The 119,715-nt window shown below is 37.4% G+C and overlaps 1 long non-coding RNA gene across 3 annotated transcripts; it reads right to left on the minus strand.

Moving 5' to 3' along the window:
- Positions 1-1,892: 1,892 nt before the first annotated feature.
- On the minus strand, positions 1,893-77,428 carry LOC109498306. Of its 3 annotated transcripts, none has more exons than XR_006595831.1 (7): positions 76,627-77,428; positions 36,514-36,687; positions 28,299-28,459; positions 27,616-27,666; positions 6,846-6,935; positions 4,368-4,483; positions 1,893-2,480 (listed from the first exon to the last, which is right to left on the minus strand). It is a non-coding gene; the product is annotated as an uncharacterized LOC109498306 (long non-coding RNA). The 3 variants fall into 3 exon arrangements; XR_006595830.1 differs by lacking the exon at positions 1,893-2,480 and adding an exon at positions 2,490-3,848; XR_002741258.2 differs by lacking the exons at positions 1,893-2,480; positions 27,616-27,666; positions 28,299-28,459 and adding an exon at positions 2,490-3,848 and having other exon boundaries at positions 76,627-77,426.
- Positions 77,429-119,715: the final 42,287 nt, after the last annotated feature.

Here is a 119,715-nt window from a genome sequence, read left to right on the forward strand (position 1 = left end):
TACAGAAAAATTTTAAACAAATAGTAGCAAAACTATTACAGTAAACATGCAATATACCATGATGAAGTAGCATTTACTTCAGAAATACGTGTTAATTTAACATCAGAGAAGCACTGTACTGTGCCCTTTTAACACAGTAGAGTCATACGACCACCCCAGAAAAGAATAATTAAATTTAATATTGATACACTATCAATACTTCTACTATTTGAATTCAGTACTTTTAAAAGCTAGACACCAACCACACACACACACACGTGCACACATACACACAAACACACACACACCAAAAGTGAGAACAATAGTTGCCTTCAGAAAGATAGAAAGATAACAAGTTAAAAAAAAGATGCTTGGTTATGTTTATTCAAAACTATGTCTACATGAATGTACCAGCAGTAAGAACAGCTTCATATAGATCAACACATAATAATGAGTTTAGAAGAAAAGAGCACAGCAACCCAGGAAACCTGAATTTCAGGCAAAAGGGATGAAAACAAGGAAAAGGTGTCACAAAAATCTTACCTGACAGAATTCTAATCAGATGTACATGAATTCTAGGTAGTGTGTGTGTATGGCTGGCCCTTACACTGATGGGCTGCTCTCATGAATTTTTCAGTTCCCTATGCCTGATGGAAGCCCACTGTGAGAGAGGCCTTCTTAAGTGTTATCATAACTAATTACCTTCCTTGGTAACCCAGAAAAAACCCAACGTGCAACCCGGCTTCACAGACCGAGATGTAGTTCCTTCCCAAATTATAGCCTTCTCTCTCTGGAGCCATGAGAAAGTTATCTCTGTAAGCCTCAGTTTCCTTGTCTATAAAATGGAGATAAGTTGTTCCCAACTAGGAGTCTTGTTATTGGGGCAATAGTTGACATAGTTGAAGCATTTAGAAAAAAAATTTTTTGGACAGGGTGCCTGGGTGGCTCAGTTGGTTAAGTGTCCAACTTCTGCTCAGCTCACGATCTTGCAGTCCGTGAGTTTGAGCCCCGCGTTGGGCTCTATGCTGACAGCTCAGAGCCTGGGGCCTACTTCGGATTCTCTATCTCTCTCTCTCTCTCTCTCTCTCTCTCTCTCTCTCTGCCCCTCCCCCACTCATGTCCTGTCTCTCTCTGTCTCTCAAAAATGAATAAATGTTTAAATAAAATAAAGAAATATTTTTCGTATAAAGTAAGTTCTCAGTAGGTATTAGCTATTACTATTTTGATAATTAACACCCACCAGAAGGTGGACTTACCCTTTGGTCCCAAAACAATTATATCAGAATATAATCATTATATTGAATGACTTGTTCTTGTGTAGAAGGGTGAGTAGAATATCAGTTGACCAATCCACACTGAACTAATAAGCCAAGCAGAAGCTGGTCCTTTCTTACAGTCTTGCATACCCACAGATGAACATCAAGCCTGAAAGCCCTTCATGCTGATTTCCCATCTCATGCCCTCCTATTTCAAGCGAAGAGCTGTTCAAACAAAAGTTCTCCACCCACCTCTGTTTCTCTCTCACATTCTCACTTCCACAGACATATGCATCTACACAAGAATTGCAAGGCAACATTTACAGACATAAGCTGTTTGTATCAAGAAAAGGAAATCTCCCCCACACACTCCAAAAAAAGTCTTTGAGCCACAGTTCTGCATCGGTCTTCCGTAAGATTCGCCTTACCCATTTTCATTCAGAATCTCAGGCTACAAAAGCTGCATTTAAAAACTAGTTTTTCTAGGGGCGCCTGGGTGGCTCAGTCGGTTGAGCGACTGACCTCAGCTCAGGTCATGATCTCAGGGTTTGTGAGTTCAAGCCCCACATCAGGCTCTGTGCTGACAGCTCAATACCTGGAACCTGCTTTGGATTCTGTGTCTCCCTCTCTTTCTGCCCCTCCCCGACTTATGCCCTGTCTCTCTCTGTCTCAGAAATAAATAAACATTAAAAAAAAATAAAAAATAAAAAAATAAAAACTAGTTTTTCTAAAGGAAAATTGAGAGGTAACTCTGCATTCTAAAATGGGTTCTTAATGGATACATTCAAGTGGGGTTTTTTTTCCCCTAAAACAAAGGGACAGCTGGCTCCAAATGTGAATTCATGTGTCAACTGCTTGTAAAGCAGAAAATGCTTTCAGCTTATAAATGATAATTAAAACAAAACAAAACAAAAACACTTTAGCACTAAGCTTCAGACAGGACTGTAAAAGGAGAAAGCTCAATAATATTCGTCAGGACAGTTGTATGATTCCTTGTTTCAAATATTTCCACCAAAGTGGAAATAACATGAAAAATAAACCCTAGACTTTGGAGGTTGGTCTTATTTTGAGCTTCTGTTCTTGGGATTCTTACTAATTGTAAATCTCTGAGGACACGGACAGGCGTGGTTACCTGGGAAGCCCAGTGTGACAGCCACTGGAAGCAGAATCTGGAAGCAAGTCACTTCTGCTGCACCGATGGCCACGGCACTACTCACGTCAGTGACATCAAGCATTGTGCTGAGGCTTTGGGCAAGAAGTAATAATTAAAGATGCACGGTTAGAAGAAACCAGCATCCTATAGTAAATGCCCAGCTTTGGTGCAAATGGAGAAAAACGGTGGATTTACATTAGCAGTTTTCTCCAGGCGAATTAGATTTTTCACTGAGCACACAGCTGTTACCTCTTGTTGCTCACTAACTACTTCAGTAAGTGCTAGAGAATTTGAGGCAAGTGGTCCTATTGGTTCCTTGGCCCTAACATACTTTGCAGAGGACATAAGTCAAACTAGCATATGATTATGTGGGTCCTAATTAGAATGCAGTGGTCATGTGCATATGCCTTTCATTGTTATTCCCTACATTTTTAAAAGGTGAATTTGTTAACCCCAGAAAAAAAAATCAAGTTCATTCACCATAGATGGGAAAAAGAATTTGCAAAAACAAAAAAGGATTCTCTTTAATTTTCTTGCTTATATATTCTAGACTGACTCCCAGAGTATATTTACTTCCAAACTGTGTTCTCCACTACCCACCCCCATCTTTTTGTATCTTACTGTCACAGCGTTCTGTATAGATAATTCATAGAACTATAAATACTCTTCCAGGTGCAAGACTTTTAAAAAGTAATTATTCTCATGCCACTGCAGTTTTGTAATGAAATTGCTGATAAAAATATTCATATGAATATAAATCATATAAATGCTATAAAAACATATAAATGTATACCACATCTATGTCTGTATAATCCTCTCATGCAACACAGGATAGCTGATATGTATCTTGAAGGCTATATTTGGCTCAGGCTGGAGACAAAAATCCAATCAGTAGGGAAGTGTCCCCAAGGTACTGCCAAGCCTCATTTGGCAACAATAGCAACGTGTGACAGCATTTAATGAAATATCATATCTTTTCAATTAAAATTTTATATACTATAGGTTTACTTAAATTACACCAAACAATTTTCAAATCTAGAGCTTAGTGAGGCAACAGAGGATGAACTGTGTGCTATTTTGGAGCATTCATGTGAACACCATCATTATTTTTCATCATTAAAAAAACACTTCCCCCAAATAATAAATATTTAGAGAAATGAGCATCGTATAATACAACATCTATTTTTATTTTAAATGATTTATCCATTTCTGGAGAGCCAAAAAAAATTAAACTTCATCAAAAGTCCTATTCAGGCTTTCCAAACCAGAATTAATAGCCTGTCATTTTACGTATGCAGTTCTTTCAATTCTGTGATTATGGAACAGTGGTTTTCTGATTTGTGTCTTCCAATGTGGGCAGCTGATTGTACACTGTGGTTAGCTGATATCTGTCTGGGAGGAAAGTTATCACCAGTGCATTGTGGGATGTTGTGGTTCAGAATGCTTGCCAGTTGCAAAGTCTGACAATCAGAAAAGGAGCAAAATACATTCAGCACCTCCTTTGTTTAGTCCCAATTACAAAAGCTGCAGACATACATTTTATAAAAGATTGATTAAACATTTCAAACAATCACTGTAGATGGAACTGGTAGATGCCAGATTGTCAGCACCAAACTATCCAGACAAGGAAAAGGCAATTTTAGATGAAAGGAGTGATTTTTTTTTCATTTATTATTATTATGTGTGTGCATGTGTATATATGACAAGCTAATGGCCCTAGGAATTATCAAATTAGTGGATTTTGTGTCTGCTGATTTCTCAATTTCTCAGTCTCATAGTTAATTTATTTAACTGCCTTCTAATTAGTAATTCTCAGCAAATAATATCACCATTTAATTGGGTAGGCTTTGCATGCTTGGCAAATCCTTCAACATCTATACCTTATTATTTGATATTCATAACACTTTTGGTTAAATTGGGCTGATGTAATATTACCAATTAAAAAAAACCTTGAAACTCAGAGAAGGTATATGACTTACCTCAGGTTTACACTGCTTTTTTAAAGGCAGAATATCCTCATTCCTAGTAGGATGATCTTTCTACTATCATTATAGCCACTCATAATGATGTTTTTTCATGCATTGTGCAACTGGTCCTGAAAACAGAAGTAAAGATAAGAGCAATCATTTGATATAGATTGTTCTGTGTACCAACAGTTCCATAAAATACAAGGATTATTATAATTTTTGGAAGTGTCAAAAATAATTAGATGGTTGTTGCTAGACACTGGCCAGCTGATGGACTGGTTGAGATACCTTCACAAATAGGATTTCAGAGAAGTCAAAGCTGAAATTCTACTGATGACTCTTCCCTTTTGGTTGCATGTCACCCAAATCCCCATCTTCCTATCATCCTAAGACCCATAACTGTTCCAAACAGTGAAGAGGGGCAGACAAGGTACCTTCCTACTCCACTGCAAAATCTGTTTTGTCCCTACTAAGAAGTAACATGTATCAGTAACAACTTAAATCAGTACACATTTCCTCCTGTCAATATATTGCAACATATCTTAACTCATTTGATCCTAAGATCTTTGTGCAATAAGCAAATATTAAAAACCACATTTGAAAGACAGAGAGACACCACTGAGACTCAGCAAAGTGAAGTGATATCTGTGAGGTCCCGCAGATCATAAGAGGTAGGTCAGGAATAATAATTCAAATCTTTTGACTCCAAATTCAGCACTTTCAATCACATCTATGAGACCAGAGAACTCAGGAACTTTCTCTGGAAAGTTTATATATATATTTTGCTTCTTCTGTTCTCTCACTAGGGGTGACTAGGTGCTCATTGCCCAGAGATTCTGCATAAAGGGTTTCTTGCCACTTCCAGGTAGATATAAGAGGAATGCTGAGACCTTTTTTCTATTTTCTTTTCACATCAACTAAAATGGTGATATGTAGACTCCCTCTGTTAGAGAAACACAAGCACAACTGGTATAGGAAACAAATGTGTGCTGCTGGAAGCTTATATAATTTTGGTGGCCCTTTTCAAGAAAAATAATACAAAATTATAACACAAAATTAGATATTAAAGCAAATTTTACTTAAAACGAATATAATCTCAAACCAATTACAAATTTTTAAAAACTGACAAACTGAGGGGCACCTGGTGGCTCAGTTGGTTAAACACTGACTCCTGACTCTGGCTCAGGTCATGATCTCACAGTTCATGGGATGGAGCCTCATGTCAGGCTCTGCACTGACAGCACAGACCCTGCTTGGGATTCTCTCTCTCCCTCTCTCTCTCTCTCTCTCCCCCTCCCTGCTCATGCACACATGTGCTCTCTCTGAAAATAAATAAATAGAACTTAAAAAAAACACTGACAAATGGCAATATGCAAAAAACTAATATCATTATTTATTTATAAACTAATACGTGTCTAAAATACTATTTTCATATATTTTCTTGCTGAATATAATTTGCTTCTTTAAATGATGAGGATTTTGTCATATAATTTTCTTTTAAGTTTATTTATTTATTTTGAGAGAGAGAGAGAGAGATCTCAAGTCAGGGAGGGGCAGAGAGAGAGAGGAAAAGTCAGAATCCCAAGCAGGCTCTGCACTGTCAGCACAGAGCCCAATGAGGGGCTCAAACCCACAAACGGAGGGATCATGATCTGAGCCAAAGTCAGATACTTAACCAACTGAGCCACCCAGATGCCCCTGTCATATAATTTTCAATTAAAAAAAAAGCAAAAAAGATGAGTTTCATTCTCCTGGCATGTTTTTATTTTCTTTCCACTCACAATTTGGGAGCCAAACCTCATAGGGCCCATTCATATTGAAATATGACCTCAGGGATTCATCCTGTTTGAGTTGGCATAATGCATAAGAAAAGTATTATGGGAAGACATTTCTGCCCCAGGAGGGTTTAAATCTACCTGAGAAAGAGCTCAGCAACAACAGCTTAGGAACCCTCCAGCTAACCATCTAACCTGAACTGTTAGTGCAGAAGACACATGTAGAAACCTTGGAAAATACCCATGATGTTTAATCATAACAGAAGGACTAGACTATATGGTTCCTTCCTAGCTTGAGAAAAGTGTGGCAGAAAGAATGTCTTTCTTAGAGACACAGAACAAAAAGTAGTCTGCTCTTAGGACTGATCCTAATAACACTGACTGATTCTCCTTTTAATTCACCCATTCAAAACACACACACACACACACATACACACACACACACACACACACGACCTTCAGTGTACCAGGCACTGTGCTAAGCACTGGAGACTTGACAATGAACAAAGCAGCATTCCATGTATGCTATCTTAGAGCTCACCTTCCACTGCTGAACAGATTGGCAGATTTAGGCAATTTCTACTCCCAGGTAGACATAATCTACTTGGATGGAAAAAGTAAGTTCCCTAGGAAATCTTGAACAATTGTTTTATCAGTAATTGCATGGAATTCTTGACTCTCCACTGTATGTTGAAGTAACTGGAACACTGCTTACCTCTGGTGATGATCAGGAATTAGTATCATGGAGGCACATTTCACTTGCTGACGTTTGGCATCCCAGGTCCTTAGAATCCAAATGAAGTCTCTGTACAATAATGGTGATAGGCACATAAAATTACAGAGGCAATTTAAGCCAGAAAAGAAATATCTCCTCACGTGAACTCTCTATGACAGGGCTGGGCTGAACTACCCTATTGTTTTTAAATCCATACCACAGCAGAAAAGTTTTAAAGATGCCAGAAAGCCCTTCAGCAGTATTTAGACACTTATCCACATGACATGTCACATTTTAGGGCACATTTTCATCATGACTCATTGTGTTTGTCACAAATGCTCGATATTATAAACAAGACCCTCATTTTAAGAACCTCATTTTCTAGCATCTAATTATCCTCCCAAAGCTATAATCCTTTGTTTGTGAAATCATAATTTATTCCCATAGAAATATGATTATGACTTCAGGTAAAGGAATAAACAGGAGAAACAGATGAAACTTTTAAAACGATATTCTTCTTTCATGCAAATCTCTCTAGCAATAAAGTGAGAATTAAGAAAATAGGAAATGCATGATGAGCTGGTAAGATTGTGGCTAAATATACTCTTTCTAAAATTTTCTCAGCACCAGGTGCTTGAAAGTACACAACTTATTTAGAACTGCAAGAACTGTCTCTTCTTTTTTTCCATTCTGATTTAGGGGTACTTTCACTATTTTACAAAATTTTTACGTTACTTAATTCTTAAATTTCACTCTTCCTATAAATCTTTTTAACTTTCTGAAGTCCAATTTCATCCACATGGGTAAAATTTCTAAAGGTCATATTTATGTCCATAGCTTTCAGTACGAATTCTACAAACTGTTTTGTAGGTCCTTGACTTTCTAACATTGTATATTTAAAATAGCAAAAAATGCTAATATGTTCAATGTTAAAATGAACCCCATGCACATACACTGTACATGTATTATAAATGTTACACATATACATATTATAAACGGTAATATGTTAAATGTCAAATGGACCTTACATACAATAACTTATTTACTGATATTGGTAGATAAAATGTGATTAACTTATTCAGTCTGAATTATTTCCCCCAAATTCCACTGGTTACATTATCATATCCAATGGTATATTTCTTCTAAATTCTTATTGTTGACTCTTTTTTTTACACTATCGACCTACTCGACTTCTTGACTCTTCTTCTCTACGGCCATTGACATGCCTCTCTCCTGATTCTCTTTCTGCATCTCTAGTTATTACTTCTGGGTCTTTCTTCTATGCTTCCATGCATCTTCTAGCACCTTACTGAGACAATTCTACAAGCCTCGAACATTGAACCTCTGCATTTATTTCTCTCACTCATGCCTCTGTGTTAACTCAAAATCTGATGGCATGAAACGCTATGGCTTATCAATGTCTCCCAGACCAAACTCATTCTACCTTGCTTTCTCACTGGCCCATAAGATTTCTCCTCATAGATGTCCTCCCCAGGGATAATGTCATGTCATACTCAATGCAGTAACGGAAACCTTTTTCTAAAATACTCCCTTTTTGTTTTTAAGTAAGCTTTACGCCCAGTGTGGAGCCCAGCATAGGGCTTGAACTCATGACCTTGAGATCAAGACCTGAGCTGAGATTGAGAGTCAGATGCTTAACTGACTGAGCCACCCAGGCATCCTTGTACTTCCTTTCTTTAGCATTGTTTTGGTGTTAGTTAGCTGCAACATTCTTTTTACCTCCAAGACTAGGAACCTTGGAGTCATCTTTAAATATCCCTTTTGCCTCATCCTCTGCATCCAGTCTGTCACTATATCAATACACTTCCTTATTTAAAATGTTGCATTTCCCTCCATTTCTACACTAATCCCACAATTGGGGCCTTCATCAACATCAACTAAACACTTCCCAGCTGATCTCCTTGCCTCAACATTACTCACCTGCCAATAGGAATGGATCAATCACTCCCAAACAGTCCATTAACATGCTAGTCCCTATTTCAAGAACATGATACAGGTCCCACTTTTGTATCTCCTGCTTCCAATCTAATTATCTTCTCCCCATCTTATTTATCCAACCTGATTTCTGACTAATCCCCATCGTATGGTTTGTAATATAGTAATCCCCTCCTTCCAAATATTTTCCTATGATACTTTTCCTACTATCTTGTGTGTGTAGCCCTTCTGTCTGGTAAAATATAAATTTTGTCTCCACCTATTCAAATTCTACTTCTCCTTCAAAGGCCACCAAAATTCCCTGCCTCTGACTAAATCTCTCCCATCTCTAAAGTGCTACCTCACTGAAGTTCTAAGCCACTTGGCACAATTCTAATAAATGACTACAACGGCCTGCATGATGCTTTTTGGCCAGATCTCACAGGGCTGCTGCCCTAGTGAATTCACCATCATTCTAGCTGTGATTGCCGTCTTTACACTTTTAAGAACTAAAATTCTTCTCATCATTCAGATATGATCAAGCCCTAATGAGTGGGGGAGAGGGAGAAGAGTGGGAGAGAGAGAGACAGAGAGACAGAGAGAGAGAAAGACTGGATTAATCCTAAGCCCAGGTCAACAATCCATAGCTATATGAACTCAAGAAAGTGACTCAAACTTTCCTAAGTCCTTGATTCCTCATGGTGAAAATTGGGGTATTAATATCAACTTTCTCTAGCACACTACACCGCTATGAAAATTAAATAAGATAATTTATGTGGAAGAACATTGTAAAGCATTATATAAATGTACAGAATTATTATTAATTCATGATAACAAGATTCATGAGGTACTTAGTTCTAAGCCATAAAGTTAATTTAATAATTTATAAGGAGGGATAAATATTTCTGCTGACTGGAAGATGTGTGTGCTCTTGAGGTAAAACCATACTTGGATTAAAGGATTGAAGGAACTGAGTAAATAATTATCAGATTTGGGGAAAATAAATCCTAACAGATTTGAATGGTATTGAGTGAGAGTTTGCAATAATTCTTGATATTTTAGGGGATGGTAGATAAGTAGTAAAAATAAGAATCATGGACTCTTTTCTGCATATCCAGCTCCACCTTGGCATGGAGATTTGTGTTAGCTTTGAAATCAGAAGATGGGTGTATTTTCTGAATTTATGTATTCCTCATGCAGTTGGAGACTAGTTGTACCTTATCACTGATAATTAACTCCTATGATAATATGACTTATGTTTTCACGTCCCTTAGCAGCATATTATCTCTAAGAATAATTTGCTTTCCCCTGTGCATTCCATTATTGATTTTTTTTGACTAATGTGCGAATAACACAGTCTAAGATCATACCCTAGCTCTGTCCCTTACTAGTTATGTTATCTTGAGCAAGTGACTTCACACGCCTCTCTTCTCAGTTTTCCCATCTGTAAAATGGGAATAATGATGTACTTACATCATAGATTGTATTGAGGATCAAATGAGTTAGTACGTGACATATAGTAAGATCTGAATACATTTTGTATGTTGCTTTAACACCTATTTCATTATGTCTGTATCATAACCATCTCTGCATATCTGTCTACTTTGCCAGACTGTAAGCATCTTCAGGAGCTCTCTACTATATTTCTCTTTGTGAACTTCTCAGTACTCTCAGTACTTTGGTCACCAAAAAGTGTTAAATATATTTAGGAAATAAATCCAGGACTCTTTCATGTAGGTGTCTTGCCTTCCCAACTAATATATAATACTGGAAGCTTTGTAAGCCCTCATTCAAGGTTAAAGGTATGTCAGATACTCCTCTTATTTCCCCCCGAACAACAGGCACTTAATAAATATTGATGATTTTTTGACTTTCTGTGACGTGTGTTCTACCTAAGATTCTCGTCAAACATAAGTAATGAAGCATGTTGGTCCAGGACTTTTATCCCATATTCCCCTTTATCTTCCCTTTTTCTATATGCCTTCAGTTCCTACAGCATCAATCAGTGATGGCAATGACTACAACAGTGCCCAGTAGGTGCAAAGCCAGCTGTAGAGGAATCACCACTCTGATCACAGAAACAAGCATTTCAGAGATAATAAAATATTAATTGGTACTTTACTAAGACTTGGAAGAAGCTGAGAAGCACAGAAGAGAATTAATAACTAGCCAATGTTTTCAATATGACAGAAAACAAATCTATGAGAACAAGGCCCTTTATGCATTGCAGAGAGAGACTAAGAATTTGATGCTATTTATGGATTCATTTTCTTCACAGACATAAAATAATTCCTTTCCTTCCCAAAAGCATGGGTAATTATTGGTGGTACCATCTTGCAATGAGTAGCACTGTCACAGGATTATTCTTTTCCTTATTTTACATAAATTTATTTTGATGCCACTTGATTTTTTAGAGAATAATTTATATTCATATACTGTAAAATTCAATTAGATTACAATTTTTAATCACCAACAATACAATGTACCCTCTGGCTCCCCAAGAGAAATGCATTTCTCTAATTTCCTCCCTTGTAGTTTGGAGATACAAACTATATTGTTTTTTAAAAATTCATTTATGTGTCTATTCCACAAAATACAGCACATCTCTAATTAGGCTATGAGCTAATACAAGCAGATGTCCTACGTTAATTATTCTTGCAAGTACCTAACACAGTGGCTAGTACTTGACAGGTATCCAGTAAAAATTTGTGGAATAAATTAATGAATTAACAAAGGGACAAATGTATGCCCACCAAATTCTAACAGTTTGGGAGTTTCAAATGAGAGAACTGAGGCTTGCCTGTAAGAGATTTACAACAAAGTTGTGGAAAAAATCTATACTCAAAAGATAATAATATAGTATTAAACTTCAGCTTCCAGTTATAATAGTCTCTGAGCTGGAGTAGTCCTTGTACAGTAAACAATTATAAAACTGGACAAAACCATGGAGAGAAGGAAGTCCCATGTTTTCTCTAGCTCTATGAAGACAACTGCCCCAAACCAGTACAGATAAATAGAACCCACACAGGACACAATGGTTCTGCTGTGATAAAGAGATAGATATCAATATTTGAAGTGGCAGAAGCTACAGAAATCTTCAGGGACAAACACCAGAAACAACTGACTTGGGCTCAGTGTGGATTCTAGAAGTCTGTGTCAAGTCCTCACAAGTCCTCAGCCAGAGTGTGGGACACCCACATAAGGTTGACACTACATGGGATTGTACAGTAAGTGGCTGTTATGAGGACTAAGGTATGACAGACAGAATAGGGCTCCAGCAGTTATGAGAGGCTTTGGAGTTCTGTCCCAGCCAGAGTAAACATCTGGTTCACACTATGGGCATCAAGGTGAAACACAAAAAGTGCAGGTATTTGAAATTACAACTACACTAAAGAGTAAAATTTACTCTAGATCCACCATAACAATGCTTAAAAGTGAACAATGCCTCTCAAGATCCTGAAGACAGGACAATGTTTGGAGTTTAATGTGCAGCATATTTAGAAGAACTTTTAAACTTTTTTTTTTTTTTTGAGACAGAGAGAGACAGAGCATGAATGGGGGAAGGACAGAGAGAGAGGGAGACACAGAATCGGAAGCAGGCTCCAGGCTCTGAGCCATCAGCCCAGAGCCTGACGCGGGGCTCGAACTCATGGACCGCGAGATCGTGACCTGAGCTGAAGTCGGACGCTTAACCGACTGAGCCACCCAGGCGCCCCTAGAAGAACTTTTAAAACACTTTGAGGGTTTCAGTGACCCACCCTAACAAAGAAAGATTTACACAAGTTCAGGGTGATCATCTAGTAAAAGACTTCCTATTAGAAAAGGAATCAACAGAGGCACCAGGGTGGATTAACTCTTGATTTTGGCTCAGGTCATGATCTCACAGCTCTTGAGATTGAGCCCCATATCCCACTCCACACAGACAGCTTGGAGTCTGCTTGGAACTCTCTCTCTCCCTCTCTCTCTCTGACTCTCCCCCACACATTCTCTCTCAATCTCTCTCTCTCTCTCTCTCTCTCTCTCTCTCTCTCTCTCTCTCTCAGTAAATAAAATAAACATTAAAAAAAGGAAATCAACATTCTTCAAAGGAATATAATAGAGCACAGGGTCCATTTAATGTGCCATTAAAAGTGTCTAGTAAGCAATAAAAATATTACCAGATGTACAAACAGGAAAATTAGAACCATAGTCACATAAAAAAGTAAAACAAAAAACTGACCTGACATACTGCAGATGTCAGATTTAGCAGATACATTCTTCAAGATATGTATATAGGGGTGCATGGGTGGCTCAGTCAGCTAAGTGTCTGACTCTCGGTTTCAGGTCAGGTCAGGACCTCACAGTTTTGTGAGATCGAGCCCCATGTTGTGCTCTGTGCTGGCAGTACAGAGCTTGCTTCGAATTCTCTCTCTCTTCCTTTCTCTCTGCCCCTCCCCAACTCATGCTGTCTCTGTGTCTCTAAAATAAACTTTAAAAATGTGTATACATATTTTAAAGATACATATTTATTTTGAAGATATATATGTACATGTAGGCCAGGAGATATGGACCTTATATCTTTATAGACTTGAATAAACAAAGAAAAACATCAAGCAGAATTCTATACTCAACCAAGTATTTTTAAATAAATATGAAATAAAGACATTTTGGGTGGCTCAGTTAAGTGTCTGACTCTTGGTTTCTGCTCAGGTCATGATCTCACCATTTCATGACTTCAAGCCCTGTGCCCTGCATCAGGCTTTGTGCTGACAGCACTGAGCCTGCTTGGGAGTCTCTCTGTTCCTCTCTCTCTGCCCCTCCCCTGCTCATGCTCTCTCTCTCTCCCAAAATAAATAAATTGTAAAAAAAAAAAAAAAAAAAAAAAGAAAAAGATTTGCAAATGAATAAAGAAATTGTTAAGCAACAGATAAAACAGTATTAGAAATATTAAAGGATGTTCTTCTATTTTTAATTTTTTTTTATAATTTAACTTTTTTTTTTATTTTTTAAGATTTACATCCAAATTAGTTAGTATATACTGAAGCAATGATTTCAGGAGTAAATTCCTTAATGCCCCTTACCCATTTAGCCCATCCCCCTCCCATGACCCCTCCAGCAACCCTCAGTTTGTTCTCCATATTTATGAGTCTCTTTTGTTTTGTCCCCCTCCCTATTTTTATATTATTTTTGTTTCCCTTCCCTTATGTTCATCTGTTTTGTCTCTTAAAGTCCTCATATGAATGAAGTAATATGATTTTTGTCTTTCTCTGACTGACTAACTTAACATAATACCCTCCAGTTCCACCCATGTAGTTGCAAATGGCAAGATTTCATTCTTTTTGATTGCTGAGCAATACTCCATTTTATATATATATACCACATCTTCTTTATCCATTCATCCATCGATGGACATTTGGGCTCTTTCCATACTTTGTCTATTGTTGATAGTGCTGCTATAAACATGGGGGTGCATTTGTCCCTTCGAAACAGCACATCTGTATCCCGTGGATAAATGCCTAATAGTGCAATTGCTGGGTTGTAGGGTAGTTCTATTTTTAGTTTTGTGAGGAACCTCCATACTGTTTTCCAGAGTGGCTGCACCAGCTTGTATTCTCACCAACAATGCAGAAGAGATCCTCTTTCTCTGCATCCTTGCCAACATCTGTTGTTGCCTGAGTTGTTAATGTTAGCCATTCTGAAAGGTATAAGGTGGTATCTCATTGTGGTTTTGATTTGTATTTCCCTGATGATGAGTGATGTTCAGCATTTTTTCATGTGTCAGTTGGCCATCTGGATGTCTTCTTTGGAGAAGTGTCTATTCATGTCTTTTGCCCATTTCTTCACTGGATTATTTGTTTTTTGGGTATTGAGTTTGATAAGTTCTTTATACATTTTGGATACTAACCCTTTATCTGATATGTCATTTACAAATATCTTCTCCCATTCTGTCGGTTGCCTTTTAGTTTTGCTGATTGTTTCCTTCTCTGTGAAGCTTTTTATTTTGATGAGGTCCCAGTAGTTCATTTTTGCTTTTGTATCCCTTGCCTCTGGAGACGTGTTGAGTAAGAAATTGCTGAGGGCAAGATCAAAGAGGTTTTTGCCTGCTTTCTCCTCAAGGATTTTGATGGCTTCCTGACTTACATTGAGATCTTTCATCCACTTTGAGTTTATTTTTGTGTATGGTGTAAGAAAGTGGTCCAGGTTCATTCTTCTGCATGTCGCTGTCCAGTTTTCCCAGCACCACTTGCTGAAGAGACTGTCTTTATTCCATTGGATATTCTTTCCTGGTTTGTCAAAGATTAGTTGGCCATATGTTTGTGGGTCCATTTCTGGGTTCTCTATTCTGTTCCATTGATCTGAGTGTCTGTTCTTGTGCCAGTACCATACTGTCTTGATGATTACAGCTTTGTAGTATAGCTTGAAGTCTGGGATTGTGATGCCTCCTGCTTTGATTTTCTTTTTCAAGATTGCTTTGGCTATTTGGGGTCTTTTCTGGTTCCATACAAATTTTAGGATTATTTGTTCTAGCTCGGTGAAGAATGCTGGTGTTACTTTGATAGGGATCATGTTGAATATGTAGATTGCTTTGGATAGTATCAACATTTTAACAATATTTGTTTTTCCTATCCAGGAGCATGGAATCTTTTTCCATTTCTTTGTGTCTTCTTCAATTTCTTTCATAAGCTTTCTATAGTTTCCAGCATACAGATTTTTTTTTACATACAGATTCTCTCTCTTCATCTCTCTCTGCCCCTCCCCTGCTCATGCTCTCTCTCTCCCAAAATAAATAAATTATAAAAAAAAAGAAAAATCTTTGCAAATGAGTAAAAAAATGAAATTGTTAGCAGCAGATAAAATAGTATTAGAAATATTAAAGGTGTTCTTCTAGATGAAGGAAAATTATAATAAATGGAAAATTAGATCTATTTCCCATGATGGGTGATGTTGAGCATCTTTTCATGTGTCTGTTAGTCATCTGGATGTCTTCTTTGGAAAAATGTCTATTCATGTCGTCTGCCCATTTCTTAACTAGATTATTTGTTTTTTTAGTGTTGAGTTTCGTAAGTTCTTTATAGATACTGGATACTAACCCTTTATCTGATATGTCATTTGCAAATATCTTCTCCCATTCTGTAGGCTGCCTTTTGGTTTTGTTGATTGTTTCTTTTGTTTTGCAGAAATCCCAATAGTTGATAAAGTCCCAATAGTTCATTTTTGCTTTTGTTTTCCTTGCATAAAAGCATGATGAGATACCACCTCACACCTGTCAGAATAGTTAAAATTAACAACACAGAAAACACCAGAGGTTGGCGAGGCTATGAAGAAAGAGGAACCCTCTTACACTGTTGGTGGGAAAACAAACTGGTGCAGTCACTCTGGAAAAGAGTATGGAGGTTCCTCAAAATATTTAAAATAGAACTATCCTATGACCCAGCAACTACACTACTAGGTATTTACTCAAAGGATGCAAAAGTACTGATTCAAAGGGCATATGCACCCAATATTTATAGCAGCATTATCAACTATAGCCAAATTATAGAAAAGGCCCAAAAATCCATCCACTGATGAATGGGTAAAGAAGATATGGTATGTATATGTACACACACACACACACACACAGGAATATTAATTACTCAGCCATAAAAAAAATGAAATCTTACCATTTTCAATGATGTGGATGGAGCTCAAGTGTATTATGCTAGGTAAAATAAATCAGTCAGAGAAAGACAAATGCACATGATTTCACTCATATGTGGAATTTAAGAAACAAAAGAGATGAACATAGGGGAAGGGGAAAAAAAAGAGGGAGGCAAACCATAAGAGACTCTTAATTACAGAGAACAAACTGAAGGTTTCTGGAGAGGAGGTGAGTGGAGAATGGGTTAAATGAGTGATGGATATTAAGGGGGCAATGTTGTGATGAGCAATGGGTGTAATATATAAGTGATGAGTCACTAAATTCTACTCTTGAAACCAATATTACGCTATATGCTAACTAAAATTTAAAGTAAAACTTAAGAAAAAAATTAGATCTAGAGATAGAAACTTATTCCTAAGGCAAATCTAAAACATAACAAAACTTAAAACGAAATTTTAAAGTAACAATTTTTAAAAAATGAGAGACGCCTGAATGTCTCAGTCAGTTGGGCGTCTGACTTTGGCTCGGGTCATGATCTCGCAGTATGTGAGTTTGAGCCCCATGTCAGGCTCTGTGCTGACAGCTTGGAATCTGGAGCCCGCTTTGAATTCTGTGTCTCCCTCTCTCTCTGCCCCTCCCCCACTCATACTCAGTCTCTGTCTCTGTCTCAAAAATAAATATTACAAAAATTCAAAAAAATGAATACAGGGCAGTACAAAGAATTCCCATATTTCCTCTACCTGAATCAAGCAGGTTCTCCTATTATTAACATCTTGCATTAGTGTGGTACAGTATTTATTATAGTTAACATTACTTTTGGACAATTCTCAGCCATTATTGCTTTAAATATTTCTTCTGCTCCTTTCTCTCTTCTCCTTCTAGTTTCCCAATTACTAGTATCTTACATATTTTGTATTTGTCTTAGATATCTTGGATATACTGGGATGTTTTGGCTTTTCATTTTTGTTTCTCTTTGCATTTCAATTTGATAGGCTTCTATTGACCTATCTTCATTTTCACTGATTCTTTCCTTGGCTGTATCCAATCTGCTAATAACCTGTCAAAGGCATTCTTAATTTCTGTTACAGTGTTATGATTTCTAGCATTTCCTTTTGAATTGTACCTGGAGTTTTCCTACCTCTGTTTATATTACGCATCTATTCTTGCATATTATCTACTGTTCCCATTAGAGCCTTTAACATATTAATCATGGTTATTTTAAATTCTCTGATAATTTTATTAAAATGTATCACATCTGAGTCTAATTTTGATGTTTATGTCTTCATTTTCTTCACCTTGAATTTAAAAAAATTAATGTTTATTTATTTTGAGAGTGAGAGAAAGCAAGTGGGACAAAGAGAGAGGGGAGTGAGAGGGGGGAGAGAAAGAATCCCAAGCAGGCTTTGCATTGTCAGCACAGAGCCCAAAATGGGGCTTGATCTCACTAACCTTGAGATCATGACCTAAGCCAGTATAAGAGTCAGGCACTTAACTGACTATGCCACCCAGGTGCCCCTTTTACCTTGTAATTTTTTTGTGTTGTTGGTAAACTTAGGCTTTTACTATGAGGGTTTTTCTTTTAAATCTGGTTAGGAGCTGAGCTGTGTTTAATGTTTGCTTTTGGTATAGGTGTCAGAGGTCTTAGTTTCTTCTAATCTTCTAGTTGTTCTTTGTTTTTTTCTCCCTCAATTGTTTTTGGGTTTCCCTGAGAATTTTTTTTAAGTAGAATCTGTATCTTGAAAGTGTCTTGGTTGTAATCCATTATTATCCTAAAGTCCTGTTGATGTGTTTCTAGTGTTAAGGAAGGGAAGCATTCTGTAATCTTATGATTGACTCTCAACTTTTTAGCAAGCTTGAGTTCCTGGGCTGTGATCTTCAGAAGAATTCATTAGCCTTTTTCACCCTTCCCCTACCTGAGACAGGGAGGCTAGACAAGGCTGTGGGTGTCTAATTTCCCTTCCTCCATGTCAGATAAGAATCAAGATGAAGTAGCTTCCTTTGGAGAGCAAGAATTTGTTACAAAGAACTCTCTGAGCATATTTAGAAGGAAATTTTTGCAGATTGTTTGGACATATAACATTCCTTAAGATGTACAGTGTTATAATTTGATATACATATATATTGCAAAAAGATTACCCAGCTGTATTTAAAACTATTTAATTTTCTTCTTTCCTTGCCTGAAGCAGGAGGAATTTATTTTTCCTCTGATCTTTGCTATGAGAATGTGGTGGAGCTCTTGGAGATAATACCCATGCATGTGTGGGGACCTCCCTAAAACTGGGCCCCCAGAAGTTTTACTTCTCAAGTTAGTTCACATTCAGACTCTAGTAATTCCTCAGAGTTACCATATAAGTGTTCCTACCTGTTTCTGGCTTCAGGGGTTTCTGCTTCACCTTAGCTGATCTCAGCGGTGGCTCACTGTATTCAATTTACTGTCTTTCTAACCTTCAGAGTGGTGGTTTGCCCTGTAACCTCAATCCTCTGATAGAGCTAAGAAAAGTCATTAATTTTATTTTTTAGGCTTTTTCTTTCATTGTAAGAACAAGAGTGATCGTTTCCAAGCTCTTTACACATCAAAGCTTAAACCATAAGTCATTTATTTTTTTCTATTCTCTTAGCATATTTCCTGTGTTCGATACAGTATTAGTAAGTATAGTTATCATGCTCACACGTTAGGTCTCTAGACTTATTTATCCCATATAATGTAACTTTCTACCCTCTGATCATCATCTCCTGATTTCCTATACCTCCATTCCGCTGGTAATCACTATTCTACTTTCCACTCCTATGAGTTCAGCTTTATTTATTTATTTTTTTGAGATTCCACATATACATGAGATCATACAATATTTTGAAAATGGTGCCAAGTTAATTCAATAGGTATGCCTGTAATTTGAACAAACAACTAAATAACCACATAGAAAAAGTAATGAATGTGAAACAGTACCTTTTAAAATACAGAAAAATTAAATTATTCAAGTGGATCCAGACTAAAACATAAAAGCTAAAATGTGACAATATTTACAAGAAATACAAAACAAAATCTTCACAAAGTGGGGCAGGCAGTGATTTATTAGAAAGACACAAAGGTGCCTGGGTGGCTCAGTCAGTCAAGCATCTGATTCTTATTTCAGCTCAGGTCATGATCTCATGGTTCATGGGATCCAGCCCTGAGTTGAGTTCTGCACTGACAGGGAGAAGCCCACTTGGGATTCTCTCTCTCCTCTCTGTGCCCCTTCCCTGTGCGCTCTCTCTCTCTCTCTCTCTCTCTCTCAAAATAAATAAACTTTAAAAACAAAAAAGAAAGACATAAAAAGCTCAAGTTGTAAAAAATATATAAAATAATTGGACTTCCTTAAATTAAGAATGCCCTTCAGAAGATACCAATTAATATTTTTTTAAAAATGACACAGACTATATGACATACATTTGTATTTATGTTTGTATGTGAATGTATATACATACATAAAGAACTCCTGTAATTCAGTAATAAGAAAATCCAACAAAAGTAGGTGTGCAAAAGACTGGAACAAGCACTTGATAAAAGAAGATAGGGGCAACTGGGTGGCTTAGTCAGTTGAGTGTCTGACTTTGGCTCAAGTCATGATCTTACAGTTCGTGAGTTTGAGCCCCACATTGGGCTCTGTGTTGACAGCTCACAGCCTGAAGTCAGATTCAGATCCTGTTCTCCCTCTCTCTCTGCCCCTCCCCAGCTCGCTCTCTCTCTCTCTCTCTCTCTCTCTCTCAAAAATAAACGTTAAAAACTTAACAGTAAACTTAAAATAAATTAAAAATAAATAAATAAAACTAAAAGAAGATAAAGAAATGGCCAATAAACAAAAAACATTCTCAACATTATTTGCCACCAAAGCAATGCACCTTAAAACTAAAATGAGATGTAACTTCACACATGCTATAATAACAAAATTTTATAATTTTATACTTTTTTAATTAAAAAAAATTTAAAGATTGACAATACCTAGTGTTAGTGAAGATTTTGAACAACTGGAACTATCACATATTGCTACTAGGAGTGAAAGAAATGCTACAACTGGGCAGGGAAATTTCTTACATATTCAAATATACACCTTTCCTGAGATTTTGCAATTCCATTCATCAGTTTAATCAAGAGAAATGTAAACATCCTTCCAGACAAATATCTGTACATAAATGTTTATAGCAGGCTTTATGCACAATAGCCAGAAACTAAACACAACCCAAATATCAATAAACCGGTGATTTTTAAAAGATGTATGGATATACATGCAATGGAACACTGCTTATCGTTAAAAAATATACAATCTACTAAAAATGCAACCTATAATGCATTATATATAACCTATAATGCAACCAAAAATGCATTATAGGTTCATCTCACAGACATAATGATTAGCAAGGGAACCTAAGTCAAAGGGATCATACTGTATAGCTTCCTTTATTTGAAGTTCTAAAATAGCCTGCTAAACTATGGTGATGGGAAAGAAGACATGTCAGGTAGGAGGGTAGACTGCTAACATGCACAAAGAGACTTTGGTACTTTGGAGATGATGGAAATGTTTCATATATTGAATAAACATTTGTCAAAACTAATGAGTTCCTTAGTTAAAAGCTATGTATTTTATTAAATGAAAACTAATTTCATTAAAATTGATTAAAATAAATTTGTCTACACAATTCCCTGTGTCTAGAGGAATGCCTAGAACATAATGGGCTCATGATAAACATTTCTTATATGAATGAGTGAATTAACCAAAAAATGTAAAAATGTATAAATAATTAAATAAATGAATATATACATCAATTCCGGGATGAATTGGGAAGGCAATAATTACTATAGAAGGTCAAGAAAGGGAGAGTTTGGTGAGAATTTGGAGAGGAAGAGAAGGTGATTCCAAATGGGCCTGGAAATATACATCAATCATAAGTAAGAAATGGCTCTCACTTTGAGAAAAGGAAACCAGTATTTGAGAAAAAACACAAAGACAGGAATGATTATGAGTGTTCTTAGACTAATGAAGAAATGAATCTTCATCTGAAAACTCTCTTTAGAATTATAATAATTTTAATCAGTAAGTAATTATTATAATAAATAATTTGAACCAGGTATAGCAGATAGATTGAATTTATGAAAGAAAGAATGAAATATGGCCTTTTGTAGCAACGTGGATGGAACTGGAGAGTGTTATGCTAAGTGAAATAACTCATGCAGAGAAAGACAGATACCATATGTTTTCACGCTTATGTCAATCCTGAGAAACTTAACAGAAGACCATGGGGGAGGGGAAGGGGGAAAAAAAAGTCAGAGAGGGAGGGAGCCAAAGCATAAGAGACTCTTAAAAACTGAGACTAAACTGAGGGTTGACGGGGGGGGGGGGGGGGTGGGAGGGAGGGGAAAGTGGGTGATGGGCATTGAGGAGGGCACCTGTTGGGATGAGCACTGGGTGTTGTATGGAAACCAGTTTGACAATAAATTTCATATTAAAAAAAAGAAAGAAATCAGGAAAACCTACTGCAATCATCTATCACAATATAATAATGATTGGTGGTATAATAATCTAAGAACCAAGAGGTAACAGCTTAGATTTACGGTACGAGCATGCAACATAATAAGAAATATATATCTGTTCTCTACCCCTGATTCCTGACGTGGCACTCTTAAAAACCTGGCAATTTTCTTAGGGATAGCCTATTCAAAACCTTCCAGTGGCTTCTCATCACTCTAACAAATTAAATCCAAACTTTCTACTATATCCAACAAGAGCCTTCATGATCTCTACCTAAGTAACTCTCTAGATTCATCCCCTAGGGCTCTGCCTTGGCCCATACTGCTCAGGCCATTCTCTGAGGAACATGCTACCACTTTCTAGCCTCAGGGTCTTTACCTAGAACACTTTTCCCTAAAACATTCATAAAGTTTGATTCATCACTCCACTCAAAGCTCAGTGCAAATGATGTCACTGCCCCATGGAAGACTGACTTCATGGAAGACTGACGCTATCAAAAATAGGATCACAAAACTTATCCTTTCATTCTCTGTCCCCTTACTCTGCTTTATTTATCATCATAGACTTCATATCGCTCTGAAAGCATGTTGCTTAGTTACTTATTTGCTAGTTGATCATCCAAATCTTTCTCCACCTCTAAAATACAAACTCCAAGAGGACTCTTACTCATTAGTGATTCCCTAAAGTCTTTTTTGGAGTGAATGAATAGGTCATAAAAGCATAGTTCCAACACTTACTACCTATATGAACTTGGAGAAGTTAAACTTTCTAACTCTCAGAATCATCATTCCTTCAATGCAAATAAAAATAAGACTACTGCTATCTAGGATTTTATGGGGATTAAATTGGAGAATATATTCAAAGGACCCCATGTAGTACTAGCCCAGAGTCAGCAATAAATAAATTGTAGTCCTCACAGACTGGATGGGTCAAATGTATTCCAGCACCTTAAAAAGATGATAAATTATAAGGTTTTTACATTTTTATTATGGGGCGGGGGGTGGGGGTATTCCCCATAATGTTAAAGGTTTTTCTTCTCAGAGTCCCCATTTGTGGAGCCACTTGAGGCTCTGGGAAAACCCACATGGGAAGCTATTAACAAAGTTCTAGGGCATAAAGCAACATGCTCTCATTTGTTCAACTTCAAAAACAGACTCAGTGCACATACTCTATCTGTACAACAACCATTTATAGAGTTCACTGATATTGTGATTCCTTGAGGCAAACTGACTATAAACTGTTTAAGAAAAAATGAAAAAAAAAGTCTCTCTCTCATTTCAGTTCAGGTTATTGGAGTTTTGATTCCGACATGATTCCAAGTACATAAAAATCCAATCTGGAGTGAAGACACTTACAGCATGGTTGTTGGTGAATGCACCATAAAGGTATGAAACATTACATGACTGGGTGTACAGTTACAGCTCATGCAAGGGAGGAAACATGTCCAATACCCACTGCAACAGAAGTGCATGTTTCCAGAACCACAGGACTAGAGAGTGACATATGAACTCTGTGTTCGCTCTGTATTATAAAGACACTGTTTAGCTTTAGGAAACAGCTTAGAGACTGTGATAAGGAAAGCCCATTCTCTTGAAGATTTATTATTTTTAAATTTCTATCTCAACACCATGAAGTCATGCTCGGTCTCTGCAAACAGATTTTGTGCGGCCACAGTCCTTCCGAGGAATTTTATGCAGAAGTCCAGGTAGCTCCCCAACTAGCTTCCCCACCACTGTTCTAATCCATCTCACACTTTGCTAGTAGATGAATGTGCCCCAAATGCACTACTGTCTCTGCCTGTCCTTTCCAAAAGCACTTACTGGATTCCCCATTGTTTGTTTATGGTTTGAATCTCAAATTCCTAAAGTTAACATCCAAAGGTTTAAAGATTTGGATCTTGATTATCTTCCTAATCGTGTCTCTTACTACTCCTTTCAATATGTTCTTACTTCTTAATATAATTTTATAAGAGACTCTTTTTTTTAATGTTTATTCCTTTTTGAGAGAGAGAGAAGAATGGAGCGTGAGCAGGGGGGAGGACAGAGAGAGATGAAGACACAGAAATCTAGAGCAGGATCCAGGCTCTGAGCTGTCAGCACAGAGCCCAACGTGGGGCTCAAATTCACAAAGCATAAGATCATGACCTGAGCCTAAGTAAGATGCTTAACTAACTAAGCCAACCAAGTGCCCCAATGAATATAATTTTATGTTTATTACTTGTCTATCCCTGGGCCTTTTCTCACCTTATTCTCCCTTCTAGATGGATCATTAAACTACTCTCTTTCTGTCCAAATCCTTGTGATATTCTTACCTAACTTGAAAATTCCTTGGTTTTAGTCTTGTATTTTACTCCCAGTCTTTGTAATACTATGTATTATAGGACTATTTTTGTCCCTGTGGCATAATTACAGCTCATCCACTTTATTAATTCCATACATTCCTACTAGGCGCTAGGTACCATGCTAGGCACTGGACCTTTGGTACTGAACAAAAACAGACTTGGCTCCTGATTTCATGGTATTGTTTGTTAGTGAGCCTTCAGAAATAAACTAAATAATGGCAGAAACAAATGCACTATTACAATCATAATGAGTGAGATGTACAAATGCCATGAGATCCTAAAATAGTAAATGTGACCCAGTCAACAAGATTAGAGAAGGCTTGCCTACAGAAATGACAGTCGAGAGGATGAAATCTGAAGAACTGCTTCAAGTTTATTGGATAAAGAGGGTGGGAAAGAGAGTTTCTGGCAAAGTGCCTGTATTGGAAGGGAAACAGGCAAGAAATAGGAACTGAGAGGCGCCAAGGTTGATGGAGCAGAAAAATAGCAGTGTGCTTTGCAGAAAAATGGATTTGGTAAGTTGGGGAGTGGCCAGGCCATAGATGGCCTTCTAGGACAGTGGTTCTCAAGCAGTAGTCTCAAGAGCACTTTACTCTCTTAAAAGTTAACCAAAACTTCAAAGAACCTTTGTTCATCTGTGCATTATATCTATCAACAGTTACTGTTTTATAAATTAAATCTGAGAAATTTTTAGTGTTTATTAAAATAACAAAAACAGGGGCACCTGGGTGGCCCAGTTGGTTAAGTGTCCGACTTCGGCTCAGGTCACGATCTCAGGGCTCATGAGTTCGAGCCCCGCATCGGGCTCTGTGCTCATAGTTCAGAGCCTGGGGCCTGCCTCAGATTTTGTGTTTCCCCTCTCTCTCTGCCCCACCCCCACTCACACTCTGTCTCTCAAAAATGAATGCCATTTTTTTTAAATAACAAAAGTAAATGTATTACGCATTAACATGAATAGTATGATATTTATTTAAATAAAACACCTATCTCAAAACAAAAAGGAACTAGAGAGAAAGGAGTGATAGTTTTATATTTTTGAAAGTCCCTCTAATATTTGTCTCCATAGAAGAACTGGATTCTCACATCTGCTTCTGCATTTGTTCTGTTATAATATCATAGGTCAGGTTGCCATGGAAAATTCCAGTCCACTGAGAAAGAATGAGTATAACAAACCATAGTATTATTAAGAAAATAATTTTGACCTTGTGGAACCCCTGAATAGATCCCTAAAGGACCTGAGAATAGCTGTTCTACATCACGGTAATAGATTTATGTCCTATACCGTGTAGAGAGCATTACAAGGAAGCAAGAAAAGAGGTGGGTGGATGAAAGCAGTAGCATTTTGTAACATTTCAGTGAGACTGGTAGCTCAGACTAGCGTGTTTCACACTTATAGAGAAGGTGGAAAATTCCAGTTAGGAGATTTAATGGACAACACTTGGTGACAGATCTGATAAGGAAAAAGAAAGAAAGAGCTGAAAAGGATGCGTTCTAGCCTTCTGGTTTGTACTACTAGGTAGATAACTGGACTCTTCACTGAAAGAGGAAACAGAGAAATAGAAACAGTCTTGTGCAGCACAGTCACAGATTTAGTTTGGCCAAGTTGAGTCTGAAGTGCTTTCAAGTTATCCCTCCCAAAATGGCAAGTAAACTGTCACCTATATATGCCTAGAGCACAGAATACTGGCCTTGGCTAAACAGAGACATGTGTGAGCCCTGTCCCTATGATGGCTGATAAAGTATATGTTTGCTTAGGGGAAAATAAAGAGAAACTAAAGTGCAGAACCAAGCGTCAAGGAATTCCTAAATGTAATGATTGAAGTGAGGAAGCCATATTAGTAATGCAAAAAGGAGGCAGTGTAGCCACTGAGCTAGAGGGAAAATCAGGTTATTCGGGAATACCCATTGAAGTAAGTCTCCTGAGGAAGATAGGATCCAAGTTAACATTTCGTTGTTGTTTTACTCCACTATCACTTTGGAAGCAAAAGTACCATGGACCTAAAGATCCGATTATATGAGAATGGGACTAAATTCAAATATAAACAACTGTGCAGAACCTGGCTGGTCAGAAGCTAGAAGGGAGATTTTCTGATTGGGAAGCAGTTTTTCTGGCAGACAGTGCTTGCATTGAGTCACAGGTCAAATGTTACCTAAGAGCTAGTCATTATATCTGGTTACAGAATGCAGGTAAGAGAGATTATGTATGCTATACTCATTTACTCAATTCTTCAAAAAAGCCTTAGGGAGAAAAATCATATGAAGATGTTCCATCTTTGACTAAGTGTAGAAAGTTTTTCGGGGCTTTAGAGAATCTGAGTACCTGATCATTGCATTTCTTATTAAAAAATTAATATGTGTTAAGATTTTCTTTCTTTTTTAAATTTTTTAAAAATTTATTTGACAGAGAAAGAGAGAGCAAGCAGGGGAGAGGCAGACAGAGGGGGAGAGAGAGAGTATCCCAAGCAGGCTCGGCACTGTCAGCACGGAGCCTGATGAGCGGCTCGAACTCACAAACCATGAGATCGTGACCTGAGCTGAAACCAAGAGTTGGACAGTTAACCGACCACCCAGGCACCCCAATATGTGTTAAGATTTTCTTAAATTCATTTAGAATTTGGGATCTGATGCAAGCTGGAATGTTCCCCTTCTGAAATTCTTTTAGTAAGAAATATGTCTCAGAAAACAAATGTATTCGATCCTTTGGGAATAAATGAATTTAATGTAAATTACAGTAAACAATATTGATCAAAAAGAATAGGGTCAAAAGAAAGAAAAGTTGGAGGAGCAAATAGCTGAGAATGTCATTTCTGCATAGCAAAGGAATATCATAGGGTAACACACTAGCTGACTTAGAGCAGCAAATATTTTAGCACATCAGCCATGTGACAAGTAACATGACAGATACCTCAGATAAAAATATGAAAACGAGAACATTTATACTCTGGGGATAGGAATGTGTAAATGCATGACTCCAAAACAACGTGGCTAGTGCCATATTTTTTTTAGTCTTTTTCTTTCTGTTGATGGAAGGAAAAGACACAAGGATTTCAAACTCTCTGAGACATAACAAGGTATTGAAAAGGCAATGGAATGAGAAGAAATGGAGAAGCCTAGCACTCATACTAGATGAAATTACAGTATGGCTTATTAAGGCCTACCAAAAATAGCATCAAAGCTTTAGAGAAACCTAGGTATTTTGACAACAAATTAAGCCAGCAGAAACAGAAAAGTTGGAGGAAATGTTGCCTATAGTTTTGATTTGGGTTAAGTGACAACCAATTCAGCAAACCAGACCAAACAGACTATTGGTGGTAGCTGTGACAGAGAAATGAAGGCGGTTATTAAAAGAAGCCAAAGGTATTTGTTACCAACTTGCTTAGAAAGTCATTTCAGACAGCTTCTTCAAATAATAATTCCGTGTCACTGAACGAAAAAAAACAAAGTTAGCAAGGTTTAATTGATGAAACAGAATCTGTACAAACATATCATTTTAGTCCTAGGTATTTTTATTTTCTTATATATTGCCTTAAGTTACTCGGTTAAGCTCTCTTTAAAAAGGATTCACTTTTGCTGAAGATGTATTTTTGTGAAAAATTAATGTATTTAAAGTGTTGTTCAGTCTTTCTATGTGTGATACAATATACTAGCTAATGATGATATTAACAGCAACTCAAACATGTGATAGGTTTATTCACCTTTTTGAGCTGCTAGTAAGGAATGGATGAAGGCAACCCTTTCCTTGGGTTGCAAAATGTCTTAACGGTGATGTATCACCCAGGATATTGTTAATATGTTCAATATCAGAATTTAGAAAGAAATAAAATCAGTGCACATGTCAGAGATACAGCTCTTACGCATACCCTTGGATTATTGCTACAGATCAGGAACAAATTTAACTTTACTGAGTCACCCAGCTGGCCACTTGCACAGACCTCCTCTGCTTCTGTGATATCCTAGTGCAGCGCATTTTACAAAGCCAGGAATATGAGAAGAGGCCACAAATGTGTAGACTTGGTCGCTCAAATAGAACAAGATTTATGAATGTGAACACTTACCTGAGAGTTTCAGTTCAAATTCAGCCCATGACCTAGTCACAATACAGCCATCAGGGGCTCAGCCCACTGTGTGTAGGCAACCAATAATGGGAGGAGATAAATAGGACAAAGGCAACATGTGCAAAGTGTTCCTGGGGCAAATGTAAGAGCAGCAAAGTGACCTAGAAAGAGGGTAAATCAAAAAGGAAATGCTTGAGCTATGTTTTAAACACTTAATAGACATTTTCCAAGAAAAGGAAAATGAACAAAGCACACTAGGTAAAGAGACAAAATCATCAAATGCACAGTCAGGTAGAAGAGAATAGGATATTTGTGAACCGACAATCATTTGACATGGATCAAGTGGACATTTGGAATGGGACTGGAAGAACAAGAGCCTTCAAAGGCTGGGTGAAAAACGCCCAAAGATGAAGGTCTTCAGATGTCACACAAAGGCATTTGGATCTATGCTATATCCACTTGCAAAGGAAAGATTTTAACAGTGAGCCCCTATTTTTAAAAATGGTACCTTTGTGAGAGTTTAATACATAAAAATGAACACAAGTGAATGAAGATTGGGGTTCTGAGACCACATTTATTGCTCTCCTTAACCCCAGAGGTGACAGGAAAGGGGGGCTGGGGGCCAAGCAATGCTGAGGAGGTAGAATGAAGCTGTCCCATCCTTCAGACACACCCACGCAGCAAAACCACAACCACAAAACCTGCAACTGCCTTCCCATAGGAGGTGAGGCAAGGCTTCTATGATCATCCGACCTTCCTTCTACTCGTCAACATTACCTACCAGTAGTCACTACAGACGACTCTTCACCTGTCTGTCCTTTACAAGTGGTTTGATAGGAGTCCCACATTAAACCATTTCTTATTCCACACACTTCCTGTGAGATCACATCCCCTCTCATGGTTTAACAAAGACCCAAATGTCAAAGATTCCCCAAAACATGATCTCTAATCATGATATCTCACCTGAGATTCCAACTGGGCTTTTCTACTTGGCTGTCTTATACATCTCCGACCCAGAATGCTAAAATTGTAGTCTTAGAAAGGATTAGAAACATCTGCCCCTCCATGTCTACATTTTACAGATGAAAAATATAACCCAGAGATATTTATTGCTCTGTCAGGTTGTCTTTCTCCCCATGTCTGAAATGGGAACAGAACCCAAATGCCCCAACTCATATTTCTTCTTTCCCTCATTATTTAATTCGACTGTATGCATTGACTCCAGGGATGGGCTGTATTATGGGGACAGCACTGAGCTAGGCACATTAGGGAATATAACAATGAGTAAGACACTTCAAGCAGCTTATAATCAAGTACAGAGAGTAAATATGTACCGTAACACAAGGCAAAATAGAAGTGCTCCATGAGAGCTATAGAGAAGAGCTACAGGGTCCAAATGAGGGCCAGTTTGTGTTTGGTTTTGTTTGTATTTTTTAATATGTGTTACACATTCATATGCTTCTTACATGAATTTAGCTATATTCCTAACCATGTCTGCTTTACACACCAAGCATACAGTTGGCATGCACATGTTCCCTCCTCAAAGGAAAGCCACAAATTAACTTCAGGATCATAGATGGAGCTTTGTGTATTTTCTTGCCCCAAACGAACACAAAGTCATTAACTTCTCCGAGTCTGGGGAAATCCTGGGGTGAAGACAGACACAGAGAGGCAGTAAAGCAATTTGAGCCCAGAGCGGATGGCGTGTTGCAGAAAGCGCACAGTGGATCATGCGACAAGCTGTCAGGCCCGCTTCCCACGCTGCGGCAACACCTCAACACAGCCTTACATTCAGAAAACAACCTGTTTGTTTATTTCAACCGCATTGGCTGTGAGAGAGAGCCTCAGTCTTGGAACTGCAGCATCCACAACAGTTCTTTCTGTCTCTTCTTGGACTTCTCCAGGTTTGGAACTCATTAGGGAGGCAGAGAGAAATGTAGAGCTCAGGAAAGTGAAATGCGTATCACTAGGAACCTTTTCAATTTGAGTTTATAGAGAGAATACCTATTAGGAAAGATGTTACTGCGTGAGATCCCTGAAGTCCTCTTATGGACTGTGAGCAATGATAATAAGGAACAAGAGTTCAGCACCATCCACTGAGAATCTCAATTTTAATAGGAGTCTGATTGGCATTTTCCTAGGTTATACCCTCTGGCTCAGAAAAGGGAGGAAAATTATGACGGTGAAAAAGCAGCATCCGCCCTCCCAGGGTCCTCCACAACTCTTGTACCTGCAAAATTCAAAGCAGCAGAAAATGATCAGAGGTGCATTTCCAGGTCTGTAGGAGAGCTAGAGGGAGAAATTGCCTCAAGTCACAGTGAAAAGACTGGAAAATAAACTTCCGAAGGGACACTATCGGCAAGAACTCTCAACAATTATCCCTCGCAGCATCAATATATGCAACATATTTATACAGAGACACCACAAAACCAGAGGACTAAGAATTCCAAGAGGCAGCATGGTAGACAGCAGAGAGTTTCAAACCTTAATGAGAATCATAATGCCCTGGAGACCTTTTTAAATTGCAGCCCTCATTCAGTAGATCTGGGGTGGCGCCTGGATTTGGCATTTTTAAGGAGCTTCTAGGTGACCATGCAGGACCCGTGGACCCATGGACCACACCATGAATAGCGAAGAGAAGTAAAGTTCATCACATTAAAAACTGGGATTGCCCTCCCTTCCTGTCTGTCTGCCTCCATCACACACACACAGCCGGCCACAGTACTTACACACTTCTTAATCTGCACTGGAAACCTTACCTCCCTAGGTCTCTACTCCTCTAAAATGGGATACTAATTATATGACTAAAATTGAGTCCCATTGAGAAATAATGTATATGAAAATGCTTTAATTATAAAACAGTATAAACAAAATATACTGTTATTTGAGAAAACGGAACTATGAAATTTCTCACCTTAAAAGAAAAACCACAGAGGATGATAATGGTTAGTATACAAAGGTTTCATTTTCTTTTCATTCTATTAGATGCATTTTTTAGAGAGAGACAGAGACAGTGCAGGGGGGTCGGGGGGAGGAGCAGAGAGCAAGGGAGACAGAGAATTCCAAGCAGGCTCTGCACAGAGTGGGACCGCGAACCCACGAAACCATGAGATCATGACCTGAGCCAAAACCAAGAGTTGGAAACTTATCCTACTGAGCTACCCAGGCACCCCTCAAAGATTTCATTTTTAAAATACTGAAATTAAATTGCTCTCCGTCTCTGAAGACAACAGCTGTAAGCTTCTATGGCAGTGGTTCTCAAACCCTGCTGCCTATTAAAATCACCCAAGCCTTGAAAAAAATATTTTAAAGCTTAAAAAAAAAATACTGTTGTGTAGGGCACTTTCCAAATCTTGCCCTACAATTCTGATGCAATTGGTCTAAAGGGGGACCCTGACACAAAGTGATTTTTTTTAAGAACTCGGGTAATTTTAATATGTAGTCAATGTTAAGAACCACTGGACTTTGAGAGGAATGCTCACTGTGCAGAGCCAGCTGGGAAAATCAGGGAAAGTTGACTGGGTGGCAGTAAAAAAGGAAAACGAGAGGTCTGGACAGGCGTCTGTGTCAGTATATACCTGCTTACTGAGGGAAAACTGGTTTCTCCATTGAAAAGATATTTAAAGAAAATGGGAGAAGCTGGTGAGGGTGATAATAAGGCTTATCTCACTATTCGTTGTGAGGATCAAATGGGATAATGTCTGTGAAGGTACTTGAATGTCTGTTAAGTACTATAAAAAGTATGATTCATCAAACAACTCTTCATACCAGATTCACCTTACCAGGTCCATCAAACAACTCTTATATGTAGAAGAGAGTGAGATGTAACTGTCAAAGAGGGTCCCTTTAAAGGAGTCTCTTAAAGCATTCACCTCCTAACATAATGTGTTACAACCTGATAAAAATTATGGAGGAATCTGTGTGCTCTAAGCTAAGTAAAATCTCTGATTATTGTCTGCATTTTTGTTGTTGTTGTTCTTGACCTTAAAGATTACTCAGTTCTTTGCTGACTAAGTACTCTTCAAATTTCAGTTTTGAAACAAAAGCAAGTTTTTGTGAGCCTCTTAAAAATAAAGAAATCTTTCAGGGCCTTGCAAACAAAAGTGAGGTGTAGCACATCGACAAATTTACATAACAAGCAGATATTGAAAATAAAAATCCAATAGAAGAGAAAGTACCTACCCAAAGGCAGGGTGTGTGGAAGAGGTAAGGCAGTATTCCCTGGTTTCCACTGTGGCACAGAAAGATCACAGCTCTTTGCCCATGGCTATCTAAGAAAACATGACAGGCCCTTGTCATGAAATGATCTTGGAAGGAAAGTCTCTCAGGGGTGTCAGAGACTCTGAAGCATGGAAAATATAATAGTGTTGAGAAACAAACCAGCTAGTAGGGCAAGTCTCATTGGGGAAGAAGCAAAAACTCAAAAAATATAAAAATATGACAATTTTATGAAACTCGAGGTGTGATTGCTTTCTTCTTTGTGGAATTGAAGGATGTATGCTTGGTAGTGCAGAATAAACTGTGAACAGTTAATAGTTATTAAAACATTGTAAGGTGAATGGAAAGTCCACAGCCACCTAAGATAAAAGGCTGTGGCTGAGACATGTAATATATGTACGCACTAAAGCCTGGGAGGAAAAGCTAGGGACAATGTTTCCCTGGGGAATTGGCACTTACAGAACCACCCATGTACACTCGGGAACTTAGGAAGCCATTCCCATGCTTGGGGCAGAATACACACTCATAAAATACCAGAGGAGGACCTAAGCTTTCACCTTCGGCAGATCTTTAGGCTCACTGCAAGCAAGAAGTGAAGGCTAGGACAAAGTTGTACGTGACCTGGCTAAGTGTTAAAGAAGTGCCACAGCACAGAGCCAGTCTGCAAAGACTGGAATAGGGGTGTGTGTGTGTGTGTGTGTGTGTGTGTGTGTGTGTGTGTGTGTGTGTATGTGTGTGTGTGTGTGTGTTTGAGCTCCTGGATTTCGAGAAAATCTCTGTCACAATACTAGCTAAATAGAGCTAAATGAACAGAGACCTCAGTGAGCACACACAACAAGGAATAGAGTTATTGCAAAACTAGGTTGGAAAAGTAACTAAACAGATGATCTCAACCTTCAACAATCAAGAAATAGCAAACCCTGAGGAAGAAGACTAATCTTATTTCTAAAACTAACATATCATATTTAACTTTCTAGTTTTCAACCAAGAAAAATCACAAAGAGTACAAAGAAACAGGGAAGTATAACCCATTCAAAGGATGGTTGTATGGGTGGATGGATGGATGGATGGATGGATGGATAGCTGGATGGATGGATAATACATATATACAACATACATACATACATACATACATACATACATACATACATACATACAAATAGAAACACTCTCTGAGGAAGCCCAGCCATTGGGTATACTAGACAAAGACTATATCAACTGTCAAAGAAGAACAATGCTTGCACCTATAAAAACAAGTCAGTATTTCAGTATTATTTCTAGAAAAGAGCTTTGAATTGTTTTGAGCCAGGGACTGAGGTTTTCAGGTTCTGCAACATATTCACGTTTAAGTGTCAATTAAGTCCTTAAGAATAAAAATGTTTGAGGCAGGTGTTACCAGATGAATTGGCCATCTCTAAAGACTGTCTGGCTAGATAACTTTTGATAAGCAGAAACATCTTTTCTTTTTAATTTTTTAACGTTTATTTTTGAGAGAGAGAGAGAGAGAGAGAGAGAGCAGGGAAGGGCAGAGACAGAGGGAGACACAGAATCCAAAGCAGACTCCAGGCTCTGAGCTGTCAGCACAGAGCCTGACATGGGGCTCAAACTCAGAAACCCTGGGATCATGACCTGAGCAGAAGTCAGATGCTTAACCGACTCTGCCACCCAGGCACCCTGATAAGCAGAAACATCTTAAAAAACTACCCTCATGTGTCTGCTTTGCTAAGTGATGAATGACTTACAAAATGTTTCCCTAATGTCTTGAATTAATTCAACTGTGGAAAGTTGTGCTACAAAGTAATTCTGACTCTGCCCACAAGAAAAAAATAACTGGAGCCTGGGTGGCTCAGTCAGTAAAGAGTGTGACTCCTGATTTCAGCTCAGGTCATGAACTCACAGCCATGGGACTAAGCCCCACATCAAGCTCTGCGCTGAGTATGGAGACTGCTTGGGATTCTCTTTCTCTCCCTCCCTCTCCCTCTCTCTCTGTCCCTCCCATGCTTGTTCTCTCTCTCTCTCTCTCACTCTCTGAATAAGTAAACATTTACAAAAAATAATTATATTTTTAGGTACTTAGTACATACTAGACAATGTATTAAATATTCTACATGGATATTTTCATTAGAACTCTCTGAAATATATTTATCATCCCCATTTTACTGATGAGAGAAAACAGTCTTAAAGTTGAAAAATTAACCAAAAAGCTTACAGATAGGTTATGAGAGACTAGAGATTTGAACCAGACTACAATTTGCCTTCCTCCAGAGTTCACCCACACTTGGCCACCTGTAGTGTCTCCCAGATGCTGTAGATTGGAGCCACCCAGCTAATTCAGAATATTTTTTAAAAATTTGTCTGTGTTTTTTAAGAAGGTAAAACTCAGCTTTCTTATATTTGATTATCAAGTAAAAATATATCAAGTCCATAATTCAGGCAATCCTCTGGATTTAACATTTGACATTTAACATAATTAACATCAGACACATTCAATAATAAAGACTATAAAGAACACCATAGATGTCTGCCAACCGGAATATTTTTACCTTACAAATATGTGACTCTCTAACTACTCAAAGTTTACCACGTACATATGTTCTCCACTTCCAGAACTAAAGAAAACCCCAACTGGCTACTATAGTTAATTCCTTGCCTTCCATTTAAAAAGGAAAAGAACAAACCTTTCAATTTTAAACAAACTTCTAGTAGTCCATACCTTTCAGATAGGTTGGTTCAGCTGAAAATTGGAATGACCTTTCAGTAATTGACATCATAAAAGTAAAGTAAAGGATATAAAAATATATGGCACATGTATATACCTGATGCAAAATTATTGAAAAAGTAGAGTAGCACAACGAAGTAATAAAAACGAGCAATTGTTATGCCTAAGTGGCTTGGAAAATCCTTGGCAAGGAATTTAGTGGTAATAGATCTAAGGTTTTCATTCTGAAACTCATTATTCTTGCTTTTTCACCTTGATGATTTAAAAGTCCTAAATGAGAGACTGGATAAGGATAGCTGTGGGGAGAACCAGAGAAGGAAGTGGGTACAAAGAGAGAAAGAATGAGGAACTACTGAGAACAGAAACTAACCTTTACTTTTCAAGGGGAAAGCAAGCCCAACACAGAATGAGGGAAACCTCACTGGAGAAAGCATGCGGCACACAAAAGTGAAGAACGGAGGTGGTTAATAGACAGAATGACTCATCTGATGTTGGATTTTCCTAGCAAACAACATTGCTAAATCAGGCATATTTTGTTCTGTGAGTGTCAAGAGAATACAAAGACAGTCTAAATCCAACAACAAAAATCATTGATTCCAAAAGAACAGATGGAAACCCGTTGATAATGAACCCCAGAGCACATTCACTGAATGTGGCTCAGCTCCTTAGGGAATAGCATGCCCAAAGATTAGTCTCAAGACTTTATTATCATTAGACATTCTCTTTAATTAGGATGAGTTTTAGTTAGTACTGAGGTCACATTTCTAAAACCTTAACCTGCCTGGAAAAATAAAAAATAAAACCCAATGTACTGAAGGACTAATCCTAGTATTCAATCACAGCTTTGGACGGTTTTGCTTACATCTCATATTCAACTCAGCAACTTTCAAATGTGTCACATTGCCTTGGTTTTACCTATCCTTGTTACCCAGGGACATTTGGGCAGGTATGAATAATCACCTAATCTCAATCCACTGTGCTATCGAGAAACTAAAGTCTTTATACTACTGATGAGTTTTCAAGCTAATTTAGGAGAGCTTATAATTTTGATGGTTTCAGCTGAACATTACCTCATATTTTCATCTAGACCTTTATAATGCAATGGAGGTTTCCCAGTTTTAAGAAACACAATATATATGAATGCAAGTCACGTCCTTCCCCCTTCCATCATTTTGTCCATCAACCTTGAGCTAAAAAGCCTGAGCTTTACTGCAGAATGATTGAGGGACTGTGTAGAAGAAATCACAAGTGAAAGAACACTTACATAAGGATACTTACTCTATAGCACAAACAGAACGAGAGTTCCAGATTTGTGCAGATCTAGCCATGTTGCCATATTTAATCCCATTGTAAAGTACATATCACCGCATTCTGTAACTCCAGTATATTGGTGAAGAAGGCAGGCAATCACCAAGGAAGGAAGTAACAAAGGAAAGGTTTCTTCATTGCTTTCTAAAAAGAAAGATAAGCCGTCAAGCCAATTGCAGCATTAATTTTCCAACTCCTTTTAGATATTCCAAATTTGAATTCAGGCAAAATAACATTTAAATTTCCCCCAAATTAGGTGACTTCTGTTTACTGTCCCAAATCTTAGAGACGTAACATTCTCTCTGAGGAATTCCTTGTTGGAAGATGAAGACCAGCGCTCACTCTTGGTAGTCTACACTACAGGCAGATGAGACAAAAGGCTCTTCCCTCTTCTAGAAGGGAGGGCTGCACCCAGATTTAGCTGCCCAGGCTCCAATGGCCCCCATGAGTGGTGCAGCTGGCTCTCCTGACAATTTCTCTAAATAAATGACACCTAACCCAAATTATCCAGTGACCAATAATCCAATAATCTTCTTACTGACAAAATTGTTCTTGTACCATATACGACATAATGGGCAAGGTCCCTTCCCTGGAATGATGACTATAATAAAAGATGATTCAGTGTCTATGGAGTATTCAAACCATGCACATTCCAAAGAAAAGTCTGGCGTTTGACTAACTTCTAGAAGGTAACCTTTAAGCCATTGGGATCTCCTGTCAGATAAGAGTATCTTTGTTCACCTAGGGCCTTGTGTCATGCCAGATGGTCTATACTAACAATGTGGTTTGTGACCAAGGCCTTGGGCCACATGTTATCAGTCTAACCTCTGAAGGAGCCTAGAAACTAAGTAACTAAGGTCAGCCACATGAATGCTCCATGCCTACATGATCAACCCTCAATAAAAACTCTGGACACTACGGATTAAGTGAACTCCTCTAGGTGACAATACTCCAGATGCATTTTCACACATTATTGAGAGAATTAAATACTAGACAACTCCCTAGGAAGAGATGACTGGGAGCCCATGCAGAATAAATAAGTAGATTTTGTGTCTTCCATAAGGATCCAATCTCTTTGTATCATATGTATCAAAATAGACTAATCACATAATTTTCACAACAAAAATTTTAAAGAAAGGGTTCTGCTTTTGTCAACTTGGAAGGGGATATTTATTTAGTGAACACGAGTATAATAGCTAATTTGCATCTAAAAGAATAAAACCTATTTGTCTTTTACTGTAAGAATTTTTAATGTTTTAAATAAATCCTCTGGGGAAAACAACAGGTTTTATTCTGTTAGGTGCAAATATAACAGTACTTGAAAGATGTTGGGTTACTCAATAAATATTGGTTAAACACACAAGTGAATTATTGGTTCCTAATAGAACCCTGTCCCCTGGTTTTGCTGTGTGTGTGTGTGTGTGTGTGTGTGTGTGTATGCGTTTTCCTGTATAAAAGCTCAGGTTGAATATAACTGAGAATCAAAGCTAAGCTGTGGAAAATGAATAAGTTCTACCTTATTATTGTTTGTAGATCAAGCAAACCATCATCTCCACCACTCACAACACCAAGCAAGCAGTTACCACTGGCAAGTACAACCAAAGATGGCCTTCTGCAAATGGGTTGCTATCTCCCTCTTGGCCACCTTATAAACACCTTGCATTCTTGACTGATGTCCCAAACTTCTGGATCATAGCCCACCATCTGGACTTCTGTCCTCCTCCAAGGGTACTGCCTGCTCTGGGCCACTACTCAGTTGTTAATTCATTACACTGACTACAGCAAATTTCCTACTCATGATCACTCAAATGTTTTTCCAAAAGCAAGAACTGCCAAACATCCTTCATTACAAACTCCATCCAAATCCTGTTTAACAATATGCTATTTGTGCATTAGGAATAAATTTCGTTAGATATCTGCTCGGAGAAGCACTCCTTTTCTAAAGTTTTAGACATTACAGTTTTTAAAAGGAAATGTTGAAAGAGCAAACAAAATCACCGAATGGTTACGGTCTGGGCTGGAAAGTTCCAGACTTGCCGGCCAGGCCCAGCCAGCTGCCTGTGACTTTCCACACATCAGCAAGTTCCCCTCATAAAAGGTTTACAGCTCAAGCCAGGCTGGCTGCAGACAGAGTTAAACCAACACAGTACAAAAAAGTGAGAGGAAAACAGTGTGAGACCAATTAAAACAAATTGGTAATGAAAGCAACAGCTGGATGTCAACATGTTCTGCTCTGTTAATGGTATGTCGACGGGGTGATTTTTAGAGAACTGGTGCCTTCTGAAGGAAAGGAGAGACCAGCTCCCTAATGGGACAGAGCAGGCCTGTACCTCACCAGAGGCATTCCTGCCCACTCACTTGGGAGGCCACCTGCACAGATGAAAACCTGTGCAAGAAACTTTTGTCTTTTCTAAGGCCTCCCACCAAACTGCCGCCATGGGGGGAAGGGAATAACATGCCGACCATCCCCTGCTGGGCTCATTTGACAAACAATGTTATGACAGCAGAGGAGAGTCAAGGCAGTCTGAAGAGCGCTGGAAAGTCCGAGGAGCTGGGTTCTGAATCCAGCACTGTCATTTTGACCTTTGTCCCTGCTACAAACACCTCATCTATAAAGAGAGGAATGAAACACCTTTTTTTTTTTTTGGCCTGCTTACAGGAGTATCTCAAAGATGAGATGAGAAATTATATAGGAAGACAGTTCAGAAACTGGAAACATTGCCCTCATTTAAGGAGTTCTTCTTACATAGCTGGCTGGCATGTTTTTAAAAACTGGTTTCATAACTGTTCCAGAGCATGTAATGTTGAGTCTTGTATTGAACCACCTGCTCCTTCTCATAGCACAAGGTAAATCCTGGACATCGTTGCTGAGAAATCATCTGTGAGATGTAATGCATGTTGGCTGAGTGTATGTGTGCCAGAACTTTTAATCATCTCATCCTCATAACAAGCCTCTGAATTAGGTATTATCATTACACCTTACAGACAAAAAAACCTGAGGCTCAGAGAGGTTAAGTAAGTTGCTCCAAGTAACATAGCTATTTAGTTAAGGGCCCAGAACGTGAATTACTACAGAGACTGCACTTCTAACCACTGTGCTACTTTCCTGCCTTCATTGTCCCCATTCTCATGCAGCAGGGTGTTGATACAGGGTTAAGCCCCAAAGGCCAACAGCAAAGCAGTACGAGCCTAGAGTCTAAATATGAACCACTTACCAGGATCAACCCTGGGGTAATTTGAGTTTCTGCCCCAGATGACAGCTTTAACTTAAGTGACCAAGCCAAGGAGATACCTCACCCCCTCCTAAGAAGTGGGTCCTTGTGGGGGAAGTGGTGTTTTCTATAAACATGAAAGCATCCCACGAGAGACCATCAGCTGTGAGCAACTATACAGAAAGGGTAACATGCCCGTTCAAAAGAATGTAAGTCAACAGAAATTTTTTCTAACACCTAGCACTCCTCCACACCCTCCTCCTAACCTTGTTGGAGCCAGGGGCTGCCAAGTGAGAAGGAACAGATGAGGAGAAATACAACACATGGGATGAGAGAAGGAAATAACCTACCATCCACCACGGCAGGTCCCCAGCTGAGGGAAGGGAGTTATGTGTACTCGGATTTAGGTAAGGAATTTTCATTATCCCTGGAGTTTACATTTTAATTACTGTTCTTATGACTGCCTATGACCTGAGCTTTTTTTTTTCTTTCCAATCTACTATATGGGTAAACTAGAAAAACTATGGAAACTTCCCACATTTCATTCAATGTCAGGAAAGAACTAGGCCCTTGAGGGAGTTTGGAGTTAGGAGAAAAACATTAAGTTGCTTTATGAATTATCACACTCTTTTAAAATACTTACTTACAGTTTCCTGGTCCTAGGAGTGAAAAATGGCAAAGGTTTCAGAAATACTATTGCACATGCAAACACAGAAATCTAGTTCAAAACCTAGGTGTTTGAAGAGGGAGAATACTTGAGGGAGGAAAAGGTAGGATCAGGAAGAATCCTCTATCATATTAACATATTCCCAGTCCAGGCCAAGTCCTTTGAAGTGTGTGGAACTCATTTATGGCTCTCAGGCCCCAACCTGAGGCTCTGATAAAGCAGCCAGCCTGTCTAGTGCTTCCTTAAAAGCCAAGTACCCTTCAAGGTCTCTGATTCGTTCCTCTTTCCCCTTCTTCCTCCCTCTTTTGGACAAGTGTACTTACTTCTGTGAGATGTCAAGTGTAAAATGGACCATGCAATCATTTCCCCAGCCAAGAATATGTTCTCACAGACCCATATAGTCATGCATCAAGTATCGCAACAACTACAGATTACTGAATAAAAAGATAACTAAGCACAAATAAACCCTGTACCAGTTTAGTGGAGGGTAATAGGGGATTTAAGTAGGAGACTGGCCAACATTTTCTGGTTCCCTTAGTCTTCCAAGAAATGAGAAATGAATGCAACAATAACAAAACAGGAGAAAATTGAATAAAATGACCTTTCATAGGGTGAAACAATGCGTGTATAAGTATACACATACCCTAGGTAACTTCAGCCATAGGTTATAACAGTAGTCCCAAGGTATAAGTTATGCACACAACTGTTCATTTCCTCCCATATAGGCAATTCCATAACTAGGTAATTGGTTATTACCAAAAATATAATTTTAATAATTTAATAAATCATGAAGATTATAAAACCTAATGAGTATCAAGAAACATAATCTGCCTGAACGCTACTATCCTTGGAACCAAGGGTCTGTAGCCAAGTGGCAGAAGCCTTAACTCTCCTTCCAGATTTTCTTCAGAACATGTCTTTCTATTGATTTAGTGTTCTTGTAGCAGAGAATCAACAAATCTCTAAAGTAAGAATAAAAACTACATTTATTACCATCTATTATGCACACATATCACCCACTATTTACTTCTCACAGCATCCGTATAAGGTAGTCAATATTATCTCCACTTTGAGATACAGGCTACCAGTGATCGAATGAATAAGTCGCTAGGATAAAAGGTACAACACAGGGAATATAGTCATTGGTACTGCTGTGTGGTGACAGATAGGAGCTGCACTTGAGGTGAGCATAACATATAGACTTGTCAAATTATTGCTTGTGCACTTGAAACTAATGTAACATTGTGTCAACTGTAATTAAAAATAAAATTATATATCTATCTCTATAATATATAATAACATATATAATATACAAATATATTATAATGTATAAATATATAATAAAAATAAAAATGTATATAATAAAATTCCCTCTCCCTCTCTCTATATACATATATATGTATATGTATGTGTGTATATACACATATATGTGCATATATATATGTGTATAGATATAACAGATGAGAATATTGACACTCAGGTTGTGTCATGTTAGTGATGCCAAAGCTGGAACCAGAGCCCAGGGCTTCTGAATACCATTGCAGAACAACTAGTAGCAACTTTACTGAATTAGGTCACTAGTTCTAACAGTTTTTTGTGACATCTTTAGGGTTTTCTCTATATAAGATTATATCATCCACAGAGAAATTTTACTTCCTCTTTTCATATTTGGTTGCCTTCTATTTCTTTTTCTTATCTAATTGCTCTTGCTAGGACATCCATAATGATGTTGTGTGGAAGTGGTAAATGCAGACACCTTTGTCTTATCCATGATCTTAGTGAAGATAGCTTTTCACTATTGAGTATGAGGTGAGCTGTGGTCTTGCTATACATAGCCTGTATTATGTTGAGGTACATTCTTCCAAACCTAATTTGTTGAGAATTTTTATCATGGAAATATGTTTGATTTTGTCAAAGGTTTTTTCTGCATCTATTGAGATGATCATATGATTTTTATTCTTCAATCTGTAAATGTGGTGTAGCACATTAATTGATTTGCTAATTTTGAAACATTCTTGCATTCTAGGGATAAATCCCACATGCATGATCATGGTGTATGATCCTTTTAATGTGCTGTTCAATTCAGGATGCTACTATTTTATGGAGGATTTTGGCATCTATGTTTATCAGGTGTATTGGTCTATAAGTTTCTTGTAGTCTGGTATTATTTTGTTGAGGATTTTTGCATTATGTTGATCAGGTATATTGGCCTGTAATTTTCTTTTCTTGTGGTATCTTTGTCTTGCTTTGATATCAGAACATGCTGAAGAAGACAATGCTGGTCTCATAAAAAGAGTCTAAAAATGTTCCCTTCCTTTCCATTTATTTTTGAAAGAACTGGAAAAGGATTGGTATTAATTCTTTAAATCTTGGTAGAATTCATCAGTGAAGCCATTTGATTCTGGGCTGTTCTTTGTCGGGATGTTTTTATTCTGCTTTTATCTCCTTATTCTTTATGGTATTGTCAGACTTTCTATTTCTTCTCAATTCAGTGATAGTAAGTTGTATGTTTCTAGGAATTCATCTATTTTCTAGGTTATCCTATTTATTGGTGTGTAATTATTCATACTAGTCTTTTATGATCCTTTGTGTTTCTGTGGTATCAGTTGTAATGTCTCATTTTCCTTCTATAATTTTTTAAGTAAATCTTCTCTGTTTTTCTCTTAAGTAGTTTAGCTAGAGGCTTGTCAGGTTTATTTACCTTTTCAAAAACACCAGCTCTTAGTTTCATTATCTTTTCTACGTTTTTTTAATCTCTAATGTATTTCTGCTCTAATCTTTATTATTTCCTTCCTCCTGCTCACTTTGGGCTGTTTGTTCTTGTGTTTGCTTTGGCAGCATATATACTAAAATTGGGCTTAGTTTGTTCTTTCTCTAATTCCTTGAGTTGTAAAGTTAAGTTACTTATTTGAGATCTTTCTTTTTTCTTAATGTAGGATAAATGTCCCTCTTAAGAACCGGCTTTCCAAGTTAACCTCTTTTGTTGGTTTTTTGCTTATTTGAAGAGGCATGTTAGTAGGAAATCCTCTCCTGAGCAACCTCGGGATCTCTATTTCAAGTATCTCTCCCTCTTTCCCTCCTTTGGTAACTCCATTCACATCTGCCTCTCCTCCTAGGAGTTCCTGCCCAAGCTTCCAGCTGGTTCTCCTCTCTGATGCCAAGAGGAGACAAGTTCAAATTTTAAAGTAAATTTTAGGATTGCATGCTTCCTCTCAATCCCCAAAATCCAGGCCAGATGCTGAGAGCCTCCTGTTTATTTTCCTTAGGGCAGCGGCCTGAAGTATTCAGAGTTAAGCACCTTCCCCTGAAAGAGCAGAGCTGAGGTGGCTGCCAGTGTGAGCTCACACAAGACCTGCAGAGGCTCCTGAGTGCCCTCACTGAGGCACACAAAGAGCTGGGGGGAGGGTGGGGGAGAAATAAGACACACAGAGTGTTAGGAGTACACCTGGGTGGGCTGGTTGGGAGTAGGGAAGTCAAAGGGTGATGCATCCTGGCAAGTTTGTGAGAAGGCTTCTGGGTGAATTTTGCCAGATAATTTGTGGAAAGCATTGCCTTTGTTGAGTTCTGTGCACTGGTTACTATGAACCCCTTTTCCCTGCTCCTGGCACCTTGACCTTTCAGCCATTCCCATGCTCTCAGTGTTCTGGATGGGGTGAGGAAGTAGTGAGCCTCTCAGGCAATGCCCTGCATGGAAGCCAGGTACTCACTACCTCTCATTTTGTCCTGTGGGAGAAACAGTGGGACAAAGGGGTCTCTTGCAGGGAGGAGTGATACAAGTAAAGTGAAACTGTTCTTCTTACCCAATGCAATGGATCTGTTCTGAGAAATCTTGCTCTAAGGGGATGCTGAGACCTCTCTATTGGACTCCCAGGTTCCCACAAATATATTCTTCTGTATGAATGACTGTCAAAATCAAAGTTTCTTGAGGAAGTCGGAGGAGGGAATGAGAACTGAAAACCGCTATTCTGCCTTCTTAATGATGTCACATCCCTCAACATCCATGTTTAGTTTTTCAAAATTTCCTTAAATAGTATTTAATGTATAGTAATCAATAGCATTCATTGCATATTTTGTAATTGTATGAATATATATAACTGATTTACTAATTTGTATATTATTATAAAACTAGTATGTATATATGTATATATATATATAAACTGACATATTTATATATAAAACTGATACATATTTCATTTATTTATGAAATGTAATGTTGGAAAACTTCCATATTACTGACATTTATATATAAAACTATTAGGTATATTTTATATATACTTACATGTATATATACTTACATGTATATATAAGAACACATATATAATTAAATATACTAATGGAGAAATACTCAATTATATTGGAAAGAGGTCATTTTAATTAAGACTCAAAATCCAGAAGCCATATAAGAAAAGATTGTTAACTTAAACTACTTAAAAAGAAAAATCTTCAACATCACACAAAACAGTATAAGGAAAGTCAAAAAATAACAAGAGAAATATCTGTAAATCATTTTGTAGATACAGGACTAATTTCCTAAATATTATATAAGCACCTAGAAATTGAAAGAAGGTCTCAAGAGATAGTTTACGTGAAAGGATATTCATACAAAAAAAGTTGCTCAAATATACACATGATAAAAGAAATGCAAATTATAATTCGAGACACCATTTTTTACTTATTAGAATAGCAGAAAAACTGAAAGTTTTCTCAATAGCAAGACTGTATTGAGACAAACCCTTTTAGACACTTCAGGTAGGAGTATAAAGTGATACAGCCCCTATAGAAGCCAATTCAAAAATGTCAATCGAACTTACAAATTCATTTACCCTCGCTCCAGAAATTCCACTTCAGGAAATTTATCCATAAATACACTTGCATCATTTTTTAAATGATATATTTACAAAGTTATTTATTAGAGGGAAAGCCAAAAATTGTATCTACCCAAGTCACTGTCTACTGGGACATAGTCAAATATGGTATAGCTCTATAATAGAATACTATAAAGCTGCAAAAGAAAAAAAAAAAAGATGCAGAAGCTCTGTTCTAGTTACTACCGCCACATAACAAACCATACCAAATTCTGTGGTGTAAAACAACAACCATTTTATTATGCTCACGGATTATCTGAGTCAATAACTCAGAAAGGGCACAGTAGGAACACCTTATCTCTTTTCCACCAGGTATGATGGCCTTCAACTGGGAAGGCTTGAAGGCTAGGAGCTGACTCCACTGCTGGAGGCTGAACTACTGGGTGGGTCTGCTCACTTTTAACAATGATGCCTATGGCCAGCTTTGGAACTCAGCTGTAGCTGAAGCTATAATACCTACCCATGGCCTCTCCATGTGATTTCTTAAGCTCCTTACAGCATGGTGGCGGGCTTTCAAGAGGAGCATCCTAAAAAGAAAGCCAGGAGGAGGCTGTATTGCTTTCTTTGTCCTAGCTTTGTCACACAGTGTCATTTCCTTCATGGTCACAAGCCCATTCAGATTTGACTCCTGTCTTGATAGGAGGAATGTCAAAGTCATATCGGAAAAAGAATAGGCAGGATGGGAAGCTCTCACTATGCCAATTTTGGAAAATACAATCTGCTCCACTTTTATGGAAAGACAGGATACAAAATTAAGTCAAAAAGCAAGGTACTGAAAGGCACAGAATATGCTATCTTTTATGAAAACAAAAGGGAAGAGTTAAGTAGGGATAAAGAAACCATAATAAAATACACAAGAAACTAATAAAAATGACTAAATGTTATGGGAGAAGATTAACAAAATTGTAAAAAAAAAAAAAGGGGGGGGAATGAGGTCAGGAGAGAAAAAAATATTATTTCATTTCTCTTGTTTTTTCAAACTTGAGAATATGCAACCTCTGGGGGGAAAAAGTGTTAAAAATAATAACTGACAAACACACTGACAAACACACACATTTACACATACATGTAGATAATTCTCCCTCTAAAATAATTATGTGGAGAGGCGCCTCGGTGACTCAGTTGGTTAAGGCACCCGACTTTGGCTCAGGTCATGATCTCTCAGTTTGGGAGTTCAAGCCCCGTGTCAGGCTCTGTGCTGACAGCTGGGAGTCTGGAACCTGCTTCAGATTCTGTGTCTCTATTTCTCTCTGCACCACCCCCCCCCACCATGTGCTCCATCTCTAAGTCTCTCTCAAAAATAAATAAACATTAATTTTTTAAAAAAAATAAAATAATTATGTGGATTTATGAGCTTTTTAAGTTTAAAGAAGTGTTTACATATTCAAGCCTTCCCTCGCACCCCCAAGCAAAGAATGTGTTCCTTGAGCCAACGAAACATCACCTCCAAAGATTCTGTACACTTAGAAATAGAAAAGTGACTTTTCCACATTCACACTTTGTATGGAGGCCAATGATACTCACCTGCATTAAAAGGCTTGACCCAATTCTTTTTCATTGCATTTCACTTCTCACCGAAGGTTAAAGTGTCAATTGATTTTGAATGTTTGATAATAATTTCTCTCTTCTCTTTTTATTTCCCTCTCTCCTAATAAGCAATAGCAATTCACTGTTACCCTGATCCTGGCTATTTGCTAACCATTTCAAATGTAACCTATAATTTAATCCTTATAATAACATTACAAGGAAGGAACTATTATTTTGCCAATTTTACAGATGAGTTTGCAAAATACCAAAACGTACAAGTGTACGTAGTGGAGACAGTGCCTATAAGGTTTGGTTGGCTCCAAAATGTAAATCTCTAAACTCGATTTCAAGACCTCCTTAACCTGCAGTTAACACTCATGTAGGAAATCCTTTAACAGACCATGAGGCCATTTAGTTGGAGGTAACTCTTAAGAGTACTTCAAGCAACCTTTTCAATTATAGAAAAGGAAATTAAGGTTGGAGAAACAAGCCACACTGCAAACCCCAGGCAGTTTCATGGAGTAGAATCTAGGTCTCCTGACTCCCCGTGCCATGTGCTTCTCACTACAGCAACTGTCCTCCTGCACAGGGGAATTCACTTGTCACCTAGTAACCCTGCCACAATGGCCTGTGACAGGTTGTGTTCAAATAGAATCCATTTTGAGGTACCCTCACAATACAGCTGCAATAGCTGAGTGGGAGGCTTATCAGCATCACAAAGGGAGAGAAATGGCCTACTTTCCCTGGACCATAAAAAGAGGTCTAATTATGCTAATGCATTTGGAAAATTTTATTTATAGATGGACTAGAAGGCTGCTAACAAACAACCATGGAATTTGAACAGTCCCTAACCCAAGAATTCCCATCAGTTTTGCAGATGAAAGACATTCCCACAGGAAGGTATTTCAGGTGCCGCCACTGCTTCTGGGATGTCAAGCAGGAGCCATTTTGACTTACCAAGGCTAACTTTCAATGTTCCTACTACCCAGTTTATCCTGTGTGTGAAATGAAGGGTGTGCTCCAGGAGGCGCACGGACATTAATATCCATTTACACGTGCAGCAATCACTTAGTGAACACCTTCTCTGTGCCCAGCATCCTCTCCAGGCCAGGATGTGGTGAAGCAGAGATGAAACAGGTCCAGTTATTGACAGCTGCTAACCACCAGCACAGTATGAATCAACTCACTTCCTTTGTCAATGCCAAATGTTAGCTACTTTATAATCCCTCAATTTGTCAATCAATCCAAAATAAGTTGGATTTTTTTCAGTTTTAAAAATTGAGACATAACTGACAATAATTTTCTTTAAGTTTATTTTTGAGAGAGAGAGAGAGAGAAAGAGAGAGAATCTCAAGCAGGCTTTGAGCTGTCAGCACCAAGCCAGACGCAGGGCTCGAACCCACAAACCGTGAGTTTATGGCCTAAGCTGAAATCAAGAGTCGGACACTTAACCAACTGAGCCACCAAGGCGCCCCGACAATGAGTGTTTTAAAACCTCCAGTTGTGAGCCTAATATTCCACATACATTTTTGCTTCTATACACTAATCAATGCTATTACTGAACAGGTAAGAGGCAGACTTCCAAACACACATTAAATCCCTAGTATTCCACCTATAGTCAAAGCCAAGTTTAGGGTTGTAGTGGAAGGCGTTTTTAAAAAGCACCACAAGAGAAGGCAATAGGAACTGGAAGCAACTTTAGTGGAAATTAGCTTCTGATAAAACAATCTATGGTGTTTAAATGATTTCTGCCTTTCTTATTTTATTTTCTCGTGTCAAATTTTCACCAAGCCAAGATTAAGTCTGTGACTTTTTCAAGGACGGCTGCCTTAAAAGAAGTGTACCCAAAGTGCTAGTCTCTGATGTTAAAGATCAACACCTGGCTGAGCTATGTGGCCAATAAAAGGGCCTGGTATTCTAAATATATCTAACAAAGTAATGCTTATTTTTCCTGATTTCCAAGATTTTAAAATAGTGCTATGTTTTATTCTCTGTTTCTAACAGAGAGCATAAAGCTCAAGTGCAGGGGAAAAAAAACAAAAACAAAAACAAAAACCATCCACTCCTGCCTAAACCAATACAAGAAAGTACCCAGGGCTGTCCCATTGGGGGCAATAGAAGTGGACTGTTCTCTGAGCTTGGACTGACATTCACCTATATAATTTGTAGTTTTTAATGTTTTTTTTCTTCCAAAGTCTATACATTTTTTCCAGTATGCATTATTCTGATATAACACTGCTTAATATATACATTGCTTCTGCCATGACTTAACATTCTCATATACTCAAAGATGCAGCAACCTGTCATGAAAAGATTACTACACTGCGAAAAAGGAAATCTGAGTACTAAAGCAAGTGTTATTGGGGCACCTGGGTGTCTCAGTTGGTTAAATGTCTGACTCTTGACTTCTGTGCTGAGAGCATAGAGACTGCTTGGGATTCTCTCTCCCTTTCTATGCCCCTTCCTTACACTCTGTCTTTCTCTCTCTCTCTCAAAATAAATAAATAAACTTAAAAAATAAAGTAAGTGTTATCACTTCACAGCTGATTTTTAATCAGTAATAAACTCTCTGGACAGTACTTTTCAAATCAATAAAGTGGGGTTAATTGTACTCTGTCCTAATCTTTTTGTCAAAACTTTTATAAACTGCAAACAGGAAAATTCATGTGAAATTCCTTTGAAAATCATAAATTGTAATAACTTTGTAAAGCATTATCTAAAATCAAGATTAAAGTTGTCTAAAAGTGATTAAAACAAGCTATCACTTTGTTAGTGATATTTCCAACCTATCCCATAGACAGTAAATTAAGGATCTCCAGAGAAACAGACCAACAGGATGTATATAAATATATTTATCTATACGTATATTTAAATATATGTACGTGTGTGTGTGTGTGTGTGTGTGTGTGTGTGTGTGTATACATACATAGAGCAATTTCTTTTAAGGAAAGGGCTTACATGATTGTGGAGGCTGGCAAGTCCAAAATCTGAAGACTAAGCCAGCAAGCTGGAAACCCAATGAAGATTTGCAGTTCAAGTCCAAAGGCAGCTTGCTGTCAGAATTCCTTCCTCTTCTGGAAGGTCAACTGTTCTCTATTAAGGCCTTCAGCTCACAGGATAAGGCCCACCCATATTCCAGAGGGTAAACAGCTTTACTCAAAGTCAAATGTTAATCTCATCTTTAAAAACCTTCACAGGAAAATTCAGACCAGTGTTTGGCCAAATATTTGGGTATTGTGGCCTAGCCAGTTTGACACATAAAATTACCACCATAGAGAGTTACCAGTTCAGGACTCATATATAGAAAGTTCATTGAAAAATCATGACTGTTTCATTTCCCCCAAACCACATCTACAGTACATGGTATGAATAAATGCATAAAAAATGTTTGTTGAATAACTAGATGAACTAGAAACAGGTGTAGGGTAATATGGTTTCATGCATGGTACCTTTCATCTTCCTTAATCTGTAAATATCAAAACTAAGAGGAAACATCCAAAAGGCAAAACTGTGTATATTCAAAGGGTTGCCATACAAAATAGTCAAGACTGGCCATTGAGAACACCTGCCACCTTTTTCTTTGTTTCTCAGGCTCTGATGGTATCATCTAACCGAACACTGGCCCTCTTTTGTGCCCCCTTTTACTGATTTTTAAAGTTCATACAGAATTTCCCTAATTTACTGACCTCCCCTTACTTTCAGCACTCTATCCAAAACTCAAATGAACTGTGTGCACACCATTACCCTACAAAAGATAACCTACTTCAGGTTGGAACTTCAAGGAATTACAATCTTTAAAAAGCCCAGTAAAATCTCATGTGTTTTATAATATTTTGATAAGTAGCACTAGCTTGAAAGAAAGAAAATAGAATGTTGTGATATCCAATCCCTCTATTGCTACACCTTCCTATCTAATACAACAGTGCGGGTTGAGCTGTGTACCATACCAAGGTTTCTGACCCAACTAGGTTTGGAAAATTGTAATTTATTAGGCATGATTAATAAACATTTCATGCTAGCTGTAAATGGTTGTAAAACCAAGTATTGCCATATGTTGTTTTGAAAGTGCAGAATGTAAAAGGGAATTATTACCTGAAAAATAGTCAGGCATCCATTGCACTTCATGCTCTGACAGGTAAATTGATAAAGAAGTGTTTGGAATTGGCAAGTCTCTCCTTGCAGCTGTGCTGAAATGGCCATCACAGTTACTCATCCCCAAGGTAAGGGGTTGTAAATTTGTCCTTTGATAACGCCATGCCCAGGCAGGGTTAAAAAAGGGGGAAAAAAGGGGAAAAAAAGGGGAAAAAAAACTCCCAAGGAAAAACTAGACCCTTCTTTCCTTGCTATGGTTGCTGTGCTGAGACCAAATAAGAATCATATTTAGACTCATAATATCTGACTATAAGTTTCTCTACAGTCATATACTAGCTGAGTGGCTTGGCCATTAAACAAATGCTTATATGCTGTGTTTTACCTATGGCTAATGGAGATATAAGAAATGTCAGTGTCCATTGTGGAGGAACATACCATATGAGGTATTCCCAAGAGAGAATTGCCTGTCATAAATATATATGATTATTAATTATTCTCAGGTACTACAATGGTTCAGGACTTAACTACTGAAAACCTCACAAGACAAATAAGTTCTTGTCATATCATTAAGGGAAACTATTCAAACTTTCTGAGCCTTTTTGACCAATGATTTTTTTTGATACTCTAATTTGAAGAAAAAAGAATATGAATTAAGTGTACAAACAACATTCAATAATAAAACTTTATAATTTTAGTTTCATTCTACACTGTATATATTAATCACTCCAACTTTCCCCTATAGAGAAAAATGGACTTTTAAATTGACAAATGATATTTCAATCTCATAGACAACCCAAATATTAACTATACATATTATATATGTATATATATATCTGAAGATACACTAGATATATCAAGATACTATACTATGTATATCAGGATGAACTAGATAGACTCTGTTTTCACGGAGCTTATGTTCTAAGATGTTAAAACTCTAGAGTAGAGGGACACCTGAGTGACTCAGCTGGTTGAGCATCCAACTCTTGATTTCTGCTCAGGTCATGATCTCATGGTTTGTGGGATGGAGCCCCGCAGCAGACTCCATGCTGAGAGTGTGGAGCCTGTTTGGGATTCTCTCTCTCCCCCTGTCTCTGTCTCTCCCCTGCTCATGCTCGCTATCTGTCTCTCTCAAAGTAAATAAATAAACTTAAAAAACAAAAAAACCTGCAGAGTATAGAGTGCTATGGAACATATGGTAAATGTGTATTGAGTGCCTTTCATCACCATGCTCACAGAAATAAATCAAACTTATCCTTTAAGACCTGGTTTAAATGCTACCTTCTCCATGAATCCTCTCCTGATATCTGACAATTGGAAGTGACTTTTTCCTCCTTTCAACATCCATAGCAGTTCATGACTCATTTTTCCATCTCCTCACTCAACATATATTTGATGAATCCTTACTCTGTGCACAGAGTAACCACTCAAAAGAAAGATGCTCAGTGAATGAACCAATGAGTTCATGGATGTGAGACAACAAAGTAACATTTATCACCCACTTGGTAGAGACCAGGATTGATGCTAAGTGCCCCCACATGCACTTTTTCATTCCATAATAGTTCAAAGTGGTAGAGATTATTCAAAAGTCTGGGGTTTCATAGTGAATAAAACAAAGAAAGCTCCTTTGAACCTTATATTCCAGTAGGGAAGTCAGACGAGTTAAATAAAAAATAGCTACATAACACTTAAGTGTGATAGCATGATTTAGTGTTTAGGATCATTGGGAAACGTAAAGTGTGAAACTGGCACAGGTGGTGATAATGGTGTCATTTGATAGGGACTTGAATTTGAGTGCAATTCTGAATGAAGTGAAGGAGCAGACAAAGGACATACCTGAAGGAAGAGCATTCCAGGCAGAGGGAAAAGCACATGTAAAATCCCTGAGGCCAGAACATGTGAATGTGGCTGAAGGGGAGTGGGTGGGAGAAAAAGAGGAAAGGAAGTCAGAAAGAAAGCCAAGAGGCAGAGTTGTACTATCCTGTAGGTTAAGTGAAGGAGTTTGGTAGGAAATTGATTTGATGTTGCCTTAAAATTATAAAGTGTTCAAATTTGGGGGCACCTGGGTGGCTCAGTCGGTTAAGCTTCCAACTCGGTTTTGGCACAGGTCATGATCTCACAGTTCATGAGTTGGAGCCCCCCATCGGACTCTACACTGACAGCTGCAGAGCCTGCTTGGGATTCCCTCTCTCTCTTCCTCTCTCCTGTCTCTCTCTCTCTCTCTCTCTCTCTCTCTCTCTCTCTCTCTCTCTCTCAAAATAAATAAACATTAAGAAAAAGTGTTTAAATTTCAAGAAGGCAGATGTAGTATAGTATAATATAGCAGGAAGAAGTTTATACTTGTATCCAGACAAACAAGCCCTGAAGAGAAGTAAATAAGTGGATTCCTTCCACAGACCATTATTAAAATTCCCTGAGACTGTTTTCAGTTTTGTAAAAATGAAGACAGTATTGTCTGAAGGCAGGGGTGAGAACAATACAATCCTAAAATCTAAGAGTTAAACCTTAAGACTGGCACCAGTTATATGCAATCCCTTTTATATGAAAAGTGCCTTAAGGAAGAAAAAGTATTCCCTATGCTGGAAGCAAGAGAGGAAAAGATCTGGCTGTTACTATATTGATAAAAAACCACATATCTCAAGAAAGAATGAGTCCATCAGAAAACGAATCAGTCAGCAAGGAGCATGACAGAAAGGAAGGCATGAATTATCAGTATGCCTGTAGCACTGACTGGGGAACAAAATGTCCTAGGAAGATAAAATGATGCAAACGTGCCCAATTCTCCTTATTGTCAAGACAGATCTATCAGACCATTGGAGTCTGATACCGTTAAACATATGAGTTATCCAGCCAACTCTCCTTGTTCTGATTCCATGCTCACAAGCTACCTTCTGATAATCTCACCTCTCAGGATGATTTTCTACAGGGAGAGAATGTTCTGGTGTGCTGGAAAGTTACATTTCTCTCTACAAATTACAGCATCGGCATTCTGTATTCTATACCTTATTCTCCTGTGGATTTAGTTGATGTGAATCAGCATGCCTAAGTCCGATAAAGCTTTGAGAAACTGACACTGTCTGTTTTCTGAATCTGTAAGACTGAGGGGTCAGACTTTGGGTTTTGATGAGCTCAGCAGGTGATGCCCCTCCAGGGGCTGTTGGTAACCAAACACATTATTTTTTAACTTCTCCACTGCCTAATTCAAAAAGGTTGTGGGGTTTAGGTGAAATAATGTATTTGAAAGTGTTTAAAAGCTGTAAGGTTCTTTTAAGGATCACTAAAAAGTGCCCAAGAGATGGAGAAAGAAACAAATTGTGTCCTATGGACCTTGACTAATCTGGATACTTGGGACCAGCCACAGAATAGAAAAACTTCCATTTGAGGAGTAATGGCTGTATCAACCCCATGAAGAATGTAAAACTCATTGAATAGGCTCAGATACTGAGTACACCATCTTTCCCTGTTTAAGTAATTTTCTTCATGGATAGAAATTTTGGATTTTCCATTTAAGAATACAACATTTCAGTACAAAAGTCTAGAACCAACACTAAATCTTTTGTGAGATGTATATAGATACAATACACACATATAGATATAAATATATAGTACTTATGACACCCCAGGCAACAGCCCCAACTACATAATTTATAAGGATCTGTGCAGAATTAAAATGTAGAAACCTTTGTTCAAAAATCAAGGAAAAAAGTACTGTAAAATATATTAAAATATAAAGCATTTTCTTTTCTTTCATGGTGCCTCTCCTCACTTGTCATGGTGTTTTTCACTTGTTAATGTCACGCCAAGTAAAGAAAATTAATTTTAAAAAAATGTAGCCTGAATTTTATTGTCCGTCTTAATATTGTGCAATGCCAGCTTTAAATAAATACATAAGAGCTTCTCATCTCATAGACACAATAATCAAAATTACACAGTTCACATTTCACATTACACAGGTCACTGTGCATATGTATTTCCTTCTTGCTAGGACACAGGAAACACTGCACAAAAAATAATTCAACTGTTTTTATATCACATCTTGATACATGCATATTCTGCCAACACTCTGTACCCTCAGCTTAGTAATGAATAAGGACATACTAACAGGAAAAAGAACTACGAGTTATTTCCCTTTCCTTCTATGTCATTTTTAGCATCAGTGGTTACCTAATACAAGGAAGTAACATGAGTAAGAAAGAATATCATAGGGTTTTGGGTCACTAAGTTTCTTTGAATGCCATTGCCTTCTTTCTGTCTTTGAACAAAGTCTTGATTTCAACAGAAACTGTGGTCTCTTGGGGCTGTCAGCACCCTCTCTTGTCCAGTCATATACGTTAGACACTACCTTGTACTTGCTTTGAGTCTCACTGCATCCCCACACATTGGGCCCACTAGAATTCTATGCTCACAGGGCATCACAAATGTTATGTGTGAAGGTCACAGTACAGAACAGAGTAGTCCTGCCTATTACACATATCCTGCCTATGCACATGCATTCTTAAAATTATTAGGAATAATGGGGCGTCTGGGTGGCTTGGTCGGTTAAGCGTCCGACTTCAGCTCAGGTCATGATCTCACGGTCCGTGAGTTCAAGCCCCGGTCGGGCTCTGTGCTGACAGCTCAGAGCCTGGAGCCTGTTTCAGATTCTGTGTCTCCCTCTCTCTCTGCTCCTCCCCTGTTCATGCTCTGTCTCTCTCTGTCTCAAAAATAAATAAATGTTAAAAAAATTAAAAAAATTATTAGGAATAATAAGAAATTAAGGAATTTAAGACAGAGGTTGTGCCTAGGTGGCTCAGTCAGTTAAGGACCAACTCTTGATTTCAGCTCAGGTCATGATATCAAGGTTGTAGGTTTGAGCCCCACATCAGGCTCTGCACTCAAAGCATGGAGCCTGCTTCAGATCCTGTCTCCCTCTCTCTGCCCCTACCCTCCGCCCCGCTCTCTCTCTCTCTCTAAAAATAAATGTTTAAAATTTTTTTTAAGTTTTAAAAAGAGAATTTTAAGACAGCAAAAGCAGAACATTAAACCAAACATGAGTTTGTTCTCAGCACGGTGACTTACACAGTCGCACAGTTCCATCAACCAAACCAGCCCTGCCATGCACTACTTAAGAACAAAGAGTTAAACTCTCATAACAACTATATGAGGTTGCAACAATAATTATCTTTCACTTCTGAATGAGGAAACAGACACAGAGAAGTTAAGTAGCTCATTCAAGTGCCAATAAGATCCAATAAATGACAGAGCTGTGATTTGAACCCAGGCTTTTAAGCTTACCAATATATAGTGTTTCTTCTCCTAAAGGCACTGATCTTAAAGTCAATCCCAAGCTTCTTTGGCTCTTCCTTACTTTCTTACCTTCTAAAAATCTAAAAAACAATTCATATTCATCATAAAGAAAACCACAGATATTATGGGCATTTATTGTAACTGACATTAGCAAGTATAATGAATAATAATAGTTATCACAGAGTGCTTCCTCTGGGCCTAGCAATTTGATGAGATAGTTGTAGTTAGTTATTACCTGTGCTTACAGATGTGGGCATAGAAGTTTAGAGAAATTAAGTAACCTTTGTCAGTCTAATTAGGTAATAAGTGCAGGAGTCAGGATTTGGCCACAGACAATTTGACATTAACATGCATGGGCTTACACTTTGTCACAGTGCTATAATTTTCCCAATGTCCATTTTAATGGTGCCAAGAGTGAATGACTGGGACCAAACCTACATACGTAGAGTTTATTTCTGCCAGATTTCTGTTCAATCTCACAGGCTCAAAATGAGAGGTATAATTCAATTGTAAGAATAAAGCATTTGACATTCAAATGTGTACCCTGGTACAAATTTGCTAAAAAGTTTCTTCTTCTGTTTAAAGTTCAAATAAATGAAACCTATAATGAAATGCAAGAAATATAAAGAAGCCTCAAAAGTGTAGGATGCTGCCCTTGAAGAAACTGTTATTCCTAGCAGATAACCTCTGAGCAAATACAGGGAGTAATTGGGTGATCTCTCCTAACTGAATCCAATAGACAGAGGAAGCTCAAGTCCTGTTCTTGCTTCTGATGTCCATTAATGCCACATAATTGTTTGGACAACCTTGAGATCAAGAGAGATGGGCATAAAACTGGAAAGCTCCCAGATCAGTCTCGAAAAGAACTTTCTATTCAGAAGTTGCTTTCAGAAGATCACATAATCAAATAAGCATAATCAGAATAGCCATCTCCAAAATTAGGTGACATAAAAAAGAAAAGAAAGCCTAAAGAAATAATTTTGGCTTAGGACATAAAATTAACCAGGGAGCTAAGGGACTGTTAAAGTCCAGAGCCATGTGTAATGATGGAAGACTTTTAAATTCCTGGCAAATTTTCAAGGCACATAAAGGAAAATTAGGACTGTTCTTCCTAACAGATTTTTAATTATAAGAGCATTTTACTCAAAGTAGCTGAATTCTTTTACCCTCCATTGTATATTCTGCAATTAATTGAAGATCCATCACAGAACACTTGGTTCTTCTACTGCTGTTCACCTAAGGAAATCAACATTTCAGAGGCATTTTTAAAATAACTGAAGACCTAAACTCATTTTAGAAAGCAAGAAATAAAGGAACACACTCATACTTTCTAGTGAAAAAAAAAATCATTCCATTCCCTATTCCTTTTGGACCACACAACTCCGACATTTTCTGTTTTTTTAAACAGAAGCTGTCTTAACTTGAGTTGCTCCAGAAGATAGAGCCGAGCCAGAGACAAAGGATTACGTGTAATAATTTAGTGGGAAAAATGGTGCTCTACTTGAAAAGATCAAACGAGAAGTCAATGAAATACATCTTCGTATATGTGTCTGAGACAAAGAAAGGGAGGCATTTATCCACTGGTCCTTATTCATTGGTCAAAGGATCCCCTACCAACACGAATATACTCACTCACACACTTCAGTATTCCACATATGTGAGTGCCAAGTGGGTTCCTGTGAATGTCATACATCCTTGTGAAACAGAAGCTATAGGACAGGCAGCCAAAGGCATGCACTGGGCAAAACTGACATGGTTGATGCATGCAGCTGGGTGAAGCCAGCATGGAACAGATCACTGCAGCTGCAGCTGGACGGAGAGGTGTGTTGAAGACGATGTGAGTGGCTCTCAACAGAGAAGCCGGATAGAGTCACCATGTTCACCTTGAACCCATTTCCACTCTTGAGCTCTGAGCAGCTGTTTTACATTTTAGTGGTACAGGTAAATTTTACTACTATTTTCTTAAGGTAATAATAATGATGTTTCAAAGGATTCACAACATATCTTGAAGTGGATTTAAACTGTCTCCATTCCCAAATCCCACGTCATCTTGAACTCCTCTCTGCTTCTAAAGAAGAGAGAACCCCAACAAGTGTCTACATTAGCTCCCAATGTTTGCTGCTCAAGACTGGGGTTACCTTCCTTAGTTGCCAAATATAGCAGTCTGCTCTCTGCCTGGGCATTCTATCCATTCCATTGCACTGGCATGGTTAGGTAGCCTCTTCACAAGGAAGAGTATTTTTTGCTTCCACTGGTATTTTTCTTTAGCTTCTTCTCCTTCTCTGCATTGACCTTCATCATTCCCTCTAGTTGCACTTACTCTTCCTTCTCTCTAAAATTATGATTTCCCCAAGATTCTGAACTTCATGTGCAAAATTTCCTCAGTGATTTCATGAATGTCTGTCTCCCAAACACAGGGGGTCCTTATCGCCACCCTCTACCTTCTAACCACTCCTTCAGCTGTTTCCTCTAAAGCCCAATTATAAGTGTGGAAAGCAGTGTCTCAAATGCAATCTGTTCTAAGGAAACTTGTGACCTTCTCTCTGAAGCTCTGGGTCCCTTTGTGTTTCCAATTTCACATTCATTCTTTGCATTCTCCTGGGTCCTAAGCCTTGTTTATCAGTGCCCTGCAAACACTGATTGTATACATTTCTCAAGAAGAAACAGGATATGATTCACCTTCTTTTAAAAAATTCAGTGGAAAATACACCCAAACTGTAAATCCCCTAGAGTTCATTTCCATCTTCACTTTAAGAGTTCCCAACATGACAACATGGTAAACTCTTGATATTAGAGAAGTTTGAGGATTAAAAAAAAAAAGGTTAATTTCTGGAAGAAATTTATCCACTTAACACTAGCCAAGGGTTTGGCTCAAACCCTGCTTGAAACTTTTTTATATACAAAGTCATATAATCCTGATTTTACATACATGAATAAATATGATCATATGCATTTCTTTTAATTCATTTTTAATTTGTACTTTACTTTTTTTGCTTCACTCCCAATTCCCCACCCCACCCACATAACTGCTCTCTTGCCTCCTCCCCACTAGGCAACCCAAACTAACACCTAAAATGTATCCTTTCATATAATTTCTCTGTGCATATGTAGATGTGTGTGTGTGTGTATACACACACACACACACACATAGATGATATAGATATATAGATATAGATATAGATATAGATATATAGATATAGATATTCTATCCATTAGATAGAATATATCCATATTCTATCTATCATCTATCTATCATCTATCTATCTATAAAACATATCGATGTACAAATGAATATATACATGTAACCATATACAGGCTTTAGCAATATATTACAAAACTGAAATGGTACACGATATTTTAGCTATTGCTTTTTCCATGCCATTTCACAGAAATCTTTTGCAAGTTCCCATTCATTGTTCTCATTCATTCTTTTTTAGTGGTTTGGAAGCTTAAAACTCACTTATGGATTTTTCACCCATTCTGAACAATGTTGATGTAAACAACCTTGTAGCTAATCCTTATGGAACTAAAGTTTTCTTTATATAGAATAGATTATCAGGAAAGATATTACTGGGTATACTCGGTTACACATGCTTTTTTACAGATGGTGGGAGACTGTTCTCATATTTCTTTTATAAGCATGCCACTTTTCCCACCCCAGGGGGGGGAAGAGATTTTATGTTCATTTTAATATGTGCCAATCCAAAGAGTAAAAAGTGAAATCTATTAATCTTTTCCTGACTACTGTTTTTGTGCATTTTTTATGTGTTGTTGACCATGCAGATTTTCCCTGTTATATTTTCTCCATATTGACTGCTACTTTTCTATCACTTACATCCTTATTATCAATTTTTTAGTCCTTTGTATGGCAGTTACTAGCTTTTTCCTCTGTTTTACAAGTTGTTCCCCCAAATATAATGTTGGTTTATTCATTTCATTTAAGCTATCTTTGTCATAATAATTTTTTAATTATATATACTCAATTGTTTTTCATTTTTCTTTTATAGGTTCTGAGTGTTAGAATTAGAGCCTCTGTTTGCCTCTAGAGTATTCACATAGTCTTCTAAATTTTTCTCACAAGATTTTTATTTTATTTTTTACATTTAAATATCTAAACCAACTGGAGATTATTTTAGATGAAGCAAGAAAGAGGCCATTTTTACTTTTTTTATGCACAGCTAGCTGTGCTTTATCAAATTATACATTGCTTTAGATTTACAGGTATTAAATAATCCATTATTTTCATCTATACTAAAAATATTGCCATTGTCATATATTAAATCCTCATCTATATCAGGATATACTTTTGGATTCTCTCAACCTTCCCTGTTTTCTACTTTTTATGAGCAGAAGCTTTCTATTTAGTAATATTTTCTAAATCTCTAAGGCAAGTCACTTCTCACTATCCTTCCCTAGGGTATCCTTGAAGATTTACTCTTATAGATAAACTTAAAGATCATTTTATTAAACAAAAAACTATTGAGATGCCAACTGTTTATGTATTAAATATATATATTAAGTTTGGGAGAATTTATATTTTTATACTATTAAATCTATAAGACAAGACCAAATCTTATTTAATATCCTTAGATTTTATAATTCCCCTCATACAGGTCTTATGCCATTATGGTTAAATTTATTACTAAATAATATGTTGGGCACCTGAGTGGCTCAGTCAGTTAAGCATCAAACTTCGGCTAAGGTCATGATCTCACAGTTCATGGGTTCAAGCCTCGCGTGGGGCTCTGTGCTGACAGCTTAAAGCCTGGAGCCTACTTCAGATTCTCTGTCTTCCTCTCTCTCTCTGCCCCTCCCCTACTTGCACTCTGTCTCTGTCTCTCAAAAATAAACATAATTAAAAAAAAAAACTAAACAATGTGTTGATATTTTGGTATTAAGAGTAGAATACTTACTCATTTCCTTTTTGAGGTATTAAGCTCAATTGCTCTATTTTAGACTTGGCTCTTCTGGGCACTATGTTTCCCCAAACTATCTTCCTTGTGCAGTTACAGGCTGGAGTTGGCCAAGTGTGAAGTTGCATGAAAATTTGGAGGCAGAAATGAAGCAGTAGTCATTAGGCTATAAATAGAGACACAAGCAGTTTCCAGTTTGCACTGGTTTTTCCCCAGTTCTCCCTCCTGGTCACTGGTCCTACTGAAAGACAGTGACCTGTCACCAGCACTTCACTATGAACTCACAGAGTTAGTGACCATGAAGAGCCAACAATCATCCACTGGCATTATGCAATCTTCTATGAATTTCTTTTTTTTTATTTTTTTTTAACGTTTATTTATTTTTGAGACAGAGAGACACAGAGCATGAACAGGGGAGGGGCACAGAGAGAGGGAGACACAGAATCCGAAACAGGCTCCAGGCTCTGAGCTGTCAGCACAGAGCCCGACGCGGGGCTCGAACTCACGGACCGTGAGATCATAACCTGAGCTGAAGTCAGACGCTCAACCGACTGAGCCACCCAGACGCCCCTATGAATTTCTACACCAGCTGCCTTCATGATTCCAACAAAGGAGACCAGGCACACCTATATTGCAGGTGTGCAAGTGAGTTACTCCCTGTACCTTGGCTAGTTAGTTATTTTTCTCTGCTCTTTTGAGTCTTCCTTTGGGACTTTTATTTTCCAAACTCTTCCCACACTAAATTAATGTTTAGTTCCTGTAATAAATTTCCTCTCATATAATGCTCTTGGTAGTTCCATTTCCCTGAATGAATCACAACACTATAGGGAAAGTATGGTTTTGCATGTTTACATTGTGCCCAGCCACTTTACCAAATTAACTTATCAGTTATCTTAGATTTGGGGAAAATATCATGTTTTCTGGTATACAGCACTATTATCAAGAAAAAGAGTTTTACTTTTTTTCAATGGTTATACCAGTCTTCTCTTCCTTTATTTTTGTTTTTTTCCTTTTCTCTGTTATAACCTCTAGGTCAATGTCAAATAAGATGAGGAAACCAAACCCAGTAGGCTGGTGGTACAGTACCACACAGGCTGCCAGTCCCTGATACCATCTTAAGCCTCACTGCTCCTCAGTCTTCTCATGCTCCCTCCACTTCAAGGTTAGGAGGCGTCAGCCCATCAGTTCAGCTTCTTGATTTCTTGGGCCAGACAGTCTAACATAATCACACAACTTTGATGTTTACATCTTCCTTTCCTTAAAACCTCCTCTCTACCAGGAGCAGCTGTATGGGTGGGTGATCTGTGTGATTACACAGAGCTCTGAACCCAGAAAGGTCTCATGCACACACACACAAAAAGGGGTCGGGGGAGGCTTATACTTGGTTTAATATTCTGCTATCACCATCTAAAATTCTTAACAATTTTCTAACAAGAGTTCCTACACTTCTGTTTTTCACTGAGTCCCCACATATCATTCAGCCAAGTTCTCACAGGGACTTTCTGAGTTCTAATCATTGTCCCCGAGCTATTAGGTGTTAATAATCCCTGTCCTGATCCCCAGCAGCTCTCACTAGCTAGATTCCCATAGTACCCTATGCATTGTGTGCATCCAAGAGTGTGTTGCCCCAGCAGCTATGTGATCCATAAGAGACAGATGCCCAGCATTGGAAGGAGAAGGGTAAAATAAATATGGACAGGATGCCATTTTCCTAGAATTAGTTGCTGAATTTTTAATGTGTGGACCTTAGGTTTCAAAATAAGTGTACTAATACATTTGTATCCAAAAAAGGAACAGAACGATTCTAACAAAAGTGAGGGCAAAAGCCATTGACATGATGAAGGAAGAAAATAGGTCCCCTGGAAGTGAGTGAGTAGAGAAAATATCAGGACCGAACCAAAGAACTAAAGGGTTGACAGTAGATAAGACTGATGGATTAATATTGACCAAGAAAATTGATATTTTTCCTGGTTGTACAGGAAATAGATAGACTTATCTATCTATCTATTTTTCCTGATTTACAGGAAATCAATAGTTTATTGAAGAGAACTAAAGGGTGATAGCAAAGTTCAGTAATAAGACTCCCACAGTTATTGAAAACCTTTAGTTTTTTACCTACCTGCCCTTGGTCAAACAAGTATGTTCAATAAATTTTACACCTTCCTCAAAAATTAAGTATTTTTAGGGTTTTCTTTAGCTCTTCATTCTGAAACTCCAAGAATCTTTGTAGAACAGTATAGATGTAGAATATATACAATATTGAAATTAGTGTTATTGAACACAAGACCACATCCTGGGAGTTGTACATATAACATAGAAACTACCACGTCAACAAATATCTTGAGGGTTCACAACTTGCCAGGTAATGTGTGCTTTTCAACCCTCAAAAGAATTCTATAAATTGAGTAAGTTATTCTCTTTATAAGAGTAAGTAAGCCAAAACTCAAAGAAATTGAATGATTAGTGTAAGGTCACATAGGAACCAGAATACAAATCCAGAAAGTGCCTAACAATGGTCTCTCTTGTAAGAGAGACATAAAGCCCCTTTGATCTATCTGATAACAATCTAGCTCTTTGTCCTTTCACTCAATAACTCAGATTATCACGAAAATGTATAAATCTAGATGTAGAGATCCTTGACATTGATCCTGATCTGGAGGAAGGTACCATTTCTTAACTATACAGATGAAAATGATTTACTGGTGTGTGGTTCCCCATGTGTGTGTATGTGTGTTTGTAGGTTAGTGTGTCTGTACAAGAATGGGAGGTCATTCTTTAGGAATGAAGGATCAGGCCATATGATCCTTAACTACCTTGTACTATTACCAAAATAAAGATATTTCTATTAATGGGTAAAGATGGCAGTTTACCAAGGAGCCCTATCTACTAGTCAGTATGGCTCACAGATCTAGGATAAATCACAGCCTGGAAATTAGGAGTCTCCATTACAGGACACTCACACTCTTTTGAGAATCCCTCCAGGAAGTCCTGTTCTCAGAGAAGTATCTGATTTTCTCTAGACAAAGGAATTCTTATTTCCTTGGAAACCATATCTCTGCTGTCTAATCTCACCAATTCTTATCACTTTATGCTTCACAGCATGTTGCCTTCTGCTCCTAAATGACACAAGATTCTCATGAATAAAGCAGCATATGGGCTTCCCATCTTTCTTATTCCATCTACATAATCATCATATGATTCTGATTCAATACTTTGTAATCAGTCTTCTGCATCTTATTTTTAAGTGGTCACGGACGATAATTATAACCATCAAAAAAATCCTTTCAGTCAATTAACAATTTCCTCTAACAGGGAAGTTTAATCCCAAGAGTGGGATAGGATAGGAGGAGGCTTCACACTTGGGTGCACTGGTAACCTGAAATAGATTTTAAGTTTTGTCTCTTAAATTGAGAAGCTCCTTCACTGCAAAAGTAAGGAGGAGGAGCTAGGAAAAGAGGAGAAAGAAGAAGAGGAGGAGATGAAGGAGAAGGGAAAGAGGGAAGGGAAGAAACATGAGAGTAGTGAGGTATAACTTTGAGGTTTTAGTAAGAAACACAGAAACCATTCCAAGTATTTATATCAGAGGGAATTTAATTCAGGGAACTGGTTACATGGGTGATGGAGGAGCTGAAAGGTCCAAGTAATCCCAAGATTAGCAACAGCAAAAAGCCACTCCACCATAGAGCTGGAGAGACAAAGGGAGAAAGTGGTTTATTGTTACTAAACCCCAGGAGCAGCAGAAACTAGAATATGACAGACCTATCAGGAGGGATCTGGAGTCGCTGAAGGTCCCAGCCTAGTGTGCGATGCCCCTGGAACTAAAATGGGAAGAGGAGTTCTTTCTAGCTGATGTTCAATATTGCCACCAAAGCTTATTTTGGGTGAACAGAGTTGGAAGCCAGTTGACATGGAGGCTGTGATATGTAACCTACAGGTGTCAGCCTCCCTGCAATACAGAGAAGTGCATGAGACCAAAATTTGCATCTGAGGAATATATCTGACCAGCTCAGTCACAGTAGGTAAAATCAGACTCCCAGTCAGATTTAAGCCAACCACATTACCCTTAAGGTTGGGGTACATGATTGACAGTCATGGTCCATATAAGAAACTAGAAGAAAGATGGCAAAGGGGCGAGTGATGAGAAAATTCTACTTGTAAATGTATGTGCACAAAATAGAGAGGAAGCGAATAGATTCCGTAGTGCCCACTGAGTGGAGTTATTACAGCAAGAATAAAGTGCCCATAAATAATTGAACACAAGTATCTAGGAAACTGTTAACACATGTGGATGATGAAAAGGTTAGTGTACAAGGGCTAAATTGGCAATGACCCCTGGGAAGTGAAGGGGATAAGGTAAAAACTCATTGTTTGGGAAGAATTAGCTGCCTTTTGAGTTGTCTGAATTGTCCTGGGGACAAGAAAAGGTTGAGCTCCCTAAAGAAGATAAAAAACAAAGGTGTTTTCTGTTTTGCTTTATTTAGTCTTAAATTCTCAGGGGCGCCATGATCATGAATATGCCCCATGATGTCAAGTCTGAAAGAGCAATGAGTAAAAAGATCTAACCAGTCATGACCCCTAATGGCACCACTAAAGCCTCCCTCCATATTAACCTATAATTGCTTCACACTTAGTGCCTTTTATAATTCCATCCACCCAGATTCTTAAGCTTCCTGTCAGGCTGCAAACACAAAAGGCAATTTATCTTCATACTACTGGTTTCAAAACATGTGGAGCCCTGACAGTATTTAAATAGGCATCACCTGAGATACTTGTGTTCTGTTTTGTTTTGTTTGTAATGAGAATCTATGATGGTGAGACATAAGATTATTCTTCATTTTTTAAATGTTTATTTATTTTTAAGAGAGAGAGAGAGAAAGCATGAGTGGGGGGAGGGGCAGAAAGAGAGGGGGACAGAGGGTCTGACAGCAGTGAGCTCAATATGTGACTCGAACTCAGGAACCATGAGATCCTCACCTGAGCTGAAGTCTGATGCTCAACCAACTGAGCCACCCAGGCACCCCAAAGATTATTCATTTTTAACTAAACACCTCATTTGAAAGCCATTTATACTTCAATCTCAGAATGACTATTTTGGGGGCTTTTAGGAAGTCCCTTTGGGGTCACCATAGAAGGAAGGAGCAAGAAACAAGACAGTAATATGAAGCTCTAACCCTTTACCTACAGCAGTTTATATGTTAGTCTTCCACTAAGAGTTCATTTGAAGAATTTATTGTATTGCAAAGAAAGAAAGAAAGAAAGAAAGAAAGAAAGAAAGAAAGAAAGAAAGAAAGAAAGAAAGAAAGAGAAATGTATATATGTAAATATGTATTTATGAAAAGATATGAAAAACAATGGCTTTATAGAAAATCCTCCTTTAATATGGGCTTATTTCAATGACTCTATACTTTTATCTTGTTACTTGCCTGAGGTCCCCTTCTAGGTCAGACTCAGTGCTTCATTCCCTGAAGACTCTCAATCCATCCTAGCAAGCTGCTAGGTATCTTCAGTAAACTCATTATTTTGTAGTTTTGAGAAGACACATTTTCCCTGCTTTAGTTCTGGCACTTTTCATGATTCCTCAAAGATGGCTGACAGTGATGACATTATTCAGTATGTTCACATCAGAGAGCCACTGCATGAGGCCAGGCACCAGGCTAGGCATTGTCTAGGCAGTAGATATTTGAAAATAAATTAGTCAGGAATGTGACATATTGTTTAATACCTGTGATAACCTATGCACAATTGAAAAGTTGAATACAAAGCTTCTTTTGCCTTCGGCTTATAACTCCTCAAAGCCATTATGGCAAGTATCTTTGGGAAAGAAATCAGAAGAACAGAAGTTGAAATTGAATAACTGACCTTTCTCAGAGTCAGTTGTAAACATTATATCATTTCTCTACACAATAGGTCTAGACTGTTCTTACTTATTGCAAAAATACCTTTAAAGTTTTATACTGTTTTTGATATTATTTTGTATTTTAAACTTCTTCTTTTAATTTTTTTTTCAACGTTTATTTATTTATTTTGGGACAGAGAGAGACAGAGCATGAACGGGGGAGGGGCAGAGAGAGAGGGAGACACAGAATCGGAAACAGGCTCCAGGCTCTGAGCATCAGCCCAGAGCCTGACGCGGGGCTCGAACCCACGGACCGCGAGATCGTGACCTGGCTGAAGTCGGACGCTTAACCGACTGCGCCACCCAGGTGCCCCTATTTTAAACTTCTTAAAATAGTTCTTCCATTCTTTGGTCCTAGCTTTGTTATATGCCACTCTGTCACAGCCTATGAATCTGGAGTTCTCTCTTGTCCAGTAAGAGAGTGGACACAGAATTGAATACGAAAGAGGCTAATGTCCAGGAGGACACAAGAGCCCCAAACAGGGGTTTCATCTCCACATTTATTGAGCTCACAAGATATTACCTGCATGGTGAATGCAAAGTAAATAAGATCTTACATACATAGTGCCTGTAGAGAAAACAATCAGTAATCATTAATTTGTGTGTTTAGGAAGCAAAGGGTGTGGGGGGTAAGTGATCAACGAGGAGTTTTTGGTCAAGGAGTTTGTGATCAATGTAGACTGATGTCAGATGGAAAGTAATTTTACTCATGATCCCATTACAATATCTCTCTAGCTAACCTGGGTGCTTTCACCCTGTGGTGGCAGCTTTCCACCCCTAAGCTTTTTTCTAACCCATTTATGTAGGTAGAATCTATTTCCCCACACCCACTCATTCTTCTGTGTATGGCCTATGAGTATATGTGTGCATTTGTGTATTAATAAATGTTTATTTGTGCCAAATTATCACGTTAGCACTGGCAATTCAGTAATAAAAAGAAAGCATCATTTCCCAACTTTCTATAATAAATATATGATAGTTCTGTCAAAAATATACACCTTATATATTTTTTAAGCTTAAAAACACATCAGAAAATAGTGAGATACTTTTAAAAGATTTTTCTGATTCTCCAAGGAGAAAGAAGTCTTGGGCTTTCAAAAACAAAAAAAGAGGCTTCCATTTTCATAAGTGAGAACATAAATGGAAAGAAACAAAGGGAATTGGAACAGAATTAAAGAAAAGGAAAAAAAACAAAGGAAAGGAATCTATATAGATTGTGTTACAGATAAGGGGGAAAAAAGGAGGTCAGTAGTGGGTTTAAGAGAAAAAGATTAGTGAATATGCTATCTCCTAATTAAAAAGAAGGAATTAAAAAATAAACATTTCTTAGACCTATCACAGGAGGAAAGTAAGTCATTCTTTTCCTAAAGGATAAGATTGTAAACTAATGCCAGGATGCCAATTCAAGAATAAAGAGAGAATTGTGGTATCAAGTCAGAAGGTCTGGGTTTGAGCCAAGCTTCACTACTTAGATGTATGGCCTTAGGCCAGCTGTTTAACTTTTCCTAAGAATTTCAACCTCTTAATTTGTACAGTGGAAATTATACCTGCTTTACAGTGTGTGGTAAGGATTATGTAAGGGTGAAAAGTATAAGCTGCTTTATAAACCTTAAAGATGTTCCCAAAGGTGCAGGCCCACAACTCATATAAACAATTATTTTAAAATTAAAACTTGAAGCACCAAAAGCATATTGTACAAGAAATGTAATTTATGAAGTATGATTCAAACAACATTAATTAAGTACACTCTATATATCTATAAATGTGCCAAGAGCTGGGTATATGAAGATGAGCCATATGTAGGTATACATTATGATAAATAAAACCTTTTAGTAAAGAGCAAAGTAGCACAAAGTAGAATCAGGCTAGTTTTAGGGGAAAAGTGGCACTTAAAACTGGGTTGTTGAAGCCCCTCTAAATGGATTTTGATTACTGTTATCAATGCAGTTTGTAAAAAGCTAAAATAACTCAGGTAGAAGAGGTAAAGTAATGCTAACAGTGGTAAAAAATGTGTGAAGAATAGTATTTTAAAAGTAGATATGGGGTTTAAACCACTGACATTTCTAAACATAAATTAGTTTTGTTTGTTTATTTGTTTTAATGATGCCCCAAAGCCTGTTCAGAATTGCATAGAACATATGCATATACAAAAATGGCTGGTCATATAGTTGGCCACTTAATGAATTTAAGAGAAACTATACATTGACTGAGGGAAAGCAGGTACACATTGTTCTTAAAGCACATTTTTATAAGGCAAACTATGGTATTTTCTTTAAAACCAGATAGACACTGGGGCGCCTGGGTGGCCCAGTCGGTTAAGCGTCCGACTTCAGCCAGGTCACGATCTCGCGGTCCGTGAGTTCGAGCCCCGCATCAGGCTCTGGGCTGATGGCTCGGAGCCTGGAGCCTGTTTCCGATTCTGCGTCTCCCTCTCTCTCTGTCCCTCCCCCATTCATGCTCTGTCTCTCTCTGTCCCAAAAATAAATAAAAAACGTTGAAAAAAAAAATTAAATAAATAAATAAATAACACCAGATAGACACTGAAAGAAAGACAAACATTACTTAAACATGAGAAATATAATATCCCATCATGCTAATAATGAGAAGGTTGGGAGTGAAATTAAGTTGACAAAGGGAATGAATCAAAACTATTCATTTATCCCCTTAAGGCATATAATCTATAGAAAACACAAAAATGCAGGAGCTGTCTCAGGTTATGATGGAAAAAGATTAGGGATGGGCAGACCAAGCTCAGACATAGTTTATGCAAGCTATATTACACAGATCTCAGTAGGAAAGACCCTTAATACCTCAAGTGTACCTTCAAATAAACCAACCAAAGTCAAAACATCAAAACAAAGAGGGAAGACAGAACTGTATTTACAATATTAATATAGAGGGTGAACCAGTGAGAATTGTTACTACACACTTTAAAGGAAATAGTTGCTCCTTAAAAACAATAAGAAGCAATAAAAGAAATAAACTTGCATTAATTTTGAAGTTACCCTTCCTAGAATCCTATTGTTTTAATCTACCCTTGTCTATCTCCCATCTGATAATTGCATGTTGATTTTCCTTGAGAACTCTCCTTTTCCAACCCTGATCCCATGTTTGTTTGGACTGCTGCACTCACAGATATTTTCTTAGAACAGGTTCTTTGAGAAGCCCATCCAGAGCAATGGATTTGAATGCAAATGACTCATTAAGGAAGTGCCTCCCAGATAAATCCATAAGAAAGTGAATGAAGCAATAGGAAAGAGGAGTAAGTCAGACAAGTATATGATTTCAGGTAAAGTTCCAGCTTTAATCCAATGCCAGAGAGAGATCTGGAGCATAAATTGCAAATTACAGTTTGTTTTGCCTCTTGGCAAAGAGCTGAGCTTTTATATACCATACCAATCTAGTCAGTGGCTATGGGCTACTTTGGGACTGGTATAGATTCCCAGACATCTGGCTTCCCCATGATGTTTCTCTCTCCATGGGCCAGGGTAGCCCAGGGCAATCCTCTGAAGATTGCAGATCCAAGGAAACAGCAGCAAAGACAGATCAAGGAGGAGCTCAAAGGACCTGTAGAGTAAATCTGAAGGAATCTTTTCAGCACACTAGATGTGTCCACTTTAGGTGGACCTATGAAATAAGTCTGGCCAATAGCATATTCCTTACCCTGGATATAATGAATGTTTTTGTAATAGAATGTGGCCAAATGCTGTCTAATCAGATCACTGAGAAGCACCTAAAGAATACAAAAGGTTAAGTGTAAGTCTGGAGCTTCTGGCAGTCATCTTTCCACCATAAAGAGAACACCTGTCCAGAATTGAATGAATTGAGAAGGAATCAGAATAAAGAGATGGTGAGTGCAAGGTTGTATATGGTGACATTATTTGAACCACTCTGTCACCTGGTTTGACATCTAAACTGGAGTTGCTAGAAGACTTTTAATAAATTCCCTTTGTATGCTTGAGCTGGTTTGAGTTGGGTTTCTCTTACTTGCAATAAAAAGTAATATTTTAATAATCATTAACAAGGTAACACTGTTGAATCATTTCCTGAAGCCTAAATCCACATATATGTGCCCTATGAAATCTAATACTCTGACATAAAACATCTACATGTGTATCTCCATTGAAGAGAGCTATTATCATGGCCTGGTGAAATAAAAAAAGCAGAAATTTAGGAGGCTAGCCATGCATATTTCACAGGCAGGGTAACTACCTATGATCAATACAGAACAGTCTTACAATTTAATACTTTTGTTTTACTCTAGGGTGGTTGAAGGAGAAAATTAATGATGGCCAATCTTCCAATTTCATCTCTCTATACTGAAAAGACAGATGGTCAGTTAGAGCTTCATTAAAAAAAAAAAAAAGAACAGTTAAATTCACACTATGAAGAGAAAATGCTGAGCACCCAAAAGAACAAAGGAAAAAGAATGAAAAAAGAAATAGGCAAAATAGTTGATACCTATGTGAGGGACAATCTGGTAGGAGATTTGGCAATCATACAAGAAGTATAAGTTCTCAATATATTTTTAAAGATTTTAGTTACCAATAGAAGCAAATATAAGCATTTAAAATGTGGCTGTTTTATTATAACTACTCTTTATCATAAACCATGTGGTTTAAATGAGTTTTGACGTGAAAATATAAATTTGAAAAATATGAAATTACTGAGAAAGGAAAATATGTCTGTTTGTTGTGTAGTGGGTCCAACTGTGAGTTCAAGCATGCCTTTGGTATTTTGTAGTTGGCTTATTTTCACATAACTACATCTTGAGACAAAAAAAAAGTTTTTAAGTTTCTAGAGGAATCAGTATTAGTATCTGCTGACTTGTCCTGAAAGCATTTGTTCAGTTAAATTTGGCAGTTTTCTGACAAACTTAAAGGAAAAAGAGAATCAAGTGTTTCCCCACAGTCATTATTTAATTACTTCACAAAAACAAATTTACACTTTCCTTAGCATAAAGCCCTACTACACACTATACATCTTCAGAGTGACAAATAAATCTATATGACTATATGAATCATTGCAAGAATGGCTGGATACTACCTAATTATAATATTACTACCAGAAAAAAGTAGACTTTAGCCCAATTACGGCATCTTCTTGGGTAAGACCAATGAAGTCTACATCTTGCACCACAGCAACGTCCATTACTTCTCTAATCCTCAGCTATACCTCAAAGATCACACCAAACACAGTATTTATCCAAGTACTAGAAGTTGAGTCCCTCTGAGCTCTCTATAATGTATTTGACCTTCTAAGTCTCCAGGATATTTTATTCTTAAAACATCCCTTTTGGGCTTTTCTCTTACAGGTTACCTTTCCCTTTGAGCCTGCTTAAATCACTACATAAAAATTCTCACCTTAATTTCCTTCATTGAATCCAGCCCAGGATGTACTGGTATTTTGTATACAAGACTAATATCCCAGTGTCCTAATAAAATAGGCCAATATCAAATTAGTATCTTGGCTTAGGGCATCTTTCCAACTCCATGAGAATCTAAACCTATAGGATCAGAGACATTGCCTATTTTGTATACTACTATAACTCCAGCACTTACACCAATGCCTGACAAAAAATAGAAACTTATATGTATTTGATGAATAAATTAACTAAATAAGTGAAATAACTCAACATCCCCTAAGGATCTTCATTCACAAAAGCAGTAGGACCATTCTTGACTTCTCTTCTCATTAAAAAAAAAAAAAAAAAATCACTCTTAAAGCCATTAGATGAGGGCGGGAAAAGGTAGTTGTCCACACCAGGAGGGATGGGGCTGGGGAAGCTGTGGGGATTAAAAAAACAATATGTCAGAAATCCTGAGTGGAGAGGAAGGTGGCTATGCCCAGGTAGTGGACTGTTGTTAGATGTAAGGTGTCAGAACTCAAAACAAGGTAAAGCTAGTGCCCATGCAAGGGGTCAGCCCACAAAGTGAGAAGAGTAGCAACAGATAGAGACACCTCAGAGAAGTAAAAGTAGCATTCCTACAGAGAGGTGACCTGGCATGTGGTACCAGAGTTTAAGTAGAATGAGAAAGGCAATCTCCAGAGGTTAGGGCAACCCAGTATGGGGGAGTCAGATTCAGAGTAGATGAGCTGGGTATTCATGAGAGCTGGGGAAGCCAGCCTGGTGCAGGTTGTCAGAACCCAAGTGGGAACAGGAGCAGCATGGTTGAGGAATCAGAACACATGGTAAAATGGGAATCCATGCTTGGAGGGTGGACTGGTGCAAGGTATTAGACAACAAGCAGGGGCAGGAGTAATCCATGTCAGGGTGCATCTTAGCATAGAAAGCCCGAGAGGGATGAGGAGGATGTCTGTAATGGAGAGGAATATGACCTTGGGGGGTGGACTACTATGCACAAGAGGGGTGAGGAGGGAAACACATGAGGAGAGAGTAGGCAGAGATGGTGGATTGGTTAGCATGCAAGTGAATAAATAAAATTAGTAAATATATTAAAGGTAATGGATCTAGGTTTCTCACTGTCAGAAAAGGAAGTGACAAATGTGGAAAAAGGAAAGAAATAAACCATGTGCTGTTGATTTGGAATTAGAAGTAGCTTATGAACTTATGGTTTTTAATACAGACAGAAAAAGAAATATTAATGTCAATGTGTCACATATTCTTCAGTCGTGTCCACTGCGATGGCCTGGGGGCATTGGCTCCCCAATAATAGAGAACACATCTAGCGCTCAAACCTTGGCTTCTCAATACCATTGTCTAATAAAAGAAACTACGGTTTCTTGAAGAAATAGCTGATTTCTGGTTTGGGGAAGGGTACATATATGCCTAGAACATATTATTGCACCAGGAAGAAAGGGCTCAAAGAAGTTAGGGACATGTCAAAAAGATAGAGAAATCAGACCAAAGGGGCTCTGCCAGGTCAACTCATGGAGAAATTAAACATTAAAATAATGACAACAATGGATAATAACTCACTGAATAAAATAAATGTTTTTAATGTGTCCATATAGATAGAAAGAAATACTAAATGACTAGATTCAAAGTTTAATGAGGAACAGTATATTTAACTAGGTTTAAAGTACCTCCCCACAATATACTTATTATCCACAAAGGGGACAGGGTACATGGAGAAGCCTGGCAGACACCTCCAGAATCAAGTGATCAAAGTTTATATTACTCAGCCATGGCAACATTTTTCAAGATATGGTTCCTCAAGCAAATGATACAAAAGCAAAAATAAACTATTGGGATATACCAAAATAAAAAGCTCTTGTACAGCAAAGGAAACCATCAAGAAAACAAAAGATAATCTACTGAATGGGAGAAGACATTCACAAATGATATATTCAAGAAAGGGTTTATATCCAAAATATACATAAAGAATTTATACGTCTCAACACCAAAAAAGCAAACAAATATGCAAACAGAAACTGACTAAAAAATGGGCAAGGGGATCTGTGTAAACATCTTTCCAAAAAAAGACATTCAGAGGCCAACAGACAAATGGAATGATGCTTAACATCCCTTACCAAGCACCAAGATGAGGTATCACCTAACACATGTCAGAATAGCTAGAATAAAAAGATAAGAAATAACAAGTATTGGAGAGAATATAGAAAAAAAGCAATCCTCATGCACTTTTGGTGGGAATGTAAATTGGTACAGCCACTGTGGAAAATAGTATGGAGGTTCCTCAAAATATTAAAAATAGAAATACTATCTCTGATCCAGTAATTTCACCACTGGGTATTTATCCAGGAAAACAAAAACACTACTTCAAAAAGATTTATGCACCCCTATGTTTACTGCAACATTATTGACAATAGCCAAATTATGGAAGCAGCCCAAATGTCTATCCATAAAGGAAAGGATAAAAAAAATGTAGTATATATGTACAGTGGAATACTACCTAGCCATTAAAAAAAAATGAGATCTTGCCATTTGTAACAACATGGATTGACATAGAATATATTATACTAAGTGAAGTAAGTCAGGCAGAGAAAAACAAATACTGTATGATTTCACTGATATGTGGAATCTAAAAAACCAAAACAAACAAAAAAACAGAAACAGATCCATAAATACAGAGAATAAAGTCATGATTGTCAGTGGGTGGGGTTGGGGGACTGGCAAATTGGATGAAGGGGAGTGGGAGGTATAGGCTTCCAGTTACGGAAGGAGTAAGTCACAGGAATGAAATATACAGCATAGGGAGTATAATTGATGGTATTGTAATAGCACTGTATGGTGACAGTCGGTCGCTACACTTGTGGTGTGCTTAACACTAACATATAAACTTGTTGAATGAATATGCTATACTCCTGACACTAATATATAATTGTATGTCAACTATACTTCCACAAAAATAAATAAATTATTTTTAAAAGTTACATTATTAATTTTGAGCAAATTAAACTGTGCACCATTTAATAGCATGTTATGAAAACAACAACAACAACAACACAGATACATGTCCATGGTATTCTTGTCAAAGATGTGTAACCTGAATCTAGTTCTAATGAAAAACCTAAACTAGAAAGCATTTTACTAAAAAAAACCTGCTTAACTTCAAAAGTATCAAGGTCATTAAAGTCAAAGAAAGTTGTTTTACATGTCAAGAGAATAAAAAGACACAGCAATCACATGTGACATATGATTCTGATCTGACTCGTTGTACTCTAAAGGACATTATGGGAATAATTGATGAAATCTGAATAGGTCTAAGCTTTAGATAATATTGCAGTCATAATGGCTGTAAAACAAATCATCCACTAAATGCCTCAGACACTAAATGCACCCCAAAATACTCAGAAGTGATTGGGGAAAGAGCCATCAGCTCACTCTCAATTGGTTCAGAAAATAAATAAATAAATAAATGATACTTATATTGTACATATACTGTGTTGGAAATTTGTAATTGTTTCAAAATAAAAAAATACATATTTTTAGAAAAGCAATGCAACTTTCTTTAAAAGTTTTGAGAGACAAGAAGATATATAAACTCCCTCGATCCTGTCCCTTCCCTCTGTGTCCTCTGCAGAGATCACACTGATGATCTCACAATAAAATGTAGCTATGAGTCATCCAGAAATTCTTTTTCTGCCCTTCTACACAACTTACTGTCTGCAGCACACATCTTTATCTTATCCCCTCTAGTGTTTACATACAATAGAAGCAATATGCATGTTTTCATTGAACAGCTGATGAATTAATCACTAGCATCAATTTATACACTGGAAAACCAAGTTCCTGCATTTGCAGCTGTGTTAATACAAAACATAATCCACCAGGACAAAGTTATTTAAAGAAAATAAAGGCCAAATTGTGGAGTAAAGTCTTCAGAGAACCCTACAAAATTGCACTAGACATTTGAGTGCCTTTCTACTTAGGTAAATGTGGCAAAGCTAGTTTGTGGTTCAGGAGCCCTTTTCCCTTTCCTCCTGGGCTCACAGGCAGACTTCATTTCGCAGAGCACTTGTCAGCCTGGATTCCTCAATGACCACATGGAGGAGAGCCCTCTCCACCCATCACCACTGCATCTTAAAATGAGAAAAAATCAGTTTCTACTTTTTAAGCCACTGAGATTTCCCATCCCCCCACACCCCCCCCCCACCCCCCGCAATAACAACTACTTGGATTACCTGAACCAGTACATTTACTTACTCTCAGATCTGGTATGGAGACCACAGCTGATTAACTCTCTGGGTTCCTTGAGAGGGAAACAATTACAAGACAAGTTAGCCATTCTCTTGCTAATATTAGCTGCCTCTTACAGGATGAAAATTCTCTTTCTTGTGCTAATTAAATCATTCCTTTTTCTCCATCTAAGGCCTGCTTCCAGGAAGGGAGTGAAGACCAGTAGAAAAGAACAATCTGCCATAGTTTTGTCACTATCCATCTGTTAACATCTATGTACAAAATGCGGTCATACATACTAGGTGCAGAAGGTCGAATCTAGTGCATGAAAATATGCACTGAGAATAAGTTTATTACTTCAAATAATTCTAATAAAGCATGCTGAATTTAAGAGCAGATGACCTGGAGTGTTGTGGCAGCGACCAGTAGAAGACTTCATCTGGTCTAGGAACTAGGGAAGGCTTCCCAGAGAATTTGTCAGCACTGATCCCTGAACACTGCTGCATAGGCTGCTTTCCTGGATTTAGGTTCTTACAGATCAATCTTTCACCCAGTATGGGATTCTCCCTGGTACCTGACAACAAGCCATTTTTTCCCTACTTTCTGTTATATTCCTCGGTTCAAACCACCTTCAGTTCTCCCATCTTTAAAATGGGGATAGAAATACCTATTGCACACGTTAAAGATGCAGATGTATGAGGAAATGCCTAGCAGGGCAACTGACCCATACTATGCAAAAAATAAAGTGCAATTTTATACCTTTGGGCCACATTTCTTCACTGTGAATCTAGCTACCAGACATATATATTTTATTCCTTGTCCACTTTGGAAATTTATGCTGATCTTTTGTCATATATCTAAAGAAAAATATTTGAGGGGCGCCTGGGTGGCGCAGTCGGTTAAGCGTCCGACTTCAGCCAGGTCACGATCTCACGGTCCGTGAGTTTGAGCCCCGCGTCGGGCTCTGGGCTGATGGCTCAGAGCCTGGAGCCTGTTTCCGATTCTGTGTCTCCCTCTCTCTCTGCCCCTCCCCTGTTCATGCCCTGTCTCTCTCTGTCCCAAAAATAAATAAACGTTGAAAAAAAAAATTTAAAAAAAAAAAAATAAAGAAAGAAAAATATTTGAGTATTAAATGTTTGGTTTCCCTGAATTTTACCCACTGGTTTAAAGGGTTTGTTTTGTGTTTTTTTTCCTGAACTTGACTATATCTTTGATTTCCCATGTTAGTGACAAATACAGGTTAAACCTTTTGCCCACCTCCCTGTGTACTAAGTCAAGAGGTTGTCAAAAAAGAGAGCCACAGTAAAATCACCATCATCATCATCATCATCATGCTAATATTAGAGCTATCTTTTATGGAATTTTTACTATGTATCAGATATGTTCTAGGTACATAATATTTTCTATCCTCATAAAACCCTAAAATAATTTTCAATATTTATATATTAAGGATGAGTATACTAAAGTTTACAGTGGCTAAGTAATTTGCCCAGGGTCACATGACTAGCTGGTGCTAGAAGTAGAATTTAATTTGAGATCTGTTTAACTATATAGAATACCTTCCTATATGAACTTTCAAAATGTTCTCTTGTAACTTTCCTCGCTGTTACATTTTTTGAGCTACAGGCATGGTGGCATTTGATATACTCATTAAAAATATCAGTGGATCATCAAATATATCTGTACATCAAAATGCCATGTACTGGAAACCTGAAGTAGAGGTCAAGAAATACTAACATGAAAGTCTAAAATACAGAGATTGAATGAAAGTATACCATTTTGGAAACTGCAATGTGATATCATGTAATGAAGAAAGACTTGGACCATTGGAAAACAAGCTGAGTGGTAAAAAAAAATGTTGCCTGTGTTATTCCAGCACTAACCAGGGTAAAGGATACTTGACTAATATATATTTTCTGGTTGGTTTACCAGGTCATAGACCCCTGCCAAAAAAGAGTACATTTTGCTATCTATCATAACTGATCCCTTAAAATTTGGTTTGCTTCTCATTGCTTTTCTCTCTAGTCTTAACTTACTGGCATCTGGATTCTCCTAGTGGAAGAGAACATGTTGGTCAATTGAATGAGACATCTTGTTCTGCTTAACAGTAATTGGATTTTCCAGTCTGTTTGAGTGGGTACTTTATGAAAAGCTCTCTAGTGAGAATTCTATTTCTGAGCATAAACAATTGACCTTCTTGTTGAAAAACTAGTCTCTGACATTTGGCTCTGTGTCCCCACAAACTGCAACCCCAAGGAATAGGTAAAATATATTCCTAAAACTGGAGAGCTGAGGATTAGACCATATGTGAAGAAAACTCCATTTGCAAGCCATCAATCTACCCACTATTGCTCTTCCAGAAGAAAGTTGAATTAGATGCACAAGTACATTCCACTCAGGGAAGGAGGTTAAGAATATGTGGGGTAACAGGATGTTCCCTAGAGTCTCAAAGTCTCTCCAAAGTACTTACTTGATTGATTCCACCATCCAAGGACTTTCCCCCCAAAACCGTAGGGATAACTGCCTATTGGAAGGTATTTTTTTAATGGTCATTAAACTATATCCTTTTAGCCTTATTTGGAAGGGAAAGTTCACTTCTTTGATTTGATTGTGACAGTAGTCTCCATAAACCTTCTAGAACTCTTCATGGTCCTCTTGAGGAAATACCATGTAACTCTCTTCACGAACTGACTTTATCACTTTGGCCTCTGATAAAATACTTGAGAATACATTGCCCTAACTCACCTGACCCTGGGGAATGGGGAGTAATTGTATGAATTACTACTCTCCAGCTCATTCATGTGGCCAAATTTGCTGTAACCTGGACTCTAAGGGGCCAAGTCTTTTAAAAAAATAACTGAAGATAATATTCAGAAAAAAGTAGCAAGTAGGCACAAGGATATTCATAAAATACTGCTGTATTTCAAAAAAAAAATCCATTAGGACAGATTGGCTAGAGATTATCCTCAGGCAGAAATATTGAAATTACATGATAAATCTAGTTCTCTGACATTCAAAGAAATAATTCTGAGAAACAGAAACATTCCCTTTTGTCTATATCTTTCTCCATCATCAAACAAGCATATGTCTTTAAATTGTAGACTCAAACCTCTTCCTCCTTAAATCATGCCTTAAATAAAATATCCATGTATATTTGAAAGGAGAATATCACTGATTTCCATGCCCACTGCTTACACTACTTCCTTATTTTATCAGCCCATCTGTTAATATAGCCCATCTGTTAATAATGTATGTTCCTGATACATAATGGGGATGAGGTGAACACAACCAATGAGTTGTGATCACCACTCTACAGATGTTTAATATTTATGTTCTCTCTCTCTTAAAAATTATGAAACCTAGTACAATCAGAATTTCGACAATCTAGAATATCTAATATTAATGTTCACTACATTATTAAATGTATAGTTCACCAGGATATCTATTTTTCAAAAAATCAAATTCTCTCACCACAATAAGTGTTTGACATTAAAATACTATCACTATAATTTGTTCTGTAATGATGCAGAATTCCTTATATCCTTCCTATGTATCAACAGGATTCAAGAAATATGTATTGAACCTTGATTACTTAGAGACTCAGGAATAGGTGCTAGAAAGCCTACAAAAGTGAACAGGTTATTGCTTTTAAGAACCTCTTATTTGTTTCAAACATTAGTTTTTAACTACATGTAGATGTGAGGAATTTCATGGCTTTAGAAATTTCCAACTGACTGAGTAACAGATGGCTGGGTGTTTATCCTGCTGGCAAAGATGAGGATCTCATGGGAAATAAAAAATTAGAACATTCTGGATTCTTCCTGAATATATTTTGCCCTCTGTCATGACAGGCAATTATCTGAAAACATTGTAGGCCCCTTTATCCCATCTGCAAATATCTGTAGTATAAAGTTTCAATGTCTTACTTTGGCATAGAAGGCCTTCATGATCTGGACATCCCTACGTTTTGACTCCAGTTACTTCAGGGCATGGGTGATATAAAAACCAGCAAGCCCTAGCCATCAACCAATCAGAAACAAACAGCAGTAACCCCTGAGCACGGACTTGGAGGCCTCCAGCAGTGTTGAGCAATTACCCTGATGGTTGTTAGATTTGGGTAAGATTTAAGAGAAGGAGGTAGAGCAGCCAGTTTGTCACCCAAAGGATCACACACAGGATTTGAAGCAATGGCGATTTACTAGTCAGACAGAAGTATTTCAACATTTAGCCAACAGCAAAACGTGTGCCAATAGTTCATTAGCTTGGTTCCAGGTTTTCCTTAATGAGAACCTTTCACTCCTGTCAACCAAACTAGTTAGTATTCCTGAAATTTTTCATAGCTAACTACCTAATATCCTCTAAAAGTTTCCTACCCAAATAGTTAACATTCCTTAAATGTTTCACACTAATAGGTTACATTCCTGAGATGTTTCATGGCAATGTACTTCTTTCTGCCTAAAATGTCTTTCCTTCTCACCCCTTACCACCTGGAAAAATAAGTTTCAAGACCCTGATCAGGATTCAGAGAGGAGGTAATGCTTAAATACTATGCCTGAAGGCTCCTTTCTGAACTTTTTGAGGAGGGGGGGGCCCTCTTCAAGCCATGACATTAAAGACATCCTCTGTACTTCAACTCTAGATGACATGATATCATCCTGGCATTTATTTGCTTACATGTCTTTCTCCATTACTGGATTGTTAGCTCCTGGCATAAAGGATGGTGTCCTGTTAAACTTTGTCTCCTTGGTTCCTATAAATTCTCCCTCACATTTAAATTCTCATTAAATGGCACACCAATGAAATTTGAATCTCTTCTTTTAAACGTTGCCCATTTGCTGAGTAAAGGTAAATTTGTCCAGATGCACAGTTTGTTCAATGTTACTAAATCAATGATTCTCCAACTTTATATACATTGGTTACCTGAATGGTTTAACAAAACACAGATTACTGGGTGCTATCCCCAGAGTTTCTATTTCAGTTGGTCTCAGAACAACAGTGGTTCTCAAACTGGTGCCCAGATCAAGAGCATTGGCATTACCAGGAAATTATCAGAAATGAAAAATTTTAGACCCCATCCCAGAGGAATAGTTTCTACAGATTCTTTCCAAACCTTTTCAGTGCAGTTCTTGTCCCTGGTCACAATTGTTTTTCACACATGAGACCTTCCTTGTCATTATTATGGATTCGTAGATTCAACAAATAGGGCCATTTTACGTGTGTTGCAATTGACAAAGATCATCTGATAAGATTGTCTGTTGTTTCTGGAGACAGTCTTAGTTAATTGGTAAGTTGAAGCACTTGAATGATAAAATAGGGATAGACTCTCCATGAACAATGATAATGGTCTTAATACTGATAATAGGGGCTCCTGGGTAGCTCAGTTAGTTGAGCCTCCAACTCTTGATTTTGGCTCAGGTCATGATCTCACAGTTCGTGAGTTTGAGCCCCATGTTGGGCTGTGCACTGATAGTGCAGAGCCTGCTTGGGATTCTCACTCTCCCTCTCTGTCTCTCCCCAGCTCACATACCTGTTCTCTCTCTCTCTCTCTCTCTCTCTCTCTCTCTCTCTCTCTCTCACACACACACACACACACACACACACAAAAGTAAATACACATTTAAAAAATACATTGACAAGAGAGCCTCATATACCCACCCCTGAATAATATTATCCCATTCTCCCTGAATATTAGCAATAAAAGTGTTGGGGAAGGTAGCTAAAGGAACATCTGTTGGCACCTTGCCCAAGCATTGGTCCAAACCCAGATTTCCTTGAAGGTCAATGATGATTCTTCTTACATTAGCTGATGGGACACAGTGATCCTAGATGGTATGTGCCAGGACCAGAAATTCCATCTGAAATCTGCCTACCCAGTCTTTGGCCTCCTTTGTAAGTGTATAATATTCTATGATGAAACTTCACAAAGGTCACCAGGAAAGAACATCTGAGCATGGGTCCATTTACCTTACAACCTAGGATACAGGTGACAAAAGTGCCATATCTTATGTAATCAAGATATGATTTAATTTATCTATAAGCCTTCACAAAGTAGACAAATTTATATTTAAACTTATTCTCCTATTCACTTAAATAATTTGTTGATAACCATTTTACAACTGGAAAGTTCAGTCTAAACTCTTAATTCAGTTGTGCTACATGTAAGGAAAAGAGTGTAATATAATGATTAAGATTGGGGCTTTGGTTTCAGACTAGGCCTGAGTTCGAATCCAAGACCTCCTCACTGTAGCTGTGCAGAATTAGCCACTTCAATACTTCTAATACCATTGCTCCTAAAGGCTAACTTCTCTAACAGAGCAACGCCGACATCCATGACAATGGCACTGAGATGTTTATTTTCAGCCTTATATTGAACTTCAGTCCTACACTATATTGTGAACATTTTCACTCTCAATATTCTATTGTTGAACTTTTGGTGGATTACACACCATTATCTGGTTGTTTTTTTGTTTTCTGAATCTATTAGATCTCTATTTGTCACACCCCTTTTAGTTACTAGGGGAAATATGATAGTTCTGGCTAATGGATATGAGAGCAAAAATGATGCATGTCATTTCTGTACTGAGTTGGTGGAAAATAAACCCTGCACAATTTTCCAATCTGTGTGCTACTGTGATCCAGAGGTGAATTTGTCTTGCAAATACAGAGCCACCAGATCAAAGTAGCCTGGATCATTGAATCACCACATGGAGGTCAGCTGCTGTGGAGAGGCACTGAGAACAAAACTGAATAATTCTTGCCAGAATTCATTGTTTTGTTGCACAAAAACGCTGAGATCTGGGGGTCCATTTATTATGTAGTATAAGCTCAACCTGTCTTGACAAATGTGATGTCTCAAAACAAATGTATCTTTCAACCTTAAACACATGACCTTTTCCAACATCATATTTTCTTTCAATCATACTAAAAGGTGAATTTTTAGTCACTTTTTATTCTTTCTTCTCTTTATTCCCCATGCCCTCCATGTTTTGCTGTATCCCAGCATTTGTATCTTAAAAATATTTCTCAATTTGCATAAACCCCTGGGTCTGAGAAGGTAAAAACTGACTTGTATCTTCTGCCTCTTCTTCTAAGAGACACTTTAATCAATTAAAAAAATTAGGAACCTTAAATCTCTAAGATTTGTTACTTGGTAGCTTGCTTTTGACCACTACAAGAACTCCAGTTACATCTCTTCTGTAAGAGGCCTTTGTTCACTTCTTCTGTCTTGTTCCTCCACAAGCAGGGGAGAGAAACAGAGGGAAAGGGGAGAAAGGGAGGGAGGGAGAGAGAGGGAGAGTGATAGAGAGGGAGAGAGACAGAACAGAAGCAGGGGAGAGGAACAGAGGGAGAGGGAAGGAAAGGAAGGAGGCAGAGAGAGAGAGAGAGAACACAAGCAGGGGAGAGGAACAGAGGGAGAGGGGAGGAAGGGAGGAAGGGAGGGAGGGAGGGAGGGAGGGAGAGAGAGAGAGAGAGAGAGAGAGAGAGAGAGAGAGAGAGAGAGAGAATATGAGTCTCAAGCAGGCTCCATGCTCAGGGCTGAGTCCAACATGGGACTCAATTATGACCTGAGCCAAAATCACAAGTCAGGCACTCAATCAACTGTATCACTCAGGCTTTCCTGTTCTCTTTCTTCTTACCTTTCCAGCTTTCAAACTGAAATCCAAACTCGATTCTTCTCTTGAAGTCTCATCTTTTCCAACCTCACCAATGTCCCCTTACCCAGAACTCTTTCCATAAAGACACAGCACCTCATAATTTAGCGTCTAATCCTACTTTAATTATTACTACCAGCTTTTAAAAGGTTGTAGCCATGCTTTTTGCTTCTTCTGAAACTGTGACAATATTTAATATGATAACAAAACATAAAATAAGTACTTAATATTTTTTACCTGCTTAAACTCATCAATAGACTTTCACCTAACAGTTTCTTCCAGGGAAATGTGATAATTTGTAACACACATCCTTCCTCTTTGTCACAATATCTCACACTCTGGAGACTTCCACCTGGAAAGCTGACTGACAAACCAGTGATTTGTTCATGAAACAAAGGAACTGGACCTTCAGTGGTAGTTTTTAAAAACCTCACATTCTTAGTAGATGATTAGTGACCTATAGCATTTCTTAGTATTTGCTTTCATAATGAATTCAATTCTCTAATAATTACATATTGTCAGACAAACTTGAAAAGTATTGTCAGATTAGTCACATAAATTAAACTGGCTTGTTAGATGATGACAATGTAGATAATGCGGGTGGTTTTATCTGCACTATTTTGCTTTTTCTTAAAGTTATGTGGAATATAATTGGTATTTTTTTGTGCTCAAAAAGGATTCTCTTCTGAATTGTGTCTTCCAATGATGCTTAGTAATTATTATACCTTCAGTTTGTTTGTATTAAATACTTTTCAATAAAGGTTTCTCAGTAATTAAACTCTACTGACCTAGTTTTCACTTCCCTGGTCTGTAATCCATTTCATCTCCTAGGTTCATAATAAGTAATTACACAGATTAATGATAAAATAGCAAAAGAAGAGAGTAGAAAAATCAAAGGGCCCAAATAAATCACACTCTAGATCATCAGTCACAGAATATCTAAGAAGTAGTTGCAACTCGATCATGAGGGACACTCTCTAAATGCAATTACAACACTACCACATACCACCATTTCCTTCTCATCAGTACACACTAGTCCTTTGTAGAGACACAATGGACTACTTCATATTCAAGGCTTCCTTTTTAAATCTATTCACTAATGAGATTCAGTAGGTTGCTGTAATTTTCCTAAAACACTTTTCAAAACTTAGTTGTGCTACTAATGAACAGTGCTGTTTCAACTTAAGGAAGATAGGCTCATCTCCACTGCTTAGACCAATCATTCTTGGACATCTGACTCTTTTTTTAAGAAAATTATTTTATTCATCAAATATTTACTGAACCCCAAACACTGTGCTACTCAATTAGGACAAAGAAGTAAGTAAGAAATATATAATCCTTCTCTGTCTACATGGAGAGTTCTTCCAAAGCTGTGCTATCCAACATGGTAGCCACTAGCGACATGTGACTGCTGGGCACTTGAAATGTGACTTGTCCAAATGGAGATGTGCTGTAAGTGAAAATACAACCACATTGTGAAGACTTGGCCATAATGTAAATATAAAATACCTGATAAAAAAATTATTACATACTAAAATTATAATATTTTAAATGTTTTGTTAACTAAATAAAATATTAAAATTAATTTGACCTGTTTCTTTTTGCTTCTTTTTTTAAATTTTTTTATTATTTATTTATTTCTGAGAGGAAGTGAGTGAGCACAGGTGGAGGAGGGGCAGAGACAGGGGGAGACAGATGATCTGAAGTGGGCTCTGTCCTGACAGTAGAAAGCCCGACGCAGGGCTTGAACTCATGAGCCATGAGGTCATGACCTGAGCCAAAGTTGGCACTTAACCAACTGAGCCACCCAGGCACCCTCTTTTCCCTTCTGTTAACATTAAAATTACATAAGTGGCTTGCATTTGTGTCTTGCACTGGATTTCTATTGGATGGTTCTTCTCAAATCTCTAGGAAGACAGGCCATTAAATAAGTAATTACAACAAAGGGTAATTAGATAAGGAACAAAGGAATAAGATAAGAAAAATATTAAAATGTACAAGTAGCAGAAGCCTTGAATTGGGCCAGACATTAGGACCCTTCTGGTAACTAAATTCACATTGATGGAGTTCCAGAGTTGAATGGCTACCCTGGCTAATTTAATACATTCTTCTTTGCTATCCCCTGGCACATTGTACATACTATTTTAGCACTCTTTGTATTTCAAGTATTTTAATTCAGTAACAAATACTTATTCAACAAAACACTCTCATTCATCTTGGTATCCCTAGCACATGCCAACGTTCCTGATATATTTTGAGTGTGCATTAAATGATGAAAAATGTCCTCTGGAAAACCATGAACCAAAGTTAACAACCTAGGATGTCTTTACATACAAGAAACACTACTATCAGTCACTACGCTTTGCTGCTTTCCCTGCCCAGGAACTGAGATATTTTGTTATTCACTGCCTTCAGATGCCCAGCCTGGAGGAACTGATTTTTAATGATACTACCATCAACACCTGGTAATCAACTGCTTTCTAGATTCTTGCACTTGAAAATAGTCTTGCATCTGAGGTAAAACATGGAAGGACAGCGGTGTTGCTGGAAGTTAAGCACCAGTAACAGATCCAGTCTCACATCCATAAAGAAAATTAGACAACACTCCTGCATGAAAGATGTTCATCTCAGTCTAGATTTGATGTATCTTTGACTGACAGACTACCAGAGGATGTAGTGGCTTCCTGAATATGGCTTATGTCCTTGCCTAATATTGTATCACCTTGTAGCTACTTAGGTGGAAAAAAAAATCAATCACTGCAGCTAGTGTATTTCTGAAAATCCAAGTTTGGCTGGCAGAAGTTTGCTAAAGCCTCTCTGTTCCCCAGGCTTTTAGTCTTCCAGTTTCATAAAAGGAAACACAGCCCTCTTCAAATGCTCCTGGGCAATCCCCTAAAAGGCAGTAATCAATGAAAACAGCTTCATCGGGATGATCTCAAAGTGTTAGATGAAGTCTTTTGGGTTATGTCCACAGAAGCCCTAGGAGTCATGCTTTTTTTTTTTTTAATTAACTAATGAAGAAAGTTGCCCCCCCCCAAAAAATTAAGCCAAATAACCAATTTTAATAATTTAGGTAAATTGACTAAATTGACCTAACCTATTACTTTTTGTTGAATAAACAGTGCCTCAATCAATGATAAAACTAATCAATTAACATTTACTTACTGAACCTTCACACTGTCCCAGCACCTTACAAATACTAAAGCATATATAAACTATTTAAAATATGACTTTTTTCCCCTTTATTGGAATTAAAAGCTAAGACAAACCAAATGGAATATCAAGAATTATGCAAAAAATTAATAATTTCTGATGTCTGACAACATGTTGTCAGACATCAGAGAAGAAAGTGACCGGTGGGAAATATCGACAATGGAGTCCCTGACAGTTACACAAAAAATAATGAAACTGGGCCACTTTCTTACATCATACACAAAAGTAAACTCAAAATGAATTAAAGACCTAAATATGAGATGTGAAGCCATAAAACTCCTAGATGAAAACAGAGGCAGTAATTTCTTTGACAGTGGCCTTAGCAACATTTTTCTAGATATGCCTCTTGAGGCAAGGGAAGCAAAAGCAAAAATAAACTCTTGGGACTACACCAAAATAAAAAGGAAATCATCAACAAAACAAAAAGGCAATCTAATGAATAGAAGATACTTGCAATGACATATCCAATAAGAAGTTAATGTACAAAACATATAAAGAACTTATATAAATTACCACCAAAAAAATTAAAATAAAATAATCCAATTAAAAATGGGCAAAGGATCTAATAGACATTTTTTTCCAAAGAAGGCACAGATATGGCCAACAGATATGTGGACAGAGGCTCATTATCTACCATCAGGGAAATACAAATGAAAATCACAATGAGATATCACCTTAAACCTATCAGTATGGCCTTCTGAGCAACGTGGATGGAACTGGAGAGTGTTATGCTAAGTGAATTAAGTCATAGAGAGAAAGACAGATACCGTATGTTTTCACTCTTATGTGGATCCTGAGAAACTTAACAGAAGACCATGGGGAAGGGGAAGGAGAAAAAAAAAAGTTAGAGAGGGAGGGAGCCAAAACATAAGAGACTCTTAAAAACTGAGAACAAACTGAGGGTTGATGGGGAGTGGGAGGGAGGGGTGGGTGGGTGATGGGCATTGAGGAGGGCACCTGTTGGAATGAGGACTGGGTGTTGTATGGAAACCAATTTGACAATAAATTTCATATTTAAAAAAAAAACCTATCAGAATGGCTAGTATCAGAAAGACAATAAATAACAAATGTTGGCAGGGATGTGGAGAAAAAGGAACCCTCACACACTATTGGTGGGAATGTAAATAGATATAGCCACTGTGGAAAAACATTATGGAGACTCCTCAAAAACTTAAAAATAGAAATGTCATAGGATCTAGTAATTCTACTACTGGGCACCACCTGAAGAAAATGGAAACACTACTTTGAAAAAAACCACTCCTATGTTTATCGCAGCATTACTTACAACAACTAAAGTACGGAAACAGTCCAAGTGTCCACTGATAGATGAATGAATAAAGAAGATGTGGTATATATACACAGTGGACTATTACTCAGCCATAAAAAAGAATGATATCTTGTCATTTGTGACAATGTGGATGGTCCTAGAGGGTATTATTCTAAGTGAAATAAGTCAGAGAGAGACAAATACAATATTATTTCACTTATATGTAGAACCTTAGAGCAAACAAACAAAAAAGCAGAAAAAGACCCATAAATACAGAAAACAAACTGGTAGTTGCCAGATGTGGGTAGGGGAGTTGGGTCAAGTGGGTGAAGAGGAATGGGAAGTACAGGCTTCCAGTTAAGGAATGAATAAGTCACAGGGATGAAAGGTACAGCATAGGGAATACAGTCAATGAAATTGTAATAGCGTTGTGTGGTGAAAGATGGTAGCTGCCCTGTGGTAAGCATAGCATCACATATATAGTCATCAAATCACTGTGTTGTACACCCAAAATTAATGTAACATTGTGTGTCAACTATACTTCAATTTTTAAAAAGTGCAGTCCCTGAAGACTTCATTTTGGATCAGGGTACTTCTATGGAATTTCAACACTTCACCCTTCAAAATTATTAATGAGCTTCATATACAGAATTCAATATGGAGAAGCACTTCTGTTTGCTCTATGGCACACAGGTTATTCTGAATGTCCTTGGTTAGATATCCAGATGCTAAAGGAACTGCAACAAATAATAAATCTAAATTATTGCTGAGCTTGAAGTGAACCAACAAAAAACTTCAAGAAGCAAGGGTGGGGAAGACTGGGTTTTGGAAAATCCCTAAATCACAGGATACAGGATCCTTGTAAACTATAAAGAGGTATACTCAAAACCTGGAAGCTAGGAGCAAGCTATGGGGATTAACAGCACAGAGTTGTCTGTATGACATTGTAATGAAGGTTAAGGTACAGATTAAGTGGCTCCTTGGCCTAGAATAACACAAAAGGCCAGGCACCCAGCAGTTCTGAGTTGATAACCAGACATGTGCCTTTCTGAGGTCTGAGCTCCACTAGGAGAAATGGATGGCAAATTGTCAAAATAAAGCTGTCCAGTTTCAGGTACACTTATGTAATTGCTTCTGATGTGTTAGTGGTGTGGGGGTCCAAGATCCTCATTTTCCACCAAACTGAAATCACTAACCAATCTTCGGACTGGGCCACAATTTGGCCTATAGTACCTCTATTCTCTAAGTGAGTTTGTATGATATTAGGATTATATAGTCCTCTAAAAATTGGAAAAACTTTCCTGAAGAAAACAACAAAACAAAACAAAAGAAAACATGTGGGTATGATTTCCTTTTTTGAGTATAATTTAAGCCAATGTTAAATTTCCTATTATAGAACTATCCATGAATTCTATTGCTTTTTTTAACTTGTTTTATTTTTTATTTTTTTTAAATTTACATCCAAATTAGTTAGCATATAGTGCAACAATGATTTCAGGAGTAGATTCATCAGGGAAATACAAATCAAAACCACAATGAGATACCACCTTACACCTGTCAGAATGGCTAACATTAACAACTCAGGCAACAACAGATGTTGGCGAGGATGCAGAGAGAGGATCTCTTTTGTATTGTTGATGGGAATGCAAGCTGGTGCAGCCACTCTGGAAAACAGTATGGAGGTTCCTCACAAAACTAAAAATAGAACTACCCTACGACTCAGCAATTGCACTACTAGGCATTTATCCACGGGATACAGATGTGCTGTTTCAAAGGGACGTATGCACCCTCACGTTTATAGCAGCACTATCAACGATAGCCAAAGTATGGAAAGAGCCCAAATGTCCATCAATGGATGAATGGATAAAGAAGATGTGGTATATATATTCAATGGAGTATTGCTCAGCAATCAAAAAGAACAAAATCTTGCCATTTGCAACTAAGTGGATGGAACTGGAGGGTATTATGCTAAGTGAAATTAGTCAGTCAGAGAAAGACAAAAATCATATGACTTCACTCATATGAGGACTTTAAGAGACAAAACAGATGTACATAAGGGAAGGGAAACAAGAATTCTATTGTTTTTTGAGCCAGTTTTCCTACATTTACCTTTTTCCTAAGAATTTGCCAATTTCTAAATTTTAGTATAGTTATTCATGGTATTTCATCTTATAATTTAAATTTCTGCTTGCTTCTGTAGCCATGACACCAATTTATTATTACTATTTATTTGTGCTATATCTCTTTTTTCTTAATTGTGCCTACCAGAAATTTGTCCATTTCATTAGCCTTTTCTAGGGACTAACATTTGATATTTTTTATCCTTTCAGTGTTTATTTTTTCTGTTTTATTGAATTTTATGCTTTTTTTTAAAGAGAAGTGTTTTGCTTATTTTCTTTGGACTTATGCTATATCCAATCATAAAAACCATTCTGAAAAATTGAGAAAAAATTAATATCATACAAATTACCTTCTTTCACCATAATCCAATAAAGTTAAAATCAATATTAAAAAGATAAAGAAACATATACTTTATAAGTTACATTTACAAAAACCTCATGGTTCAAAGAAGTAATACTGGATAGTTTAATACTCTCAACTGAATAACGATAAAAATATCTCAATAAATTATTAGATGGTCCTAACAGGACCATATTTTGAGGAACATTTATAAGTTTTTATTTCTTATATTAGAAAATAAGAAAGACTAAATATTACAGAGCTAAATGTCTGATCCAAGAATATACAAAATAACAACCTAACTGTGATGTACTCATATCCTGGGATACTATGTATTTTACCATGCAATAAATAAATTACAGCTACTCTCATCAATATGTATGAGACTTAGAAACCAATTTAATTGAAAAAAAAACACAGAAAAGTACCTATAATTTAATACCATTTCTATAAAGGCCAAATATGTACAAAATTTAAAAATATATTGCCTGGGGGCGCCAGGGTGGCTCAGTTTTAACCAGTTAAGCGTCCGACTTCAGCTCAGATCATGATCCCATGGCTCATGAGTTCCAGCCCTGCATCAGACTGTGTGCTGACAGCTCAGAGCTGGAACCTGCTTCAGATTCTGTGTCTCTTCTCTCTCTCCCCATCCCCTACTCACTCTGTCTCTCTGTCTCTCTGTCTCTCTCTCAAAAACAATAAACATGCCTAGATATACATAATATATAGTAAAACTAAAACAAAAATCAAGAGAATGATAGACGCAAAATTCAACACAACGTTTCAGTGGGAGAATTAAAGAACATGCAAAAGTGAAGGTGTAGCAAGAGTTTAAAAGATATTTTTTAATTTCTGCTTTTCAGCTGGATAGCAGGCACTAGGGTGTTTATTTTATCATTCTTTATAGTTCATATGTATATGTGTTTGAGCATAGACACACTTGTAAATATATATATTTATATTCTATTTTCTTATAGAGAGATATTTTAAGTCCTAATTATCTATTCTTCCATATTCTCTTATTTTCTAACGTATGAAAAAGAAAACAATTCATGTTCAACACTGAGGCACCTTGGTGGCTTAGTTGGTTAAGCATCTGACTCTTGGTTTTGGCTCAGGTCACAATCTCATGGTTTGTGAGTTCAAGACCCACGTTGGGCTCTGCACTGACAGCATGGAGCCTGCTTGGGATTCTCTGTCTCTCCCTTTCTCTTCACCTCCCCTGCTTGCTTGCTCGCTCTCTCAAAATAAAGCAACACTAAAAAAATTATCTAACATTAATAGATTTCTTCAAAATCAGAGCATGTCAATACTAGAACCAAAAAGCTCTTTTGGTCCATATTCTCTATTTTATAGCTGAGGAAAGTAGGGCTCAGCAAGGTAAGATATCCTACCTAAGGTCATAAGCTAGTTAGGACCAGATCTGGGATCAGAAACTAGAACTTCTGATTCCAAAACCAATTCCTTATCCATGAAAATGCCATTCCTGTGTCTGTGTCAGTTCACAAAGACGTGAAAACTTTTTTAGGGAAAAAAAAATGACTAAAATTTTGTTCCAGTAATTGGTAAAGAGAAAAGGCATGTCCATGAAAATTTAACTGTCCTTGGATATTTATAATATATTTACACATTATCAATATTTTATACCTTGTTTTATCACCTCCCCAAATTTATTTTCAGGTACACTGATTCTAAAAGGCAATCCCATAAAATAAGTTTCCATAGTGTAATAACTTTGAGGAATAGTGAACATTTGATGCATTGCTTGGGGATTCATTGCTTACTAAAGTCTCTGAGAAGTGCTACACTACAGAAACTTTGCTTAACCAAACAATTCCCAAATGTGTTTGGTTATGGCCCCAATTTATCACATAATATTTAATAGAATCCCAAGGAACGCTATGGAGTCACTTTGAGAGACTGGTTTTCTTAGTTCATTAAACAAGCACAAGCAAGACTAACAAAGGACAGGAAATAACAGGGGTAGGTCAGTTTTTTCTGGATAGATCAGAATCCAAGCATCTACCCCAGATGGTCCCATATGCCTGTGGCACTGATCCCAGACAGGTCTGCAGGAAGAGAGGAAATGACCTCAGAGCTGTAGTACAAAGAATTAAGGAGTCCTGAAATAGAAATATAGTTCACAAAGACAGATGTCGCCTATCTCACAACTTCTTTAAAGTAAATTTCTTTCTTTTTCATTTTCCTTCTTCCATGGTGCCCATCTCTGATCTCAGAAGAGAGAACACCACTGGTATCCCTAGGTTAGAAGCCCAAATATGCCACATGGGATGCTAAAAACTGAGTAGCTTTGTCTGAAAGGTAGATCAAAAGTATGACAAAATGTCAATACAATACACATTGATTAAGTTGACTGAATCAGATGAATATAAATCCATGCTTTCTGCATTATAAGCCTGAATTTAAAAAATGATCTGAGGGGCACCTGAGTAGTTCAGTTGGCTAGGTGTCTGACTCGATTTCAGCTCAGGTCATGATCTCACGGTTGTGAGGCCAAGCCCTGCATTGGGCTCCACGCTGGGTGTGGACTCTGCTTAAGATCATCTCTCTCCCTCTCTCTTTGTCCCTCCCCCCCCCACCCCACTGTATGCACAGATTTTCTCTCTTTCTCTCTCTTTCAAAAAAAAAAAAATTAGTCTGATAATCTCCTAATGGAATCATACTTTCGCCATTACTAGAAAATGTTAGTCAAACGTATAGTCCTTAACGGTGGGCAAAGCCTGCATGATAAATAATTACAGCATTTTAAGCCACAAAAATCAATGTATCAAGAAATATAAAGCATGAAAACAGATAATGGAGAAGTCCTAAAGTTTAAGTTTTCCTGTCCTTGATGAATGCCTCCAAATACCATTATAGACATTATACTGTGATTTCTCCAAATTTACTGACATACTTGATTGCATTAGACTAAGATGATATGCTTTCTATTCTAGATTATTTATGGTGGATTCCAATGTTTTGCCTATTAGAGCATCAGTGAAATGTGCTGCTCAATTATTTGGTGGCCCTTCTAAGCAGTGATAAATCTAGATGCAAGTCCTGTGAGCACAGAGGGCAAAGATGAAAAAACCTAAAATTCATAGCCTTTAAAGTATGAAATATAACACCTGCTCAAATGATTATTTTGAGGGAGTGGGAAAGTGAAGAGAAAACAAGAATATAAATATTTCTTACATTGAGCTCATTGAGAGCTTACATGGAATTTATTAGGTGAACAAATCAGAGAAAGAGTTAAGGAAAGATACCAAAACATCTGGAGAAGTCTAGAAAACCTATGCCTTGTCAGTACAGAAGTGTCTGAAGGCCAAGGCAGAATCTTTGGGGACTCAAAAGAGAAGCAAGCCCTTTTTATATATAGGAAAGAATGTGAAAGACCCCAGAAAGTGGAGGAGATCAGTGCTGAAGGCCACCGTGATGGCACACAGCGTAGCAGGAAGCAGGTCCTGGAACACTGAAGACTTACTTCACAGCTGCGAAAGTTTCATTTGGAATCTCAATACATCCCTCAAGGCTAGCTATGGTGTGACAAGAGCTCAGATTATCTTTGGATCTGGGAGAAGGGGCATATACAAAGCAGACAGAAGAAACAAAGGCTCAGGGGTCACGTCTAGAGCTTCTATTTACAGCTCTGAGCTTGGCATGAACACACAATGAGGTCTGTATTCAAACTCCAATGTTCTAACTCTCTTTCAAGAAGTTCAAAAATCTGAAGTTATTCATTCATGTCATTCCAGGGGTCCATGCTGGCTCCCATGCTGTGCAGTCTGTGAGGTTCCAGTTTCTGGTTGGACTCTCCATAGATTTTGACATCATTAGACTAATAGAGTTTAATGGCTGTTGAAAATTATGCTAATTGTATCCTTATTGTAGCTGATCTTCATATGTTGAAAGCTTTGATAGCTCCTTTTCTTGGTTCTTTTACATTAGAATTTGTCTTTATATGCCCTGATTCTATGCCTAAGTGTCCATAAACTGCTTCATTGTGTAAGAATGCCACATTATCACTTTAAACCAAGTTCTGATTATTTTCTAGTATATTGTGATACGTTTTAACAATTTAGCTTTTGAAATATTACTTATTTTAGTCCTTTTTCTTTTTTAATATAATAAAATATATTCTGAAAACTGCATGGCAGTTACTCTTTGATCTGAAAACTCTGTAAACACACACATATACATACACATAAACACGTCCATAACTTTTACCAACTAGCTGGATTCAATGAATCTTAAGAATAGGCAGTATAGTATGACATTTTTAGAGCAACTCATGTAAATGGATTGGCCATTGAAAATATTATTTACTTTTACTGTAAGTAAGTAGATACCACGAAAACAGTAGGCAATAGAGAAAACAACATTTCTTGTTTTTATACAAACAAGAAAAATGTAAGATGGGATCAGACACAGTCTTTATATAAGCCTGCCAGTTTTAGCTTAGCTAAATATAATACATGAAAGTCATACTTTTGTTTGAGAAAAAACCATGCATAGACAGAACAGTGACCAAAAACCTTAAGAAACAGAGGTTTGGAGTCAGACAGCACAAAACCAGATTCCAATTCACGATTTACCACATATGAATCTGGTAGTTTCATGGTCTCACCTATAAATCTAAGACTTTAAAACCTATCCAGAGGGGTACTGTGGAGAATGACATACAGATGTTTCTGATTATATTTGATTCTAAAATACTGACCAGTATCCACCTCAAGCTACACCCTACTCACTTACACATATGCACACACCACAGCTATTTCATATTAGATTAATATTAGATCATTATTTACTTGCTTTGAAAAGTAAGGAAGTCACAAATAGGAAAATATTTTAAGTTACAGACTATCAAGATGATAATAATTTGACATTACACAAGATGTAAACATGCTACAGCTTTTAATATATAGCCTTTAAGATTTTTAGACAAATATATGGCCTTGCATTTACTATACTAGCAGCTCTCAGCAAACAGCTAAGAAGATAATAACAAATTTCTCCTTGGTGCTTTTAAGACGAGCTCATGTCGGCATTATTTAGCTTTAATACTGGTGGTAATGGCTCAGTGGGACACAACAAAGATGGAACCAAGAGTTACTTGTTCTTCACATTCCAAATATCAGACGTCGTGAATAAGAGAGAGAAAAAACACAGCACACAATTTCTTCCCATCTATAATAGATAATAGATGAGCTCAGACTTTGGAGAAATCTCTGGCAATAAAGCTCAAGCATTCCTTTTCAGTATTATCCATTAAGACGTTCTCACAAGTGGAGGCACCAGAATTTCAGGGGTTCATTGTGAAAACCCACACATTGATTGAAATAATAGCTTCTTTCTATAACCCCAGATAAAACTTCCATAAGAATATGTAGTCTATTATTCAGTTATATAATTGAATATTAATTATTGTTCTTCAAATCAATTTAACATTCTTTTAATTAAAAGCTAACCTTTTAGGGGTGCATGCATGGCTTCTTGGTTTTGGCTCAGGTCATGATCTTACGGTTCGAATCTGAGCCCTGCACTGCCAGCACACAGCCTGCTTGGGATTCTCTCTCTCTCTCTCTCTCTCTGTCTCTCTCTCTCTGTCTCTCTCTCTCTCTCTCTCTCTCCCCCCTCCCCCACCCACTCTCTCTCAGAATAAATAAATAAACTTTAAAAAGTTAACCTTTTAATGCTTAATTTTATATTCTAATGGAAGAGGTGGGGTAGTGTCACATTACCTTTGACTTGCACATTAGTAGTTTGCTTTGCATCTTCTAGGAACAGACAACTTAGAAGGAAGAATCCTCACTCATTAGAGATAAGTATATACACCAAATAGTTTGTCTGAATTTTTCTCATTTCTCTGTGCCCAATTTTTAAACAGCAATTTTAACTATTTTTTTAAGTTCTTATTGAACAATGGCTAGACCCCACTCACTGAAAGTGGATAGGGGCACAGCATGAATAAAGAGATTCTCAGTCTTCCTTCTTCTCTCAGTTGAATTATATCTGTAGATGAAGTCACTGTCACAGACCTCCCTTCTTCCCAGGCACTAAATTATTCCTTTTACTGGAGGATGTTAGAAACTTTGGGAGAAGTGTTAGAACTTTAATGGGTATTGTTTAGTGTTCAACATATTTAATTATCATTAAGGGAATACATAAAACCAAGATGGCATAGCTCACGTAAGTATGTTAGCTTGGCTGTCAATTAGCTATCCCATTTATGTACTCAACGAGTGTTGGGTCCTAGAGAGGAGGGGGTATGGATGCGGCAAGACTGCATGCAGCCCGAAGCTATCTTTAGGAAAACAATTCAATTTCTCTAGTAATGATTTTTTCATAAATACAGTCTGTGTGTCTTTCCATCAGAGACTATCAGACTGGAAAGCACATTAGCTCTCACCCCTTCATTAGATGAGAACTTGAGGTCCAGAGAGGTAATATGGTTTTCCAGCTCAGAAAGCATATAAGTATGAAAGTTGTGTGTAAAACAAAGATCAAAAGGATTTAAAAATGGGGTAAAAGTGGATCTGATGAGTTAGAGACAAACAAAAGACCCTGAATAAGTGTTCATACTAGAACAGCTAAGTTTTACTCCATCTGAATAGAAATATGTACCCTGGAAAAAGTACAGATGTCAGTATTACAGAGACTTAACTTCTTGTGGCAGAAAGTACCTCCCATCAGCAACCCTTTCTTAAACTGAAAATGTGGTTTGGTATTGATGGGTACGGGGATTCAAAGACCAGAAGAACCGTCTTCCAGGGACCATGACATATGTTCAAAATAACGATTCACTCTTCCAAATTCTTTAGGCATTATACCCAATACCCTTGTAAAAAATAACTTATCTGACCTTCATATATAAGAAGTTTGGCACCTGTAACACCATTATTCCCAAAGAGCTGCACTTTCTCTCCTTTCCACATGTAACAATCTGTTCCGCTTCCTCATTCTGCCCATGTACAGAGGAGAACATAGGGATTTTATGATTGATACAATGAAAATTTACTAAATCTAGGGAGAATTACATTTTCTTGCTATAATGTGCTTGATTAATGTCATTAGAAGCCCAATTTAAAAACTTTTAATAAGCCTTTATAGAAGATTAATACCTTATGAAACACAATCCTAAGGTAAGTGAACGTCTGCTCTTAAAAAGAAAAGGATCGGGGCGCCTGGGTGGCGCAGTCGGTTGAGCGTCCGACTTCAGCCAGGTCACGATCTCGCGGTCCGTGAGTTCGAGCCCCGCATCAGGCTCTGGGCTGATGGCTCGGAGCCTGGAGCCTGTTTCCGATTCTGTGTCTCCCTCTCTCTCTGCCCTCCCCCGTTCATGCTCTGTCTCTCTCTGTCCCAAAAATAAAAATAAACGTTGAAAAAAAAATTAAAAAAAAAAATAAAAAAAAATAAAAAAAAAATTAGAAAAAAAAAAGAAAAGGATCATAAGAAAGGAATTACAAGATTCAAAGAAAATAAGAGATTCAGTCACAGTCTCAATGGGCATGAAGTGGTGCATTAACTACAATTTGGGAAGGGAAGAAAAAAGTTGAGAACTATTGCGCTTTTTCCACACAGAGGCCATTTTATAAAACATTACATTCCATTTCCTTTAAAAATATTTCTCTGTGTAAGTGACTAAAAACCAATCCCTACATTTCCCATAAGTGTACAACTAAAAACAGACCTGGCTGAGGCCTTTACAATCTTTACCCAAAGCCTCAGCAAGTAAGGCATAATTTTAACAGTAGGGAGGGGTGAGAAATTAATCTTGCTGCCCAAAGCCCATTACTCCTAATGTTTCTGAGGTGAGCCTTTGGGTATCCAAGCTACAGTCACCAGTCACCAGGTCATATTCACCAGTCACCAAACTATAGTTACCAGTTCACAGTGCCCTATAACCAAGCCACAGTCACCAGGTCAGTCACTTGTCATCAATTCATAGTCACCAGTTAGGTCATATTCACAAGTAACTAATCCATAGCCCCTTATTGCCAAGCCAGTCATAATCCACCAAGTCAGCCACCAATCCATCTAAGTTTTCTCAGTTTGACTGACTTGACAAGACCCTGGCAAACTTTTTCTGTAAAGGGCTAGACAATAACAATTTTAGTTTCCTAACATCCACAGCCTCCTTGCTAGGCCATATTACTAAGGTCCCAACATGATTCACAAATAATTATCTTAAGATCAGAGCAATGACATATGCCCTGTAAAAGGAGTCTATCATTCTGATTTGCTGCTGTGTTCTTGTCAATAAGATACCAGATTCCAAAGAATACGATCCTTCCAAAGGGCACAGCAAGTTCTCTGAGGCTAAAATAGCAGCCTAGCTTTGGAGTGCATGGGACAAAGACTGAGATGTTCAATAATGGATGAAAAGCAGTATTATCCTCAAACCTGAAGATCACTCAATTCCACATCCTCCCTGTTCCCCCTAGAGAACAGATGGTAAACTGATAAGCAGATCTGTCCTTCCTGCAAGCTTTATTTGACCTCGCAATTTTTTTTTAAGTTTTTGAAAATTGTTTTGAGTATAATTGATGTAGTGTTAACATTAGTTTCAGGTGTATAACATAGCAATTCACATCTCTATATATTATGATATACTTACCACAATTGTAGCACCATCTGCCACCATACAACACTATTAAAATATCATGGACTATATTACCTATGCCGTACATTTTTCCCAAGACTTATGCATTCCATAACTGAAAGCCTGTATCTCCCACTTATATCCTCCTACTACCTTGCCCCCTGGCAATCATCAGTTTGTCCTCTGTATTTACAGGATTGATTCTACTTTTTGTTTTATTCCTTTGCTTTGTTTTTTTAGATTCCACATATGAATGAAATCACATGGTACTTAGTCTGACTTATTTCATTTAGCATAATACCCCCAGGCCTATCCATATTACAAATGGCATGATTGAATCCTTTTTTTATGGCTGTGTAATAGTCAGTGTGTGTGTGTGTGTGTGTGTGTGTGTGTGTGTGTGAGCGGGTACGCACTGGCACGCATGAGTTCGCGTCAACATGTGCACCACATCTTCCTTATCCATTGGCTATCGTAAATAGTATTGCACTAAACATAGGAGGGCATATATCCCTTCAAATTAGTGTTTTCATATTCTTTGGGTAAATACCCAGAAATGCAATTACTGGATCATAGGGTCATTCTATTTTTCACTTTTTGAGGAGCCTCCATATTGTTTTCTACAGTGTACATACCTATTTGCATTTGCACTAAAAGTACCTGAGGGTTCCTTTTTCTCCGCATCCATGCCAACACTTACTATTTCTTGTCTTTTTGATTCTAGTTATTCTGAGACATATAAGGTGATATCTCACTGGGGTTTTGATTTGCATTTCCCTGATGGCGAGTGACGCTGAGCATCTTTCCATGTGTCTGTTGGCTGTCTGTATGTCTTCTTTGGAAATGTGTCTCTTCAGGTCCTCTGCCCATTTATAAATTGGATTCTTTGGGGGGTTTTTGGTGTTCAGTTATACAAGTTCTTTATATATTTTGGATATTAACCCTTATCAGACATATAATTTGCAAATATCTTCTCCCTTCTTTTTCTTTTTTGATGATTTCCTTTGCTGTACAAAAGCTTTTGTTTTTGTGTAGTCCTAATATTTTATTTTTTATTTTGTTTCCCTTGCCTGAAGAAATAAATCTAGAAAAATGTTGCTACAGCCAATATCAAAGAAATTACTACCTGTGTTCTCTTCTAGGATTTTTATGGTTTCAGGCCTCACATTTAGGTCTTTAATACATTTTGAGTTTATTTTTGTGTATGGTGTAAGAAAGTGGATCAGTTTCATTCTTTTGCATGTAGTTGTCCAGTTTTCCCAGCACCATTAATTGAAAAGACTGTCTTTTCTCTATTGTATACTCTTGCTTCCTTTGAAATAGATTAATTGACCACAGAAGCATGGGTTTGTTTCTGGGTTCTCTATTATATTCTAATGATCTATGTGCTTATTTTGTGCCAGTACTATACTGTTTTGATTACTACAGCTTTGTAGTATGTCTTAAAATGTAGAATTGTGATATTTTGTTCTTCTTTCTCAAGATTGCTTTGGCTATTCAGGGTTTTTTTTTGTGTTTCTATACAAATTTTGGTATGATCTGTTCTAGTTTTATGAAAAATGCAGCTGGTATTTTGATAGGGATTGCACTGAATTTGTAGATCACTTTGGGTAGTATGTAAATTTTAACAATATTGGTTCATTCAGTCCATGAGCACGGATTATCTTTCCATTTGTTCATGTGGTCTTCAATTTCTTTCACTAATGCTTCATAGTTTTCAGAGTACAGATTTTAACCTACTGTTTAAGTTTATTCCTAGGTATTTTATTCTTTTTGGTACAACAGTAAATGGAATTTTTCTCTTAATTTCTCTTTTTGCTACTTCACCATTAGTGTATAGAAATGCTCTTGTTTTATGGGTATTGATTTTTTTACCCTGCAGCCTTACTGAATTCACTTATCAGTTCTAGTAGGTTTGGGGAGAAGTCTTTAGGGTTTTCTATATGCAGTATCATGTCATCTGCAAATAGAGACAGTTTAACTTCTTCCTTACCAATACAGATACCTTTTATTTCTTTTTCTAGTCTGATTGCCGTGGCTAGGATTTCCAGTCCTATGTTGAATAAAAGTGGTGAGAGCAGACCATCCGTAACTTTTTCCTGATTTTATAGATAAACCTCTCAGTTTTTTACCATTGAGTATGATGTAAAGTGTGGGCTTTTCTTATGTGGGCTTTTTCTTATGTGGGCTTTTATTATGTTGTTGTATGTTCCCTCTAAACCCACTTTTTGAGAGTTTTTGTCATAAATTGATGTTGAATTTTATCAAATGCTTTTTCTGTAGCTATTGAGATGATCATATGATTTTTACCCATTGTTCTCTTGATACGATGTATCATATAGATTGATTAGCAAATATTGAACCATCCTTACATCCTCAAAATAAATCTTACTTGAATGTGGTGAATGATACTTTTAATATACTGTTGAATGTGGTTTGCTTATATTTTGTTGAGGATTTTCGTATCTATATTCATCAGAAATATTGGCTGGTAGTTTTGTGTGTATGTGTGTGGTGTCTTTTTCTGGTTTTGGTATGATAGTAATACTGACCTCATAGAATGCATTTGGAAGCCTTCTTTCTCATTCTATATTTGGAATAGTTTGAGTAGAATAGGTATTAACTGTTCTTTAAATGTTTGGTAGAATTCATCTGTAAAGGCATCTGGTCTTGGAATTTTTTTGGTAGTTTTTGACTACAAGTTCAATTTTATTACAAGTAATTGGTCTGTTCAGGCTTTCTATATTTTCTTAATTCACTTTTAGAACATTGTACATTTCTAGGAATGAATCCATTTCTTCTAGGTTATCCAGTTGTTGACATACAATTTTTCATAGTATCCACGTATAATCTTTGTGGTATTAGTCGTTACTTCTCCTCTTTCATTTCTGATTTTATTTATTTTTGTCCTTTGTCTTTTTTCTTGATGCATCTGGATAATGGTTTATCAATTTTGTTTACCTTTTAAAAGAACCAGCTCTTGGCTTCACTAACCTTTTCTATTGTTTTTTAGTCTCTATTGTCATTTATTTCTGTTCTGATCTTTAATATTTCCTTCCGTCTACTCACCTTGTCTTTGTTCTTTTTCTAATTCCTTTATAAAGTTAGATTTTTTTATAAAGTTAGATTTTTTATTTGAGTCTTATCTTATTTCTTGAGGTAGGCCCATATCACCATATACTTCCCTCTTAGAATTGCTTTCACTATGTTCTAACTATTTTGGACCACTAGTTTTCATTTTCATTTGTCTCCAGGTGTTTTTTATTTCTACTGTGATTTCATCATTAACCCCTTGGTTACTTAGCAGCATGCTGTTCAGCCTCCATGTATTTGTTTCTTTTCCAGGTTTTCTCTGTGACTGATTTCTTGTTTCATACCATTGTAGTCAGGAAACAATGCATAATATGATTTCAATCTCAAATTTATTGAGACTTGTTTTGTGACCTAACATGTGATCAATTCAGGAGATTGTTCCATGTGCACTTGAAAAGAATGTGTATTCTGTTGTTCTTGAATGGAATGTTTTGTATATAAAAGTTATGTCCATTTGGTCTAATGTGTCATTCAAAGACACTGTTGCCTTATTGATATTCTGCCTGGATGATCTACCCATTAATGTAAATGGGGTGTTAAAGTTCCCTATTATTATTGTAACCACCAATTTCACCCTTTATGTCCATTAATATGCACCTTATGTATTTAGTTGCTCCAGTGTTGGGTGCATAGATATTTATAATTATTATATCCTCTTGTTGGATTGATCCCTGACACTACAATTTTTTTAACATGATATAGTTCAGAACATTTAAAAATCATAGAATTTCACATAAAAGTTCAGATGCATAGCTTTCCTTGAAGAATAAGCCTAGGGGAGCATGAGTGGCTAAGCCTGGTTCGGCTCAGGTCATGAATCCACAGTTCGTGAGATTGAGCCCAGTGTTGGGCTCTGTGCTGACAGCATAGAACCTGCTTGGGATTCTCTTTCTCTCTCTCTCTCTGCTCCTCCCCCTTGCTCACTCGTGCTCTCTGTCTCTCTCTCTCTCTCTCTCAAAATAAATAAACTTAAAAACAAAAAGGAAAAATAAGCTTAAATAACAAGAAAAAAAAGCAGTAACAAAACACCAGAAAATGACACTGGCTAATCAGTGGGCATCCCATTTCAGTCATGCATGTCCTATTATATTTGTTGATATCCACTCCGGACCTCCCTGCCTCACTTACTATAGTGCTTGCCTGACCTTGCAAAGCATCTTACCTACAGGACTCAACCAAAGGGAATATAAACCATAACAAGAGTTCAATTGGACTTAGAACATATCACTTTTCCCTGGTATAAAGGTGAGTCACTGACTTAAGAGTGTCCCTTTCCCATCAGGAGAAACAGATTTATTTTTGAGCCAACTCTGATTCTTTAAGCCAACTTAAGAGCCAACTCTGACTCTTTAAGACTGAAGTAGACTGGGAAGCTCTGTACTCCCAGAACAAAGCTTCAGTCTTCAAAATTTCTTCTGACTCTCAAAGTAGGCATGCTCTCCACAGGAGCTCTCCTTATCTGCCAGCCTATCAATGATCTCTAAGATGATACTCATACTAACCCCATAGACAAGGCAACTGTGTCAGGCTTGTCCTCATGCTTGGGATGATACTAACTTGCATAATAAGAAGACAAACCAAGATCCCCCAGTGCTTCAGTGCCCTTAATGCAAAGGTGTGAAGTATTAGGAGCTTGCCAAGTTTGTACTGTGAGGCAGAGAAAAAAACCCAAACTCCTTACGATTGAGAACATAGAAAACGACACAGAGAGAATTCAGTGTAAAATTCAGAACAGAAGAAACAATAATGGATAACTTGGTGTCTTAGTCGCCAGTTTGGACCGCTATAATAACAAATTAGTACAGACTGAGTGGCTTAAACATTTATTTCTTACAGTTCTGAAGAGTGGGAAGCCTAAGATCAAGGTGAACCAGATCGGGTGTCTGGTGAGAGCCTGCTTCTTGATTTGCAGATAAGTATTTCTGGTTCTATTTTCATATGGCAGAGGGCAATGAGGGAGCAAGAGCTCTCTTATAAGGGCACTAATCTCATTCACGAGGGCTCTACCATCATGACCTAATTACCTCCCAAAGTCCTCACCTCCTAATATCATCACATTGCAGGTTAGGATTTCAACATATGAATTTGGAAAGGACACAAACATTCAGTCCATAACAATGGGTGACGGATCTGATCATTGTATCTGGTGATGATAAATGTCCTGATCACAAACATTAAGGACAGAGGGCCAAAGTAAATGAGATCATTATCTCCAGCTGACTCAGAATAGAAACACTGTTGTCCCAAGACAGGGGCTAAGCACTGAGGAATCACTGCAGGTAATACCTAAGGGGATGCTGAGTCAGGTTTCATGGACAACATGTTCTTTTGAGCCACAGGGCTAAACATTTCTATCTGGCTCCCTATAAAAATCTTAAGATTCAGAGTGAATAGAAAAAAAATATTTTTATTGATTTGAAATTCATCCATGTATGGAGACCCAAAACATTGTTTAAGGCAAAGAAAAAAAGAATATTCTGTTTTTGAATAATTCAATGATACTTTTATACTCCTTTGTTCACTGATAACCTGGCTTCTGATTTTAAATTTGCTATTTTATAGGTAAGGTTTTTTTTAAATTTTATGATGGCTTTAACATATTTTAATAATGTAAAAAAATTTTATTTTAGAGAGAGAGAAAGAGAGAGGGTGAGAAAGAGAGCAGGGGAGTGAGGCAAAGGGAGAGACAAAGAGATTCCCAAGCAGGCTCCGGGCTCAGCACAGAGCCCAATGTCATGCTTGATTCCACAGCCATGAGATCATGACCTGAGCTAAAATAAAGAGTCAGATGCTCAACCAACTTAGCCACTCAAGTGCCTCTAACAACTTTTAAAAAAGCAAACCTACAAGAAAGAAATCACAAGTGTCACTTAGTCACATTCCCAGGAATGAAAGTCTTACCAAATAAAACCTAAGTATACTACCACCACCTCTCTATCCTCAGCATTCCCCAACTCACAAGTTACATTTCTATCTGTATTTGTTAATTATAGGTATGAGGCACACAGCGCCATGTAATTTTGAGTATAATTAATTCTATCTTTTTATGAGTGAAATATGTAAAACATTTTATATTAAAACAGAGATTTGCCATACTCATGATGAGTAAAAATGTTAATTTACCTTAATCAGTATGCCTGAATCCTTATTCCTCTCTCTCATCTTAGAAATAAAGATAATATAAAATTTCTTTTAAGTAGTTGTGGATTCTTTGCCTAATCTTCATCTCCACCATTTCCCAATCAGATTACTCTTTCCTTTCCTCTTCACACACATACTCTAATCTCATAATTTTAATTTTATGTAGCAATAAGTTTTACACATGCTAGGTATCAGCATAATAAAAACTAGGCATATAGAGAAAAATAAAACACCATATATTCCTCAAGAACTTCATAATCTGGTAAAAGAGATATTTAAGTTAAAACATTTTGTGCATTCATTCATTTATTTTCTCAACAACCAATAACTGAATGCCTTAAACATATCTCTCATTGTGCTGGAGATGGGGGAAAAACACCATGGGTTTTTCACACTCTGGCTGGAGTGGGGGTGTGATAGACAGCAAATACATAGATATAATTGTGTAATTAAAGTTGCATAAAGTTGTTTGAAAGTAAATAGCATGCTCTAAAGACAATATAGTGACTCATTCAGAAATGGACATCAAAAGAGGTCAAGAAGACACACACACAAACACACACACACACAAAAATCAAAAGAAAATCAGGAGAGCCAAGGGAAGAGAGAGTTTCAATGAAGAGAAGTCAATTCTGGCAAATAGTATTTTGCACAACTGAGAAGTGTTTTTTCACATGTCTCTCTGGATAGGAGACTGGGGAGTGTCATGGAAGACGTCTCAGAGGAGGATATTCTTGAATAGAACCTTAATGCATGTAGGAGTCTGTCAAAGTGAAAAGTGATATATACGGCATTCCCAGAAAGGAGAAGACATATAAAAGCATGGAAGTATGAATAAGCATGACACAGTTAGGTAATAGAAGTTTTTTCCACAAAGTTGAGGCATAAGTTCTATAGTGAGAAGAAGCAGTATATTAAATAATGACAATGAACAGGAGGTCTTGAATGCCATGGAAAGGAATTTGAACTTTATCTGATAGACAATCAAGTAATTTCATTTTATATGGAAAAATATTTGACCAGATTTGTACTTTAAAAATGTCACTCTGATTATAAAGGAGTAATAAGAAGGGTGACAATTTGGGCAAAAGAAAACATAGGAGGACATTGTAATCATAACTTAGTAACAATATGTAGGATGCCAAACGCCTGGTATGATCCATTAGAGTAATTCATACGTAAATTTATAAAGTTTAAAGTTATGGTAGTGGCAGTTAAACCAGAAGGAAACAAAAGACCCAATAATAGAATATGCCCAAGATATTTCAGAAAAATTTAAAGAGGGGCAGAGCAAAGATGGCTATAGGACTTATGATAGGATTCCATTTATCCGGACCAGAAATTCCTTTTATTTAAAATGAATAAATCAAATGGAGATATAGAAGAAATATTTACATCTTCAAAACTGGAGCTTGAGAAAGAAAATAAGCTTGAGGTTCCTATTTTTAGAACCATCCATTTAGCAAGTTCAGTTGGAATCTTTAAAAGTGCATGAAGGAAAGCAATGTAGAAGCCTTCCTAAGTAAAAACTTTAGAGCTACAAATGCAGAAAATTCAATACCAGTCTATAGCTACAGCCTACATTTTGAGGCAAGGAAGACAAGACTACTAAGGAATACTGTATATTGAAACAACATACAAGAAAGGAGTAGATCCAGAACACTAACATGCCATGAAAAACATCTGGGTCATTTCAGAGTTGGTTTATTAGTTTCAGGTTGGCATGTCATGGAAACCCCAGATTCTGTTATTCCCTGCAGAGTGTTGCATTTTTGGTTTGTGTTTTGCTTTTCCAGTTTCCTTGGCTACTACAAAGTAGTAAGCCGAGGTAGTTTCCTTGGTTAAACTCAAACTGCAAACTCGTCTCTTGGTTAACATCTCAAATCTAGTTCAGATCTTTTGTCCTTAGCTGACCCATTTGGAATATGTCCATTGCATGAATATTTCAGGGGTCATCCAGAGATCTTGCAGAGAGTTTACACATGAAGCTCCTCCTTTCTGACTCTCCATTTTCCAGGATTCCTTTGTCATTTTTCAGCAGCAGTGACTGCCTTGAATTCTGTATTCTAATTCTTCAGTTCCAGCCTCTCAGACATCTCCAAAATTAGATAATTTCTAGGTTTCTCCTCACTTTTGCAGTGATATTCTGAACACAGCTTAGTAGAAATGACCTAATTTAAATACCATTCTTGGGATGCCTGGGTAGTTCAGACTGTTGAGCATCCGACTCTTGATTTCAGCTCAAGTCATGATCCAGTGTCATGGGATCAAGCCCTATGTTGGGCTCTGTGCTGAGCATGGAGACTGCTGAAGATTCTCCCTCTCCCTCTGCTCCTCTCCCCTGCTTGTTCTCTCTCTCTCTCTCTCTCTCTCTCTCTCTCTCTCTCTCTCTCTCTCATAAAATAAGAATAAAAAACACCATTCTTAAGAAAATTTCTGATTAATACAAAACATAATGAGCTATTACCTCCCTTACACACAACAGACTATTTTAATTCATGCTACTCAAGACTGTATTCACATTTAAGTACCCATTCGTTCCTTTTAAGATTCAGATCAATTAAAATCATATTTTCCTTTTGTTTTTGTTCTTCACAAAGCAGTTCATAAATTAAGACTTGTCAGTTGAAAGAACATCAACATAAGCTTCCTCTACTTTCTAAATATGTAATTTACTTAGCACATGACCTAAAACAATCTTCACATAATTTCAATGTTTTTGTTATAGATTTATTTATTCATTCATATTTATTCTTGCAGCAAATATTTTTAAAATATTTTTTATGTTTATTTATTTTTGAGAGAGAGAGAGACAAAGCATGAGCATGAGCGGGGGAGGAGCAGACAGAGAGGGAGACATAGAATTCGAAGCAGGCTCCAGGCTCTAAGCTGTCAGCACACAGCTCGATGCGGGGCTCCGACTCTCAAACCGTGAGATCATGACTTGAACCTAAATCAGATGCTTAACCAACTGAGCCACCCAGGTGCCCCCATTCTTGCAGCAAATATTTATTGAAATCCTCTAAGGCACTTGAGAAACAGTAAATATTACTGATAAATTACTCTTCTTATTTGGGGTGCTAAATTATACACAGGTAAACAAGTGATAACATGAGATAACACATCTACAAAACATACTAATTCAAAGGGATATATGCACATTTATGTGCATGATTATCTACAGTAGCCAAATTATGAAAATAGCCCGTGTCCACTGACTGATAAATGGATTAAAATATGATTGATATATATATATAATATTCCATTATATTTCATTATATATATAATTCCACATATATTACATTATATATTACATATAAATATATTATGTAATAGCTAGCTAGCTAGCTAGCTAGATAGATAGATGAAATGGAACAGTAGTCAGCCACAAAAATGAAAGAATGAAATCTTGCCATTTGCATCGACATAGATGGAGCTAGAGAGTATTATTCTAAGTGAAATAAGTCAGAGAAAGACAAATGCCATATGATTTCACTCATATGAAAGGGACAAAAAAGAGAGAGAGATGCAAACCAAGCAACAGACTGAACTATTGAAAACGAACTGATGGTTATCAGAGGGGAGGGTTATCAGAGGGGAGTGGGTAGGAGAATGGGTTAAATAGGTGATGGAGATTAAGGAGTTCATTTGTTGTGATGAGCACAGGGTGTTGTATGGAAGTGTTGAATCATTGTACTGTACACTTGAAACAAAGATTAGAAACACTAAAAAGTTCAGGGGCCCCTGAGTGGCTCAGTCAGTTAAGTGACTTCGGCTCAGGTCATGATCTCACACTTTGTGAGTTCGAGCCTCGCATCGGGCTCTGTGCTGCCAGCTCAGAGCCTGGAACCTGCTTCAGATTCTGTGTTTCCTTCTGTCTCTGCCTGCCCCCTGCTCACACTCTGTCTCTCTCTGTCTCTCAATAACAAATAAACGTTAACAATTTTTTTAAAAGAAATACTGAAAAATTCAAAGTTAGAAAAAAAATCATGTGTCACTTTAGTAAATTCCTTCCATCTGCCAGAATGCACTAGGAACCCAATTGTTTGGGTATTTTAAATCATGAAAATATCAACCCATTTAATTTTTGTGTCATAGACAATGTTTTTTCATCTCACCATAATTATATCATCAGAGAATTTATTCAATAATATTGTCTACTTGTTGAAATATTTTCTCCATGTTTTAACCAAAGAAATTTCCACTGCTTTGAGGTTTATCTCATTGAATTTCCCTTATTTATCTTTTCTATCTCCCCTTAATCTAAGTGACAACACACACATATATATGTATGCATACTAGTTAAAGTAGATGAAAAATCCCCAGGAGTGGGCGCATAATAGTCATTCTCCGCCCATCCCCCAAGGTACCCAGTGTTAAAAACATCTCACACATAATACGGAGGCAATAAATGTTAGTTGAATTATTAAATAACATGATTAAGCAAGTCTTTAAAAAATGTGCAAAAATCAAATGGCCAAGGAAGAAGGAATTAATTTTAAAACATCAGATAAATGAAAGCATTTTAGCAAACTGTTAGCATCCTGTACAGCTGGAGTGCTTTCTACATGAGTAATGGCCACAACATTATCATTCCTTAAAAATACAATGTATAACATCAAATTCTTGGTGGGGAGACATCCATTACAGATCTCAGCGATACAATTTATTTTATGATGCATATGATAGTTCTTTGGATAGTATCTAGTAAGCATATATCTTTATATACTTGCCCATTAAATTTTACCTACGGGAAAGGAAATAATTCTGTATAGAAGAGAAAGATCCTCTTACTAAGCCCTCATTTACTCCTTGCCAGAAATGCAAGAGGTCAGTTTAAAGAACAGACCTTCCTAAGATGCTTCTTGATGCCATACATTTTAACCAGTTTATCACATGTCTTCATAATAAATAACATGCTATTTTATATCATCCTCTAATCATTAGTTGTAGAGATACACCATTTGAGAAAGAAAACATTTCCATTCTGATTTGAATTTGTCTATTAAATGTCATTTTTTAATACAAGCATACATATATACAGTTCATCCTAAAAGAGAACAATATTCAGTAAGCAAAATGAAGAAATTTTATAGCTACTTACCACATTTCGAAGAAATGCACCCTAGGTGAACAGAGAGAGAGAGAGAAAGAGAGGGAAACCATAAGAGATTCGTAATGATAGAGAACAAAAGGAGGGTTGAGAGAGGGAGGTGAGTGGGGGGATGGGCTAGATGGGCAATAGGGTTTAAGGAGAGCATTTGTTATGATGAGTTCTAGGTGTTGTACATAAGTGATGAACCACCGAATTCGACTCCTGCACAGTATGTTAACTAACTAGAATTTAAACAAAAATTTGAAGAAAAAAGAAAGGAAAAAGGAAATGCCCCCTTTGACACAATAAACAGCGCATAAGATAGTCATTCCCTAGATAGAGAACATGGCACACTTCATTATATATTTTAGTAAATTGTAAAAGTAAAAGTGCTTGGATATATGCCCGTTAGGTTGGTTACCTTTTTACCTTTTCTCTGTGTCAGACTAAATAATCCCTATTTTTCTCTCTTTTCCTACCATAATATTTTAATCTTCTTAGTACACCTCATGTCTAAATTTCTTAAATCTTTAGAATTATGGTGTCAAACTGGGCACAGAGCTTCAGTAACAGGTGTTTGCTAAGTGCTGGCTTTCCTGAGACGATTATCATACTGTGCTTACATGCTGTTCTCAAGTCCACGAATCCCAAGTTTATACTCACTTATAAATGAAAGTAATGCAAGAATTTCTACTTCTTCTAGTAGGAAGGAAAATCAATGAAAATATTTCACAATCTCTTAGCTTCCTTAACAGACTGAAATAAAATGTTTGCCACAACAATATTCATAAGAAGCACTGTCATTTTAGAAAATACATATGCAAACATCAAGCACTCTTAGGCCAGGCCCATATGCCTACAGCTTTGGACATTTGCACATTAATTCTAGGGCACAGCACTAAGGACTAAGATTATATTTTTATCATCATGGCTGAATTCTCATGATGGTTATAGGAGAGGAAGAAAACAACCTCCAAAGAGTCATTTTGACACATTCTGAGAAGCATATATTTTACTCACTATAGTAAAAATATTATTTCAGTGTCTGTAAAATATTTGGGGGAAGCTCTGAGAGGAAAATCAGTCATGTCGTAACCAAAAAATAAGGTTAGAGGATAAGAAAATAAAGATAACACATGAATAAAGAAAATGTATCTTTTTGCCTATTATCTCTAAGCTGGGTCTAACAAAAAGGCAATGATTCAATTGAGAAAATAAATTATTGTTTTAATAAGGCATGATCATTGACTTATGAGAGATTAAATTTGACCCTCTATGACCCAGTGTCATAGGCAATCATTTAACAAAATCCCTTCCCCTGCTCCATAAGAATTTGACCTTGTTTAGCTTTCTAGCTTTGTTTCCCTAGGAGCCAGATAAGGGTAGGCTATAAACTCTGTTACCAGTCAACATTGATTAGAGCAGAAATGGTCCCTGATTGGTAGATCTCATCTGGACTAGGAGGAACTACAAAGAAATGATCATTCCAGATGCACACACCCCATGAAGACACACGATTTGGGCTCCCTTGAGTATAGTGACTCTTCTGTGCATACGTGGCTCTCTAACTGACCCTGGAAGCCAGCCCTTGGAGATAATATAAGATATTTTGGCTTTTGAGGAAAATGAAACTTCTAAGTACAGAAGGCTCTGGAACTTTAACCAACATGAATCTTATCTCCTTGTATGTGAGCTATCACCTGGAGAAAATGACTCCTGGTTGCGTCCATGAATGTTTCCTTTAGAAATGTCTAACTCTGCTCTATTAGCAAGATGTGATTCCTTTCCTATATCATTTTCATTAGATTGGTGCCAAATATGGTCTATGGAATGGTCCTAGGAATCTCAATGTTTATTCAAGTAAGCCCTAAAACTTATATATGCAATTACAATCACTGTACACTGAAAAATGTCATAGATATAATGTGCTCAGGTCTCCAACTTTGAATAAATGTGCCATTTTAAAAGATCTAATATGATACATCTCTTTCCTTACATATATTTTTATAACTTGTCACTAGTAGCATACCAATGGTTGAGTACATTGTCTTTAGAGAATTAAAATACAATGATAAAATCAGCTCGTTTGCTTTTTATGATCACCACGTATCCAGAAATCTAAACAATTTTAATGACAAAATATTGCCTACAGACACTAATTGCTCCCACTTTGATACCTTTGGTACATGTCATGAAAGTGGCATTTAGCTTTCAAGGGGATTTTTATAAATCTAACAAGAGTCAGAATCCAGGATCCTAGGTAGGCTTATAGATTGCCAAGTGATTAGCGACCAAAAGGATAATCACTAGAAGAGTCATTTCCTTCTTGCAATTACACCCTTTTCTCTTCCCATCCCTTTGCATGAAGCACTTTCCAAGGAGTCTAAAACAAATACCAAAGTGCAATGACTTGCCCCTCCATCAACACTACCAACACTAGTACTTTATAGATGAGGTAAGCTAGAGAAGAGACCAGCCAGTGTGGTTTAGGCAGGTCTTAGAAAACGAGGAAACACTCACTCTTTAAAATGTGTCATCCTAGGGGCGCCTGGGTGGCTCAGTCGGTTAAGCGTCCGACTTCAGCCAGGTCGCGATCTCGCACTCCGTGAGTTCGAGCCCCGCGTCGGGCTCTGGGCTGATGGCTCAGAGCCTGGAGCCTGCTTCCGATTCTGTGTCTCCCTCTCTCTCTGCCCCTCCCCCATTCATGCTCTCTCTCTGTCTCAAAAATAAATAAAAACATTAAAAAAAAATTTAAATGTGTTGGCCTATACTTGGCATTTAATAAAAAAAAATAATAATCACAAGAAAATGGTACATATGCTAAGTAATCCAAAAATCACCTAGGTATGCATGCAATCACCTAGCCAAGGTATAAAGGTAAAGTTCTCTAACTGACACCTATACATTATCTGCCTTTAACTGCCTAATCCATGAATTGCCTTCAATTCTAATGTAAACACAGCAGGAAAATCAAAACAACACATATTAGTTAGAGCAATGGGGTCCCCTCAAAAACTCTCCAAAGAGGAAGAAAAAACATTGCTTACAATTTAAAACAAAACCTCTTTATGTCTACCCAGATTGGTTTGACCACTGTGCCAGTGAGGTATGGAGCCCACTTCCACTATCTATAACTCCAGGCTGATATCTATGACATTCAGTGGGATTTGGTCAAAATGCTCTCAGGATCCCTCCCTGTCTCTCAAAGTCAGTGGTGTTTTAACTCATTTGAATTGTTGGCTATAAGTAGAACCTTGAAAACTAAAGAACTCTTTAGTAAATTCATCCCTAATCTTGGAAAAACAAATCACAAATCATACCATGGTTTGGTAATTGTTTTTCTTTCTATCTTTTTTTTTTCATGTTTATTTATTTTTGAGAGAGACAGAGCATGAGCGGCACAGGGGTAGAGAGAAAGGGAGACAGAATCCAGAGTAGGCTCCAGGCTCTGAGCAAGCTGTCAGCACAGAGCCTGATGCGGGGCTCGAACTCAAAAACCACGAGATCATAACCTGAGCCGAGGTTGGATGCTTAACCAACTGAGCCACCCAGGTGCCCCGTTTTTCTTCCTAACTTTAAAAATGCTTTTTGCATTGTGAATATGCACTCTCCAAGCTTACTCTTCTTAATTTTTTTAAGAAGTCACTGAAATCTCTTATCCCACAACTTAATTATGCTTCTGTAAGCAATATAAGTAAGTTAGAAATTCCCATTCTCTCCATTTAACTTAATCAAAAGTTACTTCTTCAATAAAGATTCCCAGTGCTATGGTAAGCAGCTTTATGAATCAAAGAAAAGTTGAGAGAAATCCAACCACTTCTTGGATACAATCAGCAAGGGGCACTGTCAATAAGTGTCAAGCTAATGGAATTGCTTTAAATCTTGGATAAATTAAGGTAAAGCCACATAATTTCAGATATACAAGTGATTCCCTAGTGGGATGAAATTTTTTGTAGGCAAGATCAGAGGTCAATGACAACCAGCTACTTTAAATACAATTTCATTCCGTTCTCATTAAATGTTCCTATAAATGCCTTTTCACCAATGGTGAAAATTAGTTTCTGGGAGATCCTAATTCCATATGTAAGTTGTTTATTTAAAGTACAATTCCTTTTATTTATAATTTGTAAAACCAAGAAGAATTTTCTGTTCCTGGGAGGAAACATTACCTAATATATTATGCTTCTAAGCAACCAGCTCAAAAAAGAAACAAAAGGCTTTGAAACAAGATGATATATTAGACTGTAGTCACCAAGAAGAAAATGCCATTGTAACATTTAAGGAAAATATATAATTATCACACATTAGCAGCAGGATCGAAGTGTATATTACAGTTCTCTGCATATGATAGGACATTTGTATTCCTGTGAGCTTGATGGGAAATGGAAGGAGGAATGGGAATCGTGCCTGAAAAATATTAAAAATCAATGAAGAAAATATAATTTGTACTTAAAAAAAAGAAACTTCAAGATAAAATTGAATATGTAAAATAGAGAAACAGTGCAAGGAACACACTCTGAGACCTGTCTTTACCTAAATGTTTGGTATCCAGAATATTCTGATAGGTTCCATAATTGGGACTGATGAAGAATGCTTCACATTATGAACACGGTAGTTCTCTTGAGTCTATTATTCATTCCTGATGCCCTAATATGAATGTATCTAGAATAGCAGAGAGGGTATATAGGCTTTGGAGCCAGATAGAAATGAGTTCAAATTATGCCTTGAGCATTTACTATACATGAGAACATAAGCGATCCCTTAACTTCTCTGAGCTTTTGTCACTTCTCATTTTTAGACCTAATTTCATTCAGAAGGTGTCAAGGCAGAATTAAATATAATAGTATATTCAAGGGGCACCTGGGTGGCTCAATTTTTTGAGGGTCCAACTCTTGATTTTGGCTCAGGTCATGATCCCAGGGTCATGGATCGAGCCCTGCATTGGGATCCCTCACTGAGCATGGAGCCTGCTGAAGATTCTCTCTCTCTCTTTCTCAATCTGCCCTTCTCCCCATCTCACACACACTCTCTCGCTAAAATTAAAAAAAAAGAAAGAAAAAGAAAATTAGTATATTCAAATATGTATGAAGGGACTCATATTAAATGCTAGGGCAGTCACAACTGTATAGAAATAAACTAGAAATCTATTGTCTCACAGTTCTGGAGACAAAAAGTCCATAATTGAGGTATCAGCAGGGCTGCGCCTCTCCTCCCCCTGACCCCACTACAGGCTCTTGATCTTCTAGCTTCTTTCTGTAGCTTCCTTCTGGCAGTTTCAGGTGTTCCTTGGCTTGTGACTACATCACTCCAAATTCTGCCTCCTTGTAAACATGACCTTCTACTCTATATCTTCCAGGTTGGTCTCTTCTGAGGGCATTTGTGATTGGATATAGGGACCACCTGAATAATCCAGGATGCTCTCATCTTGCTATCTTTAACTTTATTACATCTGCAATGACCTTATTTTGAAATAAGGTCACGTTCACAACTTTTGGAACATAGACATATCTTTTGGTGGACCACCCTATAGCCTACTATGAGACCTAAAACATAAAAATGCTCAATAAATGTCATATTTTTCCTAAAAATACATATAATGCATAAATTTACAGATTTGTAAGATAAGCTTGAACAAGATAAGGAGGGATGAATAGGACTCTGGTATTAAAATTAGTCCTCATATGATGAAGATCACTGTTTTTCTAAGATTAAAATATTTATATAATTTGTAAAATTTTTTATATCCATCCATCTAAGTTCACTTTTCTCCAGAATAGTTCTAGAGGAGCCATGCCTCCCCATTTACTATTACATCTCAAAGCCCTAACCGAATGCCTGGCACTTAGTAGGAATGCAATAAATATTAATACATAAATAAATGAAAAGAAACCAAGGCCTAAGTCTTACAAGTAGCTGGGGTAGAGCCAGGTTTACAAAGTTGTTGTTCTAATCACTGTTACTATCACTGAAAGAATGTTTTGTTGATGTTAGTTTGTTTTTACTACAAACAAATTGAACCACACATTAGCACTGTAAGAAAGTATCCAGAAGAATTCATTCTGTGGTTTGACTTGGAACCAGAATGTGGCTTATCAGTCATTCATGGAGCCTGATCACTGACAAAGCCTTATGGTTTTGAGTAGGTATACTGAATAAATCAAAAGAATTCTTGCAAGATAAGGTTGGTGTACAAAATATGTCATGAGCCCTTACAGACAGGATTATTTCAAAAAGGAGCCTATGTGGTAGGATTTGGAAAGCATCCTACCAAAATGTATCTTCTGCTTTCTAGAAGTTTCACTGGAATTTAGTCCTTTAGGTTAAAATGACATTATATATTTTTAAAAATCTCCATTAAAATGCAAATACTCCTTGGGAGGGCATCATATTTTAAGTTATTTATTAGTATAGACAAGTATATGAATATAAACTATTGTGGCATTTTGCTAGATATTGTGAAGTCTATGGTGATAAACCAAGGCCTTGCACTGAAGAAGTCTGTGGTCCCGTGGGAGAGACAAGATCTGTACAACTAAATCTAATTCAAGACATAAAGCATTAAGATCCAAAGTAAAAGTACCAATTGTTACAGGAACACAGGGTAGCAAGCTATTAATTTGAGAGAAGGAAGGAAGGAAGGAAGGAAGGAAGGAAGGAAGGAAGGAAGGAAGGAAGGAAGGAAGGAAGGAAGGAGAGAGAGAGAGAGAGAGAGAGAGAGAGAGAGAGAGAGAGAGAGAAAGAAAGAAAGAAAGAAAGAAAGAAAGAAAGAAAGAAAGAAAGAAAGAAAGAAAGAAAGAAAAGTAGAATTTGAATGGGATTTCAAAAAACTGGGTTGGGTATTGACAAGGAAAAATGTAGGAAAGGCCATTAAGAGGCTGGGCAGAGTAGGAAGAAGAGAATGTTCCAACTACCAAGAAAAATGGGGACAGGGAGAAACTGCACAGAGGGGCACACAGTTTTCTAGGCACCCCCATCTCAAGTATTTACCATGCTTCCAGTATTGCCTATAATTTCAGAGAGACTCCAGAGGGTCAAATAAGCAGAGTGATACTGGATTTGGGGGTGGAGGTCCCTGGGGGATAGTCAGAGAAAGAATGTTTGGAAGAGAGAGGTTCAGGAAGACCAGTCAAAGCTGAATATTGTGACCAAGAAGGGAATCCTCTAAACACATTTCCATTCATTCCTAGACTTCTGAACTGATCTTAGAAGCCAACCAGGGGATAGGGCCTGGCATGAGCACTCTCTACTGAGTGGCTTCTCCTCAGCCAGCCAGCTCAGAACCTCACCTAGCCTCTTCTCCCTGTTCTCATGGCCACCTATTCTCTTGAAAGATGCTCCTCCAAGCCACTCTCCAGATCCAGCAACACCTCCACCCCACCATTTTTTCCTCTTTCTCTTTTCTTGCTCCTCTTCATGCTACTGCCCAAGACCTTTCTTCTTCATTTTCCTTCATACTCTTGTGCTAAGTTGATTTAGCTGTATTTGGTCCAGGAGGTAGGAAGACAGTGCTATTAAAAGTCCTTAAAAAAAGACCAAGTCAGTTGCTCCCAAATATTTACATAGGAAAAATGGTGTATTTAACTGACTTGGTGAGGAAAAAAAAAATTATGTTTGCTTAACTGGGGAAATTGCTTCTTCAGTGCAATGCATTTCCATGGCCTAATAAAGGATTAACAGCACACCTACTGTGGAAGTACCTTTTAAAAGCCTCAACCTATGCCTGTAAACTCTAAATTGCTGTTTTCAAGTGTCTACTTCCTGCTGAGCTGCTTTTGTTCTTTTCATGAAGCTTCCCTGATCTATTATGACTGCTGCGTGCTTCTAATTTTCCTGAGCATACAGTCATTTCTAAGGATGACTTCATACATCTTATATAGGGCTTTTAAAACCATTTGTGAAGAAAAGTGAGTATTTAAGAGCAAAATGCATTTCTGAGGGTCTCCAATAATGGGAGTGATCTCTTAATTAGACATTTCCTTTGCTATTAGGGATAAGATTCTTTTGTAAGCCTGTCTTTTCCCATTGTTGTTCAAGTTCAAAGATGGAAATTAGTGATTTCCTGAAGATTCATGCTACCCCTCTATAAATAGGAGATTATTGAGAGGTAGGCATATTTTGGGCCTTGATCATTTTAGACATTTTTGACCAACATGAGTACATCGATGTAACAATGAGTTTACTTTTTCCAGTTCATAAAAACTTGAAATAGTTATATATTTAAAAAATGTTATTTTCCTACCCTAAATGAAACCTTATTTTTTTCTTTTACTTCAGGAGAATTTTAGGTAACCAAAAAAAGCTCCTTCACCTTCACTTTTAGAGTCTCTTTTCCCTAACAGTTTTCTTTCATTAATAACATTAGAATAATTTTTATCCCTACCTTTGTCCAACAATAAAACAAAGAATTAAGAATAGCTCTTTTTAAAAGTATAGTTGACACCCATGTGACATCAGTCTCAGGTGTACAACAGGGATTAAATGCTGTATGTTACGCTATGCTTACCACAAGGGTAGCTACAATGTCATGGACTATATTCCCTATGCTGTGCCTTTTATCTCCGTGACTTATTCACTCCATAACTGAACG

The sequence above is a fragment of the Felis catus genome, chromosome A3 (genome assembly GCF_018350175.1).
Source record: "Felis catus isolate Fca126 chromosome A3, F.catus_Fca126_mat1.0, whole genome shotgun sequence".
NCBI classification, from domain to species: domain Eukaryota; kingdom Metazoa; phylum Chordata; class Mammalia; order Carnivora; family Felidae; genus Felis; species Felis catus.